This window comes from Ammodytes marinus, assembly GCF_949987685.1.
Source record: "Ammodytes marinus genome assembly, chromosome: 21".
NCBI lineage: Eukaryota > Metazoa > Chordata > Actinopteri > Uranoscopiformes > Ammodytidae > Ammodytes > Ammodytes marinus.
The window spans coordinates 4,642,247-4,750,813 of NC_137225.1; the positions used below are offsets into that span (position 1 = coordinate 4,642,247).

General features: G+C 42.1%; 1 protein-coding gene across 9 annotated transcripts; it reads left to right on the top strand.

Annotated features, from left to right (window-relative positions):
• Positions 1–26,310: 26,310 nt before the first annotated feature.
• On the top strand, positions 26,311–83,481 carry svila (supervillin a). 9 transcript variants are annotated; one of them, XM_080050561.1, is made up of 39 exons: positions 26,311–26,435; positions 31,735–31,798; positions 35,414–35,505; positions 37,377–37,440; positions 37,557–37,702; positions 38,401–39,127; positions 41,841–41,924; positions 42,395–43,213; positions 44,773–44,807; positions 46,527–46,591; positions 47,386–47,522; positions 48,545–48,625; positions 49,746–50,082; positions 52,574–52,991; positions 54,562–54,667; positions 57,131–57,272; positions 59,935–59,988; positions 61,782–61,841; positions 62,557–62,722; positions 63,742–63,825; positions 64,760–64,846; positions 65,323–65,497; positions 66,022–66,194; positions 67,050–67,205; positions 69,728–69,864; positions 71,133–71,280; positions 72,003–72,148; positions 72,931–73,106; positions 73,730–73,880; positions 74,916–75,195; positions 75,982–76,136; positions 76,703–76,808; positions 77,548–77,755; positions 78,156–78,289; positions 78,439–78,594; positions 78,994–79,137; positions 79,474–79,595; positions 79,885–80,040; positions 82,562–83,481. In XM_080050561.1, exons 1-39 carry the CDS (start codon positions 26,378–26,380, stop codon positions 82,646–82,648), a joined length of 6,636 nt encoding a protein of 2,211 aa, XP_079906687.1. In that variant the 5' UTR covers positions 26,311–26,377; the 3' UTR covers positions 82,649–83,481. The 9 variants fall into 9 exon arrangements, with proteins under 9 accessions (XP_079906687.1, XP_079906685.1, XP_079906686.1 ...); XM_080050559.1 differs by lacking the exon at positions 59,935–59,988 and adding an exon at positions 60,768–60,848; XM_080050560.1 differs by lacking the exon at positions 59,935–59,988 and adding an exon at positions 60,768–60,848 and having other exon boundaries at positions 46,530–46,591.
• Positions 83,482–108,567: the final 25,086 nt, after the last annotated feature.

A 108,567-nucleotide genomic window follows, 5' to 3' on the forward strand; every position in this document is an offset into this window, starting at 1 on the left:
GATGTGTTGTGTTTCTGTCTGCCTTGATACAGGTCAGTATGTTCACTGGTAGAACTGTTCTGATATTGTCTTGTCTGATATCAGCGGTAACAGTGGAAGGTCAGTTGGCAGTGTAGTCTGGCTGTCCACTGTCTGTGTGTCTGACTTACAACTTTAATATCTTATTAAACTGGCGATTACAAAATGACCCACTGAAAGGCATATTAGTCCTCCGTTAAAGCATTGTTGAAGGTATTTGGTAGCAGCTCAGCAGCAACAAAAGCATGGTGTCTGACATCCCTCATTTGCCAACAAAGAGCCTTTTATTATTTGTGGTTAACACATTATTGTGATACCAAGATAGAGAATACATTTGCAACCACAATGCTGCATAACTTAGAATATCATCACACTGGACCGTAAGGGTCGGATTGAAATGTGTGGGCCTTGTTACCCAGCTACAAGTCCAACCCCCCCACCCCCACCCCTTGTGTCAATTAACTCGGCCTCTTGTGTTTTCCATATGGCTGCTGGTGAGTTTCATATTCACTTCAAGCTAATCAGCTATTCTGACTGCAGTAGTCGGGGATCATTTGTTTGCCATCGGCCTGTTTCCCTTAGCAACAGGCTTTGAAAACTCGCCACCGTGGAGACTATTCAAAAGAGGCAATGCGTACACAAAGAGCAGAGGTGACACAACAAGTCAGTCACACAAAGTCACATTGGTTACCGTTCCACCTCAGCAACTCACTTCTGAATGAAAACTGTGCTCTCAACCTCCCAAATAATACATCCTCTCTTTCTCTACGGTTTGCAGAAAGAGATGCCATCTATATCCGTCCAAGCCTTTTTGCATTTTACAAGCGTATAAAGTGATGTAGGAGCAGCTCGGACTGTGGTCAAAATGAATGTTTATATGGGCTTCATCTTAATGGACAGGGAATGTTCACTGTTAACTCTGCCATAAGAGCAGACTGAGAATTGATTGTCCACTGCAGGCTTGAATGTGCACTGGAGGCTGACCTCATAAGACACTGCAGGAGAAACACTTTAAATGTGCATTTGTGTGTGTGTGTTTGTGTGCTGGTATTGCTCATGTTGTGGGGACATTTTTCTGTTTACACAGTGATATTGTGGGGACTTACCTTCCTTTATAATAATGACACAGCCCTATATGTTCCATAAATTGGCGATTAGGTTCAGGCATCAAAGCTGGGTGGTTAGGGTTAGGGTACAGGGAGAGGTTAGAAAAGGAGTGGGACACGCACGCACACACACACACACACACACACACACATTATTCTCTATTATATCGTAAGATAATTCAGAAATGTGGCAACATATAGGGCTGTGGGACCATAGACCCGCTCCCACACAAAGCTTACCTCAGGTGCAATCAATTTAAAATGTTAGTTGCACATACCCTGGTGCTATTGTGCTCCTCAAGTTCGGGCTAAAGAGCACACTCTTTGATAGGAGTCTAAAATAATAAATAGGCTATGTGATACTGCAATGGTTCTTATTGAACAGCCATGGGCTTTGTTTAAAAACAATTTGAAACACTTTATTTTGAAAATCCTCAAGGGAGGGTCATGAGGTCATGTGGCGGCAGGTGGCTCCGGGCAGGCAGGAGACATACCCGACTCTTGTCATTTGTGCATTGAATCATAGTTGATTACACGCAGAACGCCCACAAAGCAGAAAGTGCAATTTTTTAGAATGCTCACACAGTTTAGCACTCTTTATTTCGGATCTTAGTTGATCAACCCTTAACTCTTGAAGCAAATAGGCTTTTATTTTGAAACCTCCAGTGTGGGCATCTCGTTGTGTTATTCTGGTGGACTTGACTAGAGTGGAGACGTTTACAGCTGCAGGCGGATCTGTGTGAATGACAGTCCGGTTTGCTTGCGCGTGCGTCCGCGGGATACTTCAAGAGTCTGTGTTTGGTGGCGGTGGTTTCCCAGCCATCAGAGAGAAGCTGGTTTCCTGCAGGACAGCGTCGGTAAGTTTATTTAGCCTACTACCTGAATGTGTGTGCTTTAAAAAAAAACAGGTCTATGTTATTTTCTAACACGAGGTAGAACTTTAACGTTATTTCAATTTAGAGGGGTTTCGTACAGCTACGGATAAGAGGAAAAAAGTTTGTATCAAACCATGTATCAAACCTGCAACAAAAACACGTTTCGAGTGGTTACTTCGCAGCGTCGAGGCGGGGGCTTTACTTTTGACTTGTTATGATGGTAGCCGCAGTTCTTAAAATGTTAAGAAAGAGTAGCCATAGCTGTTGACACGTGAACCTCAAGACCTCGTTCGTTCACAGTGTTCAGGTGAGCCCATCCTCCCGACAGGTGGAGACATGGCGACACAATTCACACTCGTTTACAGCCTCCTCAACAACAAGGGAAGTCAAATGTGGAGTAGCCTAATGATGCTGTCCTCATGAGTCTGCGTTTAGACAAGGTGTGGAACGAGAAACCCAGCCCCAAGGCCACACTAGACTATTTGTTATCTCTGACCGGAGCATACAGCGCCAGAAATAGGACTATATTATGTTACACTGTTCATGACATCCGATACTACGGATACTAGGCTACAAGCAGTGAGGAGAGGATAATGGTGACGGTCTGCGTCGGTGCATGAACATCTAGGTAGAGAGAGAACGCAAAGCTAGAAAGCGTTTTAAACATTTTGGAAAATAGAAAAGTTGGCTTTCTTTCCGGCAAATGACTAGCAAAAAGATCGAGACTATCTTCTTGGCTCAATATAATATTATTTCTATTTCTTTGTGAACCCTGAGCTGCATTGCTTAAATCGAGCAGGTAAACACAATCAGGTGGGCCAAATTGAGTGAAGAAATGGACCAATGTAATGAGATCTTTAGGGAAGAAATTGGGCGGCACTAGATAAAACAGAGATCCAACCAGGTCAGTTTAGGCTCACCAAAGTGAACCCATACAGGTCAGACATGCCAAGAGGAATGTCTGACCTTGCAAAAGAGTCTTCGGACTCAATGGGATATACCTGTATAAATAAAGGTTAAAAAAAAGGAAAGAAAATCTCAGAGGATCTCAGGAAAAGAGTTGTGGTGTTGAACATTTGTCTGGGGACAGCTATAAAATTATTTAAAAAAAGTTTGAGCTCCATCAGTCCACCGTGAGGAAAATCATCTACAAATGGAGTGCTTTAAGAGTGACTGAACATCTGCCTAGAAGTGGACTTCCTTCAAAAATATCCACAAGCATCACAAGAAAAGTGATTTTTTTTAGGTAAAAGCCAACCCAAACATTACATCTAGTGATTTGCAGACCATTTGCCACCACCGTTCTTCACTTGGGAGAAGGTTATTTTGGTGGTAGGCAGAGTTACATTTTCGTCCAAACATGGCGGTTATGACAGTTACATTTTGGACTAATCTGTCCACTGAATATACTTCCAGAAGACTTCAGGTATCTCCAGTTTTTTTTTCAGAAATTGTTGAACAAATAGCCAATGCAAATTTAGCAATATCCAACTAAGTATGTGTAGATTTGCATTTATTTAAAAAAGAAAATAAACTAGGTGTTGGAAATAGCCAGAGTTAAAATCATTATTTCATTTTTATAACGTATGTGTCCAAACATTTTACAAAACAGAATATATATACAGCCTTTTTTTCATTTTATAAATCAAAAAAATACTATAAAAAATAGTATTGCCTTTTTGCATGTTTTTAAGAAGAATATGTATCACAAATCAACTTCTGAAGCACTTATATCAACTAAACTTTCCATAATAAATCCTAGCACTATTCTGAAGTTTATTTCTGAAGGATGTGTTTATATGTTGTTAATTGCTTGATTTATGATACATTTTCTGCTTAAAACATGCCAAAAAAGGCTACACTATTTTTTGATTGTATTTTTTTCATTTTATAAAATAAAAAAAAGGCTTTATCTATATTCTGTTCTGTCAAATATTTGGACACATAAGTTGCAAAAATGAAATAAAGATTTGAACTCTATTTCCGACACCTAGTTTTGGCATTTAATAAAAAAAAATATATAATTTCAAAAATTTCTGAAAAAATTGTAATGCAAAAAAATTATTATTTCATCTAAGTAATCAACTGGCAAAGTTTCATGATGATATCTATAAGTTAATTTTTTTTTACCCTATTCGCCTGCAGTGTCTCGTCTCCATAACAGTAGCCTAATACTTTAGGGGGGATAACCACTTAAAGGCTACCAATATAAAAGGTATATCACATCAAAACCTGGTCTGGCCCATGGACTATTTCTGCACAATGTTTCCATCGGTAAAGACCATTAGCTCTCATCAGCTCTAATCAACTGCCAATATTCTTCTAGTAAGTGCTGTTTGGATGATTATCTGACTGCCGAATATACCGAACGATACTGATGACTTATTACACTTCTTAAATTGTCTCATGCTTTTAAAGCACTTTAACCAAATCATCTTTAAAGTGCTCCGACGAACTTTCAGTTTGTGTTCATTCACGAACCCCCTTTGGACGAAAGCGGTCGTGTTTTTACAACACTTACTGTTGTACCTGGGTGAAAAACTATATAAAAATAGCATTCTTTGCACTGATGGTCTCGTTTGCAGTTACATGTAATTTATGATCATCAGAGGAAAAATTAGACTGTTTAAGAAATATTTAAAAGTTCCTCGTAGCACCTTTTTAAAAATCTATTTTTTTAAATAGAGTTTGGCGTTTTAATTTAAATGCAGACACCCTGCCAACATGTAAGATCTGTTGCAGCTAATGTAGTCGGCCTACAGTTTATGCATATAGCCTACATCTGAAAAATTGAGCATGTACACACACATCTGTTCACACACTTTATACAAACACAAACCGGCATGCATGCAAGCATTTTTCCTTCCCTTGCTTTTTGGCAAGTAGTCAGGTGCTTCTAATCTGCCAAGATGAATGACCTGTGGGTAATTAGGAAGTCTACTTCTGTGTTTTTGCTCCACACTTGGAAGTGCATGTGGAAGCTAATTAGCATCCATTCTCCCCTCACCAAACCAGAGGTCAGTGAACCCAGAGGGATTGTGACAACACTTGAGCACCTTGTGCTTGATTGCTTTAATGGCCAGAGAATGGAATGACTGTGGATTGATCAAGTCCATTCACTTGCACTTAGCTCCTTCCCTCAGATTTGCAAGATAGCTTTTGATATACTTGTTTCTTTTCCCACGGTAGATCAGGAATAATAAGATTTGCTGAAGATTTTGATGCTTCCAAACAACTTTCAGATATGTCCTCACAGCTTTTAAGGGTATAGCTTTCCCTTTATCCATGCTCCTCTTCTTGGATACTGTTGACAAGTCTAAGGTTGACTTTTCAGCCTGAACTTTAGGCCTGCTCAGTCTAAGATTGCAAAACTCTGAAACATTCTTTGTGGAGGAAAAATACTATTCAATGTTCTTTGATGGCACTAGGGCTATTGATTGATGCCCTGTTGGAGGTTGTGATTAGTGCCAGTATCTTTTTGGATAAATAAATAATAATGGAATATATTCAGGTGGAGTAAGATCCAAGTGATGATTAAGCCTCCAACATGCCTGCTGTTGTATACGTTTGTTGTTGTCTGTGTGGTGGTTATTGGCCTTCTAGCAATGATCCGTGGCAGCAAATTATATCCACTCCAGCAAATTGCAGACCCACTAAGGTGTGTGTGTGTGTGTGTGTGTGTGTGTGTGTGTGTGTGTGTGTGTGTGTGTGTGTGTGTGTGTGTGTGTGTGTGTGTGTGTGTGTGTGTGTGTGTGTGTGTGTGTGTGTGTGTGTGTGTGTGTGTGTGTGTGTGTGTGTGTGTGTGTGTGTGTGTGTGTGTGTGTGTGTGTGTGTGTGTGTGTGTGTGTGTGTGTGTGTGTGTGTGTGGCTTCCATCCTAGTTTGTGAGTTTGGAGCATACAAATTTGTTTTTGGATAAAAAAAAAAAATGGAAAACATTTTGTGTGACTCATGGCTCTCACACTCGAACACTGTGTGGTGTTTTGGCTGGCCCAGTTGTAAGTTGGCAGTCTTGAGAGGGACATGGTGAAATGTTGGCTTGTCGGTCCAAAATGGTGGTCCCTGATCACACTGTGAAGGCACGTCCTCTCAGAAATAGCGCTTTCAGTAACATTAAACCAACCAATTGGTACACCTCTTATACCAAGTGCATAGATGACCCCACTGTCAGGTATCTATTGTAAGCAAGTTAGACAAACAGTGCCATGTCAACAGGCTGGCAATTGCTGCATTTCAAAACATGAAATTGTGCAGATGTATAGTGATGCGTCTCTGCTTCATAATGTTGTTGTTCTGTACTGATTAACTTACAAACTGCAATGTTAAATGCCTTAAAGGTTCAGTAAGCGGAATAGTCAGTGTAGCTAACTTCCTGTCAGTGACTGCAGTTAGCAGTCCCCTCGCTCGTCCCCACGTCACTACATTAATGCACTGCGGACTCCAAGCAGCGAGTTATCTAGTATCATCTCAGATCCATAAGTGTGATAAAACATGATAAAAACCATCAAAACAGACATTGGGAAGGATTTTTACCTGCTCCGCCATTGTAGGCGCATACACATTCACCCATTTGTCGCTCTACACATGCACCGGCAGTGAGACGGGTGCCAGTTTGTAGCGTTCTCTCTTCTGATTGGTTATCAGTAGTGGGATCCCCGAAAAGTGCATTTGCCGATTTACATGCAGAGCGAGTGACTGAGAGATCGCGCACACTATATAAGTGATCACTGTACGAATAAAGAGCGATTTAACACTTATATTAACACAAATACATCGCTTACTTCACCTTTACTCAAATTGTACACTAGACTTACCAATAATGAATGTTTGAGTCATTTTGTTTTTACATAAAGTGCGTGTTCGCACCCTCTGAATCAGACAGTCCAATTTACTTTGTTGTTGCGAGTGTTCCCAGGGTCTCCACCTTCCGTGTTTTAACAGTGAGAAGCTGCCAGCAGAGCTCGGTTACATAAGCCTTTTGGGTGTTACGTCATTATTTTTTCGGGGGCCCCCCAGGTCCAGAGAGCTGGGTTCTCGGGCTTCAGATGGGTCCGATGGGTCCTTCGCCTCCTCCAGACCCCCTCAGAGGAGAAGGGGGGAGAGGCAGTGAGAAGATATTGGAAGCAGATGCTCGGCAGAGTGTCTCCTGCTGGGAGACATGGCTCAGTGCTGGTGATGAGAGGAGGGTCCACCTGTAACATAGTCTTTTGCACATATGTTGTTTGCTTTTGCTGTTCGTGGCGTTTGCTGATCAGTTGACTTATGGTTTGGGTGGGCTTCTTGGTTGCCATGACTTCAAAGAGGAAAACATGCAACTCGTGAATGACTTCTAGGTCGAAAATCCACAAACAACCCCACCTCTTGTTCACTGCTTGTAAACCGGTCTCAAGAAGAACTCATAAATATTCCTTAAAACAAAACTGTTTGGCAAGAGTCGATTCGTAGTTTGGTGCGGTGTTGTTTGAGGAAACAAAAGTCAAATCTCGTAAATGTCATGTTCTTTGGTTCTTCTTTGGTTCTTCTGTGATCTGGATATAAAACCCAGTGGCTGTGTGACCTTCTAGATCTGCACCCATATTGTGTCACTAGTTTGTGAAATCAAGCTCCTGATTTTCCCTCGAGTCCTGCCCTGCCCCAAATTTATATTTTTTAAGCATCACTATAATTCCTAAGGTGCTGTGCTGTCTGTTTAACGGAGGTGCGTTGTCGTCCGTACTTTATTGCATCAGGGCTGCGGGGCAACCGGCTTCAAAGACCTTACATGCAATGGCATCTGCCATTTGTTGTTAGTGAGTGTAGACTGATATAGGTCACAGAAACAATGCTGTAGTGCTGCCCAGTAATTGACTGGCACGTGATATGAAAATAGCTTTTGTTAAGGTTTGATCACTCACTCATTCATATTCAAGTTTTTTTTTTATTATGTTGATTTAATTGGAATTTAATAATGATCATTCAGTCCAGCAGTTTACATTGTGTGAAAATGGGGTTAGGCAGCTTGCTTCCATTTATTTCATGTAAAAAAAAAAGTATACAAGTGGACTGGTCTTAGTTTTCCATGTTGTCTTAATGGCAAGAGGAAACTGTGTCACAGCTTTGATATTTAGTTGAACCTATTGAAAAACACTGTTGTGACTTAAGTTAATGTAGTCAGGAACCTGAATGTTGGTGTTCCTGAACTCTTTGGGGAAGGAAGTTGAACTCTCAATGGTCATCTTGTTAGTACATTAGTCTATTTGTTCTTCTACCAAAAAAACAATTCTTCTGTCAGATATTCTGAATGCTTCATAGGAAAGAAACACACATCACCTAATGTAGCCAATGTTACTGAGGAGCATAGCTTAGAGATCGGAGCAGGAAGGGGGGATATGAGCCTTTTCCTTTCCTTCGGGTCAGCCTGACATGAGCTGACCTTTTACATGGACCCTCTGTTTTGCTAGATCACGTGTCCCAGTGAGCGGTAACTATTTGTCAATGACATCATGTGTAGCTATGATGAAGTGAATCAACAACAGACTGTAGCTGTGCAGTTTACACTCCTCGCCATGGTAACAGCTTCTTGTTTAGTTTGTGTGTGTCTCGGTTTGTGCCTTTTACATTTATGGATATGATACTTTTTTAAATGTTCCATTAGTTGTTCATCTTACATTTTGTTGGACTCTCTTGTTTTTTATGTTTAAATTCAGTTCTTTAATGTGGTTTTGGTTGAATCACTTTAGCAAATGTTTAAGTGCGTAACATATTGCCAGTTGGCATCATTCTAGTTTTTGTATTTTTAGTATGGGTTGTATACTTTTATGACTTAATCAAATAACCTCAGACCATGAATTATTATAAAGATGGTTTTATCCAGCTAGCATGGCTTTGTTCAAAGTTTTAAAAACACCTTGGCTATAGGTTCATCCAGTTAACATTCACACCAAAAACTAAAAAGTCAAAGCCACGTGTTGTGGTTCACGGGGATTCTTGTTGGCACTGTGAGGATGCCAGGCAACCAGTGAAGATTCCAGGAGGTCCCTTTGACCAACCAGAAATTGTTTCAGCATGTAACTTTCAGTAAAACCACAAAACCTTGAACAGAGCCATGCTAGCTGTTTCCTCATGCTCCAATTTTTTTTGTTTTTGCTAAACAAAGCTAATTTACTCTTTGCTTTAGCTCCCTTGTTAATGCAGCCATGAATATGCATATTCCCCAAATCACGGACTATTTCAGTTTTAGTTCTTGTGTTTACCGTGTAGAGGAATCCCTAAGCAGTGGAGCTAAAAGACTTTGCCAGAATCCCTCCCCATTTCTCTCCCTGCTTGCTAAAGGAGTCTTTCACAACTTTGAGAGCAACTTGACCTAGAAGCCTGTTTGTGTTTCATTGTTGGCCATTGGCCGGTCCTCTCCGTCAGTTTCCTTTCTCTCCAACTTGCTCTGAGCTGAATTGGGCTTGGCGTACACACACAACCCCTCCCATTGCAGAGCTGACATTCTCTCTTGTCTAACGGACACCTAGTTAACGTAAACCAGACCAGGCAGTTAAAAGTTATTGTATGTTATCTCATTCCGCTGCTAACATTATGGATTGGATTGTTTCTGGTTTGGTGTGACTCGTGAGTAGATTGGGCATCTGTGCAACAATATGACCATTTTGGGCCTTTAACTCCCTTTCCAAAACAGAGGTGGTCATGTGAAAATTTCACACTGATGACATGGTCTTCTAATATTAATAGTATATCACCCTCACTGGTTCATTTGATGGACAAAGTTTTTTTTCTTCAGATTTTACATCTATGTGCTTACAGGTTTCTGCTGTTTGCCAGAACTCCTATGCTCCCTTAAAACTCAATGCATTGTCTGACAAACCTCCACCACAATCACTCCATCACCAAATCCACCACATGTCCCCTCTATAAATTATGATAATATGTGTTTGCCCTGTGTGTACTGTACATTCTTCTCACATAACGATCTTTGACATTTACCCATCGAACTATGTTTTTGCTGCATCCCGCCTTGTATGTGATGTTGAAAGATTCACAGTTGGCTCCATGGAAAGCTTGTTGCCCTCTGAGGGAGATGGACATGACTCATGCTGCAACGGGATACTCCCAATGACAGCAGGACTGAATCAAACTGAGTTTACAAGTCGTATGTGTTAGTTGTTACAGTCCAAATATTTGAAATTCACTTTACTTAAGTCACATCTGATTAGCAGCGCTATGCAATCTGGTCCTGTGTTGAGAAGGAGAGCCCCACCCATATGGTACTCCACATGGGTTTAATCATCCAATAAAAATATCTGCAACATTTACTGTTTAACCCATGTCGAGGTCAAATAACAGACCATTATGCAGCCGACAGTGTGAGGTCACGTTGCTCATGTGGTTCCAGGTGTCATGTCTAACCAGTTAGTACTCATCAGAGGTGGGGGGGGATGACTTAAAGAGGAGTCATTATGAAGTGCTGAAGTCTTACTGGGTCACACAGTGTTAGGGTTGACAGACGTACATAAACACACACACCTACACCTGGTGCTGCCCATCATTGTGCCTGGTCCAATGCCACGCTAGAGCTAAGAGCTTGCCTTTTATAGGAAAGTATTCGCACAGAATGCCTGGGATGGTAGGAGTGTGCTGTTGTTGTGTACATGTACATAACCAGGCACAGCCACAGAGCTGCTGAATGCTTCCTATTATATCATCTTCCTATTATATCACCTATGCCAATCCATCTTTTACATAAAGACTTAATCATTTGTATTTAACTATCTAATGTTTTTGTAAATGGTTTCCCACCAGTTGTTGGCCCTTTTCTTGCTTGTTCACATTAACTGAATGTCCTGAATAAATTACCTTTGGCCTCTGTCCACTTGGGACTGATGGTATGCTGAGTCAGATTGAAAAGAAACTGCTCTGTTTGCATGTTTTCCAACAGAAAAGATGCTTTTAAAAGTGTTCAATTTAACTTATTTTTGTATCGTTGCTGCTACATTTGGATATTGGTTATCTAAGCATAGTCAGCTAATCACTGTTCTCATGTTCCTCTATTTTCAAAGATCCTCCCTTAACATGGATGTTGAACTTGTGAAATTTAGCAACAAGGAAGTGCTCCCACTTTGTTTATTTTGTCTTTTGTCTTCCTGCCTACACCAGTGGGATATGTTGCATTGTCACGGTTGACATCTGCTGCCCGTGACCACCGTTACCTGGCTGACCAGTTTTATGGATTAACATACAGTCTTAGGCAGACAGTGCCGGAAGGCGTTTACGTCGGCTCTACATAACTTTTCATCCTCTTTAAGATCATTGCTTTGGTTTCATGGTTTGGAAAACTCCGCTTTCATTAACCCAGTTTTCAGCAGCAGCATGTAGGTGTTTCCAGACAAACAAACAAAATAGATCTTGTAAACCTACTATACTCTATCCCTCCAGCAACAAATGGCAGACAAATACTATTAGCAACCATCTGCTAAACAAATATGAGCATCCAGCAACTAGGTCAGATATGTTCACCAGGAGACTAAACGAGAAGTTCAAAGGAGAGGATAGTGGACCTTCATTATGTCATGTTACCATCATCAAAACTCTTGAATGCTTATGCCGCTGAATGCAGCTTTAATGGGTTTTGGAAATGAGTTATGGAATTGAAGGAAGAGCAGAACGGTCTATCGCATGATGCAATTCTACTTTATATTGTCTCCAGTTGCTTTGTCTGCATTGAAGTCTGTTAGCACAGCAGCAGGTCAGTCCATTTAAACTCTGAACCTGAAGGAAAATGACCTCAAACTGTCAGAGGGAGTGACGCTGCACACTCACTTATCTCCATTCAGGAACCGAACTGTTTGTGTCTGTGTTTGTCTGTTATGGCCTTCGGGTCTTCAGCCATGTGGGAAAGTCGTTACCTTCTGTCTTCTGCCTCTGCAACTGTTGCTTTCCCTGGTTTACTGTCCCTCTGTTTGCCTCATCAGGGCCAACTGGAAGGAACAAAAAGGCATTCCTCCCCTTCCTATCTCTGGCCGCGTGACTCAGTCGAATCTCCCCACCCACCATCATTGGAGCTCATTAGGACAAGTTCCCATTTCTATTCATTGCTGTCAGGCTGTCCGTTTGCACCGTTAGACACACTCCAGGTGTGTCTCTCTCGTCTGGTGATAAATCCGTTGGCTTGGATCCTGGTGACCAACTCCCAGGCTGTTGCTGCCCTAAACGAGCCAACGCTTGTATCAAAGCTAAACCCACCCCTGTGGTTTCGTGGGATGTGGTCACTGTTGAACCACCACCAGTTGCTTACAGTCTGGTCATGTGACTCTTAGTCCTTCCAGTACTACCCTCTGGCAGTCTTTCTCTTTTCTCTGTCCTGTTCATCTCTTACTATGTCCTCGTAAGATGTCCTTTTGATTTCTCCCTGCCGTTCTTCAAGTGTTCTACTGGTGCTGACTTTTACTGAAGATAGTTGATTTTCGGAAAAACATAGCAGCTATGAAAGGTACAGTCCCTTCTTCATCCAATCTCTTTCAGTTTTTTTCCCATTTTTCCCCGACTTCAGCTGTATGATTGCTTTTAGTGATCTCTCTGCGGTGAATGTATCCGCTCATTAATGTCCTTTTGAAAGCCCATTTATCTGGGCCGGGAGCCTGGGCGGCAAGCTTTGGTAGAAGACCGCAGTCTGGTTTGTGTAACAGCCATTTTTGCTGCCGTTTTGACTGAGTACACACCTAGGTAATGGCAGGGTGGCGATGGGATGATATGGGGAGAGCAGACTGTAAAGGTTTGAGCCCCTCTACTCTCTGCACCGGTCCCCTGGGCCTGTCATGGATGGGTGCTGTCAAGATAAGGTGCTTGCTATATTTAATGTCTTATCTGGCTCTCCTCTTCACTGTCTTGGTTTCTGGTGCAATGCTTTGTATCACACTTCTACTCCCCATTTCTTGTTTTCTTCTTTCTTTCACCCACTAACCCTATAACCGATGATAGCTTCATCTCTTCATCTCTGAAGCTGTTATCTGCTATGTCACTGGCTGCAGAGTGACACGTTGAAATCGTGTGTTTCGTGCTGTACTAAAAGGTGCTCATGGGTAAACTTTCCCTTGAGGCCTTGTCCTGTGTGTGGGCCTGATGTGCACAGCATTAGTTAGAGAGGGGACTTGGTAGAGGGTTTATAAGAAGGAAAATGCTTTGATCAAAACCCCTGTGGCTCATCTGTATGCTTACCATGCAGTCTCAGAAAGCACAGCTTGGCTGAATTGACTTTTTTTAGGTACTAATGGATGTAAACGAAGCCAAGTTAAGCAGAGGTAAACCATCAAACTAATGAACATTTATTTTACCACTTGAACAGTTCTGCTACTACTCGCTTGAGTTTGGTGCGCTTATAGAAAAAAAGGGTTGGTTTCATCGTACTTTTCAGAGGCAGAGCTTCTTCATCTTAAAGAATGTGCATCCTTTAGCCTACTTTTTTGCAATCCTTTTGAACCCATAAATGTACTACTGCTGATGATCCTGGAATAAATGGGTGTAATATTAAACCTGGTGTTAATAATGGATGACCCAATTGTTTTCCATAGTTCTATCTCTCCTTTTCCTGTGTATTTGTTCTCTGTCACTTTAAACAGGCTTTAATTGTGTTTGTGTCTAATTGGAGCTGGTAGTTCATGGTCAGTGCACTGTGTGAATGGTGTTTCAGGGCTGTACACAGTTAGTCTGGTTTGCTCTGTTTGGTTCCTTCTAAGGGGTCGCCCATGCCCGCTAACATGGCGTTTTGGGCTCTGCATGTTATACAGAATATTACTTTTTGACCAAAATCTGCTGAGTGTGAGTTTGCCTGCATGGCTCACCCTCATCAAAGCCCTGGCAGTAAAGGAAAGGGGGAGGGTTTAATAGTGTGCACATTTCCAGTTTTTCTGCATCCCAGGACATTGTTGTGGTCTATCTGCAACTGTTTATGGAAAAACAGGAGGCAAGTTCTTTTGTCCCCTCAGTCTTCTGCGTTGTGCTGACAGTTCAGTGCGGTCGGGGGCATGTTAGCAATCAACATTCAGCTCTCTCCTAACAAGGGGGGTAAATTGAAATCACATTTTTGCTCCGACATTTCTCTGCTGGCTTGGGGAAAGACTAATGTTTCTCTACTGCTAATTTGCTCTGAAGTGGCTTAAACCCTACGTCGCTTTCGAAGCTCATTCCAATTACAAAGGCCCTGCTGAAGAACCTCAACGCTTGGCCCTGTGCCCAGACCGGCTTTGCCCAACCAGCTGAAAAAACCCATGAATCCATTTTAGAGTTGACCTTTCCACACAATTCATAAACCTATCATTTGGTGTGATATCTTGAGGAACGAGGTGATGGTAAGACATAAAAAAACATAAACAAAAAACAAAGCAGACCACTGAGGTCCAGGTGAACATTGTGGAGGTACCTTGTTGTCAACACTAGATGGTGCTCTTTGCTTTGAAGATCAAAACCACAGTCTGAGCTAAGTGTCTGTACCTAATGATAGTGATGACTTGCTAGTTTCAATGATTGTGTACATCTCTACATCAAAGCAAAAATAATTGACTGACAAATATGTGCATCACATTTACATCCATTCTCCCCCTTTCTCTCTGGCTGGAGAGTGTCTTCTCCTTTGCCCAGTGTGTCCTTTGTTCATTGGCCAGCTGAAACAGAGCCCCAACCTTAACTTTGGGTCTTTGTGTGTGTGCGTGTATGTGTGTTTGTGTTCAATTCCCTTCCTTCCTCTCCATCTGTCCGGTGTTGACCTTCACAGTGCTTTTGAACCCAAAATGCGTTATCAACATGATAAATGAGAGGTTTGTCTGCTTTTTCAACAGTCAGTTTGTGTCTTCTTCATGTCACTGTTTAGCACTTAGAGACTTTGATGTCCACTGTGTCTTGCTTTAGTCAATATTCAGCTTTTCACTTGGCCGTTCTAGTGTCTCCACTGATCTTTGGTTCTACTTTTTGGTAGAACTTAACCCATTAGCTACGCCAAATAACCTTTTGTTAATGAAGCCAATAGCTGATGGAATAAAAGACTGCATGACTGTTAATGCCCTCTTTGAATATGGAAACCTCTGTCCTGACGCATCAGGATAAACTCAGTGTTTACCATGTGTTGGTAGTCCGGTAAGACACCTTGGCTTTCTGTACAGCTCTGACTCACTACAAGTAGCAAGGCTCATTTAAATTTATATCAGTGACTTTATAGCACATGGTCACAGTTTTTCGCAGGGGGTTTACCAGCAGATCATAGCAATTATTAGATTTGACTCTGTAAATTAAATATGTAGAGCACTTTGGTAACACTTTACAATAAGGTACACAAAATTGTAGTACCCACTACATAGATATGGGTTGTCGTGACTTCCCGTTGCAACTTTCGTCATTGGATTGATCTGGCCTGAGGCTGATGGAGTGGGAAAGCACCGTTCTAAATTTATCACCCAGCCACCCACCCCTCAGGTTCATGCCTGCTGTGGATCTACTAGCCACAACACATGCGCCCCTAAAGGAGGGTTGTAGATAGAAAGTGGGTGGGTGTTAGCTGGCGCAGGGTCTGTTGACCTGTCAGTCTATCTTTATGTCCCAGTAGTCCTGTGCCACAAGCCTCCAGAGCTCTGACCTTCTCAGGGACTGTGGAACCAGTCGCCTCTGAACGGAACAGGACAAGTCTTTGAGCTAACACCTTGCTAACAACCTGCCTGACTCAAAGGCTCTCTGAGAAAGAAAAACCTACATAAAGAAGGTATGTGGCTATCATTTAATGACTGGCTACTGGATTAGTTGTCTATCCATTTTTAAATTACTTTTGTGGTGAAACATTGTGCTTCAATAAACTTTGTTTTGTAGATGTATCGGAGTAAGAGCGATTTTGGTTTGTGCCAGTGAATGCAGATTTCTAATGTTCAATAAAAGTGGTCAAGATTGGGGGAGGGTCAGGAATATCTACAAATATAGTCTGGTTTATTGAACCATCTGTAATGACGTCAGATCCCTGTTGAATTCTGCATTTTGAGAAGCAGCTCAAAAACACATCACAGCATACTCCCCTCACGACATGTTCAGATATGTGGAGTTTGACCCAATTCTTCACTTGAAATGTTTCCTTGAGTATTTCTGTACCTTCATGAGTACTTGTACGTCAGTTTAGGAACCGAGTGTTATAAGTGATATTTTGATTTTGGGGTTGGTGAGCTCCTCAGTGCGTGATTCATTCAGAAGTGATTGACTGAGACACTACAGTTGTTCATTGTGCTGCACCTGCTCTCACTCTGTCAGGACGCACAGACAAAAATAGAGCGCTGCCTAACAGGGCAACACACACACACACACACTCACAAAACATTTATGTGTGTGTGTGTGTGTGTGTTGCCCTGTCTTTAATCTTTACTCATATCCACTCAAGTTTTTAGCACTATACTTAACACTCAACAGTCTAAACTCATATTATTAATCGCCCTTCCCTCCACTGAATGCGTTAAATTGTCATTTTAATTTTGGAACCTGTGTTGTTGGTTATTGTCAGGAGACACACCAAAAATAGAATGTTCTTCTAATGTTTATGTATTTTATGACATTACAACACTTATGCATATGCTTCTTGTATGAATCATTTAATCATTATGCCCTGAGCGAATGGTTTATTTTTACCAAGCGCTCCAAATATACATGAGCCCTAGTTCAGTCACTTAATTGGCTGAGGGATTGATCTGATTTCCGGCACTGGGGGTGAGTGCAGTGGTGATGATGTGACCGTCTTCCGTTACACATGCTCAGTGGTTGGCTCTTGTTGTGTCACCGTCTTTTTGCTCAGCTGTTTGTCATGGTGTCAGACTGCTGTAGGGGTAATTGCTGTGATTTCATTGGCTCAGGTCCAAAGCAACTACTCTCTTACTAGGGTTGAGAGGAAGTGCAATGTACTCATGTGTCGGAGTTCATGTATCCATGTTGTGTCTGGGTTCAGGTATAATCATAGAAAGCTACAGTCGAGACTTGTATTTGTTTTCCTTTTTTGGGACTTGAGCTTATGCTTATTCATATCCTTTCAAGATAGACAGATGTTTTTTTGTCAGTTCACCAGGAGCTGCTCTATCAAAGGACATGTTACTATGAGAACGGTTTATGAAAAAGGTGTATTTGTAGCCTTCACAGAACACAGACAACAGGGGAAAATGCCTTAGCCTGTATGTGGATGGATTGTCTCACTGATATAAGCACTATGACTTCACATGCCTCATACTGCTGTCCAAAGCCTTATTTTAGCCTGGACTGCCCCTTGTTAGCACCCAGGGTGACCAAACACAGGGTGGGCAAGTGAAATATGGCGTAGACTGATCCAATACTTTTTTTTTTGTTTACTGCTCTGTAACCATAACTTACTGTATTGTTTAGTAAACTATTTTTTCCTGTATCAACTGGCAGTGTCATGCATACTATTTGCATCTGAACGCTGAGGCTCCAGCTAACAACTATATAGTCTAAATTGATTAATCTTGAATTTACAAAGTTAAAAAATAATGAAAATGCATCACAACTTATTGTTGTTGTATTTTATTTTAGTTAAATGTTGACATGTGATATGGCTTACATTTTATTTTGCACATCCATCAGACACAGTCGGTGGCATGTATTTAGGTTGCAATTGATGAATGTCAGTAAAGCTCTCTGAATATCTGGTTCTTTGGCTGCTAATTATTGAAAGGATCCGATCAGCAGCTAGTTGCTACCTTTTTAGTTAGTGTAATGTTTGGTGCAGAGCAGGTAGTGTAGCCTACAGTGGGTTCATCAGAGCCTTTTTAAATAAAAAGGTCCAGATAAAGTGTTGATAAAACACTCTGTAAAGCGCAAGGGAAATGCAGATAGGATATGACTCTCTGTGAGTGCATCACTTTGGTTATATCTTTGGTTCTGACTGTTGATCAGCAGGGCCAGAAAAAACTTGCTAAACGGCCCAGGGCCAAAAAAAAAAAAATGCATTTTTAACCTTTTTATTTCTACAGGTAAATCCCAATGAGACCAGAGACTCTTTTTCAAGGGAGACCTGGTCCCATTTACACGTTACCTTTCACACACACACACATTCATACACCGATAGCAGGCTAACTATCGACATTCATACATCACATTGTGTTGAATATCATGTTCCTTTTTTTAAGTAGACCTGACAACTACTCAGCTTTGTTATGTTTTGCCCAGAAACCAATCAGCACGTCAATGCTTTGGTGGTACTATGGCCCAGGTATGCTGTTAGACAGTAAGTGTGTGTGGTCATTTGATTCAAAGCTTGTGTATCTTTAAATCTATCTATCCATTGAAGTATATATTAATTTTTTTAAATATCAGTTTTGACATTTTTACATGTGGAATTGCATGAAACTAAACCAGTGATTAGTAATGACTGTCCTTTCTACTGCGACTGGATCCAGTTCTACCTGAAAACCAAATAAGGCTAAAGTGTCCCTCTGTACCAGCTCCAAGCTTTATGTAGTATCAGATGTGTTGGGTCGGAAGGCTTTAGTCCTGGTGGGCTCACGTGGTGGGTCTTAAGTGCATATTTACTCCCGTGACAACCTTATCTTTATTTTAAGTCTACCAGTCCCAGTTTAAAATGGAATTAGAGGTGGTTATTATGAGCCACTAATAGCATGTAGGACTTTGAGCGAGGGTCTCAGCCCTTGGCGTTGACCTCAGACCTGAGCTTTGACACAAGCTGCAGTGGCTGAGGTACATCACATACCTGTGGGAGGGTATTCATGAATATGTTACATTTAAACAGCATCCAAAAGTACAACAACATAAGGAGACAGAGGTGAAACTAAATGGTACTATTTTGCAAACACTTCACTGTCTCTCAAGAGACTGCAGATACCTTAGCACTTTGATAAGTATTTTTCTAACCAGTATCATACTTGTTGTTGTCATTTTTATAAGAATACTAAAATCACAAGCCTGGTCCAAACCAAGTCCTGGAATTGATAACAGCCTAGACAAAGTGACATATTGAATAAGGTCTAGCCAGACTTTCTTGTAATTTTCTGTTCAGACATGGGATTTCATCTTCAGCACTGGGTTTTCAGTATTGGGCTTTAGCAGATGAAGTAGCTGGAAGGAAAGGACAGACAGTGAGAGAGAACAGACCATCTCATGCGGTGCTGTGGGACCATACTTGCCAGCTGTGTGTTGACAATCTGTCGACAAGTCTTTGTAGATAGACTCATGAGCAAATTGGATAACCTTGGGATAGGATAAGCGTGGAAACCAGAAATCCTCATGGTTTGGTTTATTTCGTGAAACAGACATCCAGAGAAACTATGTAAATTTAAGGCGGTGCATATTCTGTTTACAGAGATAACAGTGGCCAATTCTTTTTAGCTTTTTCAGTGATGGGTTCTTGTAGTCATTCAGGGGTAGAAAAAAACCCTCAATTCTAGCCAGCAATAATGGATTTTGCTGACTGAAATGACAACTGATACCGGTAGATTTTATTAGCCTTGGCTTTCAAACTAATTAAGCTATCATTAGCTTTGTGAGTGGGTTGAAATTAACGCTGGCTCCGGCAAGCTTTGTAATGTTTCCAGCTGACTCATTTTAAAACAAGGATACTGTAAAATGGAAAGTAGGAGGTAGAGCTAGTTAATCTTATGTGTTATGATGAGTATGAAGAAAAACATTTAAGATTGAGTTATGTTAAAGAGAAATAACATATGTGTTCATCTGCCCGAACTCTGATAGCTCGGATCAGCATGTCGGGTTACAGTTTACTTAACGTTATTGTTTGGCTTTGGAGGTTATACTCATTTAAGTAGCGAGTGAGTTAGCCAGAATAAACAAAATCACTCTTTAATCCATTCCTTACAATTTTATGTTTTATTTTTTTTGTTTTTTAACGGAAATTGATAAGCTTCGACAATGGCTGTCCAGGGGAGGTTTGTGAGTATTCCAAATTTGCTGGCTGATCAAATGTGTGTAACTGATTAGCCATGGATAATTATGATTATAATATAATATTGGGGAACATTTTCATTTAAAAACATAGCAAACCCACACTACAGAGCTCATAGTTCACAGAGTTCCCAGCTCTTTTATTCTGGAAATAGGGGTATCCTGCCAGATGCACCCGCTACATTTGGTTCAGTTCACCAATGGTGGCCTCTTCTCTGCTGGCTCACCTCACACATGTGTCGACTCTGAAAGGAAATGGGCTTTCCAGTACCACTGTCTCTCCATCCCCTTCAAGCATTCCCCCGTCCTCCAGAAAAACAGTTCTTGGGAAGGTGTCAGTGGAACCCGCGAATGGAAACGTATTCCCTGGCCAGTGGGATCGATTTAAGAATTTGGTTTTGTAGCTCTGTCTCTCTCTCCTGACCAGATGTGCCGTGTGTTATCATACTGAAGTGTTTATTTAACAGTGTGTGTGTGTGTGTGTGTGTGTGTGTGCACACCGACTTGGATAGTATGTCTTTCCCCAGGGCTGCGTTTGAATCAGATACTGTAGATGCCTTTGTCAGGATTCCAGGTGCGTCAAGTGCCTCAAGGGTCACATCAACATTAAGGAACAGATGGTGATATATAAGGCTTATATAATAACCAATTAATCATGATTGGCAATGGCAATTATGGGCATGGAAAATGTATAGTCCACTCCCTGTGAGTAGCTTCTGTTTGTGGTGGTTTGGGTGGATACTTGGCCACAACAGTTCTGCCATTTAACTTAACATTGGGGAAGTTAAATGGCAGAATGAAAATGATAATAGCAGCAAGACTTTGAGTTTTAAATTCATGACCATCATGAACCATCACAGATTAGTAACACTTTAATGATAAGGAATATCTGAGGGCATGTTACTCTATGAGAAAACGATGTCACCTCAATGTTTTCATTGGTCTAAGTGAGGAATAGCTGATGCCCAGGGCCAGATTTTAAACTCTTTGATAGTCTCAGTCCCAGCGATGTGTACCTTGAAGGCCTGTTTCACTCGCAGTCACTGTGAGTCCCCTGCTCAAGACCTCTTTATCTGTTGACATGTGGAAAGCCATGCTGAGTTGTGTGGGTCTTTCTGTGTGTTAATGCACTGTCCAATGTCCAGAGGGTCGGTGTTGTCTCTCGGTGTGTCTATTTTCAGTGCGACTGTGAGGTTTCAAAGACTTGAGGCAGTTATGAAGGGAAGTTGATAAGGAGGTTCACAGCTCTTGTCCAGGAGTGTCTCTTGAAGTTTGGAGGTGTGTCCTATCTGACCTCAGAGGCCTTGCAACACTTTACATTTAGAATAGAACAGATCGGCTGGCAGATTGTTCTATTTTGAATCTGGTTAGAGCTTTGTAAAATATATATGTTGTAGGAATTTGGTAAAATTGTCAAAAATTATTGATATTTCTGCATAAAGTGAAACCTTTTGTGTATTTTGCCACAACGAAACGCCGATGTGCCTAAGTGTCACTGTGGTTACTTAATGATCTTCCAAACAGATCACTTTCTTGACAGTTTTGTTGATGAACAAACATTGTAAATAGTATGCCTATTGAGTTCTGCTATCACACAATACTGCAGTTTCTCCGCAGCACACCTGCTCTGATGGAACCAAAACTTATCAGGCTGACATGTTTGGTTCGATTGTTTTGGATGACTTGTTCACGACTGCTATGAAACGAAAAAACTGGAAAAGGTTTGATAAATTTGAAAGCACTTGTTCACTATGTGGATTAGAAACTCAATTCAAGTTCAATGTTTAAATTTAATATCAAGCCCAAAAAAAGCTATATCCCCAGATTGAGATCCACACTGTTGTGGTGTTGTAAGGAACACTTTGTTTCTCAAAACACTTTCTGCTCTCGGAGGTCGGAGGGCACATCAGAAGAATCGTTTTGCCTTATACTGAAAACTCATCATACCTAGTAAAAAATACATCAAACAACAATGCCAATGGAGTTTTCCCCTCCCTCCCAACTCCCTTTATTACTTTCTTTACTTTCATTCGCTTCCCCCCCCCCCCCCATCTGAATTTATGGCCAAGCCGCAGATGCCCGGCCTCTGTTATGTGTCTGCAGATACATGGCTGTGTGCATTGGGTCCCACTGCCACTCTCTGGCCTGACTAGACGGATATCTTTCCCGGGGGGGGGGGGGGGGGGGCATAAATCTGGACTTTATTTCTAAGATGACTGTGAGGAAGCCCAGAGCAAGGAGATGAGCCCTTCTAATGCTTTTTTTTCCTCAGTCTTCTCAAAGATTTTCCAAGCATGAAGGTGATGCCGCCATTAAGCAGTTCTCTCCTAGCAGACCTGTTGGACTGCACTGGAGGTCATGTTAAGTGCAAACATGGACTGTCTGGAAGTGTTTATCTAATAACGTCTTGCTGACTGAATACACATGTGAGGTTGACCAGACACACACACACAATGTTCATCACTTGCGAGGACATTACATATACGTACATTCAATTCCCTAACCTAAATCTAAGTCTACCCTCGCCTAAAAGCAATTCTTCACCCTAAAGTGTCATTATTGCGTTAAGGGGACTTCCATTTTGTCCCCAAAAAGAAGGTATGTTCCCACATAAACACTTTGTAAACAGAAACATGTACCCACAACATATAGTAATACAATAACACACACACACACATCTGGTGGGATGATTAGTGAGCATTTACAGAAGCAGAGCATTATATTAATAATATTGCCAAACAAAGTAGGGAATGTTTGTCTCAGTCTAAGATTTATTGTATTGAAAGGATGATTATAGATGGTTATGAATTAGAGTTTGAAACTTCTTCCTCACAGCCAATCTTGGCCAAATTTAGATGTTAAATTAAATGATTGTTTTTGATTGCATTCATTATTATCAAGGCTTACTCTTGAAGTAAACACTGGTGCTCCTCAGTTTGTTTGTAATGTGGCTTCCAGTTGGACTCTCTGGCTGTGATGTGTAGCAAAAGTAAATCCCTCTTAATGCTGCACCACATCATACTTACTAATTATCAATCAATATTTAAGCACGGAACACCACATAAATACCATTTATATCCATCTGTGTGTGTTTTTGCTTATTTGTCTTACCCCAGGGACCTTTATTACTTTCTGAATAATTCCCACAATCCACCACAAACATTAGACAACAAGAGCACTGTTGCATCATCGCAGCGACCTGTAAGGTCTTGCCCGTCCTTGGCAGTAAAGAATCGTCATGTGCTAATGACAGGGTTGTGGGGTGGTTTTGTAGGTCTGATGTCATCCTTGTAAGAGACAAGCAAAACATTAAACACATGTCAGACAGCCAGATGTTAGATGGTAGGTGGTGAGTGCTGTAGGTGCTGACAGCTGTGGTGGTGAGACATGTTTTGGTTTGCATTTGATTAACATCATCAGAGATCATATTTTATGCCATTAAAGGTGCCTCAGAGGGCATTTTGGCATAAATAGCTTCCACGCTCGTTTTGAAATATTGCTTGCACACTTAAAATAGATGTCAGATGCTCAAAGACGAGCTGATATTGAAAAACCATAAAATGGCTGCTGCTTGAAGGCATACAATTAGAAAAGCCTAAACGTTGCGTATGTGGATAGAGTAAGCTGTCTTAAACAAACTTAAAGTAACAAAGAAGAAAGTTCCTTCCAGTTTCATAGAAAACTGCTAAAACGTCAGCAGTTGAGCAGTCTGGGAGGACTGGGAACCTTTTTTTTTTTTTTTTTTTTAAGATATTTTTTGGGCATTTTTATGCTTTATTTGACAGTGCAGAGAGACAGAGGTGAAATGGGGCAGAGAGGGGAGTGACATGTAGAGAATGACCGCGGGTGGGAATCGAACCCGGGTCTGCTGCTGGGCCCGGCCCGGGAGGGGGACGCCTTACCAACTGAGCTAAAGGCGCCCCCGTGGGAATCTTTTTTTAAATGCTATGTGAACCGAAAAGATGAATGATGGAATGTATATAAAAGGATCACAATTTTCTTTTCTTTTTTTTCAATTTATATTCCCCATAATATAAGGTCAATGACATCAATATATATTTATTTCTTATGAATCATTTGCTGCCAGTCTGGCAGTTATATGAACTACAGCGTTGCATGCAGGCAGTGCTCTTCCATCCACTCAGCAGTCGCCAGTGTGCCTGGACAGGTCTGTGATTAATGCATGAGTGTATGTGTGCGCTCACACACTGAGCCTGATGAGCTCATCCTAGAGAGGGTTTCAAACATGCCACCTCTGACTGCGTATGTAAACTTTGGTCTGTCCTGCTGCATATTGACACAGCTCTGACGGATGTATGTGATTTGATAAGCCAGGTCTGTATTGGTGTTATTATAAGGTCCAACAACCTGAACAATCAACTTCTTGTGAATGTGAATCCCAGCAAGGGAATAGAATGCTTAACCCTTCTCCCGGCTGCTATTCTTGCCACTCTTCAGCCGCTGAATTGAAAAAGTGACGTTTGCTTGCCCCTTTCCATCCACTAGACCTGCTTTATGTTGGAGGCTGTGTGTTTGGTGGTGACAGCTTTTGCTCTGCATGCTGCTTAAAGATAAGACAGCGTTCACTGTTCTTCCCGACAGTCTGAAAAACGGCGTTGGGCTCTGCGCCAGTCTCCATGCGATGCCCTCTCAGTGCAATGATAAGCATGTCATCCTCACGTTGGTGTGTGTGTGTGTGTGTGTGTGTGTGTGTGAGTGTGCAATTGTTTTGTTCTAGTTCTTGGCATTTGCTTAAAGCACAATAGTATTAGGAAATGGGTTTATAGATACGCAGCGTGACTCATGCTATCACTGTCAATAAATCAACCAACCTTTCTTCCCCTCACAATCTTTTCAGCTCGTTTTTAGCAAGAATCAAAGTGTAGAAGGGATAGTTCAGCATTTTTGAAGTGAGGTTTTATGAGGTACTTATGCATTGTTAGTCTGTTACCTTATGGAGATGGCTGTAAACGCATCTCACCATAAGGAGTTTGAGGGAGACATCGCTGTAGCAGAAGTCAGCCTTGTTCTGTTGCAAAGGGGGCCAGCAGAAAAACACCTTTTTCACCACATGTATAAATGCTAAACGCTGCCGTAGCAGCAGAGTCGAACAGCTGATTGGCGGAGTGATAGTTGCACTGCACCAGTGCAAGTTAGCGCAGCAACACACGGCGGAACTACACTAGAAAAATAGTGCAAACAAATAAACAGCGTTCTGGCAGCGAACTAAAGCAGTGAAAAAATCCTACATTTTAAGCGTACAATTGAACGTATATACGTTTTTCAGGTAAGCCTTTCTATACGTGGTGAAAACCCTTTTTCTCTGTTGGCCCCCTCTGCAGCAGTACAATGCTGACTTCTGCTACAGTGATGTGTCCTCCAAACTCCTTATAGTGACTGTGCTGATCACCATCATACAACCACACGTCATATTAAACTATCCCTTTAAACACAGTGACACCTTAACTCACAAGTCACTCACTCAAAGCCCCTCTCTCTATCTCATTACCTTTTACACACTTTGTCTTTCTCTTCCTGACTCTTGTTTCACTACTGCTGTCTTTCTTAGCCTCATCCCTCCCACCATCTCTCTCTCTCTCTCTCTCTCTCTCTCTCTCTCTCTGCATGCTGTTCCTTTTATTTTGTCCCCGCTGAGAGATGACTGGAATTTCTCATCTGGCTGAGAGGGTCATTTTAGCTTTCTCCTCTTCCCTAGCTCACTTTATTTCCACTCCCATCCACCCTGCATGCACTCTCTCTCTCTGTCCCCTCCTTTTCTGATGCTATGCACCGGTTTCTTTGGCATCCTGCTTGTGTGTGTGTGTGTGTGAGAGAGAGAGAGAGAGAGTGTGTCAGCCAAGGGAAAGACAGCACTGACTCTCCTGGGACGCTCCTAACTATCTCTGTCTCTTCCACACATACACACTTGCGCTCCTTTTTCCCTATTCTCTGTGCCTGTGAGTGAGGCTCATTCTGAAGCGTGCGGGACACTTTGCTCCAAGCCGTAGTAGTAGGGATGGATGGGGCCTAATTTGCTTGCCTTTTGCTAATGAGCTTAGTGCAATGCTGAGCAGCTTTTAGCCATCTTTAGGTTGGAGTGGTGGTGGTGGTGGGCACTGGTTAGCCGTTAGCGGTCAGCAAAGAGGAACCGGAGCGCATGAGTGGATCTCAGAAGGGGGGGCAGAGCTGCAGCCTCTCCGCTTGCCAAGCAGGACCACCTTCACTTGCACCGGCACTGCGGCTGGGACGTCTCTCTCTCTTTCCTCTCTCCCCTCCCTCCTCTGCCTCTCTCTCTCTCTCTCTCTCTCTCTCTCTCTCTCTCTAACGCTACCTGACTCTCTCTCCGTCTGTTCCACTGACAAACTGCTTTTTTTCCCCCCTAACTGCATCACCTCTTTCTAGCTTTTCTTTCTTTTTCACTTCTTTTCTATCTTCTCCCCCATACTTTGTTGCCAAAATGTATCGGAACCCGTGGATCTCCAATTACCTGACTCATGTCAAGTTCTGCAGCCAAGGTAAGAGCAGGGCTTTGAGGCTACGCAGATTTGAGCTGAGATTTAGAGATGGGGCTGAGAGCTTTAGTGTGGGGGGGGGACAGGTTATTACTGTGGTTGTTTGGAGCTGGGAATCTGAGCTCTAAAAAGTTGGCCAGGCCACAGGCTGCAGACTCCCTTCCTCTCTGTGCTCACTGTGCTGCTCTCTAGCCAGCTGTCCTTTCACTGCAGCTGTAGCCTCCAAGGACACTACGTAGCAGTGATAAGGGACTCTGTACAGCGCAGTGGGCTGTTTCAGGGAAGCGGCTATTTCTAGGCTCCGCAAGCTATTTTGAGTCCGCTTTAGGAAAGTGTAGTTGCTATGTATGAATGTATCCTCGAACTGCACAACTGGGGCCGGGTTACAAACGCGATTCATAAAACTAGCGACATTATGACTTTTATTTACCTATATTACTTATTGCAATAATATAATGTAGCCTGAATTCCAAATAATTTGACTTTCAATTATACCTAGGTAGAATTTTAACTAGCCAGTAAACCCAAAAATCAGAACCAAAGAAAGTATAGACTAAGTATGAGCTACTCTGCAAAAGAGTAATGGTTATGAACGGCAATGAGAGAGAAGAGTTTATAGTACAAATGCATCTCTTGAATAATGGGAAGTTATTCTCCCGTGAGCTAACACGCTGACTTACTGACAGCAAGCTAGGACAGAGATGTTCCTCTTTGTCATTTAATGAAATTGCATGAAAATATTGTATGAAATTATGTACACTTCCAAAAGAAAATGGCAGGGTCAGGTTACAGCTTGGTACAGAGATATTTGCTTGGAAAGCTATTGTAACTGACTAGTGCTAACATATCCCTGGATTGCTAGCGAGCAGTTGGCAAACAACTGTAGCACCATGAGAGCCACTATGTAGCCAAGATTCTAGAACAATATACATTGTGTAGAGAGTTAGCTTTAGAAGATAATATTATGTTCAGATGAAATACAAACCTACTTAGAAATCAATCTTTCCATTTATCTATCTATATATCTGATCCATCAATCTAATGTATTTATCGTGTTTTTATTTTAGATTTTAGAAATACTGTGGACTGCCTGGACCTGAGCACAAATTAAATTCATTATTCACATAGAGGCATTTCTATTCAAATGACAATAAATGAAGATTTTGGTAGATTTTTAGATCAAGTCATCCAGCCCTATTGTGTACAACCTTTGTGTGGGATTTGATGATATTGCAGCGCTGATTGACTGCTCCTCACAGTGCATCTCATTCCCACCCTTCTCTGAGCAAGAACCATAGAGTGTTGAAAGATGGCTTCTCCATGCTAAACTGACTGGGAGACTCCACAACAGGTGTCCCACCACAGCTACAGGCTATTAGATGAGCGAGACTGGTTTTAGGGGGAAGGAGGGCATGCATTGAAAATTGTTTAGAGGGTTTAGATATGCCATGTAGCTGTCCTTAGCAGTTTCCTACCCAGAATAGAACTGAAAGAGACTGCGTACTCATTGTTGTTAATGTTCAACAGATAATTGGCTTATTGTCTCATAATTTTGTTAAGTCTACTGTGTATAGGCTTCACTTAATTTCTCATTCCCCATCTGTTTGTTTTTTTAATGCTTTACTATCATAAGCTTTAGAAACAACTTGAGATGCCCAGGGTAGGTGGGCAACAGGGTAGGGGAATGGAGTTAAGACTTACACATGCACATTTAGCGTGATGTAATGCAGACATTTAAAGAGCCACACGTTTCCTTTTGGGCTCGCTCTAATCCCAGGAATCGAAGTTAATCCTGTATTTCAAGTTGGACATATGCTCTGCCCCTGATGCCTCTTTGGTTACCTCACTGGTTGTGTTTTAGTTGTACAACATTGAATTAAAGGTCACCTATTGAAAATACACTTTTCATGGTTTTTCAACATTAATATGGGTTGTGTGGCTGGAGACTCCCAAATTATGAGATAAAACAACCCTCTATTTTTGTTCCACCTCTACCATTCTGAAAGCCTGTGTTCAAAAACCCCCAGTCTGATTCATCTCCCCTTATGATCTCATGAGGGGAGAAGCCACGCCCCCCCTCAGATTTGTCAGAGCAGCGCTTTCCCAAAGACAACTTAGTTTCTCAGTACTCAGTGTGGTAGCGTCACTGTGCCTTCACACATTTTGATACGTTCACATAGAAAAGGCTTTCATCACTTCAGCGCCTGAATGACACTCCACTGAATCATGAAATCATTTTATCCTCCATGTTTTATCAGTGTCAAGCCGCTTTTACAGCCTCATCAACACACACGGGGCACGTCACTGAGGAATTCCCAGCACATTCACTCACCGCCTATAGCAGCCACAGTGTTTCTGTAGATTACGGCCAGCATCAAAGGCTCTGCCACATCTGTGATCATTGTGGAGGGTTTTATGCCGGCGTCTGGAATGACGAATGTATTGAGGCACTTTGGATTTTCAGGGGGGTGGGGGGGGGGGGGGGGGGGGTTCAAATGCCACTACATAGACTGTATGACGTGTAAAAGGAGTACAGGTCTGGGCTATGGATAACTCTATATGTTAGACCTGACACACTAGCCTTTGACAGCCGCCCCCAAGGGACAGATGCTTTTGTTATTTTGACACTGGCAGCTAATTAACCTTTACTGTGGCATCTGGTTTTGTTTCACACTCTTTCTGTATAGGAAATTCTGCTATTTGTCAACTGGGGGTGTCACATGTTTTACCTTTTTTGTATGACTATTGGTCATTATTTGTAACAGTTTGTTGCCTTGTGCATTGTAGCTCTGGGAGACATTGGCTCTGGCAAAAACATGTTGTTTTGGGCAAAGATTGCAAGCCAAGCCCAGCTTTCCAAAGTTCTTCAGTTGAACATGAAATGATTGCAAACACTTGTCTTTGAGGCCAGCCAGAAGTAAACACAGAAACTAGTCTCCTGGAAAGCCCTGCTGCATAGCAAATCTTGCACTATTGCCTACACTTTGTTTTCATTTATCCAAAAGTGGCATTCAATAATAAAAAGTACCATTTCAAAGCTTTGCGATTACTTCTTACCACTATGCAAACATGCTAAATCAATGGGATACCACGGACTCACAGTAACATACAAATTGGGTGTATATTGCAGGTAAACCAACTGGAAAGGAAATGCATCCACTATGCTATTTGTTATACACCACAGTATGGGAAGTTGTGCCTGTCTGAGGTTTGTATTTAAAATATCTTTACAACAAAGGGCTGAGTACAATGTTATCATGATTAATGGTCATAATTGCCAAATATATGAAAATTAGAAACGGGTTGCGGGTTGTCTGGTTTTGTTCCGTTATTGTCCTTGAACAGACTGACGCAACTTCCTCTCGGTTATAACTCAAACATACAGGCATTCAACACGCAGTTCCATAATCAGCATTGACTTATAATGACTGATAATATAATTTGTAAATTTATGGAAGGTGTCCATAAATCCACTCAGAACTAACTGAAGAGCACTCTTTATTCACTTCAGATATTGCTACTTCATCATCAATTTAAATGTATTTAAAGAACTTTAAATAATTAAAAACATTTAAAGAAATGTCTTCATAATCAAAAGTGGTCCATTTGATTGTTCTCTGTACATACATGGTTATACAGGAACTTGCATGCAATGTTATTGCATTTCTAAATAGCCCAACTTATTCAGTGTTACATTTCAAGCCTAGCCAAGACAAGCTAGGCATAAATTAAGGGGAGCAAAAAAGGAAAAGGTTCATGTGTAATTTAAATTGTAATGTATGATGTGTGTATGTTGTGTCTCAGGGCTTATAAGTTAAATATATATAGACACACACATATATATACTTTTCCAGTTGCAGATATGTTGCAAAATCGGCTACATTACTTAGACAATTCAAATAGATTCAGGTTAGATTTCCATCTACTGTGAACTCATGGTTATATTGGATGGCCTAATAATGTTAGTTCCACTGAGTAAAGGATATGTGTGCACCAGATATAACTTACCTTTGTTTCATACTAGAATGGTGTCAGCCTAATTTTTTGGTTTATTGTCAAATGCAAACACAATGGGCTCATATAACCACCAGGAATATCATTTGAGGCGTGCGAGGAATGCGCCATGTTTTCCCCAGCCCATATTTCACCCAGCTGAAACAATACACGACCATCCCCAAACACATCCAGGCACAGCGCCCTTTTCCCAAATAAGCCTCCTTCCTTCTCAAATGATGTTTTGCTTAAGTAGGAGGGATTTAGAGCATCAACCCAAACATCCTTAATACGGACTAACAGATCTGGAATGGGTGGTTAGGGGGTGGGCGGCCTCGGGGGAGAGGTTAGGGGTTTGGGTGGAGCAGTGTAAGGGGGGATAGAGAGGGGGTGACACGTGGCCTTGAGGTGAACTCAGAGGGGATGGATGTTGGACCACATGTTTGTCCCTAAACTACTTGGCTCTGGCCACTCTAGAGTTCCGAGGGGGGCCCAAACCGCACGCTTGAGGTTTTAGAGTCAAATAACTTAAGCAGAAGATGTTTCACAGAACTTGCATTCCTCACTGCTTACAATGCTTAATACCCACTAATGCCGTTTTTTCCTGTGTAAAGGCAGGTGTTAGATGTCATGTTTGGCCCTTGTTTACTGACTTTGGCTATTTTCCGAATGGACACCCGACTTTATTGGGTTAGATTTGTATCTTGTGTGTAATTGTTTTTAATCACATAGCTTGATAACGGTGTGTTTGGTTTGGAGAGTTGGGACGGTATGTATCTCTCATGCTGTTCCCTATCTGTATTCATGGCGAGTATAAGAAGTGCTGCCCAGCGACAAAGATGTGTTTGGCTCTTCCTGGCATAGGCCCAGTTGCACTGCACTGAGACCTTGACGTGTGATCAGACTTCACACAAACACAGTCTCTTTCTATAAAACCCCTTTAAGTTATGACCTCATGCACATCACACAGACATCACTTTACATTCGGAGACAGTGAATGTCTCCATCATAAGTATCAGTGTTGATTTGTGTTGTTGCTCTTTTGTAGGGTCACTTATTTGATGTGATTCAGCACGGCAGGCAGATTATGGTTTTCCACATGGTTTGTTTTGCTCTCTGCGGAAGTCCACTTAATTAATGTGGTTCCTTGCCAAGGACCTGCGCACTGACTGGCTGGTTCACCTCAAGGTTCCTCGCTTCAATGTGTGTCCGTTCAGTAAAATCTAAAACTGAGGTTTCTAGAGTTCAAACTTGAAATTGGATTGTGACATGGCTCAATGTTAAAATCTTGTTTTTCTTCTGTCTACAGGACTTGGGAGTGAGACCCCCATTAAACTAAGCAATCCCAGATTGCTACAGAGGAAAAGTCTGAGGTAAGAAATACTGAAAGAGTTGCTGAATTATTAACCAGTTTCATCCGGTTTTTGATAAGAACCTGGTAACCCAATGTATAGGCGATGATTTAAATAAGAATGATTCCATGTGTAAAATTTCAGTCAATAAATGATCGCATTTATAAGCCCCTATGTGTAGCATCTGAACATTTCTCTCTTTGGTCAACCCTAGTTGTAATAAAGAATTATCCATGCGGTAGACCGAAATACTCACTGAAAAAGCCATGTATAGACTTAACCAGTTACCAATGGGCTTCTTCTACAAACAAAAATATATGCCTTTGGAATTCTACAGACTGAACAACACTCACATTATTATTCCTCAAATGGGTCTTTCTATTCAGAGATATTCATGTAAGCACCATAAAGCAAAGGGATCATCACCACCAAAAAGTTGGTCTCTTTTACCACCTTCTTCTTTGCTCTTGGTCTTCAATCATGGAGGCAGGCTCTAGGCTTCTGTTTGGATGTTCCACTCACAATAAAAATGCCTTTTATTATAAGAGTCTTACGGTGAATCTCAATTCAGGGGTTGCAGCCTGCGTAGGCTGCATTTGAAGACCGATTGCGTCATAGCGGCGCGCAAAGGCTTGTTCCATTAGCAAGGCTCCTTCATATGCGGCCGAGAAATGCAGCCTTCTTTTCACGGTTTTGAAGGCTGCAACTCATGGATCCTTCGCGGCCCAACATATCCCAAGATTCATTGCGTTTTTTTCAGAGATGGCATAAAATAAAAATAACAAAACGGCAACGTGTTGCTCCATCTTCTTAACTTTTATCTTCCTTTCTTTTTACTTTTTTTTCTTTTCGTCTGGTAGGCAACTTCTTTTTCTTTTTTCCTCCGTTGACAAGGCTGTCTCCGTTGGCAGCAATCAGGGTTGCTAGGCAGCACAGGAGCGGCGAGTCGTCACGCAAGGCAACGGCTTGTTACGCAAACCGGAAATGCTCGTAAACGGAGACCTGCGGAGACCGTCTCGTTTAACAACGCTTGTTCGGCCTTCACAGGCTATAGCCTTCTTAGACCCCGTTTCCACTTGGCATTAACATCTGACTTTTGTAATCGGATCACATGAATACAGCTCTAACTACAGGTGAAAACACTCTCAAGATGCATTGAGATCGGATCACAAAAACCACATTCGGAGGTGGTTTACGTCGGTTGTGTCGCTTGTATCCACATTCATTTTGTAGTGGGAACACCTATGTGGTTTTTGGTCACATTAGGGACCGCCTACTCAACTGCTGCCCCCTGCCTGAGCGGAAATACGTTGAAAATGCATCATTGGCGTTCATGCAGCTTTTATAGAAGCCTCATGAACGTTAGTTGCATCCGCCAGTATTGTAAATGACAAGCTTTCTGTCCTCTGTTTTCAGTTCACTGCGTAAATCTGAAAACACGGAAATCGCTGCTATTGACTGGAGATCTGCAAGGCAACGACTTCCTGTTCTTATCTGCTTAAGAATAAAAGTCAACTCGCGTTTGGCTAGTAACAGGCTTTTAATGTGAAGGCGCACAGGAAATATTCTGTTCGCATGTGCAGTATCTTAACTGCATATAGAAAGCCGTGTAGGCTACTGGTGGTGGTGACAAGAGTGTAGCAGACGTTATAAAAGCCGCCCGGCAAACACACATCTTTCACCAACCAAAGAGGCGTAATAACTTACTCGCCTAAGAGTTTTTACTTTTATATAGGCCTTCTATCTATGATATTTCCCGCATTTGGCGAGTGTTAATGTAGAGCCCTCTAAGCAGCGTAGTGCATCGCTCCTCCTTGTCTAAATGAGACAGTAGCCTATCTCGTCAACCTAGACTGGTATCTTCGCATGTAGGCTTAATGCATTTTAATAGCAAATGCGATTAAAACTGTCGCACTGTACAGCCCTGTATGTTTACTTGTTTGAACCCCACCGGTTAAAAACAGCAATGCAAACGGAAATTATGTACGTGTTGATTTAAATACAGCGCGGGTAAATGGAATCGGATCACAAGTAGACAGAGAAGTCACATTTGTAAATACAAGTGGGAACACACGGACTGAGAGCTGGCCACTTGTAACCAGATTCAAAAAGTCAGATGTTAATCCCAGGTGGAAACAGGGTCATAGACCGCGTAGGTCTCTGGATTGGGATATAGCTTGTATGTGTGAACAGGGGGAAATAAAAGGGCCACTCAACTTCCTGCTCAAACTTACCAAAAGGTCTCAGAATCATATGCAGATGCTGAAGAAATTATAGCAAGATATTGCAAATATACACAAATTACAATTGAGTTTGATATATGCTGAGTTTATTGTGCAATGACAATAAAGAGATTCTGATAATGCCACAGTAAGGACAGTTAAAGTGAGGGCATTATGTAATGGTAAATGCTGAAACATAATGTAACAGTAGTGCAAGGAGAGATGTCAGCAAAGGTTTAAAAAAAATAAAACTTGACTCAGCAATGTCAGGTATGCTGCACAACCTATGGTTTGCTAATATTAGCCACACTAAGCTACTGGTAATAGAGAAATAATTTCCTATTTCTTTTTCACACGATAGACAGTCTCACTTTAAGGCAGCGAGGTATTAAGCCCCAGCCTAGACTGAAATGGAGATGCCCTATAAACATATCCTTTTAATGTATTTCTTTGATTGTGGAAGCAAACATATAGCAGGATATCAGATGCAGATTGTGTGCCTAAGTCAGGGCCAGTGTCCAAGCTCAGTGAGAAAGTAAATGAAAAAGCTCCCTTTGCCTCCCTGCTGCAGCATTAGCAGGATTGCTCTGCATTGTGTTGTTGGCCGCGTGTCAAATGCATCAGCAGGTCTACGTACACATTGGGCTCCATTTAGAAAAGTTTCCTTTAGCAACAGCGAGGAAGTCGGCATTTGAGGCAGTCGGTGCCAAACTGTGTGGGTGTGTGGATTTGACTTCAAAACATTGTGCATGTAGAAATTAGATGGAGCAATATTGCAGTCATGGAAACAAATGAGAAAGGGATCTTATAAATTCTATGTATATCAATGTGTGTATCAACTCTGTGGCTGCTGGAATGGACCAAAAACCGCAAAGTAATGTTTTCCTGATTCTTGATTCCAATCCCCCCCCCCCCCCACACACACACACACACCCATCAGTAATCCAATACCATTTTATTTTATTGCTTTTCTGTAACTTTTTGTGGTTTTGACTCACATCCATAAATGACTACAGTGTGTTTCTGAGTGAGAAACTTGCTTTGTATCTGTGTGAGGCAAGACGGCGTGACCGGAGTAAAAACCTCCGAATCTTCTGGATAAATATTTGTGGTGTTCAAGACATGATGAAAATGTACAGGTTTAAAAATCCAATGTTCGGATAGTGACATGCTTGTTTTCTTAGCTTCATCCATCAGCCAATAAGCTTAGTGACTACAGTCTTAAACATCATTCAAAACCAATCCTTCCTCTGGCAAAGTTTTTTTTTAAATGATTTGAACAACTTTAAAATTCAGTTTCGTGCAGTGAGCCCCTTAACAACTGCATAGTACACTGTTGGTCTTTAAACAAGTCCAGTTTCCCACAGCTCAGCCCGTTTCAATAACAGTTGGTATTTTCCCTGCACCCCCACAGCTTTCAGAAAGAATTCTCCTACGACGAAAAAGACGACCCAGCCAAAAGCACCAAGGATATAGATGTTAGTCTCTTGGCCAATCTCCCTAAAGGTGAGTAAGGCTTTTCTTTGTTTTGTGCTTGCTTGTAAATGGTCCTCACAATGTCAGCTTTCCCAAGGGTTTTTTTTCTGAAAGTCACTGGTTGTGCAACAGCAGAACTTTTGCCAGGTGGATTTGTGTCAAGATTCTTCTAAAAAACCTGTTTTTCTACTAGCCCAGTCATCTCATACAAACCGCTACATTCTCCATTAACTGTACAATATGTGTCAAATGAGCTGCTGAAGGCCACTGTTGATAAGGTCTTTAAAATGTGTCATTTGGGAAAAATAAAAAAGTCCACGTAACGATGTGAAATTATGAAGTAGAGCAACTATTGGCCAATAATAGCAGACTGTTGGCTCTTCATCAATGGATAGGTTTTCTTCCACTATCTCCTGTGATGTACACATACGTTTTAAAGTTGAAATGATTATGTCTAATTTCCAATGCCCATAGGCCCAGCAGTAATAGGGGAACGTATTTAGTTTTTTTAATTGACTATAAGACTTCAGATAATTTGGGTTGGGGTTCCTAGCTGCTTCCATTGTGTTTGGTTTCATCTCCTATCTGGTTTCCTTTTGGCACGATACCCCAGTTCGCTGGTCTCAGACTCTGACAAACATTTATCAAACTGTCCTTATTTAAATGGATAAGCTGTAGCGTGTACCATTTAATGCCATAGTAACCACAGTCTGTTGTTAAGTCCAAGTTTGGTGTGTGGGAAAAATGAAACGTTACTTTATCCCCCTGATTGTTTGTTTTTGCTTATAACAACACCAACATACTGAGCCATCTCATCTGAAATGATTTAACTAATGGTGCCTGGTACATTAGCTTAGCTTTTATGAAAGGCTTTATAAACCTGACATTATTTCTTCTTCTAGACACTCAGGGCACCGTGAAAACAAGCTGTAAACACAACACTCGCCTATTAACATCTTGTAAAACTGTTGTTGCCAACTGTTGTAAAGTTTTGAGGAGCGACTGCAAAGTCAGGTGATCTGGGTTCAATCACTACTAGCAACACTTTTCACATACATGTAGGCATGTGATTGTTAGTTTTTATATTATGTGGATTAGGACTAGTAACTATAAGTAAATTGAGGTGTATTATGGTAGGTAGGCTGTAGCTGTTATTTCAATGTGTCTAGTTAACACATCTTTAGGCTCATTTAATTTTCAGATTTGGAACGTTAATTGGGCTACTACTCAAAATTGCCTTTTTTTCTGCCATTTCAGCCAACAAAAGCTGGCCAAAGCACAAATCACAATAAAAAAAAATTCAGTTATATTTATTAATAATTTGCACTTCCAAATATCAAAAGCAAAAGGAAATTCTAACAATTTTCTTCATTTTAAAAGTGGACTCAATGCCGGATTAAGACTCAACAAAATGCTGCTGCAACCCTTATACAACCAACAACAATCCAGTCTCGATTAAAGCTGGGGTATATGATTTGGGAGAAAATAGCAGTTGGGAAAGAGATTTGAATCCAAATACCTCAACCGCTCCACTTGTGTTCTCTCTGGTCCCTCCCTGACACACTCTACTACACCAACAACATTGGTGCCAAAGTGAATGGACAGTCCCAAAGGCCAATAGGAACAGAGAATCGGAGCCTCGCTCTGATTGGTCAAAGTGTACATGAGCGGTGGCAATTTTTGGGGCCGGCACACAGAGGCAGGGGAGAGCAAAGGGATGAGTAGATATTCTCAGACCACTTCACCTCCATATAGCTGAATGGCTAATATGACATTTTTGCCAAATATTACAGTGAAAAAGTTACCCACCCCAGCTTTAAGAACATTTCAAACACTGATAAGGAACATATGTTTCCCTTAAGTTTACTATAACCGTGCTATGTTTCTTGTTCTTCTTTCAGTCTCTGAATTGAGGAAACGTTTTGAAGGCGTAACAACAAGCGCAAGTGACAGTGAAATGAACAGGTGAGTTGAAGATATGTGTATTAAAAAGGTTGCAAGCATTTCTGTGATGTATAATGTTGCAGTGGAATATAGGATGTCTGAGCTTGACATATTTTTCCTTTGCTGTCCATGTGTAGAAAGGAACGTATTGCTCGGCGGTTGGAGGGCATAGAGGGCGAGGTGGTGCATCCATCTCTGCTGCCCAGCCTGGTGGCCAACCGGCTTCTAGAGGAGGACACACCGCGATACACCAGAGGCTCTGACCCCTGTGAGCCCTTTGGTGGTGAGGAAAAAACAATACCTAGTAGGGCATGTATGACCAAATCACATATCCAGATAAAGGTTGTTTCATATCCTGATAAACAAGCATATCACGATATAGCTGATATGTGTTCTGTTAATCCATTTAATTAGAATTTAATATATTATGACACATGGAAAAGGCCTGTCTCATTACTTACTAAATGATATACTCGACAAATAAAATATATTTAACTCATATTTGAATATGTTCTACTTTCATTTAAACACTTTGTGCAATTTTTCAAGCATGTTACAAAACTCTAATATAATATATTAAAAAAAAGCTTCAAAAGGAAGCACCCTTCAACTGTAGAAGCCTGTTGAGGGGACCATTCTGCAGCATAATTGGCAAAATAAGTTTTTCCGACCTGGGGTCATGCCTCCCGATGTAAAAATGTATTGTATAAAGTTGTATTGCAAATTTACTAAAATCATCCAGTGTCTCTGTGAAATTAAACAGCAGAATTGTGCAGTCTGTCTAAATAACCAAAAATATTGCTGTAAAAGTATGACTGGCAACACAACAAAATAAACAATATTGCATCATATTAAACGATATACATTTTTATTTCGCCAGACGATATGTATCATGATATCTCACAGCCCTTGTACCTAGACATTTTACTTGACTCTGCTTCTATGTTAATCGCTGACTTGTATCCCCTCTCTGTCCGATAGTTACAGTCCAGCGGTATGGCACGGAGGGATTTGAAAGCCCAGAAATGCAGCCGATTGCACCGGAGCGTCAGCCCCGTGCTCGATGCAGAACTGAGCCCCAGTCCCTCTCCATCCACACAGAGCCTGTCTTCACTTCAGGCTCCACCACCAACACCACCACCACCAGCAGCAGCAGCATTGCCCCAGAGCTGGAGTCCAAGGTTGAACGCATCGCCCGCTACAAGGCGGAGCGGCGCCGGCAGCTGGCCGAGCGGTACGGCATCTCTTTGGATCAGGAGCCCGACTTGGACTGTCCCTCTCACAGCGCTCGCACTCGCAAGGAGTCGGATGGCTCAGAGAGGCGTAACAGAGTGGATTCTATTGGAGACGATGCCCTGAGTTCCTACACCAGCGGACGCACGGCGCCACAGCACAGCCATCCAGACCCGGCTTATGAGATCCCTCGGCCCAGGGTGGACTCCTTCACAGAGCGGGAGAGGATGATGAACCTGGAGAATCAACGCAGAGCTGCTCCTCCGCCCGAGCCACCTTCATCCTCCTCCTACATGGATGTCACCTCGTTGTCCTCAGCCGCCAGGGTGCCCGCCAAGGACTACTCAGTCACGGGGATGCCGCCCAGTTCACCCAAGCTGAGCAGGCAGCCCTCCCAAACCTCACCCAAATACGGGGTGTCTCCCGGGGACTTATTTATCGAGCAGCAGTCCCACCAGATCCTAACCAGACATGGGTGAGTGTGGTCTTTATCACTGTTTCCTTTTTTTTCATTTTCTTTGTTGATCCCCATTTTATTATTATTTTTATTATTTTGGAGGTTCCTCTTTTGTGTTTCACACCATTCATGGAGTTGAATAGATATGAAGTCTTTCTGAGAATATGGCCAATCTCTACTACATCTGATATCTGATTAAGCTTTCTATCTCAATACTAAGCTAAATAAAAAAGCTAAGAAAATCATCCCAACACCCTCTTTTCCCTGAACATGGAACCTTGCCGCCAGGGAGAAGACTCTGTGTGCCAAGATACAAATCAAATCTCTTAAAACTCTCATTTGTCCGAGTCCCAAAAGTCTGTTTTATATGAAGCAATCATGCACTGGGGCCAGAACAAATTTCCCCAAAGGGACCATTCAGTGTAACCTTACTAAACCTAACCTAGGTGTCAAGTGGTCAGACCCCAGCATCCCTTCAAATCCACATGGTTTGAACATGTTGTCCATGTTGGCCAGAACGTTGCTGTATCATCCCTTTAATAGAGCCAGAGACAGACTCACTGTCCCTCTCATTCATAGATGTCCAAGGTCGTCCTGTTGGCAAGAGTGTGGTTTCATACCAGGTCGCGCAACATCAGCTTGTTCTGGAAACAATCAAGTCCCACTGAGGCCTACAGCTGGGCTTGCAAAATACAAGGGCAGATTAACACAAAACGTATGTGTTGTGTTTCTATTCCAGAGATTTCAGGTGCATCTGTTGAGAATGGCAAATTGCTGTGGTTTTTTTAAATTCCCAAAGGAACTCTTACTGGCCAAGCTGTTGCTATTCTGTTAGGAAAGCTGTTTGGATGGAGTCTTACCACTGGATCTGTTTCTGATTCCACATTCTTAAAGGGAGTTGCTTCGCTTTAAATCTAGATTTAATACCTTAAATATTTAACGGTTATAAAGGTTGCATGTTGACTTTTTTATTATTAATATAATTATTACTATGCGTCATTGGGTTATTGTAAACTGACTGATTTAGGGTAAACCTAGGACATGGCAGTGTTTCAGCTTATGGAAAGACTGGTCAGTTTTTATGTTCTGGGAAAAAGATTGGTCAGGGGAGCATGTCACGGGGGACTCACAGTGGCCCATAGTTCCATTTGTACCCATGGTGCCCTACTGGGTTAATCCATATCTGCAAAAACACTGTACTATTTATTTTACAATGAGAAATTAGACCAAAATTATACTTTTCCTCATGGCCAAAAAGATTCATGTGTAGGTTTCGTTATCTGTCAACGTCCGTCAATAAACATGTGTCAACATGCATCCATTTACTCAATTGTTGTAGCAATGATGTCCTCTTCCAAGATCTCAGCAATGGCTTTGCTCTGTGTAATGTTACCACAACTGGAATGGACCAAACTACACAGATAAGACCCCAATTTGTAATATAGTAGACTTGTTTTTCACTCAGCTCAGCCAAAACTGATAAGCAGGTCTAGTGTACACTTAATCAGACATTCATTAAATATATGATTATGAACATGAACCATGTTATAGTTCATGGGCTTTTCCCAACAGAACACTGCAAAATAAGGAATTCAGGCCAAGGAGATAAAAAGGAGCTCTGCTTTAAAAAGCTACATTTAGTATTTGTTATCATATGATTTTAATAAAAGACCCTAACAGATCACAAATGTTTATTTTCATCAAGTGGTATCTTAAGTGTATAAGTGGTTTTATCTGAAGCAGATAGATTCATCGCTGCTGCAGAGGGTAAGTATTAAGGAGTGTTTTGGCTCCCGTACTGATGGCACAGATAGTATCACCACAATCACATCTATATACTGTATGTCTCTTACTCTGTTCAAATGTTACAACCAGCTATCCCAGCCCAGGTCTTGACCAGGATTTAGCCCCTACAGTCAGTGTTGCTAACAAATAGATGGATATGACTCAACAACAACACTGTCATTTCCCTTTCCAACGATGCCGTGTGCATCCCCCCCTCCCCCCACCCCTTATCGCCGTTTCTCGACCCCTCCCTCCGATCCCAATACTTGGCCGATGTTTGTGTCTGTGGTGCAGGGAGGGTGTTGTGTTACCAGGCGACGCTGTGAGACTCCACGGTCAGATCTCTGACCCACAGCTTGGGCTCTACTTTTTAGTTATACTCCCATCAGATACAACTTTGTGTCTGTATTTGGACTTGAGCACAGACAATATTTGGTTTACACTACAATGCTTTCTACCCCTCTGCATTGTCCTTTCAAGACCTCAAGGATTCATAACTGAAGGAACTTCTCCTTCGTGGTTGTACTCAGGACCATGCTCAATGAAACTTGATGCACCATGCACATGGTCTGCCTCCGTGATGGAGGGAGCTACTGCTTGGCTAGATAAGAACACAGTAAGGCAGGTCAGACTCCTGAGAGAATGGACAGTTCTATTTTTGTAGTCATTGCTCTTTGTTTAAAAAGAAAACATTTTAGTTTATATTTTATTGCATTTTATTCCTCTCAACACCTCAACAGCAATGTCTCACTGGGGAGTTGAACTTACCCTCTTAGCACGATCCAGCTGGTGTCCAATCCTGTTCTCACTCTGGACGAGCTCAATGTGAAGTCAATGATGTGTGAAATGAGGTGATGTGTCTGTGTATGCTCTGAGAAAACAGGCTAAATCTAGACTTTTACCCACCCACCCGCTCACATTTCTCTGGGTTTTCCCATTGGTACAGTGCAAGTGTGAATCCAAGCACTGATTGGTTCCTCCAGACTGATGCTGAGGGCGACACCCAATCCCTCATCAACTGGCCTTCGAGGTACACCCAGGCTTGTTTGTCTTCCCCTGTATCAGCTGGCTGCCATCTTGCTATTTATCTGGACTTACCAAAAACCCATCAATTCTAATGAGCAGCGCTTCTTCCTGGTCTGATTTGAAGACATACATGTATGTTTTAAGAACCTCTGCTTTGAGCTTTGTGAGTCCACTGACACATCATGATCATCCTCATCACAACACGCTCATGTTCCCCTTGGCTTCGGACCATAACTTCATTCATGTTGCTGTGTTCAGTTTAATCCCCATGTGAAAACAAATGTTTGAAAGAACATCTAATAATACTGTGAAATTGCTTCTTTCCCCTAGAGTAATATTGACTTTACATCAGTGACTTACGGTTCTGGAGCTGTGTTTGCAGTTGGTCTCCTAGGCTATGCTTTTTCTTTTCTTTCAATTCTTTTGTCTTTTAATGTACTTGTACTTTCTAACCAGTTCTTTGTTTCCCTGAAGAATCAGAGTTAGGGAGAGGCTTGTCAAGGAGGAGGGCCGCCAGAGGAGCCCAGAACCGGGAAATGTTACAGAAACCTCGGCGTACCGTAGACAATTTCAACACCCCACCCAAACCTCTACACGCTACCAAATGGACCCAACAGGCCCCCAGCAGGCTTACCCCAACCCCTCTCAGGTTCAGCTCACCCGAAGTGGCCCACCGGGAGTGCAAGAAGTCCCCAGCTACCTGTCCATGGCCTCTGGTCCTACATCCAGACCTGGGCAACAGCAGCCACAGGAGGAAGAGGCCGAAGAGTCAGAGGATGTGAAGACTGAAGGCCTTCTGAAGAGCAGGAAAGCAGTGCTGCCCTCTGAGATCCGCCGCAGGGAGAAGAGCACCGAGGACCCACGGAGAGGAAGGGGGGAGGAAGAGCTAGGGATGTCCAGGGCACTGACTGTCAGCCAGACCGAAGCAGAGAATCTTGCGAGAGTAGGACACCGGAGCAGAGCCAGATGGGACGAACCAGAGCACACCACTTCCAATCTCCAAGCACGAGAGAGCAGGCCCAGAGATCGGGCTGCTACCCACGTCCGGCCCAGAGTGGCACCTGTAGACCCAGGAAGCTCCAGCACAGCAGCCCTGAGCCGCTCTCTGTCAGATGATCCACGAGGGCCCAGTCAGAGGAGCCCGCGGCACCTCCGCCACCAGGTCCCCGACCCAGCAGAGGTCAGGGAGGGTGACGGTTTGGGTACCCAGGATAGTAGAGTGTCCGTGGCCCAGCTCAGACACTCCTACATGGGCAGCACCACCACCCCTCCAACCAGCCGCAGGAACCAACTGTAGGTGGAAAGTAAAACCGCTATCCTGGCGCGCTACTCGCTGGCTTTTGCTGACCTCGCACAAATGCTTATTACCTAACATCGGCTGGCTATTGAATGACTAACAAGCAACTAACGCTGGAGTGGAGTTAAAAAAAAGTTCTACTGCATACTTTCCCATCCGTAGATATGGCATTGGAGCAATGATCACCTAACACTTTAAAGCTTTAATGTTTTTTTTTCTGTATTGCCACAGTGACTTGTTAAGTTACGACCTGGGGCCAATGAACATGCTGCATGATTTGAAGGGAAATTCAGCTATTCTTGAGAATGCCTGTTGTCAAAATCACTTTGTCAAAATCAGTGCATACCTCCTCAGGATTTGCTACCTGTACCTACTGTGAGTGCGCTGAATCCATGTTGCCCTTAACGTACATTTTGTTGACATACCAGCTAAACACCATTAACACTTTTTTTTCAGTTCACATGGTACGGACTGGTAGCAGATCCTGAGGAGATATTCACTGATTTTGACAACAAGCAATCTCCAGAATCGCTGACTCCACTTTAACTGCTAATGTATCTGCATGGTCTTGACTAAGGATTCAAACCTACACCGCTGCATTTAAACATTTGCTTCCACTTGCTCTCACTCTCTCTCCCTCACCACACTGTATTCTATCTTTCCTTTGGGTACTCAATCTGTTGGTCCCTCTCTTCGCGTGGCCCCTACAGTGAGCTTGAAGGGGACAGGGCACTGGCGGCTTTTGAGGCCCCATGGAGAGGGGAAAGGGACAGAGGGCGCAGGCCCCGGCAGTATATCTGTCCCGGGGAGAGTAGAAAGACCTCAGAGAGGTATAGGACACAGCCCATCACTTCTGCTGAGCACCAGGAGACTGATAGGTACTGCTCTGGACTCAAGAATGCATGGCTGAGTGTTAAGCATGCTGGAAAATATGCATTTGATCATGCATGTCATAGGAATTATAACACTACGTTGAATTTATTATTTATGATTACAACAATGGTTGGTTCGAATCAGGTTTTGGTGCATTATACTGATCAACCATCAAATATATGGAGTGTAGTGTACAATACATAATTCTGTACCATGCGATAACTTCATAATCAGATTAATATCATGAGCTGGATCATAGTTTAGCACGGGCCAATAGGCATGACATAAACACACGCTCCCGTTCCCCTGATTTTGCCCCTCACTCTAACAACATTAGAAAACAGTAAAGCTTGAAGGCCAAAGGTCCCCCTGATTGGGCCTTGGCAGTGGTCATCACGTGTGGCCATACCGAGGAAGCATGAATTGGCCTTTGTTGGTAATTACTCCGTGAGACCATGGAACTGAACAGACTTCTATAATGCTGTCTAATTCTCCAGCTTAGACTTCGTTTCCCCCTTTTTTTTATTTCTTCTCCTAACACATTTCCAGCATAACCAGAAACGACTGCTTTTCACTGCATCACCTCCTGCCCTGTGACTCGCTTTACTCGCCGCCTTTTATTATTACTTTTAGCTTTTGCTGATTGTCTTCTTCTTTTTTTTTTTCTTTTTTACTTTTCAAGGTCCTGTGTGAGTTCGGACTTCGTCTCCGCTGATGGTAAGTGTTTTTGTTCACCTTTTATTAATTGTGGTAAAGTCAAATGTCAAAAGAATGGAATGTGTTATTTGTTGATGAACACAATTATAGACTCGTAGGACTTATTGAAGATTTAGGATTTATTGCACTCTTCTACAAACGCATGTATTCAATGTACATCAAGTAAACGTAAAGCTAATGAACTACGTTAGCCTCCACACATAGGTGCTGGTGAAGTAATTGATTAAGCTTGTCTAGCTTTAATGGAGTTATCAGAACGGCTATAAGTATTTGTTAGACCTATTGGATAGCTTGGCTGGGACTAGTTACGTAATGTTTGATGGCACGTATACAACAGTAAAAGTGCTGCCGTTTTGTTTGTCACATATGGAATATGTTTTTTCAGTTACATGGTGTAATTTTCTCTTGTGAGATAATACTGTCAAAAGTAATCCTTCACTCTACAGTATGTTGAGGTTATTTAAAGGGTAAGAATGCCTAAATCCTGCTGCGGAAACTCGTCAATTGAATTTCATCTTTTTTTCTTTTCTTTGGATGGGCTGAGCTGATGAGGATTTTGGCGTAAAAAGGCACCAATTAGGTTTATTATATAGTTGAGTTGCATTCATTTTTTAATTAAGCCTGTGTGGGACCGACACTGTTATGTGGAACTGACCGCTGTTAAAAACCCTAAACTTCCAAGTTTCTTTTACATCAAAGCTTCAAGAATATGCACCAGGCTGGGTGGAGGCTGAATGACTCACAACCCCCCCCTATTTTATTTTTACAGTCTTATTTTTTTTAACAGGAAGGCACAACATTTTTTTGTGTAGTTTATGGAGTCGTTACTGGTGCTGACAGTAGCATAACAGCACAGCGGCCACTAAAAAAGGCAGATCTAGCTCATCTGCTTCTTATAAGCGTGCGCACACACTCACACTCACACTCACACTCACACTCACACTCACACACACACACACGCACACACTCACACTCACACTCACACTCACACTCACACACACACACACACACACACACACACACACTCACACTCACTCACTCAGCTGGGACTGGCTATTTGTACTGAAGAGAATTAGAGAGAGCTAGAGCACAGCACAGTGGCGTCAGTCAAGGGAATAGTTGCATGGTGATGTAATGTCTTGCAGAGAGTATGTGAGTGTGACTGCAGCCATCCCTCTCACACCTGTCTAGCTGTGCGTCGGGTTGTTGTTTACCTTTGCTTGCAGCTATAAAGCCCCAGATGTCGATGTGCATGTAATGGTGTGAAGGTAAACAGAATGACGCAGACCAACAGACCTAAAGGAACATTACACAACCTGTGAATCTGTCACTTAGAAAAGAGTCTTTTATCACAATAGATGGACTTTCTTCTGAGACAAGACAAATACCTTAACATTGAATTTGCATGTCATATATTGACCAAAATGTTACCCCTTAAAATAGGATGTTGCACTTAAATGTGCAGTGTTAAAAGGGAATTTTTATGAATAGAATCAAAAAATCATAAGTGTGTGTAACCGCTTGAGAATAAAACTTGCATCATCCCATCAAATTGAAATACTACACCTTGCTTGAACATAACTTTAAGACGCATTCCCTGACATTCAGCCTCAACATACTGAATTGTGAACCTTTAAAAAGTCTTGTAGGTTGCTGACCAGTTTGTAATGCCTGGCCCACGTCTTTCTGTCCTCTTCCCTCTCTGCCTCTCTCCATAAGCAGATGAAGAAAAGCTCGATGAACGGGCCAAGCTGAGCGTAGCAGCCAAGCGCTCTCTCTTCAGGGTGAGCTTCAACGTTTTCCCCAGTTTGTTCCTCTCATTCATAACAGAACACATGCTACTTCCACACACCACCAGGCCACGGAGAAATGTGCTTCCAATCAAGGACACAAACATTGACACATTGACATTTCTTTTCTTTTTCTGTCTCATTCCGGTGAGGATTTAGAAAAAAATTAACACTTGGAAATACTGTACTCATGATTTGGCAGGCATTCCACCGTAACAACCACTTTAATGGAGCACTTTTCAATCTACTATCTGTGTAAAAATGACCCCCCCCCCCACACACATGCCCGGTAGTCTCAGTCAGGTTAAACTCAGGGCAGCAGATTTCCAACTGCAAGTTTCCAACCAACTTTGAAAAAAAAATACATAATCTTAATGTTCTCTGGTTTTCACTCGCATTATGGTCATTTCTTGTTATCCATATTATAATTTACTGCAGAAGCCAACGTCAGTCATCACAATACACTTTCAATCACAGATAGTTTATTCAATGCACATATTCCACTTCTGTCTGTAAAAAAACCTCACAGCATCCTACATATTCCCATGTGTGATGTCACACATGAGAATATGTAGGGTTAGACAGTCAGACCATAAAACACTCTTTCTGCCTTTTCTCAGGCTAGGATGAACCGATTTCTAACATTTTTGCACATTTATACTACATATGATCTCAGAGTCCAATACACCTTCATATTTCCACCAGTGAAGTAGGTCTTTAAGGTGAGGTGAAATGTTCCACTGCTTTGTGTAATGATTTTCCCATCCTACCCAATGTTTTCCATTCAGGAACTGGAGAGGAGCATTGATGGCGGAGCCCCCAAAGCCCGCTCCAGGAACGCAGCGGTGGACCGGAGACTGAGACGGACCCAGGACAGATCCAGAACCCAGCCGGTCACCACCGAGGAAGTAGTCATCGCCGCCACGTGAGTCTTTGCAAAGGTGTTCTTGTTTAAAGGGTCACATATTATGTTTTTTTTTCCAGGTTCCAGATTCTTAAGTCTGGTTTCTTACTAAAAAAAAAAACTTTTATAATTCTCACAGTGATATTCCCGGAATCTCCTTTTTTCAGCATATCATTTGCCTCATAGCATAATTGCCTAAATCATATTTTAAGGGTTATAGAGTAGGGTAAAGTAGATGTAGAGTAGATGTAGAATAGTTGAGTAAAAGTAAAGTAGAGTAAATATGATTTAGGCAATTATGCTATGAGGCTAACGGTATGTGCCTTTAAGACCCCACCGTATTGGAAAAAGTGCATTTTGCATTAATTATAATGGGTGACCTATAATATTGAAGTTAAAGGAACAGTTTGACATTTTTGGATTTGCACAATTTCATTGTTACTGATGCAACTTTCAAGTCTGTGCACAAGTATGATGCTAGAGTAAAGAGGGGCTTAGCTTAGAGACTGTAGGCTCCCACCCGGTTGGTGGTCCAAACAAACCAATACAGCGTGTAGTGAACTTTAGAATTACTTGTAGATGTATTTTTTTAACTTAACACACAGCCATGCCAGCAGCTGTTTCCTTTGCTTTGAGTCTGTATGCTAAAATAAGCTAACGTTGAAAACTAGCTTGCTTTATATTTAGCACTCGGGCATGGGCGAACTACCAATCTTCTTATGAAGTCACATGAAAGGGATTGAGGTTTTTCCAAACTATTCTATATAAACTGTAAATCAAGCACTTTACTAGCACTTTAAAGAGTCACTTCACCTAAATAATAAATTCTCATTTTCAGGCATGATGCGATATTTAATTTGTGTGAAATTCTCCATGAATTCTGACACAAGATTATTGTCTCAACCTCATCTTTTTCTGAGCCACAACATGCTTTATATTCCTGTTGGTAATCATCTGGTTTATCTCCTCTGTCACTCGTATGTTTTTCTTGTCGTCTCTTTGTGTATGTGTGTGACTCTGTTCCCTGTCCCGGGCTAATGTAGCGCCCCCACTCGTGTACCACACACGGTGACTGTTCACACTGCCGTAGCACGCGTCCCTAGCCCCACCCTAGTTTACAGCAGGTAACATGGATCTGAATGCTCACACCGACCCACAGTGTGTGTGACTAACATGATTGAGCTTCACTGCTTATTTGCCACAGCATAGTTTTTCTTTTGCTGAGTGGTGTTCTAAGTTAATTATGGCTTAACCAAACAGGATTTTGAAGGGGGTGTAAGTTCTGACTGTGAAATCCTAACCCACAATCAGTTTCTGAGTTTTGGAGCCCTCATGTGGTTATTGGAGGAAACCACATGATTTAATTATTAAGACTGCAGGTGAATAGGGAACACATTTTGAACCTATAGGTATCATCATGAAACTTTACTAGTTGATTACTTGCATACAAAGAATAAATATATTTCTATTAAATTGAAAAAAATAAAGTTTTAATAAATATGCAAATAGATTACAATACAACCTATTAGTGTCCAAAGTTTTTACAGAACAGGTTTTGGATACAGCCTTTTTAAAATTGTATAAATCTAAAACTACTACATACAGGTCTTAAAAAAATAATTTTTTCCACGTTTCTTTAGAAGAAAATGTATCATAAATCAGACAATTAACAACATATGAACAAATCCATCTGTAATAGCCTTCAGAATAGTTCTAAGAATGATTATAGAAAGTTAAATTGAGATTAAATGTTGAGAGGGCATTAAAGATGGTTGTATTAGAGAAATAAACAGTCGCAAATAGACAAGGTTTCGTCAAATAAACAACCGCATTTACATTCTGGACCTTTTATTCATACTAGTATGATAAAAGACGTTGATGTTATGGAGGCAAAATACACAACAATCTCAAAATTGACCAGTGCTTGACAAAAATCCTGTTTTTGGCTGCTGTGTCTCACCTTTATCAACTAAGAAGACTAGATTGTTGACATCCTAATCTTGTTTATGGTGGGCATGACTCACGTGTGCGTGTGCGACGAGCCTTTAACGAGGCTCTTTATTCAACCCTTTTTATTGGATGCCATTGTAATTAGACGCACACAGCTCCACCATGCTGCCTGCAGTGTTAGCATGCCACTCGCTAGCATGCATGAGCTACCTTCCATGCTTACCACAAAAAAATCTTCCCCTTTTTTTCTCCTATACCCTTTGTCTCTTGGGTGTGTTCCTGCCCTTTTTATAGTCTGCAGGCATCCTCGCAGCAGAGTGCTGTCGCCCGGGAAAAGGCTATGAAGGCCAGGCAGGTGCAGGAGGCCATGGAGGTCCAGAGCTCTAAGCCTAAGGCCACAATGGAGGAGAGAGACCAGACCAAGACCAAGAGCCAGGAGCAGGTCCAGGATCAGGTCCAGGGTCCAGAGGAGCCCGACCTGTGCAGCCTCAGCCTGGCTGAGAAGATGGCGCTGTTCAACCGTCTGTCCCAGCCTCCCATCAGGGTCACCCGCACCAGAGGAGACACACGCCAGCGCCGCAACAACGCCCGCTACCAGACCCAACCCATCACCCTGGGAGACATGGAGCAGGTAAAAAGGGGAACCCTTATACAGTTGAATAACAGACCTTTCAGACTAATATTACACTGGAAATCTGCATTCATGGTGAGATCCGGCTGGTGAATAGGGTAAAAAAAATTACCTTGTAGATAGTGCTAAGAGTGACTATTATTTTATTTAATAATTATTATATAATAATATAATATGGATTGATATAAGTTTAGTTGATGTAAGTGCCTTAGAAGTTGAGATTCTTTGGTTAAAGTACAGTCAGAGTATAGTCAGCGTATTGAAAAAACCTAATGTTGAGATACTGGCCTTTAAAGATGGTTCTATAGGAGAAACATATAGACAACGTTTAGCCAAATAATCACCTAAATCTACATTTTGGAACTCTTCTACTAGTATGTAAGAAGCTATGAAAACTTAAGAAATTATAACTATACTTTTTTTATTCTTATGAGAACAAAGTCCTGTTTTCTTAATTTAGCATTTTTTGGGAAAACGGATATTATTTTAACACATTGGCATGTTTTCATTAAAGTGTCATTTTTAAGTCGTTTACAATTGACAATTGTTTAAAGGAATGGCTTGACTTTTTTTTCTTGGTTCTTTCTATATCTTTACACAAACCGAAGTGTAAGACGTTTATGATTTAACAGAAGTGAGTTTCAAGCCGGTACAGTGTTACGAATCCCTGCTTCCTTTTTAAAAAGGAGAATACATGAAACCATCCCTGCAGTCCAAATCACATACTCTTTCTTTTTACTACACTACATACTAAAGTACAGAAGAGTTTTAGGGCCGGGGCGCCCTTAGCTCAGTTGGTAGGGCGTCCCCCCCCGGGCCGGGCCCGGCAGCAGACCCGGGTTCGATTCCCACCAGTGGTCGTACTCTGCATGTCACTCCCCTTTCTGCCCCATTTCACCACTGTCTCTCTGCAATATCAATAAAGCATAAAAATGCCAAAAAAATATCATATATGAAATAAAAATAATATGAAATAGAGTTTCAGGGCCACAGGAGAGAAAAAATCAGATGAGGATTTTTTTTTTAAATTTTGTCAAGAAATGTGAGGAATAAAGACGAATACTCCAAAATGCTATTGGAGTTAGTGGGGCATTTATGTATTTTCAGCATACTACAATTGACCTGCATGTATTGGGACATCCTAAATCTTTTTCTGGCATACTAAATAGTATGGAAGTATGGGGATTGGAACGCAGGGCAAGCGTTTTAGCCCGTGTGTGTTTCTGCCCCAGGAGTCTTCAGACATAGACCTCAGTGATGATCAGGAGCTATGTGACAGCCCCCTAGAGCACCTGCTACAAGTAAGCTTTCCCCCTGAACCAGCATCCTGCATCTGCCTGAGACAGTGAAAGGCTTAACGCAGCTAGAGCACTCAGCCTCTCCCAGAAATGAGCACACATTTCTGGGAACAACAACTACACGCTGTACGGCATCCCATATCCATGTTGTGTGATTTCATTATGACTGTACTACTTTGTGATGACTCAGTTCTCTGTGTGTGTGTGTGTGTGTGTGTGTGTGTGTGTGTGTGTGTGTGTGTGTGTGTGTGTGTGTTATTTGAGAGATGCCTCTGGGGTGGAGGAAAACAAAAGCCTTTCAGCTCGTTTGGAATTGGCAGTTTTTTTTGTGGTATGGAATATGGAAGCATGAGAGAGAAGATAGAAGCATACAGAGAAATAATTTAACGGACTCTTCAGAAAAGAGTTTGCATTTTGTTTTGCATATCTTTATATCCAGTTTTGTGGCTTCCATGGATGGTTACTGTTGCCCCTTGTTCCTTACTCAGCAGAAATGTCAGGTTAGTTGACATGGTTTTGATGTATGCAATGGTTATAAACAGTGTTGGGAAAGTTAAAGTGGAATACGTTACTCTTTACTTATATCGTTATTTTAAAAGTAATGATATGAATTTACTTATTACTTGGTATCAAAAGTAAAAGTCACATTGCTAATTTATATTACTTTCACAACAACATTTTTCATGTTTGTTGCAGTTTGCATTTTATATGTATAATATGTTGTGGAAAAAACAACAACATATTGTTTGGATAAAAATAACGAACAGTAAGACAGCATTACGTGACTGTCAAAATTGAAAATTCTAATCCCTTGCACTCCTCGTTACTGGGAAAAGTAATATTATTACAGTGATATATTACGGAGTAACAAGTTACTACCCAACACTGGTTATAAATGTGGAAACTTTTGGCTACAGCTGGATGCATTGTGCATAAGGGGGGGGGGGGGGGGGGTGGGGTCTAGTTGCTGGCATGGCTATGTGATGTGTGGGCTGCAGCCACCCTGGAGATAGCAGGCTGCCCTTTGATGCTCAGGAAGTGCAGTGAGTCAGACAGGCGGTGATTAGTCAGCGTGACTCTGTCTATTTCGTACTGTGTGTGCACATTTGTCCAAACTGCTTCTCAGCCTCTGTTGTCAAACTGACCCACTGCTTCCTTTGTCCATGTCTCTTTTCTACGTTCTTTTTGCACAGCTCCAAAACGGTACAGGCTCTGGGTTCCCCACTTCATCCCACTCGTCTGCTCTGAGAGCGGGGGGCACAGTGTCCACCGACCACGCCGGAGACATCCACATAACCAGAGCAGCAGCAGCAGTGGCCCCAGTCGTACCCCTCCCTCTGCCCCCTCGCCAGGCAGACGGCCCGGCTCGGAGGTCCCAGGAAGAGCCAGAGGAGAACCACAGACAACCGATCCCTCTCCCCAGAGAAGACTGCTCTGATCTGGGTGGAGGCAAGAGGAAGCTGGCCTCTCCTGAAGCAGCAGTAAGGCAGCGTGCTCTGCCCCAGCCCCACAGTGGTGCAGAGAGGAGGAGGGAGGAGGACCAGGAGGAGGGGTATCTGAGGGAGGTACCACCCAACCCAGACATTCAGAGGAGCAGGGCCGTCAGCGAAGGTAGGCACCGTTAGATTCCTTTTATGTTGTGGAACTACTTCTTTGTGGTTTAGGGCGAGATACTGCACGGAACGCACTGGTCAGTTGAGGTTTTTGTCTATTTTGCTTCCTTAACATGTCTTCTTTCATACAAGTATAACAAAAAAGAGATGAAAATTCATGAATACATTTCTTCAAGGATTTTTGAAACCATTGTAATACAAAAACTGCCAAAAAAGTCTTATATTAAACATGTTAGCAGTTAGCGTTTAAAAAACTGTTTTCAAAGTATTTTATATACAAATAGAGCACAGTTTTCCATTGTAAGTGATTGTAGGTTGGACAAAAAAATAAAAATTGTTAAGTTTTATAGAAAGGTGGATTGAGCTTTAAATATTTAAAGAGCAAACATAATAAACAAACACCGGCGACCCTTTCACTCCACAGTCAACTAGCTATTTATCATTCAACCACATTTCCTGTGTATGTGTGTTTGAGTGCACAGATTTCAGTCAGATGATTGATGTTGCGTGGTGAAGTGGGGGGACAGAGCAGAGCAATTTTGAATTCCCAAACAAACAAAAAAAACAGGCAGTATAGCGTTGGCTCGACAATTTAGCTTCAGTGTGTCTTGTGTATCAACGTGTGTTATTGGATTACAGCTGTGGCAGGGAGGTGTCAAAAGTGTCTTCTCACAGGGCGATGAGAGCCTCTGGGTTGAGCATGAATAATGTCTGCTCCCAAGCTGTTCATTTCTCTGCTGGGTTTGCAATCGATTACTAGTCCTGGAAGTTTCATAACAGTGAGAGGTCCAAAAAGGTTTTAACCTAAACAGAGAATATTGGAGGGTTTGATAAAGGGACCAATTTGCAGAATTTAATTGGAAGGTGAGACACAGGTGCAGGTGAAGGGGGTAACATTTTGAACTTGTAGATTTCATTGTGAAACTTTGCCAGTTGATTACTTGCGTACATTTGAAAAAAATGTATAAACATATTGAAAAACAAACTAATGTTGAGACTAGATAATGCCTTGTCAAAGATGGTTCTGTAGCAGGAATACAGACGCAAACCGTCAAGCTTTAGTCAAATAGGGGGCACTCTTAGCTCAGTTGGTAGGGCGTTCCCCCCACTCCCCCCCGGGCCGGGCCCAGCAGCAGACCCGGGTTCGATTCCCGCCCGTGGTTGTTCTCTGCATGTCACTCCCCTCTCTGCCCCATTTCACCTCTGTCTCTCTGCACTATCAATAAAGCATAAAAATGCCCAAAAAAAAATATATAATAAAAAATAGTCAAAGTCAAATAAATAATTAATAATTTGATTTATACTAGAATAAAAACAAACAAGTTATGGAAGCAAAAAGTCTCAAAGTTGACCATTGCTTGAAAGAACATGTTTTTGCCTGTAGTAGTCTGGCCTTAAACCCCGTGTCCCCCCCGTCATTCTTCACCTTCCTAGGCTGAGAAAAAGGCTGGTTCTTCCAAATCTAATCCACCATGAGAACCGTGTTAGCGTTCATGCATTGGCTGTGAAGTTATTGATTTGACTCACCCTCCTTTTGCGTGTTGCTCAGTTTTGCTGTGTGTTCACAGAGCTGCTGGACTCCACCAGTGTAGACGTACAGATGGACAGCAGTGGATACACCGCCGAAGAGCTGAGCCAAATGATGAGCGCCAGGCACATGTCCATCAGAGAAAGGTGAGCCCGGGGATTTTTTGAATTTCGTTTATAATGTGTAAGACCATGACTTGAACCTAGATCCCTGTAAAGTTGAACAATTGAATACGTTGCTGAAGACTCACTTTTGTTGCATTGGCCTTTAAGACAAGTTGAGACTTTGACACTCCTAACTTTTTTTTCATGTATCTTATATGTTATTTTGTATTGTGTCTTGTACAGCGCTTTGGTGAACTCATGTTGTTTTTAAATGTGCTATAGAAATAATTTTGACTTAATGTGCATGCCATTTCATCTGTGTGCCATTCACATTACACTGGCCTGAAATGTTCCTCATTTTTGCTTCATTTGGTCGGGTAAATAAAGCCAACAAAGCTATGGCTTGAGGAAGAGAAGATGCCCTCTCATAGTTAAGAGGAGGATGGACAATTTTCATAACGAGGACTGAACAAGGCAAATAAGTGGGTTGATAGAGTTTTTTTTTCTTTTCTTTTCTTTCCAGCCACTGTTGTTGTGCTGTTGGCTCTCCCGGATAAGGAGTGGAATGCTAACGGCAGAAGTATATTGCATCAATAGAACAGACGTATTACATTCATGCTAAAGCTCTTAAAAGCTACTGAGCTTATTGCATAGGTACATTCTGTGTTTTTCTCACCTTGTTTTCTACACAGGGGGTGAGCATGTGACTGACTTTCCCCCATATTACTGCAGCTTATTCAGTGATCAGGATTGGGGGGAAAATGTCCCTGTGGCTCTCAGGTCTCTTGGTTCATACTGAATGTGTAATACTAAAAAAATCTACTTTTACCATAATGATGAAGCTGAAGATACAAATCGTACATAACATGACATAATACAAACCTTACTCACTGGAGATCGCTATTGAATTCCCCCCGTCTATTGCAATGATTACATAAGAAGTGAGGTCACTGTGTGTGTAACAAGCCCGGTCCGCTGCTTTTGTCCCAGGCCAGGCAGCGATCACACTCCTAAATTGATTCCATGACATAACAGAAGCGCATGTAAACTGATGTCAAACGGTGTGTTGATGCCTGGTTCCCCATCCCCTGTTGTACTTTTTTCACATGACACTCCCTGTGTTCCAAATCACATACTTTTTCTTTTTCCTACACTACATACAGGGGAGTTTTAGGGCCACAGGAGAAGAAAAAAAATCAGATAAGGAAGATTTTTTTTCATTATGTCGAGAAATGTCAAGAATAAAGACGAATACTCCAAAATGCTATTGGAGTTAGTAGGGCACCTGTGTATGTTCAGCATACTACAATTGACGGGCATGTATTGGAACATCCTCAATAGTAGGGAAGTATGGGGATTGGAAGTTGAAACGCGGGGACTCTCTCCCCTCTACCACGTCGGGAGTGAACACTTTTCAATCTCTCCGTGTTTCAAAGCATTCTATTATATACAGCTGGGCCACATCAAGTCAGTGTAACTTTCATCCGTGTTTTTAGGCGTTGTGTGTAGGCCAGAACAGGACGTCCCCCTCACACTGTGACAGAGGGGGCAGTTGTGTGCGGGGCAGAGGGCACCGCCAGCGACCCCTGACCTCTCCATTATGGGTCTTGTCTGCTCAATACTGGAACCTGTGTTCTTGTCACACAACACTTCACTTTGTCATCTTCTACACTTCTATGTGATCTTATTTAGCTCCAGACACTCAGTGCGTTTCCATGGGACAACTACATTGGATTAAGACATATTCGATATGCGATATCCGATCCCAGATAGAATGCCCACTATGAACAAGTAATCTAGGTGTTCTTATCTGACTTTGCTTGTCCGTTAATGTGCCGATGTGTGTGCGAAGTAGATCGGATAAAGGTGTTTACATGCATTTTACAAGTCCTGTTGAAGTCTTATTAGTTTATTTACCCGATTATGAGTCTGCATGAGTCAATGCGCTTTCTCCCAAAATCGCTGACTCCACCTACTTTGGAAGTTGACATTTTTGGTTCAGAGTATTGAAGAAGATGTCACCGTTTCCTGCTTAAGCCTGTTGTTTGGTATCAAATCAAATAGTTTTTTTTATTCATATAGCCCAATATCACAAATAGCCATTTGCCTCAGTGGGCACAGTCCTAACACAATATGACACCCTTAGCCTAGCCCTTAGACCCTAAGCTTGACTGAGGAAAACACCCGGCAAAAAAAAAAACCTTTACCTTTTTACTTTATAGAAAGTATATTTCTATTCGCGTATTTCTATTTATTTTTTTAAGATTATTTTTTGGCTTTTTCAATTTTTATTCAATAGTACAGAGTTGAAATGGGGAGACAGAGAGAGAGGGGGGATGACCTGCAGTAAAGGTCCACGGGTCGGATTCGAACCCGCGACCACTGCAACGAAGGCCGGAGCCAATATGGTACACACTCTATACACTACACCACCGGAGCGCCCTTTCTTGCGTAGCTTACCATTATTTGAACTCCCACCCTTGTGTTTTCTCTCCCTCCCTTTAGAGTGGCCTTGTTGAAGCAGAGCGGAGAGCAGGACTGGAGGAGTAGGATCCATAAGAAGCAGGATGCGGCCAAGGCTGTTACCATGGACGACCAGCAGGCTGAGCCCTGGGAGGAGGAGGAGGAGCAGAGCTTCAAGAAGAAGGTAACCTCCTGAGCCGCTGTGAAACACTCACTGCTGACTCAACAAACAAGCCCTCGTCTGCTTTATGGTGTCATGTCTAGTATGTTCGTTACGTCATGACTGTGTTGTGTCAATCACAATGACATCATGTTTAAAAGTTGGTGGACATATTTTTTCATTCGACCCTTGTCTTTTTAGGTTCTGATAGCAATTCATGCTTTCGGAGACACAGCCAAACTTTATATTCGATAGAAGTTGGATGTATTTTCAATATTTTTGTGTTTGAACCGCTCCCAACATTTTAGTAGGAACCACATTATGGTTCAAGTTTAAAATACATGAGCACTCTACAGGGACCTGCTTAGAACTATCACTTCACCACTCCATGCCCATAACACTTGAAGGAACTATTACATTAACAGTTAGCAGTGACACACCAAAGAGGCTTCAGTAACTCAAAATGCAGAGTGGCATTATGAAATCCTGTATCCGCCTCTCCCTGGGCTCTTAATAAAAAATACTTTTGTATTTTGTGGAGTTGTAGGAGTGTCAGATGGATGGCAGCCAACATACAATCCGTTTTGCAATAAAAACTGTCTAAGGTGGTAGCCATTTTGGATGTCTCTAAACAGAGAGGTTGTGTCTTGTTCATGTGTGTGTCTCTCTTGATCTCTTGGTCACTTTCCTCTCTTTTGGGGCTGTATCATTTTGCACGTCATTTCATGGTGCACGCTGTTTTTTATTCCGTGGTTATAGAATCCATGGCTGCCAATATTACAATTTTTAAATAAGTTTATTATATACATATATTATAAGTATTTTATTATTTGTGTATGCATGACCATAATCGTAACCATCAACATTTTACTTTTTAAAATACATAATTATGGCCGCAAATTAAAGTGAAAGGACTGCCATATAATAGAATATAATAATAGATAATAAGATAATAATTTGATAATAGAATGCTTGTGGAAAAAGTCCTATTCTCTCTTGATTGCATTGTTATGTTAGTGTTATGCTGCACAAAAACGGTACACAAAAATATATTTTTTCATTGATGTGATTTTTAATTTTAATGAAATTCTATAGTATTGGATTTAGAAAATTGTACTTTCATAAAACATCAGTACAGAAAATGGAAAAAAAGGACATTTTAATTTGAAGTGTTTTTGATATTTGTACATAGACACACCCATACAAACAGTTTTATTTATTTAAATATATCTTTGACATTTTTACGGCTGATTTTGGTTAGAGTTGACACAAATTGGAGTCTTTTTCTTACTACAGCATGTGTGCACTACTAAAACAACAGTTTGACTGACTGTCCTATATATTGTAGCCTCTGTATTTCTTCTTTTCTTGACTTCAACCTTCTACTGCATGTAACATTTCTATTTTTCGTCTCTGTTTGCATGTCCTTAACCTTTTGTTTTATATTAAAATCAATAAATAAAGCTCATTCCATCCTCTGCATGTTGAGTGGGTTTCTGTGTTGTTTTTGAAGGGAAGGTTTTGGGGCGGGACGCGATACACGTACCTCTCTGTTTAGACATACTTCAACAACAGCTACCATCCACCACACAGGCAGGCCGGCTGCTTTGTTTTTGTTTTTCCAGCTTCTTATCAGAGTTTGTCCAGCTCAGCTCGACTCGATAGCGCTGCCTGTGCACATTTTGGTTTGATGTTTTCAGTTCATTTGAGGTCAGGAAAGAGGTTTCAATGCTCTGAATCTGCTGTGGATGATATGACGTGCTTGTTTTGGAGCGCCTTCCTAATGCCTTCTACAGGATTTGTTCTAATCAAATCTGGAAAAAAAAAGGTGAAGGTTAAGGGGAAGATGTGGTTCATCTTGTTTGCATCTTCCCATTCAGTCACTCAAGGGAAAACCTTTAGTCATTGTCCTGTTTTTGGGGCGACCGTGGCTCAGGTGGTAGAGCGGGTCGGCCAATGACAGGAGAGTTGGCAGTTCGATCCCCGCCCTGCCACTTGTGTCATGGTTGTTGTGTCCTTGGGCAAGACACGTCACCCACCTTGCCTCGTGTGAATGTGTATGACTGCTGAATGTTTGTGGTGGTCGGAGGGCCCGTAGGCGCAAAATGGCAGCCACGCATCCGCCACTGGTATGACTGTTTGTGAATTAATGGAACCTGGAACCGTGTAAAGCGCTTTGAGTGCCTAGAAAAGCGCTATATAAATCCAATCCATTATTATTATTATTATTATTTTAGATCCAAGAAGAGCAACACTTAAGATCAGGCTGACAGAAAAAGTCAAACAGAGCGAATTAAGACTTAATAAAGGGGATTCTTGTTAACAGCATGTACGCACAGTAGACTTGATATTCACAAAACAGTAAGTATGTAGGGCCTTAAAGGTGGAGTCAGCGATTCATGACAACGCTTTTTATCGAAATCACTTTTAGTCAAAATCAGTGAATATCGCCTCAAGATCCGCTCTCTGCCCTTACTGTGCATGTGCTGCAACACAAGCGCACACAGTACGGAAAGTTAGCGGATCGTGAAGAAAATCCCGTAAAAAAAGATTTTGACAACAAGCGAATCGCTGACAACTAAGAGTTGGTCATGTGATTGGCCGTGATATTATTTTTCCCGGGATCAGGGACAACAGATCCTTCAGAAAACACATGTCCCTTCTCTCCCGCGGCCCTTGTCTGTAGGAAGATGATGCGCTGATGATGATCGATGATCTCGCTGTGTCCGACCAGCTATGGGTAAGGCCAGCATCGCACACACACACACACGCACGCCCACACACATACACACTGCTGTATTTATCAAGTGCATTCAAATTGGATTGGATTAGTGATCTAAATGCTATATCCTTTAACTGAATTTCCTGGCTGCTAACACACTCTTGATAAATATATCCTGTTTGTTTGTGTGTGTGTGCGTGGGTTGGTGTGGTGGTGTAGGTGGTGGTTCTGTGTTGGTGTTCCCCTTCACAATACTGGTGATAACTTAATGGTGTGTGGTGCTTTAATGTATCCTATAATAATCTCTGCTCGTTGGGTTTTTAGAGATATGTGACCGTGTCAAAGTTTTGGCCTACAGTCTCACACACTGCAGATGTGTTTTTAACGCATCCATGTGTTGAAGTGTTCTGAAATGTAACCTTTCTCTGTGTCTAATCAACATAACCTTTATATGGAAGCTGGAGGGCTATCATTCTTATCCCTGTTCTAAAATCTAAAAAGGCAAAAACTTTTGGTGCTGTTTAAATAATTAAAAAAATCCATCAGAAGGGGGTTATTAGGCAACACTGTTTTCCCAGGCTTCCCAGTATAGTTGTTGAATGGTAAACTGGTGTCAAATCCTCCCTTATAAATACTAGTAGAGTACATTTTATATAATACGTTGGAATCGTGTTAGAGTTTGGACCCCCAACCCCCCCTCCTCCATTCTACAACCCTACAGGGGCTTTACACTTTTTAGCTGATATCCTCCTGTGTGTGTCTATTTGCTCTTTCCATGGCCCTCCGTGCCTCTAAAGGAGCCGGTGTTTGCCTCTACTTTCTCTCCTCCTCCTGAGCCCCCTTTCCATACTCCTTCCCCCGACGAGTCAGCCAGCCAGGTAGGAAGTGGCATCAGCCTTTGCTACATGCATTCCATGCCCCGTCTGCTTCGCTTTCCTCTACCTCCCCGCCTATTAAACTAAGCTCTGAAAAGCATACGCAAATCACAAACCCGGTTGTTTCACCAGACAATGATCTTCAGTCACACTGACGGAGTGTGGCCGTTAAATTTTCCTGACAGAGCGAGAGGCTGTCCCTAAAGGCTCTTCAGCCATACCAGTGGTTATTTGGCACGGCATTCTTTAAAGCTGTAGTGCGTAACTTTTTCATATAAATGAATTTCGGTTACTTTCAAGCCATGGCTAAACGGGTTGACACAAAGGTTGATTAAGCCTATCAGCTCCACAAAACTCTCTATGTACTTCTCAGTATGGCAGCGTTTACAAACTGGTGTCGCCCCCTGACAATGGCTGAAAATCCCAAGAAGTGCCCATGAAATCTTTCGGTTGTTCACCTGGACGTACAGCAGAAGGTATAAAATCCATGTGTGATCACCAATGACTTACCTCGTGTAGAATAGCCGCCAGTGTAGTTGTAATAACTTAGAATTACTCATGGTGGGCAACTGAAGTTACGCATTATAGCTTTAACATTAAAAAACACTTTCACTCCAAAACTTCACAATTTGTCAAGTATTTTCTTCTCCCTCTGCTGCTTATGGCAAATGCACTTTATGAGAAGCCGTGCTCTGCAGTCCTTCACAGCCGCCTTGCTCTTATTTTATGCCACCAAATATTCCTCCCCCTTCCCTTAGGCTTTGCCACCTTGTTTATGAAGCCAGCATGGCAGCCCCCCCACCCCCACCCCCTGCAGCCTGTAAATGCTTGTGCAGAGCTTGGAACATTCTCAGCCATCATTTCATCCTTCTCTCTGAACCCCTCATCCTTTCTTGCCTCCCTCCACCTTACCACCAACCCCCTCTGGTTGAGAAGGCCACCAGATCTCCCAGAGCCATCGGGCAGGTGGACCAGAGACACCCCTGGAGACGGAAGGTGACCCTGTCCATGTCCATGCCGTAGTACACAGCCAGCGCTATTTGCAAATCCCCCAAAGCTCCCCCGTCCCCAGTTGTTTGCTCCCATGCACAGTGGGACCAAAAGTTGCTAGTTGCTCACTAAAAGATACTTGTATGATGTCTTCAGTTTGTCCACATTACTAAAGCATTATAGTGGAATCACAAGAATATCAATTTCCTATGGACGCAATAATCTGCTTGTTTTCAATGTGAGACAGTGATACATGTGCTTCCTTGTATAGGTTAACCCCCCCCCCCCCCCTCCACCCTCATTGGTGTCCTTGTTTTGCTTGGCTACTTTTTGTCTGTTTGTAAATGTGGTCTGTTGTTTAAGGTGAGACACAGCAGGCAAAAACATGGTCAATTTAGATTTTTTTCTATCATCTGCAGTGTCTCGCCTTAAAGGAACATTCCACATTTAATCACTTAATGGTGATGTAAGATGGGGTCCTGGTTCCATTGTTTGTTGTTTGGTTGTGTCATTTTGTTGTACTCATTCCAGGAAAAATCAAACGCTGTGCTGTTGTCACGGATATAGTTTGATCAATTTTTGGTTCCCTGCACGCATGGGCCATCACACACTGATGACATATTACAGACAGTACACAAGTGGCCTGAGGGTGGATTATTATTCCTATAAATGATGATAACTTAAACTGACGGTATTTTCTCTCACACTCTCCTCTTGGTAGAAGCTGGCTGAGGCTGAGATGGAGGTCCAGAGCCTGGAGGCCCACATGTCCATCCAGGAGAGGAAGCAGCTGATTGTCTCCCAGGAGGAAGCCTGGAAGAGCAAAGGCTATGGAGCCGCCAACGACTCCACCCAGTTCACTGTGGCCGCACGCATGCAGAAGAAAGGTCAGTGGGCAATAGCTGGGGATGAGAACACTGACTTAACTCACACCGTAGAACTTCATCTCCCAGAAGTCTGTGCATACACGCATTACACCACAGAGAGTTAAGTACCCCCCTTTCATCTGGCAGACGGAGGGGGGCCGGGGGGGGATGACTCTCCTTTTCCCCTCCGTTAGGCCCAGAAACACACCGGGTCAGAGACTCCGATCAGGCAGAAAACCATTTTTTTTGGTTGGAGATTTTCCTTCTATTGAGTCGGCCAGTGGATGGAAGCTTTAATTCCCCTTTTTTTTCGGGGAGTCGATTGGTTTGGCCAGATTTTGGGTAACGGAGAGCGTCAAAGGAAGGAACAGCATCGGAAATGTTTGCCTCTGTAACTTTGGTGGTGTAGTTAACAGTGGTCCACTGGCATTGAACGTGTTAGCTGACAGTAGTGCAAACTCAGCTTGCCCGTAACGGTCCGTCGTGAATCTCCCATCATGACACAATGCTCATATTAATGATTCAGGGATCTATGCAACCAATGTATAAGTGTAATATTAATTAATATTAATACAAGTGTCTTCAAGTATGACGCACAAAATAAAAGGTCTCACCAGGTGAAATGAAACAAAGAGAAAAATAAAACTATTTTTTACAATAAAGCTTGTCATGCTTTTGTGGTTTCTAGATTTATTTGTTTGTTTGTTTGTTTGTTTCAGGACAATGCACATTAATGAACATGTACAGCAGTACATGAAAATTGCCAGATTGTAGCCCGGGGGCTAATTTCCATCTGTAGTCTATTAGGCAGGTTGATGTTACAATAAAAATGACAAAGATATACAATAGATACATTTGCTTTATACAAATACGGAGAAACAGAAAGAAAGAAAAGTATAACAGGATAATTAATTAGTAGGATTAGTAGGTTAAACAAATACACCATTAATACACGACTAATAAGGTACAGCATACATTTAGAGGTGGTTGCACCTTTGCTTATGTTAGATGTTCACTGTCTGTCTGTGTCTATACAAAAGGGTTGGCCCCCACCTCGGCCCCGGGGTCTCCATCAACATCCAAACCCAAGAACAGCTGCCCTGCCATCTCCAAACCACAGGAAGGTCAGTTGTATTTTAGTATTCCACTCTCTCTGCCTTTTTCTACACTCCTCTTGAACCCAGTGTAACTGATTGTCTTTGCTTCTCTTTCAAATAAGACATGGAGGAGATGTCTGATGATGACAAAGGTGTTTTCCCCTTCTTTTCTTTTGGTGTTTGCTCTGAATGCGAGGTTCATCATCTTCACCGTAACCAACACACATCTCATCAACTCTAATGTGGCTGATGTTGCTGTGACTCTTCTATTGGGTTATTAAAGCCTAAGAGAATGTAAACCATAGGATATAGAGTTTCCATGGGTATGCATGTGACTGCTGTGCAGAAGAAATCCTATTCAGTGGCTGTTAACAGTTTGTTAGAACGCTTGTTACTGACAGCTGTGGATACATACTGTGTGCTCGGATGAACTTCATTGTGACTGAATCATACATCTGGTCATGTTCCGTCATTGATAGCAGCATTGATGGTCCTAACTCTGACTCTGAACTGTTCAGAGATGGGGACCTGGGCTAACATTAGCTGTGGTTAGCGATTACTTTCTTCTGCCATTTTGAATCAATTCATAATTTGTAATGTTGACCTTCCCTAAGATCCCATACATTACAAGCTTCACAATCACATAGACATAAAATGAAGATAAATAACACATGGACTTTAATTTGCTTTCATGACATAATTTGCCACATCGCCTCTTAGCACACAGTGGATTGGAGTAGATCCTGAAAATCCTCCTTTTGAACTAAATCGAGAAAACGATTTTGAATCGGGACTCATTTGAATCGATTTTCAATCAAATCGTGAACCCAAGAATCGGAATTGAATTGTGGGATTCCAAAAGATTCACACCCCGAGCTAAAATCAAACAAAGTGTACATACTGTATATGGCTCTAACGTGTGTGTGTGTGTGTGTGTGTGTGTGTGTGTGTGGTTGTGCAGAAATTAAGGCCATACCAGATCTGAACATGGAATCGGACATGAAGCTGGATAAACTGGAGTCTTTCTTAGGAAAGATCAACAGTAAAGGTCAGTCTTGTTTGGCACACTGTCTACATCTGATGGATAACAAAAATCAGACTCAACTCAATTAAATGTATGATTTTCTGTCTTGTTCAATATACATCGTGTGAGATAGGAGAATCTATTAGGATTGCACTAGACTAGAGGTATTGCCCACATTTAGAGTGTGTTAGACCTTTGGTTACTAGTGGTGACAGCCACTCTGATGCCAAAGTTTGTCCTGACTAGTATGATCATTAGAATCTCTCTGTTTACATGCATGTAACATGTTAACAAAGAACATATGTGTATTAAATGTATATACATTTAAAAAAACAACACGCAAATAAAATTGATAAATTAATGAAATAAATAACATGAATAATAATCATGTGATTGTTTGCTTGTTTAAAAATTTAAAAAAAATCATACATAAATTGATTAAATGAATGAAATCTGTAAATAGTTTTTTGTGACTTGTCCCTGGTCTGGTCCCTCCACAGTGTCCGGCCTGCCTGAAGCCACCCTCACAGTCACAGAGCAGAAGGTCAAGGAAGTGATGACTCTGGAGGATGAAACCTTCTCCAAGTTCTACCGCCAAGTGGAGGAGCCGCCTGCCACCAACAAGCTGGACATATACGACGACTTTGACGCCATCTTCGGCCCCCAGCTGCCAAGGTAAGCGCTCACTGCCAGAGGGCGTCTTCAAAACCCTCAAACAAGGAACTTTTAGACGTTTGTGAAAACAGCCACATTTATTTCCTCTGATGATCATAAATTGCTTGTAACGGCTAATGAGACCGTTGACGAAAACAACTGTATCATTATGCATTTTGCACGGGTCCGATTTTTCCACCGGAACGATTTCCCGGCAGGCAGGCAGACTGAACGAACCGAACGGTACCAACTCAAAGCATACTTTCCTTCACCATCGTCATATAACCATTTTCTATTTTACAAAGTCACACATAAATACATTACCTCATCACCACTCCTCTGTGGTCTCTCTTCACGTGTTCACTTTTTCACGTAAAAATAAACGACTGCTTTTATCCAAAGGTGCCACTGGAATGAATTGAAACTAAAAAGTTCCTCGTAGCTACTTTAAGTAGTAAGAACCCTGACCAAATCATGGCTGCCTATGCTTGCTGCTATAAAGCGTTCCCTTTCCCCCCCCCCCCCCCCTCCCCACCTCTCCCCAGGCTGACCTCAGAGATGGTGCAGCACAAGCGGGCGGTGCGTCCGGCGCGTAACGTCCAATCCTCCAGGAACCCTCTGAAGATGCTAGCAGCCCGTCAGGACATCAGGCACGAGTACACGGAGCAGAGGCTCAACATAGGCCTGCTGGAGAGCAAGAGGATGAAGGCTGAGAAGAGTGAGTGAGGAGGAGGAGATAGAGAATGCATTAGACCAAAACACACAATACATACGACATGTGACAGATTCCTATTGGCTTGTTTCCAATAGGAATTCCAATTTGAATGTTGTCGAGAGAATCCTTTTACATTATCATTCAATGGAATTTGCTTTTGTTGGACAACACACCTTCAATCAGGGTCACATTTTGGAGAATCACATAGGGAACTTAGGGTTTCGTATCATATATTTATTAACTGCACTACATCTTTGTCTGCGATCCCGCCCTCACACTCATATCCGACTGTGCTGCATGAGCTTCTCTAGACGCATCCCTGTAGAAATGCAATGACATCTCATTCTCATTCATTTCACATCCTGTGTTCTAAAACAAAATGCTCCTGCATATAAAAAGACAGCAGAACAGACTTTATCTGTATCTCAGATACTAAATGAAGCGTCACTGATATAATACATGTATTATATAACTTGTCTCTTCCTGCTGTGAACAAAACCCACTCAAGCTAAATATGGATTCACACTGACCTACATCTGTGTGACTGGAGTCAGTTTCCTGTCATTGTACGGAGCAGTGTCTGTAAAAAGCTGCTACGACGACGGCAGCAGCTTGTTTTTAGTGCGAGGCTACAGAATGCACAAAGTAAATGTCATGTCCCCATAACTTTTCCTCTTTCATCTCCCACTGACAGCCATATAAAAACACTCAAACTGTCTGTGTGGAGCGTTTCTATATTTGTCACACAGAGACCTTCAGTGTCGGGTCTCCAAAGGTCATTGTTTTTTCCACCGTAGCTGTTGTCCTGTCTGTGTATATAGGGGGCTGAATGCTTTGTTTTGTTTGTGGACATTGCAGTGAATAAGAACTCGGGCTTTTCCGACGTGGCTCTGGCCGGTCTAGCCAGCAAGGAGAACTTCAGCAGCGTCAACCTGCGCAGTGTCAACATCTCGGAGCAGATGTCCAACAACAGCGCCGTGCCATACAAGAAGCTCATGCTCTTACAGGTCAAAGGTCAGTCCAGTTTACATACACAAACAGGTGCACCTGCATTTACAACAAGTCATTCTCTTGTGTTATAGTCTGATGCAAAATAATTCCACTAAAAACTGTGCTTTGAGGGATCTTAAAAAAAAAAAAATGGGTAATAAGAAGAAATGTATCCTAAGAGTGATGTCAGGGCAACAATAAGAGTATGTATTTGAAACAGCAATTATAGGTCATTTCAGTGAAGAAGATGAAAAAAATTGTTTTGTAACTAACACCAATGGCTGGTTTGCAAGCAGCACCTTAAGTTGTGATATTCCTTAAAATTCAAGTTGAATTTCCCTTAAAATAAAGTTGATTGCACAAAGACCCATTTAAGGGATAGTTCAGTGTTTTTGAAGTTGGTTTGTATGGGGTACTTTGGCATAGTAAATGTGTTATCTTATGGAGATGGCGATCAGTGCAGTCGCTATAAAGGCAAAGACACACTGGGCCGACTACCGACCGTCGCCAGAAAATGGATTCGGGCGATTCAGTCCGCTCCAGTCTCCCCGTCGCGGTCAAAAAAGTGCGAAGAACACGCCCACTACCGACTTGCCGTACGTTCTGCGCTTGCGTGGGATGACATTAACCCATTGATGACGGCTGCTGCGCGATGCCACATTGGCTCTCCTGCCTGATGCTGCGTCGCGCAGCATTATTACTTTATCTAATTTTCATGGCATTCCCAGCATAGAATGCACTGTCATTGGTTCAAATACACATGAGGTGGGTTTTGTTGATTTTTTGAAGACCACGTGACCACCCAAAAGTTGTGTGTTTGCCGAAAATCATGTCAATCAAAAAAATCTAAAAATAAAACAAAATAATAAAAAAAATACGCCAGCTATGTCGGCGACAGAACAGTTAGTGGCGTTTGGTGCGCAGAATCAAGGTCTACTATAGACTACTGACGAAAATCACACAACACATTGCATCTATTTATTAACAATATTTAATAATTTTCTAATTCATCTAATTTTGACGATTTTTAGAAATATTTGTTGGTTTGTAAGCGCTAAGGGAGCATGTTTAAATAAAACCTGTGAACCTTAACTTTTAACTGTATTTTATTTCATGTTTCTATGTGCTACACAGGCTTAGATATTAAGGTTTTGGTAGACTTGACAATTCGTACTATTTTTTCAGAAAACCCTCAGGCATTAAGGACATGCATCCTAGATTGCCATAGTCATCAATGGGTTAAGTAGGCTGTTATAACGGAGAGAATGCTGCACACACACACACACACACACACACACACACACACACACACACACACACACACACACACACACACACACACACACACACACACACACACACACACACTTAAGGAAAAAATTTAAGATGCTTTTTGCAGTTCTATGTTTTCTTCTGAGCCATCAATAGGCTAGTTGTTCCACCTTACAAAAGTAAAATTGAGGGCAGTCTCCTCAAACAGAAGGTTATGATTATGCTGCTTGTTAACTCCGAACATGGAAGGGATGCAACAAAAAAAATTTCCTGAAATCGTCTTTAAATTGAGAGGAACTGGGCCATTGAGGGAGACTGCGTACACATTCAGTCGTTTAGGAGGATAGGGGAAAAACGGCTGTCTACTGTTTTACTAAATGCTTTGGAGGATGCTGCTTCAATCGAGTGTCCTTTTCCCAGAGGAAATCTAAAAATGGGAGCCCAGAGTTGCTCTATTTTCAGTGACTTTGCACCTCCTCCACACTGTCTGTTGGTGACAGCTGGGGCTCTTAAATCATTCTCCCCAGGTCACCTCACACTCTCGGGCTGATCCTCTCCTCACCCAGACCCCACTGCCTGTAATCCCCACAGGCTAATCCGCTACAACAGGGGTACCTCTCTGTTAGGAGGTTAGCTGTCCAAAGAGTGGAGTGCTGCTTCAGGATAGTTTCTGTTTGGTTCACTTGGAGAGTCAACCTTGACTAAATGACGTCCCTAAATATCTGGAGTTTGTTATTAGACAGATGTATGATTTGCTGCAGGTTGCATGTAATAATAATAATAGGTATATTGCACACAAGAAATGCAGCTCAAAGTGCTATACAATGATAAAGTTCCATGCATTACAATCCTTTATAGCTTAAATACACATAAAATTAACCAGGACATGATAGTAAAAATAAGAAGAATTAAAGTAGAAATATAAAGTGCTTAGTGCTGCAAAGGACGCAATAAGTTTTCTTTGAACTAAATAGAAAAACATTTAAAAGCATTATGGCTTCAGTCAATAAAATAAGTGATGTAGGCCGGTCCTAGGCCATTAAGAGCTGTGTTTACCATAGTTGGAAAGACAGTTCTCTACTATGAAAGGTTAGGTACTTCACAAGTCAGATGCATGCACACAAACATGTACAGGGTCACATGGCGATGGCTGGCACATGGTTGCCCCCCCCCCCCCCCTCTCCCCAACACCACTGGTATGATAATCCAGACACGCTGACAGTGATAAACAGAGCTGCCACTGATAGTCCACCTGTGTGTCTATGTTCTGTCAGGCCGGAGACACGTCCAGACCAGACTAGTGGAGCCCAGAGCCTCTTCACTGAACAGTGGGGACTGCTTCCTCCTGGTGACGCCGCATCACTGCTTCGTCTGGACCGGAGAGTTCGCCAACGTCATCGAGAAAAACAAGGTACGGCTTCTGACCGCTGCAAATCATCAAAACATATATGTGTATTTTATTTTATACTTTATTGTAGGAGCAAAAACTTACTGCCCTCATTAACAGCATCCAACACATTTCTTTGTGTGTGTATATATATTTGTTAAGTTAATAAGAGAAAGAAAATAATTAATATTATGGAAATATTTAATATCCCCTGTAAACCCAAATCCACAAAATCCTTATTAAAATGTTATTAGGGGAGTGAGTTGTATCTGGAAATATTTAGGCATATTTATCAATCCACATTAAAGCTATCAAAGTAATTTAAGTTCGATAAACTTTACAGAAATTCGGTATAGATGTGGCGAGCTTTGCTCTGGTTCATCTGACATGATAGGTATTTTGAACCAATCGCGGCAGTTCTCTGCCCAAACTTTCTCTAAAAAAACAATGTATGTTGCCATGGAGGCCGTTTTGAAATGGCACTGCCCATACAGTCTTGTCCAACGGTCTAGACAGTAAATAAAGCAGGTTAAATAATTTGTATAATAAACATATATATATATAAAACATATATTTTCAATTAGATTTGTGTAATAGCTTATTGAAATGCCCAACTTTATACCATAATGATTGTTTTACTATTTTAAAACGTGATTTCAGATGCTTTAAACATAAGGTAGTTTGGGGTAGACGTCTGTTTGAGTTTGTCATCAATGTAAAGGTGATGTCATGTAGGTCAGACTTCACATGCAGGATGTATACACAGCCCTAGGAGGAAGCAATGGTGGCACAGTACAGTAAAAAGTGTGTGTTGACAGAAAGGAAAGGTGTGTGTGTGTGTGTGTGTGTGTGTGTGTGTGTGTGTGTTTATGGGGGATATTTTCCGGAAAAGGACACAAAATAAGCCTATTGTTCAAAGCCTAGACTTGGTCTGGTGACCTTCCAATGGCTGGGACAGAGCACTGACCTCAATCAGACAAAAGAGAACACTGAGCCATGGCCCACGTTATTTATGAGGGGATGTTTGAGCGCCGTTCATTAGTTGCCAGACTATTCCTTGTCTTTTCAGATTTTCAGAGTAATGAAGTCATAACTTCCCCAACCAAAATGATTGGGTCTAGAGGTAAAAAAAAAAACAAAAAAAAACCCATGCATGTGTTCTTAATGTTTTCTTTGCTATGTACAAACAGTACGTTGACCGTGTCACGCACAAAACAGCTGCCTAGTCCAGCATTCGATAACCAGACCTCATCAGTCATGTAATTGAGGCTTCTCTTTCTCATTTTACAAAGGCTTCAGAGTTGGCCAACTTCATCCAGAGCAAGAGAGATTTGGGTTGCCGCGCCAACTACGTCCAGGTTATCGAGGAGGGAGGCAACACCCACGGCCACGCCGCCAAGGACTTCTGGAAGATCCTGGGAGGGCAGTCCACCTTTCAGCGTGAGGACTATTTAACAAGACATGAAGCCAACTCTGAGAAAATAGGTCCCAGAAGCAGATAGTTAGTTAGTGAGTTTATTTTTATTTCGAACATGTGTGAAAACAGAAATAAAAGAAAATAGTAAGATTAAAAAAATTAATTATAAAAACACCAACTAAATATTGAACACATTTAAAGATTTATTTTTTTGGCATGTTCAAGCTTTATTTGATAGGACAGAGTTGAAATGGGGAGACAGAGAGAGAAGGGGGATGACCTGCAGCAAAGGTCCACGGGTCAGATTCGAACCCGCGACCACTGCAACGAGGCCCGAGCCAATATGGTACGCGCTCCATCCACTACGCCACCGGAGCGGCCGATATTGAACACATTTAACATGTCCGAAAAGGAGTAGCACGAATTACAGTGTACACTTATTTAATACTACCCCTTTGCCACACTCAATAATTCATAATCATGTCATTTACTTCCTATTGCCTATTCATTAAAACGTTGTTAAGCGATACACCCAATTCATATGCATAATATATAAGCACACAAGCTCATACACATCATACATATGAGTCATGTGTACTTATGATGGTTTATGGAATTGTATACAGTCATATGATATGACTATGTACACACATGTAGTGCATAGTACTTTGAAGAAAAAATCATTTAAAGCCCTTCTTCCTCTCTGTGTCAGTGAAATGTAAGCTGATCCCTTTGCCTGTTGTAGTGGCAGGAACGCCGGATGAGGACGAGTTGTATGAGGGCGCCATCGTAGAGACCAACTGTATCTACCGGCTGATGGAAGACAAGCTGGTGCCTGATGACGACTTCTGGGCCAAGATACCTCGCTGCTCCCTGCTAGACACCAAGGAGGTCCGGCAACCCCATCCTACATGTTAGATTAGATTAGATTCTGTTACAAAACATTTCACGATATTGTTAGCCTCATAGCATAATTGCCTAAATCATATTTACTCTACTCAACTTTTACTCTACAACTACTCTATTCTACATCTACTTTACCCTACTCTATAACCCTTAAAATATGACTTTGGCAATTATGCTATTAGGCTAACGAAAAGTAGATGTAGAGTAGATGTAGAGTAAAAGTAGAGTAGAGTAAATATGATTTAGGCAATTATGCTATGAGGCTAACGATATTTCAAGCTGTAAATAAGCCACAACTTCACTGTCTTTTTTTCTCACACAGGGATTTAAAGCCACTATTGCTGCGTTCCATATTACATAGTCTCTCTACAAAACTACAGCTGATCATAAAGAGTGTGTAGTAAGCAAGCAGTAGGCATACCAATGGGGAAATGCTTATTTATTTCATCATAACATTGCACCTCGATCTTGAACCTCTTGTGGCATGCTGAGTTCCACACTAAAAAAATACCAACCGGATATATCGGGCTAACTGGATATTTTTAAGCATTGCTAAATCTGACCACATGTATTGGGACCTCCTAAATCTTCTTTCTACCATAATAAAATAACAGGGAAGTATGGGGATTGGAATGCAGGGCCTGTGTGGGATATACATTTACTTTGGTGCCACCCAATGGACATGTTAAGAATGACACTGTTGGAGACAACATGCTGTAAGTATTGGGGTTGGATTAAATAGCGTCCTCTGTGCCGTTTGTGTGCAGGTTTTGGTGTTTGACTTTGGCAGCGAGATGTACATATGGCACGGGAAGGAAGTGACGCTGGCCCAGAGGAAGGTGGCGTTTCAGCTGGCCAAGCACCTGTGGAACGGAACCTTCGACTACACCAACTGTGACATCAACCCGCTAGACCCGGGAGAGTGCAACCCGCTCATCCCCAAGTATGAACACAGAGAGAAACAATACAGTGCATGTGTTTTAAGATCACACACAGTAGGATGTGTTGTTGACACAGAGTTCAGCAGATTTTACACAAAGGTTTTAAGTCAAAGCATATTAAATGTTGCCTAACACACATCTGTCAGACAGCTGCACGGGGATATCATACAAAAGGAAGTGTTTGCAATTCCACATGTTGCATTGTTTGGGGACATAGGTGTCGAATCATGAAGCAATAGACTCACGATATGAAACATCTTAGTCCTAAAATAACGGAGTTGAACATCCACTTAAAGGAAAAAAAAACCCCGAACCTTCTATTTTCTGTTTACATGTGTGAGTAGTTGCATAGGATTGTACAGTATTTAAATGCAGTGATGTATGCAATGGTTGACTCTGCTATTAAATACCCTGGTAGAAAAACTGCTAAAACCTCCCAAAATAGTCTCGGACATGGTCTCAAAATAGTTTTCCAATCTCACGAAATGGTCTAAATACACCCCTAATGTTTGTAGATTTATGATCGCATGCCACAGATGACTGCTGCTACTACACCTATGTATTGAGAAGCTATCCTTGTACTGTGTGATTGAAGTTGTGAATGCCTCCCCCCCCCCCCATGTAGGAAGGGTCAGGGCCGGCCGGACTGGGCAGTGTTTGGCAGGCTGACTCAGCACAATGAAACCACTCTGTTCAAAGAGAAGTTCCTGGACTGGAGCGACTCCAGGAAAACCCCCAGCCCCAAGAACACCAACGACAACGTGGCAGAGCACAAGGTATTAAAGGAATACTTCACCCATACAAAACCGGCGCTCTATCATTATAAAATATAATGAATGAGGTTTTTCTTCCCTCAGTCTTTCCTCAGTCTTCCCTTGTCCCACCTGTCCTGTTAATCCTAACCCTACATTTGTACTAGTGTGATGTCACACTAGTAAAATGTAGGGTCAGACAGTGAGACCATAAAACATTCTTTCTGCCTGTTCTCAGGCTAAGATGAACCGATTTCCCAAACATGTGTACATTTATACTTAATAGGATCTCAGAGTTTAATACACCTTCATATTTCCACCGATGAAGTAGGTCTTTTAAGAAGTACCCAAAGCATCAGAAAGGGTCTTGTTGCTTTTATGATTGACCATGTTTAATGTGCATGTCAACGATAATACTATTAATATTAACACGGTCAAGATCATATAACGACTAACACTTGACATGGAAAACTGAAAACCAGTTTGTGAAGTTGAGAGTTGGCAATTAAATACCTGTTGACACAATATTCAGAATAAAACAAAGCGCCACAAGAACAACAAGTCTCATAAACAGGATGAAATGATACATAGAAAATAATCAAAATAAAGAAAAGCTGCATGTTGTACATAATGTAATACTACATGAGACCTTAACCTGGACATGTCTTACGAGTGCTCACAGCTTAGATCATTTACATGTATCACAACAGTTTAAGATGAGGAATCATAAAGTCATGGAAACCCGGGAGAGAGTATTAAGGTATTCACAGAGGAGCCAGAGGGACATCTCTCATACCGTTAGCCTCATAGCATAATCGCCTAAATCATATTTACTCTACTCTACTTTTACTCTACATCTACTCTATTCTACATCTACTCTACTCTACTTTACCCTACTCTATAACCCTTAAAATATGACTTAGGCAATTATGCTATTAGCCTAACGAAAAGTAGATGTAGAGTAGAGTAGATGTAGATGTAGAGTAAAAGTAGAGTAGAGTGAATATGATTTAGGCAGTTATGCTATGAGGCTAACGATATCTCAATCCCCACCCCCAGGACCAGTGTTCCTCTGAGCCCCGGCCCTCGTACGATGCCTCCCTGATGCTGCCCCTGCACTGCGGGCCCGTGTGCACCCGACTAGACGGCTTCAACGTGGGCCGCGGCTATGGCCAGGTGGAGGCCGAGGACTGGAGGAGCTACGAGATCACCACCCTGGCCGTAGAGCTGTGGCACATCCTGGAGTTTGACTACAGCCGGCTGCCCCGCCAGAGCATCGGACAGTTCCACGAGGGAGACACCTACGTCATGAAGTGGAAGTACATGGTCAGCACCGCAGGTTAGCTCAGCGCCGCACTGACACTCACCCATGATGGATTGATGAACGATTGTGATTATGAAATTGTTTTTTTTTTTCAAGCAGAAAAGACAAATGTCAAATACACAAATGTCCTGCTTTTCTTTGTGTTGTAGTATATTTGACATCGTGGCTTTGTTTAACTATTGATAAAGGTTGGACTCTGATTACTGTGTCAGTATTTCATAATGAACATAATCAGTAGATGATGATGCTATAATTGTAGACAAAACAAGAGGACATTTGACAGGAAAAAGTGGAGCTTACTTGATTAAATACATAAATATTTCCTCATTTTCAATAGACATTAGAGATGAAATCTTGTTTTCTTTTTGAGAGTAATGTCAAAGAATGGGGTAACACAACGTGTCAAAAAGTTGTTTGTCTCAATAAAGAAAAGCTACAATGTTACAAGCGCTTGCTCACTACACTAGAGGAGCCTTGTGTTTCAATGTGGGTTACACAACTCCAGTCACCTCTCATCTCTCTGGAATACATCCGAGTCTGAAAACATACGTCTCCAACTCTATTTCCAGAAGGGATTGTATCGTCTCTGCCATTCTATTCTCTAATACTTTATAGAACAGAGTAGTTAAACACAAAATAGCGTACGAGTCTTCTTAAATGATCATTTTCGATAATAAATTCAAAAACTTATTTTTATATGACTCACATAATCCACTTTATATAGTTTTTTTTCTTCCTATGGCTGTAGTCCTGTCTGAGTTAAATCCATCAGTGTATTTTATAACAACCCGTGTCCCTCAGTGGGGAGGAGGCAGAACCCAGAGCAGATGAAGACAGCGGGGGCCGGCAGAGAGAGGTGCTGCTACTTCTTCTGGCAGGGACGCAACTCCACCGTGAGCGAGAAGGGAACGTCTGCCCTTATGACTGTAGAGCTGGATGAGGAGCGGGGGGCTCAGGTACATGACGGACATTTCTGTTTTCATTTGATCTTTTCATCTTCTTTGGTTTCTTGCCTGTGATGATTGTGTTTTGTTCTACAGTGCTGCTTGAACCCCTTGATGCATTTTTTTGCACATACAAAAGTTGGCAAATCATTTGTTTTATTTGTTTTAACAATTGATTTCTGGAAAATAAAAATGTGGAATTGAAAACATCTGCTATTACATGTAAGAAACATACTGGTATTGATAAAAATGAATTAATAATGGTTAAACTCAATAGAATTCCAAACAGCTCAAGGGGTTCACATACTTTCAAGCAGCAGTGTATATTATCTTTATTTTGTGCATGTAAATCACTCTGAGCTGCATTCTATGTATTAAGGGTGCTATACAAATACAAATTATTATTATTATTATTATTATTATTATTATTATTATTATGCTATTATTATTATTATTATAAGGGAGAAGTAGAGAGTGTTTCACCATAAACTCCAGTCTGTTTTCTTTGGTTGTCTACCCGTCAGTTTATTGTGGAGTAGTCTTCACTCCTCTCCTGTGTCATCTTCTTCTTCCTCCAGGTCCAGGTTTTGCAGGGCAAAGAGCCTCCATGTTTCCTGCAGTGTTTCAAGGGAGGGATGGTGGTCCACTCAGGGAAGAGAGAGGAGGAGGAGGAGAGCTCACAGAGTAAGTCCATAGCACTGCACACATTAGTCAGTCTCCGTCTATACAGGCTCAATAAGCAAAGTTTGCCTTAAATGTGAAAAAATAAAATAAAAACACTTTGGTACTCCTTTAAATGAGGAGCCCGCGATTCTGGAGAATGTTTGTGGTCAAAATCTTTTGACGTGTCACAGAAATGGAAAATGATCTTAAGGTCTATTCTCGTGACTGAATAAACTAACTTTCCTAACAGGAAAATGTGATCCCTGGAACACTGTTTGAAGTTAGAAAGCTTCCTTTTTAAACTTACTGTTTCACTGTTGTTGTTTACAGCAGCATGGCCACACAGTTGTGTCAACAAACATACTCTAGTCCAACATTTGATTCCACATGCCTTAAAATAATTGTTTTGATTTATGATAGAATTATTTAACATTAAGAATTGTATGTAGAGTAATATGTTTTGTATATTTACATGAAACTGATAGTGCACCTTCAACCCTGGTGTGGTGTTCATATTGTTGTTGCACAGCCAGTGTTCGTTGGTCTGGTGGACCTGCTGCATTTTAGGGTTTTTTAATTCAACACAATCAAACAATTATGTTAAAAAAATATTCAACAGATGTTTACTTCATCCTAATTACATGCAATATAAACAGCATATATAGTTAATATTTGCCCTTAGATCACATTTATGAATCAAAGTACCACTTGTTTTTGTTGTCTGTTTTTAACCTCTGTCCCTGCCCCCGTTTCCCCTCAGATGACTGGCGTCTGTACTGTGTGCGTGGGGAGGTGGAGGTGGAGGGCCATCTGCTGGAGGTGGCCTGTCACTGCAGCAGCCTGCGCTCCAGGGTTTCCATGCTGATGCTGAGCGTGAGCCAGGCTCTCATCTACCTGTGGCACGGCTGCAAGGCGCAGACACACACACGGGACGTGGCTCGCACCGCCGCAAACAAGATCAAAGAACAGTGAGTGGAGGTGTTCAAGTATCTCAAGTCAGTCTCACAAATAACCATAGCAACTACTGATCTACTGACCGTTCTTCTCAGTTTGGCTTTTAATTGAATTGTATTAATCTGATTTAACCAATGTAATTTACATTTAGATTTCATATATATTATATAATTTGCATTTGTTTGTTTGTGAATTCATTTATTTTTATACTTTTATTTGTTACTCCTATGTTTATCTAGGCTTTTAATTACAATTATTGAACCATATTTATTTATAGTTTTTTTTCTTTTCTTTTATTACGTAAAGCACTTCGTACTACATTTTCTGTGTATGAATAGTGCTCTATAAATAACGTTTGATGTGATCATATTGAGATGAATCCATGTTTGATGACCCCCTTTTGTCTGTGTGCAGTTGTCCCCTTGAAGCAGGCCTCCACAGCAGCAGGAAGGTGACCATCAGGGAGTTTGACGAGGGGTCGGAGCCCGCAGGATTCTGGGAGCCTCTGGGCAGGAGGGACAGGAAAGCGTACGACTGCATGTTGCAAGGTGTGGGAGACACAGTGCCCCAATCCCCAAAGACGTATTTCAACTAGTTTTCTCTTTACTGAATGACAACGACCTGGGGATGGTGTCATTAATGTGTGTGTGTGTGTGTGTGTGTGTGTGTGTGTATTGTTTGACCTTTGACCCCCCAGACCCAGGCAGGTTTAACTTCACCCCGCGCCTGTACCAGCTGAGCAGCAGCTCAGGGGACTTTGTAGCCGTGGAGTTTCTCTACCCGGCCAGAGACCCTAAGAAGGTCAACTCTATGCCCTTCCTACAGGAGGACCTGTATGCAGCGTCCCAGCCAGGTACACACACACACACACACACACACACACACACACTCTACCTACTGTACATGTGATAGATAAATAAAATGTGCGCAAGCCCTTTTCCCCGCAACTGTAGGTATTTATAGAAAAGATTCTTTGCGGAGAAGTGTACGCATTCCCAGTCCGACTTTCGACCATGTGTTATAGCGCTACTCTATAACATTATCTCATAGGCTATGTTGGGAGGTGTTAGCCGTGTGTGGCCAGCGGGAGAGAAAATATATTTTGGTTCTCTGCATGTCATTCCCCTCTCTGCCCCATTTCAACTCTGTCTCTCCAATCTGTCTAATAAAGCGAATAGCGCCCCATAAAAAGAAGTAGTGTTCTCACACTGAAAGTCTAACTAGCCTGTGTGTCTCCCTGTCCCTGGTCCAGGCCTGTTCCTGGTGGATAACCACCATGAGGTGTACCTGTGGCAGGGCTGGTGGCCTCAGGACAGTGAGAGCACCGGCTCAGCTCAGATCCGCTGGGACTGTGACAGGAAGTGTGCCATGGAGACTGTGCTGCAGTACTGTCGAGGTATTCCACCCAGTCCTCCTCTCTCACTGCCAAATGCACTGTAACAGTTGAGATATATCTATCTCACAACCAGGTGATGTTAGCTTCTGAACATTCAAAGATGACCTCTACTTTTTTGTTTAGTTTAGTTTGTTAGCAAATCTAAAAGCAGTGGGAAAAAACCCAGCTTTTAGATTTAATGGATAGGCACATTAAAGTCAAATACTTATTTCCATTGTGGTCCATGATGTTAATTCCAAGAGGCCGGACAGCTATACAACATTATCATTCTACAAGCAATTACTGTTTATATATATATATATTCTCACCCAGTGATGAGTGTGTGTCCGTCCACAGAGAAGAATGAGAAGAAGCCTCCCAAAGCCTATCTGATCCATGCAGGTCTGGAGCCCCTCACGTTCACCAACATGTTCCCCAGCTGGGAGCACAGGGAGGACATCGCTGAGATCACTGAGAGGGTGAGGGGAGCACACACTCTTATCTCATTACTCCTATCATATCATCTGATAGCAGCCAGCCATTAGGGTGTGCACTGACACACACACACACACACACACACACACACACACACTGCATAGAGAACAAGCTTTGTTTTCCATGGACACAGGTCAGTCCAGGTGTAAGCCATCACCCATCATTGAATCATAGATTTCCTGATTTAATTTATTATGTATTATCAGACTCTGCAGGTGCTACTTGGGTCTAAATGTGTGTATGTATCTAATGTGTGTGTGTGTGTGCTGTCAGGAGGCCGAGGTGTGTAACCAGATCATCCTGGTGGAGGATGTGTTGGCCCGCCTGTGTCAGAACATGTACCCGCTGGCAGAGCTCGTGGCGCGGCCGCTGCCCCAGGGCGTCGACCCCCTCCGTCTGGAGGTCTACCTGTCTGATGACGACTTTGAAGTAAGAACTCTAAATCATTTAAAGATGTACATTCTCACGAAGGGGGAGGGGTTAGCAAGGGAGCGTTGACATCAACCCAAACCTTAACTCTCAGCCCTAGATGATGTTAAAATACTCCTACATTTCACACTGTACCTTTTTTTTTAAACGTTAACTGCAATGAAAAAAACGTCTATGTCTGGAACTTGTCAAAGTAATTGTGTTCAGCTTGTTCAAGTGGTCAAAGTGCTGCTGTATAGTACAGTATAGTACAGTACTGTATGGTTCACCTTTTATATGATAACACCAGTGATATCTAAAATGTTAAGAGCAGCTTTATTCTTTGACTCCACACATCTTTCAGGAAGCTTCTAGTTAAAAATTCTGTGTTATAGAAATCTAATATTGCGTATTACTCGGGTTCTCTTTGTGTTGTCACGTTCTTGCTGACTTATCTGTTGCTATGCATCCATCATTCAGCTTTTCTCTCTTCCTCCTCCCTTTCACAATCTTGTCTCCATCTCTTTGTCTGTTTATGAACGTATCTTTTTCACTGCTCCACCCTGCAGGGTGTAGGGGCTTATGGGAAGGTGAGTGTCTGACTTGAGCATGGATGACGTGGCTTAGCTCTCCTGTTGCACAGCATCCTCACTCAACGTTAGCATAATTGCTCTGATAAAACATCTAACATTTGTTTAGCATGCTTGTTCACTCACAATCTAAGCTGGTGTGGACGACATGTGAGCTCGCTGTCAATTTTGAAACTGACCTTTTTTTTATTGGAAGTTTGACTTGAAGAACCGTGTGTGTGTGTTATTACTGTCACTGCTGCATGAGTGTGTGCTCACAGGTCACTCACTCCTCCACCAATGCAAGCTGCAGGATTTGATGGTTTTTTTAACTTTTGCAACATCTGTACTAGGTTTGGGCTGTAATATGATAATACTGTATCCCGGGTAATTTAAAAATAGTTATTTTTATATAGTTATTCCTTTAATTACCATCATGAAAAACTCTGTGTATTATGCGCATGTCATACTCCTGTAAATGATGGAGGCCTAATTTGTCAAATAAAGAACCTGACAAAAAAGGACAAAGCTGTTCAGACGCATGTCATGTGACAGCCTCTGCTCAGAAGGGAGCATCAGAAGGAAAAGATGGCTGACGCAAATGAGTTGGGCTGTGTTCGGAAAGCCATACTAGCGTCCTACATCCTACATACTCACCATCTATATACTGCATACTGTCTACTCAAAGATCGATTGTGTATGCGAGGTGCGTCGAAACGTTTTCAGTTGAAGTATACTCAAGCAATGAAGAATTTCTTCTTCTTCTTGTAAGATTCAGGCAGTTTAGACGCTGTTTAGCGTATAACCGCCCTCTACAGGTTAGATATTGAACTAGATTGTTACAGTCCCGTGTTCATCATATCATCTGTGTTTTAGACCTCTTGTTTTATAATTATGTTTTGAGGCGGACGATCCCTCCGACGCTCTCTGTCCGGCTCATCAGCACTCAGCTGTCTGTGAGTTGAGCTGGACGAGCCGCGGTGTGTGGAACAGCGATCTGTTCTGATCTCTCTCCACTATCAGACTCACATCACTCATTTCACTTAGTAACTCTAATGTTGTTAGGTATTTATCTTCATCTCTTATCTATTGTAAGAGTTTATGAATGACTGCACGTACAGTTGTCAGATCGCGGACCCCAAACAATGTCGTTGCCTAGCAACTTGGTCGAAAATATTTCATTTTCCTGGGCGGGTAGAATTGACCCAGTGCATTGTGGGGCGGTTGAGTAGGAAATGTATACAATCGATTCATACCCAAAATCTTCCCGGAAGTTAGTACTCATCCGGGAATTTCTCGCATACCCAAACTCGCATACCCAACCGTCACATACTCAAATGGAAGTCAAAATGAGTATGAGTAGGACGTTAGTATGGCTTTCCGAACACAGCCTTGGTCCCAAAAAATCTTCTTTGTGTATAGCATCTTAAATGTGCTCCGAGGAACTTCCTGTATGTGTTCATTCTAGCGCCCCCCTTTGGACAAAAGCAGTAGTGTTTTTACTACTTCAGCTGTTGTTCCTGGGTGAGCCATGACAAAGGCATTAAGAAAAACTATATAAAAAATTGCATCCTTTGCACTAATGGTCTTGTTTGATCATCAGAGGAAAAATTCAACTGATTCAGAAATATTAAAAAGTTCCTCGTAGCACCTTTAACTAATAGCAACGCAGCTTAAAATACTCTACAGGTAAATGACACTCAGTGATTCGGTTTGTTTCCTTCATTTGGAACATACTGTTCATTGAGTTACATGCCGATGTGTTCAAGTGTTGTTCAGTAAAAATTTGTATTTTTAGCTAATGTAATCTTGTAAAAATGTAGTGCTAGAAAATAAATCAAAACAGTAATACAGTGTACAGATTTGGTGATAGCTTAAATGTATGAATTTTTTATAACTGCCCAACCCTAATCTGTATGGTAAACTATGGCTGATAGTGAATGCTTAATGCTGACTGTGCTTTGCTCCCACAGAAAGGCCTGGAGATGAGCAGAGAAGAGTATGGGGCTCTGCCGGGCTGGAAGCAGGTCAATGTGAAGAAAGCCAGAGGACTTTTCTAAGTGAAACAGAGAGCTGCCTTCAAGCCAGCTGTTCTGGGTTTTTACATCCGGACACAACAGGGGCTGAGGGGCAGCCTCTCCTGAGTTAACCCTGGAATGGAGGGGTCGAGGACGGACGGAGGGAAAAGAAAGTGTTGGAAGGAGGCCATCAGTAAACGAGAGCTAACCAGCTTCTCGTGGCTGAAGATAAATCACTCCTATCGTCTTTTTTATGCTTGTAAAAGTGGGAGACAAATAGACCACGATACACCAGTGAGCGGATGTGTTAATAGTTCTTCTCTGTTGATGTTTTGTACATATGTACCATACGCAGGACAAGCCAGTGCCGTTAATATTATTGTCAGCCAGGTGTGTTAGAGTGGGAGCATGGCCAGACAGCCTTGTTCAACACACTCCACCATAGACCTGCTCTTATTCACAAATAATTTATATTTATAGCAAATCCCATACAGGAATTTAAAAAGAAAATAAAAAGTTTCTTGAATATTCACTTTAAATAATAATTGCATAAAGTGTATGACTCCTGTTGAGAGGTTTGTGTCATATGTATGATAAATAAGTGGATATTGCAGAAGGTCTCCTCTTGCTGTACAGATCACCGTTTGCCATTTAAAGAGCTTTGTCCGGCTGCGTCGAGTGTCATTTATTAGTTGGGGATAGAAAAGGATGCAGGATCTAATTAAATGCACCGATAAGAGTGGACGATAAAATGAATTCGATTTTTAAAAATCCTACAGTGTATAGTGCCTTGCTTTGTGTACAGTTTATATATAAAGATTCTAGTCTGCATTTTCAAGACTTTTTGTTTGTGATATAAATAAATATTAGAGAAATAAAACCTGAAAGTTGGATATAAGAAAGTGTCTCTTTCCTTTTTGTCTTACACATACCGTTTATATATTGTTTTTCTCCCGTGGTCTGACTAGAGGACCAAATGAACTTCCCTGGTTTATGTACTGAGTAATATACTGTGGTTTAAATGAACTGCCGGGTACGACCACAGTAGAAGTGCTGCTTTCACTGACCACTAGAGGGCAGTATTCTACTAACTTCTACTCCAATGATCAATTGGCTTCATGGCGAGTCACCTTTTTAAATAGGAGTTGACTTGAAATGATCGCACCCAGAGAGAAATAAAGTAGCGGAATGATTCTCAACCTGGGGCTGTGTGCTCCCATGACTGGATATAATATAAATCGTTAGCCTCATAGCTTGCCTAAATCATATTTACTGTACTCTACTTTTACTCTACATCTACTTTACCCTACTCTATAACCCTTAAAATATGACTTAAGCAATTATGCTATTAGGCTAACGAAAAGTAGGTCTAGAGTAGAGTACGTGTAGAGTAAAAGTAGAGCAGAGTAAATATGATTTAGGCAATTATGCTATGAGCAGGGGCGTTGCACCAAATTCTGGGCCCCTATACAGGAAGTCCTGATGGGCCCTCTGAGAGGCGGTCTCTATGTTTGTCTATAGTCCAAAACGTATGAGTGACTGGTCCCTCTCTGAGCCAGATAACAACACAATGTTTCTATTGATGAATGACCAAATCATTACGCGTACTTGAACACAACCCCTGGTCTAATGACTCTTAATAAACATGCACACACACAGTGTTTCTCACAGGAATTTGGGAGACTGTGTCGTGGACCCTGGACCTTCTAGGGGGGTCCGGGGGAATGCTCCCCCGGAAGATTTTTTTTTAAATGTTTAAGTAAAATTCATCAATCTGGTGCACTTTGAGAAGAAAACTAAGGCTAAATCAACTGTTCCTATGTAAGCTATTTAGTACTATTTTCTGGAATAATTTATAGACACAGAATGACCAAAAAGCAGAAAGAAGAAATGTACATGTTTAAAAAATCCAGTCAGCTTTGGGAATTTTCCCTTCGTTTGTATTTATTAATGGCCCAATATAGGCCCCTGATCTTCGTAGCCCCGAACAATGTTATTTAAAAAATAGCAAAAATGTACTGACGAATGAAAGGCCCCTGATATATATTTTTTTTTCCTAAATAAAATTTTTCGGGGCCTAAATTGAGCCAGTAAAAAAAATTAAATAAAAAAAATACGTTTTTATATTTTTTGGGTGCAGCCCCCCTCTGCCTTGGGCCCCCCAAGCCTGTTCGCAGTCCTACGGCCCTGAACGGAACTGACCATCGTCAGATGCTCATAATTACCGAGTAGAAGTTGAATGCGTCATAATACAATACAATGCAGCCTCTGAATGGGCGCATAGGCTACTGGAGCACTGTCAGACAGTAATATGTGTAAAACACATAGTCACTGTAGTAGTAACGTTCAGTTATTATAACTACAGTAGGAACCGTTGCTCTACAATGAACTGGCGACTTTTTTTTTTTTTTTCTTAAATGAACTGGCGACTTGATCAGAGTGTAGCGCGGCCAGATGACAGCTAACGTAGGCTCCAGCCTGCGCCCCGTCAAAGGTAATGTTATGAATAAACAAGTAGTAGGGTAGGCCTAATTGTTTCAGCCTCCCTCTGTAGTTTTACTCTCACCATTCTTAGAACAACTGTTTTTGATGTCCTGGGCCCCTGCTCTGCTGCTCATAGCCTACTCTGGTCTCCTTCGCATCTCTTTTCTGGTGTGCGAGCTTGTGCTTTTTTGGGGGCATCCTCGCCTGCTGGAGTTCACTTCGCTCGCGCTCACTTAATTCCAATGAGGAAGAACGAACCGCGGGGTGGACCAAACCATTTTTTAAGAAGGGGCCAAGGGGGTTATTGAAATGATTACAATTAGAATATTGTATGACTTGTGGCTTTGTTCTAATTCGGACTCATTCGTATGATTATATATTAGTTCACTGTATAGGCCTACACAATAATTTTGTCATAGATTCTACTGGGGGCTGTGTGGGCCCTAGCTGGCTGTGGGCCCTTATAATCGTCATAACCTTTACCCCCTTAACGACGGCGCTGGCTATGAGGCTAACGAAATGTGAAAACTCAACAGATGAATAACAATATTGTAAAGCAGTAATATTAATACTTTTCCCCCACCAAATGATTTTTCTTTTTTTCAAACGTTCTGCTTTGCCTTTGCTTGTTTTTAACTTCTGAGGAATTCTACCAGACCGTCTGAAATGTATGTATCTCTTTATCAATGACATGGGAGGAAGTTAAGTTACTTTATTTTTTATTAGTCAATGGTTACATTGAAATTTTCCCGAAATGGGCTTTTCTGTTGTAAAGCCTGCTGTTTACAATGTGTGGCACGGCAGCCCCGTGTCTTTATTATCTAATACAAATGCAACTTATCGTCAAATTCCGGACTTGGTTATATTCTGAAAACGATATTTCCATTTCACATTATGTTTTATTCCACTACAATTAAGAGCAAATGATTGACTTGTTAATCCAATTGTTTGACATTTTTAATGACTGGTTCTTTTACACAAATGTTCATAATACTTGGTATGATGATGTGATGGTAATGCCAAGCCGAATGTAAAGCAGGTCAAATTGGCCCCATCTCGATCAGTTTCAATATTGCTTATACTTTAATACATTAGCAGTATGAATCTTTGAATTCTGCATTCATATTGTATTTTTACTTTAATTACATTTAAGTAATAACACTTTCTGGTGGACCTTTAACTGTCATTTAGTATGTTTTACAGTGTGGTTTTACACTTTACTACTTTAACTTGTGTAAAGTAATCCGTCATGCTGCACTGCTGCAAAGTTTTCATGTGCGCAACAGAACCCCTCAAACATTTAGGAGGGAACAAAATCTGGAGTTGATGTTTCTCATAATGTTATTTCAGTTGAATTCAGCTTGGCTTATTCTTTTGCTAGTTTTGCCATTGTTGATAAAAAAGAAAAGCGGTCGGGTTCATATCAGGGATGTCGGGTCTTACACAGAAAAGGTTTACGCCTATCAGTGTAGATACCAAGTCAATACATTCATACTGTCATCCACGCTGGCCCTTTGGCTTTTTGATATGCATCAAGAGAACCATAACCATTTGGTGTGTATAGCTCAAACACATGGCAGCTTTATGGATTCTGTTAGAAGCTCAATTACCTATGTGAAGTCACACGCAGGTGAAAGCTACAATCAGCCTTCCAAACCTGTCAAAACTCACGGCCTCATTTTCCAGGCGGCCCTCCAGCTCTGTGCGCGCGCACACACACACACACACACACACACACACACACACACACACACTGATGCTGAAAGCTCTCAGATGTTCTCAATATCAGCCTCTGCTTGCTTGGCCCTCGTGTTGAGGAACAAGAGCAATTACAGGGGAATTTCATGCAATCACAGTAGAACAATATACACAGCGGGTTTCCGTTCATCCAACTGTTGCGCGAGTGTTGCTCAATGTTTTAACAGCCTTACTGACAGCCTTGCCCCCAAACAGCAAGAAGAAGAAGAAGGTGCTGAGGCTAGTTCCAAAAAAGAGGGCTGGCAAGGATCTGTGTGGTTTTCTGCACTGTTTTTCCTCTGCCTGCCCTCTCCCTTGCATGCTAAGTTGCTGGATGTCTGTGCTGGATTACTCTGGTACACATCATATGCCTCCTGTGAACTGCTCTGGCCCTGCGAGGAGTTTTTTGATGTGTGTGACACGGTTGCGTATCCGCCCACACGCTCTTCCACGCCTACTCAGTGCAGTAAAGACAGTGGGATGTACTTACAGAGCATTAGTGTGTGTGTGTGTGTGTGTGTGTGTGTGTGTGTGTGTGTGTGTGTGTGTGTGTGTGTGTGTGTGTGTGTGTGTGTGTGTGTGTGTGTGTGTGTGTGTGTGTGTGTGTGTGTGTGTGTGTGTGTGTGTGTGTGTGTGTGTGTGTGTGTGTGTGTGTGTGTGTGTTTAGTATCTCTGAGCCCGCTTTTTTGACTCTTTGCCCAGTTTTGTGTGCCGAGCTCCTCCAACCAGCTTCTCTTTTTTGGTACAATCCCTTTTACTGGATGCACAGCCAGGAATGCAAAATACACCATGACACAACACACACACACACACACACACACACACACACACACACACACACACACACACACACACACACACACACACACACACACACACACACACAAACACCTGTATACAGCAGTATGGGAAATGCACACACTGGCTAGTTATATTCCAATGTCTAGTAAGTGAAGCGCTACACCAGAATAGAGTGCAAAGTAAAGGTCAGTGAACAGAATGTAAAACAGGGCTTTCGAATGATGACTAAAGGGTCGCACACACACACACACACACACACACACACACACACACACACACACACACACACACACACACACACACAAAAAAACATTTAGTATATATAATTTTTGTTGCTTCAACCTCCTCAACCACAATCCAGTTCAGCTAGTGCTGCTCACATGTACATCCACCAAAAACCAACAATTCAACATCTAATCTGGAAACAATCTCCTGAATTCTTCTGGGCAATCAGTAGAACACACTAACACGAGGGGACTAGAAAACATGTCTCTCTTTCCATCAATTGCGATATGCCAGATATAAAATTTCATTACTTGGTTCAAATAATTTCAAAATCCCCCTCGTAAACTTTTATTTGTCACATAAATAACCCTAAAAACATTCCAGGGTTTACAAGCACATCTAGTCAAACTAGAAGAGAGAAATCACATAGATATCCTCTAACTCCAACCTTCTATTTATTGATCTGAAATCCATGGAAAAGCATTCTACATGTATTAATATTGGACATTACATTACAAGTAAACAGCATATCAATGCATGTGCAAAAACACCATATGTGGACAGCAAAGATACCACAGAGATTCTCTCACACACACACACACACACACACACACACACACACACACACACACACACACACACACACACACTGATCCTGAAGGTTTTCAGTTTGCTCTGGAATGTGGACTCAGTTGTACAAATGTTTTCAAAACTTAAATATTTGGATGACATGCTACATGCTACCTTTTGATTACAGTAACAGTGTTTATAAAGTCAACTCAAATATATTTCCGTTGGTACTTTTCCTTCACATCTCTAATGGGATTGACATAAAATAAATAACTCCTCAAACCAACTATTTTATGTGAAATACGCTTAATATTTATTAGTCCATCTGTGTTCTATAGTTCATTCATTCATTGAGAGCCTGCTTACACATTATGCAGTAATAATAATAATAAATCATAATAGTGCCTATAATAATATAATACAATAAAATGGGACATGTTGCATCAGGACTACTAATCCACGGCTTCATTGTGTATTTTTACGTCTCATCCCAAGTGATTGTGATGCTCTGCACCTCTGAAGCAGCGCCGGGGGAAAAGGTGAAACTGTAGTGTTTGTTGATTAATTATTAGATTATATTCAAAGAGTAATTAAAATATCAGTCAATATTTACTGGGCCATATGCCACCACGGGGCCGTGGCTCGCCAGTGAATTTTAATATCCCCGGTAACGGTTGGGCGAAAGGCGGCCCTTGTTGGCAGGTATCTCCCTAATGCTCCTAACCATCTGTCGAACCCTCAGCCCACTTTCCGCGCTAAACATAATGTTTTGTTTTTGATAACGGTGTTAATTCAACACGAGCTTATAGGTGCAAAGTGGAACAGTTGAGCTTTAGCACCATTTATGCCACAATATTTGCATTTGGCACCGTGCCTGGTCCAACAGCGCACACACACACACACACACACACACACACACACACACACACACACACACACAGAAGACGACAAACAGCAAACAATGACAGTCCAAATAAGGCTTAGCACATATTTCTTCTAGCATGCTGTGTTTTCCTTTTTGTTTCTATTTATGTGTGGATTATCACTTGCTCTGAGCATCACAATGGCTCTACTGGCTCCTCTCCTCCCTTTACCTCTCCTCTCTTATTCCTCCTCTCTCCCTCTTTACCTCTCCTCTCTTATTCATCCCTTCTCTCCCTCTCTACCTCTCCTCTCTTATTCCTCCTCTCTCCCTCTTTACCTCTCCTCTCTTATTCCTCCTCTCTCTCTCTTTACCTCTCCTCTCTTATTCCTCCTCTCTCCCTCTTTACCTCTCCTCTCTTATTCCTCCTCTCTCCCTCTTTACCTCTCCTCTCTTATTCCTCCTCTCTCTCCCTCTTTACCTCTCCTCTCTTATTCCTCTTCTCTCCCTCTTTACCTCTCCTCTCGTATTCCTCCTCTCTCTCCCTCTTTACCTCTCCTCTCTTATTCCTCCTCTCTCCCTCTTTACCTCTCCTCTCTTATTCCTCCTCTCTCTCCCTCTTTACCTCTCCTCTCTTATTCCTCCTCTCTCTCCCTCTTTACCTCTCTTCTCTTATTCCTCCTCTCTCCCTCTTTACCTCTCCTCTCTTATTCCTCCTCTCTCTCCCTCTTTACCTCTCCTCTCTTATTCCTCCTCTCTCTCCCTCTTTACCTCTCCTCTCTTATTCCTCCTCTCTCTCCCTCTTTACCTCTCTTCTCTTATTCCTCCTCTCTCCCTCTTTACCTCTCCTCTCTTATTCCTCTTCTCTCCCTCTTTACCTCTCCTCTCTTATTCCTCCTCTCTCTCCCTCTTTACCTCTCTTCTCTTATTCCTCCTCTCTCTCCCTCTCCTCTCTTATTCCTCCTCTCTCCCTCTTTACCTCTCCTCTCGTATTCCTCTTCTCTCCCTCTTTACCTCTCCTCTCTTATTCCTCCTCTCTCCCTCTTTACCTCTCTTCTCTTATTCCTCCTCTCTCCCTCTTTACCTCTCCTCTCTTATTCCTCCTCTCTCTCCCTCTTTACCTCTCCTCTCTTATTCCTCCTCTCTCCCTCTTTACCTCTCCTCTCTTATTCCTCCTCTCTCTCCCTCTTTACCTCTCTTCTCTTATTCCTCCCCTCTCTCCCTCTTTACCTCTCCTCTCTTATTCCTCCTCTCTCTCCCTCTTTACCTCTCTTCTCTTATTCCTCTTCTCTCCCTCTTTACCTCTCTTCTCTTATTCCTCTTCTCTCCCTCTTTACCTCTCTTCTCTTATTCCTCCTCTCTCTCCCTCTTTACCTCTCCTCTCTTATTCCTCCTCTCTCTCCCTCTTTACCTCTCCTATTCCTCCTCTCTCTCCCTCTTTACCTCTCCTCTCTTATTCCTCCCCTCTCTACCTCTTTACCTCTCCTCTCTTATTCCTCCCCTCTCTACCTCTTTACCTCTCCTCTCTTATTCCTCCTCTCTCCCTCTTTACCTCTCCTCTCTTATTCCTCCCCTCTCTCCCTCTTTACCTCTCCTCTCTTATTCCTCCTCTCTCTCTCTTTACCTCTCCTCTCTTATTCCCCCTCTCTCCCTCTTTACCTCTCCTCTCTTATTCCTCCTCTCTCCCTCTTTACCTCTCCTCTCTTATTCCTCCTCTCTCCCTCTTTACCTCTCCTCTCTTATTCCTCCCCTCTCCCTCTTTACCTCTCTTCTCTTATTCCTCCCCTCTCTCCCTCTTTACCTCTCCTCTCTTATTCCTCCCCTCTCTCCGTCTTTACCTCTCTTCTCTTAGTCCTCCCTCCCTCTTTTATTCCTCCTCTCTCTCCCTCTATGGGTTGGAAAAAACGCTCTAAGCCCCACACTTCCTGTCCAAAGTCTGAGGAAAGCCACTTCAAAAGACTCTGTCCTGAGATGATTTATGGGAAATGAATTTTCAGTAAAGAATACTTTTTTTTCCTCTTTTCTGGTGCCCTGGGCTCTTAGTGGTAAGCTCTGCTTGTTAACCCAGATTTAGATGTGTACTCCGATGGAGCCCATAAAAGTGGTGTGTATAGAACGTGGAGCCCAGCCACGCGCCTCAGGTCCCCCCCTCACTCTGGTCTGTCTCCTCTCCAATTTAGAACCAGGACGGACGGTCACTGTTAGAGCTGGATGGAGTTCAGACAGACAGACAGACAGACAGACAGACACCACCTGGGGCACATCAGCTCACACACACAAGACCACACGCACTATGTGTTTGTTCACTCCACATTTTTATTTCAAAGGTTTATGATGGAATTAACCTACCAGATGGAAAATAATAGGAAAAGTTGAAACATTAAAAAAGGCATGTTAACGTAATCCTAAACTCAAAGTTAATTTCAGAGCTATTTAATTGCATCTCAGACCGAGTTGAGCACTGAATTCCATTTCAACAGATTCTGAATAACACACACATTATTTTTGCACAAATGTCTTAACTTCTTGCTCCTGTGTGTAAAAGAAAAGAAAAATAACATCCCATGGTCGACCACTAGTTTAAACACAGTTAAACTTATTTCACAAGTTTTATTTCAAAGGTTCAGTGTCCACCATTTGCAATTACTAAAAGCCTTGTCTTTAACGTCCCAAAGATTTCCTATGTACTTCTTTGAAATTCCCTTAAACGATGAATATGAAATGCAACCAGTTAAAGAGATAATTAGGCCTAATTGAAATAAATGTCTCTATTAAAACTAATATAAACAACTAAAATATCCATCAATTGTGATTTATTGTCGGAAACTCTATGCTTCTTCTTTAATTTGCCGGCCCTTCCCTTGGACACATTTAGTATTGTTTCATGTTCAGTTGACCTGCTGTGCACTCATCATAAGGCCTTTCCCGTGTTATACTGACAAGTTACTGTAATTAGTAAACTGGAAAGGTACCAACCGAGCACTGCCCCTATTTTTCATATAATTACGACCAGATTACACAGTCAACGCCAGTGGAATTTATTAGGGAAATTACAGACCCGTTAAATAAAGTCTTACCAAAAAATAACTCAATTATTAAAGACTACGCCGGTATTATAAGCCCCTTTTACACAGAGATTGCGGCACATTGACGGAACGAAAGAGCGGTAATTTGCCGGCTCTGCTTGGTTAGGTGTTATTTACACAGAACCAAGCAAAGCTGGCATGTTGGTGCATCAGTAGCCCCTTTTACACAGCGTTCCGGAATGAAAGAGGTGCTTGTAAGCAGCATAGACTGTCTATGGTAAGCAGTGTCAGGTGTGACGTAAACATTTAGCGCCGCGCCGGTCAGCTGCTTTACAACAACAACACTGGCCGGTGAATTGAGAGCAGAAGTGCTGGAGCTTGCAGTAAGAGGGCCGTATTTTACTGTCCCCGTGATGTGCCAGTTGATCTCGCTACGCGCTGAGTCCAACATCTCTGGGACTGTTAACCAAACTGACAAAATCACTCCGCTCACTGCGTCACCTGTGTGTGTGTGACAGGTTGGCTGTGAGCGAGTCTCTTTGAGAGCAGTGCTCTGCCATTCAGACATACACATACACACAGTGTGTGAAGTCACGTTACTGTAGACAGAAATATAGTGTGGATATACGCTCAGACTGAAGGATAATAATAGCGGCGGCGATCCGGTCGCAGCCTAGCTTAGCCTGGCCTAGCTTTCCCACTTCATTGTACAACTTCCCCCGGGCAGATATAGACGCATAAACTCTGCAAAATGAAGAGTGGGGGTTTGGATTGAGCAGCGGACCTTATTATCAACTAGATTATACGCCGTTCCTTTTATTTGGTGATCTTTACTGGACCTCAGGCCCCCGTGGTTAATGTTAAACACACGTCCTTCAACTGCTAACATGGTCGCATGTTTAGAACGTAGGCTATGGAACGTCAAACGCCCCCCTGTTCCGCAACAACAAGCTGGAGCATTTATACAGAGAGGCGGAACTGATTGTGTCTGCAATCTTACTACCCCCCGAGGTAGTAAAATTCCCAGAACAGTCTGGTGCACCTCTCGGCCCCCGTTCGCATTTATACAGCAGGGGGCGGAGGGCCGAAATTCCGGCATATTCCCGGCTTTCACTGGCTGTGTAAAAGGGGCTATAGAGTGTCTGCTGATGAAGACGAGAGGCAATTGACAGCTCTGGACAAAGCTAGTGAGTTGACTCATAATCATAAAACCTAATCATTTTCGGGCTCTCAAATGAGCACACTACGTGGTAAGAACGAGTGTCCTCCTGAAAAGTGGATACAAGTTGAAAGCACAAGTAGTCTGGGTCACATTATTCCCACTGCAGCAGGAGGATGGGTACCTGCTGGACCTTGTGAGTTTTGCCAGTGTGTGTGTGCGTGTGTGTGTGCGCACTTGTACAGGCATCTTTTTGAGGACCAATTTAAGCTTTTAACCATCGCAGTCAGGACATTTTTGGAAAGTGAGGACATTTTGCCCTGGCTTCACTTCTTCAAAGGCCTGTTTGAGGGTTAAAACTTGGTTTCAAGGTTCAGGTTCGGGATAGAATTAGGTTTACATTAGGGCTAGTGCAAGGGTTTGGGTTAGAAATGTAGTTGTGATGGTTAGGGGAAGCCTCTAGGCAGTGGCGAACTTAGCCATTTGGGGGCTCCAGGCGAACAGTCATTTGGGGGCCCTCGCATCTACCGGTCTAATGTACGCATAATGAGATGATACTCCATACAAACTATACATACAATGCGGACTGACGTTTCGCTTGGATGTTATTTAAAGTAACGTTACTTCAAGAGAGTAATTAATGCTCATGAAGAAGTTAGTGGCAATAGTTCTTGCTCCACTAAACCTGATTATTAGCCAACTGTTACAAACCGTTAGCTAGAGCTAGTGAAGCTAACACAATGTAGCATACTCCTCCTAATAACACAATGTTTTTTGTGTGCTCTGTCGAAATAAAGGTGGTGTTTTGGAGTATAGTCTAGCTGCAGCCCCGGAGAACCCTACTGTGGCGGGGCTAGTAGCCTATCGGTCTGCGGTCTTTTTTATTGTTTGACGTGACCTTCTCAAGATGGCCGCCGCGGTGTTCCTTTACCCGAGTGGAGCTAGCGCCGTGGCTAATCTAATGTATCTATATTCTAACCTCTCCCTGTCCCCTTGCCCTAACCCTAACCACCCAGCTGTGATGCCTGAACTTAATCGCCAAAACAATATAATTTGTCTAAATAACGTTCGAAATTTATTTGTAGGCTATTTTCTTCCGCCCCGACTCAGTACTCCCGCCCCGACCCAGTATTGTTCTCCGGGGATGCAGCTGGATACTATTGGGGTTTTGTCCACTTTCATTCTCAGATATTAACTGATTAAGTGCATTGATGAAACGGTGAATACATTTTTACAACGCGAGTTTAGTAACAACCACAACACTTTTTTTCAACCAAACATGTTGCTTGTATGTAATTACGCCTAGCGAGTGTGGTTGTAGTAATCATTGATGGCCACAGGAGGGCGCCGGCACTCACGTGCTGAATAGGATTTACCAGAGAACTATTGGAATGACTCCATAAATGTCCGTGGGTGTAGTACCTCATTGTGGCCACATGAGGGCAGTAAAGAGGCGTCATTTTAAAGAGATGTATGTCTTATTGAAACAAGTTCCTCTCACTGAAAATAGACAATAAACAGTTCTTAAACTTCCGGTAAAATATACATATAATATATATACATATAATATAATCTATAAATACATCTTTAATTTTTCCTTCATAATTATTTCATAGAGATTAATTAAAGAGAAATTAAAAAGTTTTTTTTATTACATTTGTCTTTATCAAGTGTAGTGTGTGTGTGTGTGTGTGTGTGTTTGCGTGCGTGCGTGTGTGAACTATTAATACTTCAGATATAATATTAAAGTAAAAACATAATAATAATCTTAATTTTAGACATCTTTTGTTTTTATTTTTCGATGATTACCCGCACAGTCAGAATATTCAAGGCATTTTGTGCACAATGTACAAATAGCACAAATTGCACGTTTACAAGCTCTCTCTCTCTCTCTCTCTCACACACACACACACACACACACACACACACACACACACACACACACACACACACACACACACACACACACACACACACACACACACACACACACAGCAGTGTCAGCAGTTGCTTTAGACACTAAAGAGAGACTACAGGTGTATCTTGCCGATTGCAGGTGAATTAATTTGTTAGCCTATCTATCGGAAGTAGGCCCTATTGCTTGTATGTAAATATTTCTAGTTTTATAGTGTTTTATTTTGAAAGGTTTGACCGGGAGTATTACTTATGTGATTGCGTCGTTAGTTGGGAAACATTCATGTTGCATGCATAGATAGTATATAAAAGGTCGCACGTTGGGCTGTGTGTTGGAGAATGACTGTTACCTAAGGTTCAGCAAATACCTCATGCTGGAACCGTTTTGAGAAGTTCAGGGGGGAGTCTAGCAGTCAATTTGTTGTCTATTTTATTTTATTTTCGTGAACATTCTCAAAACTCCAAAAATGTGTTATTTTTTCTCATAACAACATTTCTATATCTGTTTATTTAGCTATTTGTATAATGAGTAATGGTTTCATAGTTCCGTATTACTTTGCAGCAAGGGGGGTCTTAATTAACGTTGCACACGGCAAGACACATGGGTGACGTCATTGCTTTCTCCGAGCAAAATATTGGAGAACTTTTGTCTGGGTAAGATATGTTTTGTGTTCTCTCCCGTTTCTTGCTAATTTAGCATGTTAAAGTCATTTAATCTTGGCGAAATTGTATGTAATATTTTGCTAGATGTCTACTTATAAGTTGTTGCTAAGGAAACGTTTCTAATGTCCGTTTAATGGTCCGCTATCTTATTTATTTATTTGCAAATCGTTTGGTCTGTAAGGGGACTAGCAGAGGGAGAGAACCTACCTGCCTGTGTCTATTCTAATTGTGCCCTCCGCTGCTCTTTCTAGGTATGTTGCATTGGTAAAAAAAAATGCTGTTATAATTGTTTATGCTTATAAGAAGGACTGCATTGAATGTTAAATTCATTAATATATATATTTTTTAAGATAATTTCATTTTACTCACAGAGTATACATGCTTTTATTTTTGTTAAAACGTGTACTCACTGGAAGAGTTTATCTTAGGTAACCGTGTACTTATTTTATTTATAACAGTGTTTATGTTTATTTTATTAGACACAAACAAATATTGGAGAACTTTTGCCTGGGGGACTGACAGAGAACCTGGCTGAGTCTATTCTAATTGTGCCCTCCGCTGCTCTTTCTAGAGAATACATGTGCAGATCCTGAAGTGGTGGTATTCTTCACTCAGTGAGCAACCAAATAAATGGTAAATGGACTTAACTTATATAGCGCTTTCTGATTTTCTCAGACCCAAAGCGCTTTACATATCTTACCACATTCACACACACACACTGATGGCAGTAGCTGCCATGCAAGGCGCTCTCTGAACCATCGGGAGCAATTTGGGGTTCAGTGTCTTGCCCAGGGACACTTTGACATGTGGCGTGTAGGCGGGGGTCGAACCTCCAACCTTGCACTCCAGAGGCGACCTCCCTACCCACTTCGCCACTGCCGCCCCATTCTACAGTCAATACATATGTTCGCTTCATTTTGGTATAGGTAGGTTTATATCTTCTCCCACTATTTCCTTTTTTGGATTTTACGCCGTTAACGTGCAGCGTCATGAGCGTGATGCGTATTGGAATAGTCCATGTAGTGCAGCCTGAAGGGGGGAGTAATTAGACATCCTGATGAAACTATTGTAAAGAGATCTTTATAAAAAACAATAAATATGGGGACAAAATATAAAGAGGGCATTTTGGGGGCCCCTGGGCAATTGCCTGGTTTGCCTCACAGTACGGTCCGCCTCTGAATAGAGTCAAAGGCCAGTGCGACCTCATAATATGTAAGGTCACAGTGACCTTTGCCCTCCATAATCTATTCAGTTCAGCTTTGAGTCGGAGTCGACATTTGTGCAAAGTTTGAGGAAAATCACACAAAGCGTTCATGAGGCATGAGGTCACAGTGACCTTTAACCTTTAACCTCCAACATCTAATGAGTGCATCTTTTAATTAGATTGGATTTATGTGCAAAGTTTGGAAAAAATCCTCAAAGCATTCATCAGATAGTGTGCTCATAAGCATGGCCCGAACGCATGTATTTATTCATTATACTATCTATGGTATTTACTGACAGATGGACAACCCCAAAAAATTATGCCTTTGGCTTTAACCGGCGCGGAGGCATACACAATAACAATACCTGTTACCTGCTCTTGTTACTACTGAGAGAAGGTCTCTCTCCTGTGTGTGAAATGCTCCTTGTTGAGTTTTTGTCACTTTTCACCTAGTTTTGAAGGAAGGGGTTCTTATGAGCCTCTCTGGCATCCCGGGGCAACGTGAGTAAGTAAACTGTCCATCACTGGAAATCTTCAGATTATTCCTAAAATAAACACTTAAAAAAATGTCGACAGGCTCAAGTTGACCTGGATGTGAGGGGAGGTGTAGCTGGATCAGAAGATTGCTTTGAAAACAACTGAGTGACGAGCTAATACAGAGCAAGCAACGAGATGTCAGAGACAGCTAAGCTGGATGTACATTTGAAATACACATGCATGTTTGAGCATTTACTTTTTGCCTCCTGATACACCACCTGCCAAACCACCTTCTGACGTCTGTATTTCTTTAAAGCAATATTTTTGGAGACACAATTTAACTGAGTGAGCGTTTGCAGTGATGAACCGATATATAAATGCTAAAACCTTGGCAGTTCATCTCTCCTTCTACAGGGTGTTTCACTCTCTTTGATCTCATTGCTTTGGTGTGGTTAACACCTTCCCACTATACATTTTTACTTTCTTTCAGCCAAAAAAGCCTCCGATGACATACACGACTCCTGACCTGGAACTTCTTTGATGTGTTGCTATCCAGTACTGCCCTTGGGGTCTAAAGAACTGTTAAACAGAAGGTTTAAAGGTCACCTATTATACAAAATAAATGTTTCATGTTTTTTCAAGATTAACACGGGTCCCCCCAGTGTGACTAAAGACTCCCAAAGTATTGGAAAAACAAGCCTCGCTCTTTTTCTCCACCTCTACCTTTCTGAAAACCTGCCTTCAAAAATCCCGTTCATATTATCAATGCAACGCCCCCTCGGTAGCAACCTAACTTAGCACTACCTCAACCTGTGATAAGCCATAGACTCAGGGCCAATCCGAATAGTCTTTTTGCATAGGAAATTTCCTTTCCTATCGAGATGAACCGGAAGTGCTCGGCGGATAGGTGATCCGAATTCTCAAAATGCTTAGGAAAGGCATAGGAAAGGAGCCTCGATTCATCCTTTAACCCTCCTTTAGCATAGGTTACTCCGGACCAACCTATGTGAAAGGGAAGGAGATAGTGGTATCCCATAATCCTTTACGGTGGCAAGATTTAAAGCAACAGGCCACCGCCGGAGTTTACCGACTCTACACGAATACGAACGAGAGGTAAAACAGAAGAGAGGAGAGGAGAACAGAAGAGAGGAAGATTTAACTCGGCTAAAACAAAATACCCCTCCCCCATTAAGATAATAAAGAACTCATAAAAGACCAACATCATAATAGTTATTTTCGTAGCACATAATTTACACCATAAGAAAATAAAATACCAACTTCACATTTAATGAAGTTACTGGGGGCAGTTCATTTCAACATCAACATAAGTGTAGCCTCTTTTTATTCCACATGTGAATTGGGATATATGGGAGTGATTCTCACTCTGTTGGCGACAACCTGATTAAAATCAATATGAAAAGAACGTATGGATCAAACGAGCGCTTGTTGTCGTCAATTTTCGGAGAATAGCTTAGTTTCACGCTAGTGACTCACGTCAGCAATACTCGCCGTCGCGCAATGACGTCGGTTAGGAAAAGTGGAGTCGAATTCATTTGAAACAGTGCTGTCTTTTCCTATGTTCGATAGGAAGCACCTTTCATCTCTCCTTAACCCCGATGACGTTTAGGGGTTAAGGTATAGGAAAGGAGGTTCATAGGTTAGGAGATTGGACTATTCGGATAGGCCCTCAGATAGATGAGAGCAGCGTATACGTCACTTCCTGGTGTGAATATGGCCACGCCCCCTTCTGTGTGAAAACAAACTATCAACACCAACTAACGGCAGGGCATATCAGAGCAGACTGGACATTTTTCGAAGGCAGGGCTTAACCCATTGATGACGGCTGCTGCGAGACGCCACATTGTATCTCCTGCCTGATGCTGCGTAGCGCAGCATTGTTACTTTATGTAATTTTCATGGCGTGCGCAGCATAGAATGCACCGTCATTGGTTCAAATACACATGAGGTGGGTTTTGTTGATTTTTTAAGACCACGTGACCACCCAAAAGTTGTGTGGTTTGGCGAAAATCATGTCAATCAAAAAAATAAAAAAATAAATAAAAATAATAAAATAAATAAGCCGGCTGTGTCGGCGATAGTGCATTACAGAACAGTTAGTGGCATTCGGAGCGCATAATCTAGGTCTAGGCCTACTATAGGCTACTGACGAAAATCACACAACACATTGCATCTATTTATTAACAATATTTATGAATTTAGGCTATATTTTGCTGCTCCAACTCAAATTCAGCCCAGCCAGGCGATAGTTAAGTTTCAGTTTCGTTTTCATCTCCGTGGTATACAGCCGTTTGGACCAGCTGATCGGTTTCCGACAGTGGGAGTCAGTCTGCGTTCCAGTTGTACTGGGAAGTTGGATTTATGGTGCCAGTGATAACTGAACTAAATAATAAAATAAAGCTATCTTCTCCTTCCTATATCTGTCTATCTTTATCCCTCCACTGCACACTCAGTCACTACTATCCATGCTAAAAGGAAGCAGGATTATAACCTCATTTAGCACATTATTTTTAAATATTTTATATTATTTTTTTTTTTCTCCCCCATCTAATTTTGCCGATTTCTAGAAAAATGTGTTGGTTTGTAAGCGCTAAGGGAGCATGTTTAAATAAAACCTTTGAACCTTACCTTTTAAATGTATTTTATTTCATGTTTCTATGTGCTACACAGGCTTAGATATTAAGGTTTTGGTAGACTTGACAATTCGTTAAATTTTTTTCAGAAAACCCTCAGGCATTAAGGACATGCATCTTAGACTGCCATAGTCATCAATGGGTTAAAGTGACAGGCTCTAAAATGCCTCGTTTCAGACTGAGGCTGAAAAGAGGAGATTCAGCAAAGGCACTGTGAGAAATATAAAAGGTTTTCTGAACAATACACCATTGAATATGTTTCTAGTAGAAACACAAATTGCAATTTTGAATCTGAAAATGGTCATAATATGTGACCTTTCCGTGATGTAACCTGGGGTCATAGGGTGTTTCGGGTCTTTCAAAAGCCAGACACCCTCACCCTCAACCACGCTCCTCCGACTGCATGAAATCAGGTTTGTGTTGCAGTGGTATGGTGCAGAAGTGCTTACGCTTGTAAAATGTGGTACTAGTCAGCCATAGTTTTTGAATAGTAGCAGCCATAAGGAAAGCTCACTCTTGTGAATGTTTGGACACAGTGGAACGCCTTGGCATAGGTTAGGACTAATAGTTTAGGTCAGGGGTTCCCAACCTTTTTTGGGCTGTGACCCCATTTTGACATAAAAAATCTCTGGGGACCCCAGAGAATTTTTTTTTTCTATAATTAGTTTTTTTAACATGTTTGTTTATGCTGTTTTGCAAATGCAGAGTAGCCAGTATTAGTGCACAAATTGACATCCCTGCATATCGTTTTTACCATTTCGATAGCAGCTAGCAATATTAATGTCTCAGCAATACTATGCAGCTTCATAGCCTTAGCAATGAGATAGCTCACCTCCAAAGAAGCTTTCAGGGCCTATTCACTAACAGTCACACTCACAGCCTTTTTGAAGTACACTTTCTGCTTATTCAGCTCGGCAAATTTATTTTTGTAAAAAGATCTCGGTTTGCAGACAGGCCCTTTGTGTGTTGTCTGAAAGTGCCTTATGAGTTTGAATTTGGGAGACTGTAGTGGTGACCCAGGACCTTGTAGGGGGGTCTGGGGGAATGCTCCCCCGGAAGAAAAATTTGAACCTTTTAAGGCCAGGACACACCGGCCCGATAATCGCCGTCGGAGAGTCTGGAGGGGGCGGGGACACAAATCTGTTTGGTGTGTGCCGTGACGTCGGTCGTCGCAGATGTCGTCGGGCTTCTTTTGAGCAGCGGGCAGTCTTTCAGTTGGAGCAATTTGATTGGTGGAGGGCTAGCGAATCAGTGAAGCACGGAAGTGAGGCGGGTAGCACAAACAGTTAGCCATTGTTTTAATGTGTTTGTGTGTTTCGTTCAGCGAGTACTCACATGCATCAACCCTTGTTGACTACTCGACACCATGCTCGACACTCTCTGCTAAAAATGGTGCTCTTTATGGTCCATAAATATAAATACGTATTTCTATCTATGTTTATGGTCTAGAGAGCCGTCCCATCATTTCCGGCTTCCGTATTTTTTTGGGCCACAATACAGATTAGCGCCTCATGCTGTTATGGAGACATTACGTCCCACGCAAGCGCAGAGCGTACGGAAAGTCAGTAGTCGGCTCGGTGTGTTCTTGGCACTTTTTTGGCCGCGACGGGCAGACTGGAGCTGCCTGAAACAGCAGACTCCATTTTCGGGTAGTGTGTCCTGGCCTTTAAAGTAAAATTCATCAATCTGGTGCACTTTGAGAATAAAACTAAGGCTAAGTCAACTGTGTCCATGTGAGCTATTTAGTACTTTTTTCTTGAATAATTTTTGGAAGCACAGAATTACCAAAAAGCAGAAAGTACAGGTTTAAAAAATCCAGTCAGCTTCGGGAATTTTTAAAATAATCCCTTATCCCGAAGCTCCATCTCTCTTTGAAGTATTTTTAATTTGTTTTAATGACTCAATACAGGTCCCTGATCTTTGTGGCCCTGAACAATGTTATTTAAAAAATAACTAAAATGCACTGCCACATGATAGGCCCCTGATCTCCGAACGCCCCCCTCTACGAAGATCAGGGGCCTATCATGAGCCAGTTAATAATTTATTTTTAAATAATATTTTTTGGGTTCTTCAACGATCAGGGGCCAGAATATTGAGCCAGAAAACATTTTTTTTTACTAATTTCTACTAGCATTTCAGGCGACCCCATTTAAATTCCAGGCGACCCCACATGGGGTCACGACCCACAGGTTGGGAAACGCTGGCTTAGGTTATGTCGCCTCCTTAGCAGTTGGGGAGTTGGTAGAGTATCTGTCTGGGATCATTGGCAGGATGAAATTAAAAATATTTAAATCATTCAACAATAAATATGAGTAGTGCACTCAAATAAAATAAAAATCACCATTGTTATTGTCACAGGAGTGAACATTGTGGGGTTCAGCCGGATTAGGGACACTTCTACATGTGGCAGGGAGGCGGGGGATCGAACCACCGACCCTGCACTGCAGTCTCTGTGTGGTTCTATTGTGTGCGAAAATCTTTTTGGCAAAGAGTGAGAACCACTTCAAAAATGCATTTCCATAAAATCAAATTGCCACAGTGGGTTTTCCTTTCTGACATTTTTCTTGTTGAACGGTATTCACCCCAATGTGATTTTATGAAATTATCACCATCATGACGTTTCTGTCTTTAATTGGCAAACAGAGGGTCCTTTGATTATTTTCCTTTTTTTTCACACCATTATGTAAAAAGCTGTGGAGCCTCTTGTACCAGTGTCTTAGACACAACAACAACCCAGACAGAGCTGTGAGCAGAGGGGAGGGAGAACCAGAACTGTTGATAATCGCTGGATTGGAAATAACAGGTGCTGTCCAAGCCTTTCGGCCCCATTAGCTGGAGGACAAGCAGGAAAACCACATATCTCAGGGTGAAGTGTGTGTGTGTGTGTGTGCGTGTGTGTGTGTGCGTGTGCGTGTGTGTGTGTGTGCGTGCGTGCGTGCGTGTGTGTGTGAATGTGAAGAAGAGAGGGAGGGAGGGAATGGCCAAAGTTTGTGAGGACATAAGCCAGTGTGTGTAAGTACAGAGGGGTGAATGGAGGACAGGAGATGAGGTACTGGTGTATCATAGTGTAGGCGTGACAACCACAGTTTGCTGAAGCACAGAATGTCTCCCACTTTGAACTCTCTGCCTATATGAAACACACACACACACACACTGGCATCTCCCAGCGCAGTCAGACAAAGGCCAAGGTGAAAAGTCATCTCCAGCGAGGCGTGTACACCTGGGGAGGAACCAAAGGTTGAGCCCAGCGCGATGGAGGCAGTGTGGACACATTGTTAATAGGACTGAGAGACAGACAGGAGGAGAAACCTCTCCGTGTTCGGGTGACCTGAATGTGAGAGCGGCTTTCTCTCAGTTCAGCTGTCCGTACGCACCACCAACGCATGTTTGCTCTGTGACTTTTCTTTCTCATGATCTCCTCCTGGTCAACTTCTGCCCACACAGACAGGACTGTGGTAATGATTTCAAAGTAATTCACTCAACAGTTCCTTTGTACGTTAGTTATTTTTTGAATCATTTAAAAACAAAAATTCTGAGAGACGGTCCGGCCTTGGAATAAGCCATTTCTGTGACTTCAGAAACTGAGGATCCGAAATTCAGACCATGTCCCACACATGTGATCGGTCAGCTGCTTGGGGGTTGTAAAATAAACCTTTCAACTTCTCTCTCGAGCTCTTTCTTTCATACTTTGCACAACTATTTCCGTCACAAATATCTTCCAGAAAAGTCCGATCAGCTTTTCACTGGGCAAAAACATCTACTTTTGGGACAACCTTTTGGGAATGTCAGTAGCTTTGTCTTGGGAATCACCAAAATGATAACAGTACAACCTATGTTGGGGAATATGAACATCTGTACCAAAGTTCATGGCAATCCATCGAACAGTCTTCAAGGACTTTCACCCTGAACCAAAAACATTCCCCTGCTGTTGGAGCTAGAGGAGAGGTCACCAATGTCATCCAGCCAATACTTGTGAAGGCATTTCAGTCTGGATCAAAGTGATGGACCAACTAACCAATCCGAACAGAAGACCACATACTTTGGCATATCTGAGGCATGAAACAGCGCGAATACGGAGGTTACGGTTGACCATGGATGCCTCTCCCACATCTCAAACAAACGCAGTGTGAGGCCCCCGCACACATCAAGCTGAGTGATTGATCCAACTTCCCATTCTTGGGTGCAGATTTGAAATGGAACACTGTTTGTATTATACCCACAATCCTGTAAGTATCATTTTGCCCGTGTGCTGGGGGAGAGACCTACCTGACTGCACATTGTAAAAGCTTTTTTCACGGTACCGACCATTGGTTTAAACCATCTGGTTCTTTGTTTATGTGAGATCCATGGTTTAGTTTCTCACATGCTTTGAGTAGAATATTTATTTTTCAGCATTCAAAACCTGAGAACAGTGAGCTTAGCCAAACATCACACTGGTGACGATGAAAATAAGAATTGAATCTGTTTTTCTTACTATGTACAGTACTTTTGCTTTGCCCCATGTCCTCCGACATACATCGCTATAGGGGCACCAAAGATATGTGTTCCTTGTTGCACACAGGCGCGCTGTAAGGACAAAAAGGTGAACATTTAAGCGAGTGTAAAAGGATGTCACGCCTTTTTATGGGCTTATCCACTGACCTCCAGCAACCAATCAGGTGGCAGCTTTCCGAGACGACACTTGAAGGTCCAGGCCTCCCTGAGGAGGACGGGACAATGGGATTACACACACTCACACACACACACACACACACACACACACACACACAGCAAGACACAGGAGAGGGTGGAAAGAAATTGATATCTGTGTGTGTGTGTTTTTGTGTGTGTGTTAAAATGCATGCTTTCCTGCGCGTGTGTGGGAGGACCAAAGCATACAACAGTGGGTAGTTAGGGTGGAGGTGTGTTCCTTACAGCATAGTGTGTAGGGTGTGTATGTTTGTGTGCTGGCAGGTGGGTGGTAGGCCTTTTCAAAGAGCAGACCATTTAATTGAATTCTGTGCAGCTCCTTGTTATTCTAGTCATGACTGAGAGCCGCTCCGTGTTGTCCCAGCAGTGTGGGAGGGCCGGCAAACGTACCTGCAAAACACTAGGGCCGGTTTGCCCTGTGTGTGTCTTTGTGTGTGTGTGTGTGTCTTTGTGTGTGTCTTTGTGTGTGTGTGTGTGTGTGTGTGTGTGTGTGTGTGTGTGTGTGTGTGTGTGAGAGTGTGTGTGAATAGAGGCAGGGGTTGTGAGGTGATTGTGGTTGCGCTGGTGTTTTTGTAGCGCAACTGGAGTCCCGATGTGGTAACGAGGAGGGGAAGTGGTGAAAGTCAGCCCTGAACCTCACCCTGAAAAGAAAGCACGAAACTGCCAGAACATTAATACTAGATGTGCGTGCGTGGTGCGTGTGCGTGTGCGTGTGTGTGTGTGTGTGTGTGTGAGAGAGAGTGCAAAAGTAAAAGAATGAGCGCATGTAATGCTAGTGAGTCAATACGTCCTTATTACAAAAGAAAAACTGCACAAAAGAGGACAAAGTTACACAGTTACTAACACGCGTTCGTCTCAGCCAAAGAGAAGATATGCCGTCTAATAAAATGAATAGAGACTCTAAGCAATTACAAGCTTAAACGATGATGCATACATTTCATTTATAGATAGATTTCACCAGGGCTTATCTCTGAGAAACACTGTAATAGGATTCAGCTAGAAGGCAAGGGAAGAAAGGTGTGTGTGTGTGTGCGTGCGTGCGTGCGTGCGTGCGTGCGTGCGTGAGAGAGTGAAGCTTTATGTGTGATTGAAGTGATGGTAAAAAGGTGACCAGGATTCAGGATAATGACTCCCTGCAAAACAAGGACACCTAAAACCCTGGCCGATCTCGACACGGTTTAACGATTGGTTTCACATTACTGTAGCTGAAGGGTAATTCTCCAGGGAGATGTTTAAGGTAAGAGCTAAATGCAGCACAATGACAATCCAATCAACCCTATGGTCCACACACACACACACACACACACACACACACACACACACACACACACACACACACACAAGGATGTTCTCACTGACCTCTTCAATTGTTGACCCCTTGAGTCCTTTCACTGCTGCAATCGGACACACACTTATGTTTGGTGCGTTTTTCACATATTTGTTCTTCAAATCAAAGGAAGCGAGGTGACACAAGTGGAGCAGTCATTGTCTAACGGGCAGAAGGGTTTGAATCTGGTTCAGTTTGATAGGGGTTGAATGTTAATGGACAGGTCCTAAAGCAAGCCAGATGGCTTATACATGCATCTCCTTTATGCTTTATGATAATGAACAAACCAAAATTATTTCAGTATGGACTGACCAATAACCTTTTTTTCTCTACATCTCTTATCGTATTTATATGTAATTTTTGTGCATATACCACATGCATCACAGAACAAAAACATAATTGTCTTAGGCTGTATCATGTTTAGATATACTTGCTTTATTTTAATTAATTTAATTTACTTACATTACACTTGATGTTGTCCTAATTGTACAGTATAAAAGGAACTAGTGCATGTACTGTATGATAGAGCCAAACCTCATTGGTCTGAATTCTGGACCAATCACAGAGCTTCTTAATTATTCATTCAATTATAAGTGACAGTCTAATCAATGAGACTGATTGTCGAGATAAACCAATTTATTCCATTTATAATTGAATAGATGTGATGAAATACATTTATTTTACTAAGTGTAATCCATTAGTCATATGCCATATTATGTATGATCCTAATATCACAGTAAGAGTACAAATGCTCTGAGATCTCATCATGGAGAGTTCAATTTAAAAAAATGCATCAGGAAGGTATGTGTTGACTTGAATGTGCAATGGTTGATTTGACAAGTCTGTTGGTGTGTTTAAGAGCAGCGATGTATGTTTTCCGGTGTGTGTGTGTGTGTGTGTGTGTGTGTGTGTGTGTGTGTGTGTCTCGCCCGTTATATAAGTAAACACATTGATTTTCTGTTATGAATGAGCTTATGCTGACCAGAGTGTTCAAAATGGAGCTCTGAAACAGCAATTTGTCACATGAAGTGGCATATTAACCTGCCCCTTTACACATATGCACACAGTTACCCACACTCACACACACAATATCTGTGCGCGCACTCTGCTATTTAGTGGTTGAGTAAATGAACATGATATTTAAGTGACTGCTATTTCCTGAGCACAGGGCTTTTCTTTGGTCCTCCTCCTCCCTATGCCTTTCACTAAATTTCCCCGGGGAGCGCCAGCCCCCTGGGTTTGGCTCGGTGTCAGCGTCCCCCGGCAAAGCATGATACTTCATCAGGCTTTTGCACCATTATTGGCAAGAGCACTCCATATCCTCTTAGCAGTTATAGCTTTTCAATTTTCCTTTGAAATGCTGAGCCCAGCAGAACATATGGCAATATCTTGGCGCTTTAAGTCCTCTGGATTGGGAGTGAAAGCCTGTAAAGCAGCCCCAGCATCCTGAACACTCAGCCCACAGGCTATATGCACAAGCTCTGACCTCTGTGGAGTTTGAAAAGCGGAACCCCCCTACCGACCACTGTTGACAACGTTTTGTAATAGGCACAATTACATATATGTTGTTTGGAACATTGACACGGTAATGCTAGGGCGTGAGCTGTCCAATAAAGCATGGATCCCCCCCCCCCCACCCTCTGTCAAGTGTCTCTGGGGACCCATTCAACGTGATGGCAGGATCAAAGCATCTCCTCCCCCCCAAAACACACACACAGATACACTCCTGCATGCTCAGGTAGATACAGTTGTATACACTGCGCCCACTCCATCCATGCAGACAAAGGGAGGCTACGGTGACAGGTTGAATCCCACTCGCACCCTTAAACAAAGAACCCTAAATCTGCAGCACCTTCTCAACACTTAACAAGTCTTTCTGAAATGGAAGCAAAGCAAGTCCTAGCATGTGGCAGGACTGATTAAAAAAAACTCACATAAAAAGGGAGAGGACTATCCAATGTGTTCACCAGCTATTGTATCATTTTCAAGTCCTCAACAGACTATGGATTTTTAGTCCATTCCATTACTAATTCATGCTAGTGGAAGGGGCTGTGTGTGAGGGGGGGTCCACCCTCAGAGAAACCTAATCTGGATCGATATGGTTGACCTTGGGGCTGGGCTACTAACAGGCAGATTGGACTGACTGATCAGCGACCTTTATTCATGATGTAC

Coding starts and splice junctions, on each gene's coding strand:
- svila (XM_080050559.1), top strand. CDS start 26,378: ATGTATCGGAACCCGTGGATCTCCAATTACCTGACTCATGTCAAGTTC. Junction 41,925..42,394: donor CTCATCAACTGGCCTTCGAG/GTACACCCAGGC, acceptor GTTTCCCTGAAG/AATCAGAGTTAGGGAGAGGC. Junction 48,626..49,745: donor CCCACCCTAGTTTACAGCAG/GTAACATGGATC, acceptor CCCTTTTTATAG/TCTGCAGGCATCCTCGCAGC.